The sequence below is a fragment of the Andrographis paniculata genome, unplaced genomic scaffold (genome assembly GCF_009805555.1).
Source record: "Andrographis paniculata isolate CXL003 unplaced genomic scaffold, ASM980555v1 Contig11END, whole genome shotgun sequence".
Taxonomy (NCBI): Eukaryota; Viridiplantae; Streptophyta; class Magnoliopsida; order Lamiales; family Acanthaceae; genus Andrographis; species Andrographis paniculata.
Genome location: NW_026137391.1, coordinates 2,489,851 through 2,634,029, shown reverse-complemented (window position 1 = coordinate 2,634,029; position 144,179 = coordinate 2,489,851). Strand labels below are relative to the sequence as shown.

Genomic DNA, 144,179 nt, shown 5'->3' with positions numbered 1-144,179 from the left:
ATACCTTGATTATGCAGAATATGTTGCGTGAGCAACAAACGAACATGTTGCGTGAGCAACAGAGTCAGTTGCAGAACATGATAGATCAAGCATTGTCAAGGGTTAGTCTTCAACCCACTCAAACACCACCAGGAGTGTCACCGTCCAGACCACAGGCAAATTTCGCAGGGCCATCATTCGTGGATAGTACATTCCCAAGTGCCACAAATCCCAACCGAATGGATCGGGGAAAAACTCCTTTGACTTTTCCCAACAATGTTCCACTGGGACCAAGGGTTACCAGTTCCCAGCCGAACAATACAAGGGAGGACAGGCCTGAAGGATATTTACATGATCCGATTCATATTCCTGTGCAGGATCCGTTCCAGGTTCCTGATCATCAACGCTTTCATGTAGATCCTGATGAGATTGCACATATATTAAGGGATCAGTATGGATTAACTCCTCAGATGGCTAACCGCCCTGCATATCAAAGACCTTTCCCAGAAAGGATCATTCATGAACACCCTCTCCCAAGGAATTTTCGACCACCCGACTTTCATGCATTCTCAGGGGAGGACGGATCTTCCACCATAGAACATGTTGGTCGGTTCACAGCACAATTAGGAGAAGTTGGCAATAACCCTTTTTATAAGTTACAGCTGTTTGGTTTATCTCTTACTAGAACGGCGTTTTCGTGGTTTGTAAGTTTGCCTCCAGCACAAATTCAGACATGGGAAGGACTGGAGATGGCATTTCACGCTAGATTTTTTAATCCTTTACCAGTTGTTTCTTTAACTGATTTACTTGAATTGCGACAGTATCCAGAAGAAACTGCTTCACAGTTTATAGAAAGGGTGCGATTGATGAAGGGACGATGTCCTACGGTAATCAGTGAGAAAGAGATGACCAATTTAGTGGTCCGGAATATGCATACTCGTTTAAGAAAGGCACTCACTGCCCTGGATGTTGAGGATTTGGCAAGTCTTGCATCCAAGGCAGGACGTCTAGAATCTTTGTTCAGAGAGGAAGATCAGCATAACAGGCGTAATAGAGGCCAACATATGGCGAGTATGGGAACAGAAACATGCGACTTTGATTTTAATCAGTCAGAAGAGATGGCAGCCGAAATCCTTTCTGGAAAACCGTATGTATGTCCTAAATTGAAGCCAGTACCAGGATCTGAAGGAAAGGAGCAACCGACCTTTGATAGTTCGAAAGCTGATGAAATCTTTGATATCCTACTGACTGATGGGCAGATCCGTATTCCAAAGGGTCAAAGACTTGCCACTAAAGAAGAAATCAAAGGGAGACCATATTGTAAGTGGCATAATTCTTTCACACACACTACAAGTCAGTGTACTCATTTTAGGAAGGAAATTCAAAAGGCCATCAAGACAGGTCGGCTCAAATACATCACTCTAGGTGTAGACCAGCAACCGTTTCCGAATGTAACAACGGCAATGGTTGACATCCGACCAAGTTCGGAAACAAGGAAAAGTTCGGCCAACGATGGACAAAAAGGGGAACGAAACCAGCCAAGCCCCGAAACAAAAAAAGGAAGTCGGCCAAACAGCAGCCGACCGGAAGAACGACTCAAAATTTGTGAGAAGCCAGTTGCTGAAAAGTGGGACCATCCAGATGGTTCTTTTAATGTGGAGGTGAAAGAAAAGGTTTTGATACGTGATCACCCGACCAGAAAAACAGGGTCGGTCGGGAGCAATTGGGCACGAAATAAAAAGCCTTTACCAGTCGATATAGACCCTCGTTTCCCGGGTATGAATCGTACACAGATTCGCAATGCCAAACGCAGGTATGCTGCAAAGTATGGGAAAAGAGGTCCTTCAGCAGAACAACTAACCGACGAACAAAATGCAGCCGACCACTTGACAGGAGATCAGTTCATTAGAGTCTTTGCAGAACAAACGACCGACGAGCAGGGAGCGGCCATTCAGTCTCCAATAAGTCGGTCCAGTCGGGTCTGGTCAGGAAAGCAACCGAAGGACGGATTAGGAGCTTCCGACTATACCAAAAGAAGTTCGTCGGGACAGGGGAAAGGTAAAGGAATGGCAGATGAAATAATTAAAGGTTTTAGATGCCAACATTGTGAACGGATCAACATCAATCCATCTCTGGAAGAATTTCGTATTGAATCCTTGACGGTTCAATCTCGAAATGAGACGAAGGAAGAAGTGGTGCCTACAGAGGAAAATTCAAGATCTGTTAAATCTCGTCTGGGACCACGAATCCCTTGTCGAATGACAGAGATTAACCAGATGAGTGATGAACCGACGTGGGCGAGTCTGGTAGATGATACTATGGACGAACCTTTATGGGCATTCTTGGCAGATGACGAATTAGAGGAAACAGAGTTGGCAAAGATTACAGATTCTGAGCCTCAGTCGGAAGCACCTTCAATTGTCTTTCCTCCTATTCCAGAGGGTGCGAACTCCCATTTGAAACCGCTGTATGTTAATGCTTACATTTGTGGGAAACCAATCACAAAGGTTTTCGTGGATAATGGAGCAGTTTTTAATGTTATGCCATTGAAGACTCTCAAGAAGTTAGGAAAAGGAATACATGATCTATCTCCTGTGGAATTCGAAATGACAAGTTTTACAGGGCAACCGACCAAGCCGGAAGGCATGATGGTTGCCACAATCGAGGTCGGACCAAAGAAGATCTCTACTGTTTTCTTTATTGTGGACGCAGATACTACATACTCTCTCTTGCTGGGAAGAGACTGGATTCATGCCTCTCAATGTGTGCCTTCAACCCTGCACCAACAATTAATGTTCTGGGAGGGAAATCAAGTCTTCAAAATGGAAGCGAATGACAACCCATTCGATGTAACCGAACAAGTTGAAGAGTCAGTGTTTTATTCCAGTCAGGTGGCTCCGATGTCTCAGTTGTACATGGCCAGGGAATACCCAATCAAGGGTTATAAAGTCACTGGCCAGAACTCGATGTTCTATTAAAAGAACACCTTTATTGTATGGCTCATGATAAAGCCACACCCATTCCCGTATAATTTGTTTGTAATGGAAGATACAAGCTTAGAAGTATGTAGTTCTCTTATTAATAAGTTCTATTTAAAGCAGTTATTATATAAAGCAGAAAATAGTAAAGAGATTCTGGATGTTCACCTCCAAGAAGATGAACAATTTCGCTGGCCCGACTTATTAGAAAAAACAGAACCAACAGCTTCATCACAAGACCCATTATTGGAGTTTAATTTAGGAACCGAATTGGTTCCAAAAGTGATCAGGTTAAGTGGTTATTTGTCTAAAGAGCAACAAACAATGATGCTCGAAGTTATTAGAAACAACATTGATTGTTTAGCATGGGATTATTCAGAGATGCCTGGTTTGACAAGAAGTCTAATAGAGCATCGATTGCCCATCAAAGAAGGTTGTAAACCTTACAAACAACCTCCAAGGCGAATGAGTCCAGATCTGATGCCTCAAATCAAGGAAGAAATCCAAAAACTTCTCAAAGTGGGTTTCATTCAACCTTGCCGTTATGCGGAGTGGCTGGCTAATATTGTGCCAGTGGTCAAGAAAAATGGTAAGATAAGGATATGCATCGACTTCAGGGATTTGAATCTAGCTACCCCTAAGGACGAATATGTGATGCCTATGGCCGACATGCTGATAGATGCAGCAGCAGGGCATAAAATCCTTAGTCTGATGGATGGTTATGCAGGTTACAACCAAATATTCTTGGCAGAAGAAGACATTCCTAAGACAGCATTCAGATGCCCAGGGGCTTTGGGTATTTATGAATGGACAGTCATGCCATTTGGGTTAAAGAATGCAGGGGCAACTTACCAAAGAGCCATGAATTCAATCTTTCATGATTTAATTGGCAGATCTATGGAAGTGTATATTGATGATGTTATAGTTAAATCTGCCAGTTTTGACGAACATTTGAGGGATCTTGAAGAGGCATTTGAAAGAATGAAGAAGTACAAGTTGAAGATGAATCCAACCAAATGTGCTTTTGGAATATCAGCCGGGAGCTTTCTAGGATTCTTAGTTCATGAGAGAGGAATTGAAATTGATGCCAACAAGGCTAAAGCCATTCTTGATAGTCGGCCACCCAAGACGGTTACAGAAATCCAGAGTCTGTTGGGTAAGGTGAATTATTTGAGGCGTTTCATTTCTAATGCTGCTGGCAAGGTCAGACCTATTACTAAATTGTTGAAAGCTGGAAAGATTGCCTTTGAATGGGGGCCCGACCAACAAACGGCTTTAGATGCTATCAAGCAGGCATTGGTTCACCCTCCAGTCTTGATGCCTCCCAAACAAGGTCGGCCACTCAAACTTTATTTGGCAAATACATATGAAGTGGTTAGTTGTTTATTGGCGCAGGATGGTGATGACGGGAAGGAAAGGGCAATTTACTATCTCAGTAAAACCCTTACAGGACCAGAATTGAATTACACTATGCCAGAAAAAATGTGTTATTCATTGGTCTTCGCTTGCACTAAACTCGAGCATTATTTGCTGCCCAGAAGAGTTGAGGTCATATCAAAGGTGGATCTCATCAAATTGATTTTACAGAGACCTACTATGAAGGGCAGACTCATGAAATGGGCCATCAAATTGGCTCCTTTCGATCTTCAACATTCCCCGCTGAGGGCAATTAAGGGACAAGCAGTAGCCGACTTCTTGGCAGAATTCTCACAAGTCGGGTATTCTCTTTGTGATAGTGTCCGACCATTTAGTTGCTCATCATATCTGGATAATCTACAGGTCGGATGTGTGCCATATATAAGTACCAGAACATGGTTGATGTTCTTTGATGGTTCTACCTCTGGAAACAAATCAGGGGCAGGGGTCTTTTTGCAAGGACCTGATGGTCAAAAGATCAACTTACAATTACGATTGGAAGCCATGACCCATAATTCGGCAGAATATGAGGCTTTAATTTTGGGTCTGGAGGCTTTAATAGCCAGGAAGGTCCAGTCTGTAATCATAAGAGGGGATTCTCAACTAGTAATCAACCAGGTAAACAACCAATATGTTTGTAATTACCCTCATCTCCGTAGATACAGGGACATTGTGGGTCGGTTACTGACGAAAATCTCAGAAGTAATAATTGAGTTCATTCCGAGGAAAGAAAACCAACGTGCTGATGAGTTGGCTCAAAGGGCCTGTAAAGGAATTCCAGGGGATATGTGGTCGGAGGTCAAGTCGGACATAGAAGAAAAGACAGACCCAATACGTGATCGAATGGTCGGGCAGGAGACTGTCGGATCGGAGCCCGACTGCGAAGTTACGGTCGGGCAGGAGATAGTCGCAGATGAGCCCGACTGCGAAGTTACAGTCGGGCAGGAGGTATTCGCACATGAGCCCGATTGCGAAGTTATGGTCGGGCATGAGACTGATGGACAGGAGCCCGACGGCTTAGTTACAGTCGGACACGAAGATACCAGTGAAACAGTGCCCGATTGGAGAACAGAGCTCATCACATATTTACAGAATCCTGGTGCAAATGTTTCAGTTGCGACGCGATTGAAAGCTTTACGTTTTCAATTAATAAATGGAATTTTGTATAAGAGGTCATTTGAAGGTCTGCTTTTGAAATGTTTGGGGTCTAAAGAAGCTCTAGAAGTGATGACAGAAGTACATGGTGGGATATGTGGAGCTCATCGGGCAGGTCTCAATATGAGATGGGCCATTCATCGCTTGGGGTTTTTCTGGCCAAAGATTTTTGAAGACTGCATACAATTTGCCAAAGGCTGCCAGGAATGTCAGAGACATGGAAACTTAAACCATTTGCCAGTAACCGAATTGCAATTCTTGGCAAAACCATGGCCTTTTAAATCATGGGCTATGGATATTATTGGTAAGATACATCCTGCTTCATCGAAACATCATTGTTTCATATTGGTCGCGACTGATTACTTTACCAAATGGGTAGAAGCAGTTGCTTTGAAAAATGTGGATCAGAAAGAAGTGATAGACTTCGTTTTGAACCAAATTATTTACAGATATGGTATTCCTCAGTCTATAACAACCGACCAAGGCTTGGTCTTTACAGGGGAAAAGTTCTCTAATTTCTTGGCAGAATTCGGTGTTCGGTTACATCATTCTTCACCTTATTATCCCCAAGCCAATGGACAGGCGGAAGCAGCAAATAAGATTATCATTGGGATTATAAAGAAGATGATTGAAGGGAACCCAAGAAAGTGGCATTTGTTATTGTCTCAGGCTTTATGGGCACATAGAAATACCAGAAATACGGCCACAGGGTTCTCACCTTACCAACTTACGTTTGGCCAAGATGCTGTTTTACCAGCCGAAGTTCGAGTATCATCCGGCCGAACAGAATTTACTGATAATGATCTTACAAAGGAATACCAACAACTTATGCTGCAGCAGTTAGAAGATTTGGATGTTAACCGTCTCCATGCAATAGATCGAAGTGTGAAACAGAGTGAAATCAGAGCAAGGAGTTACGGAAAGAAAGTTCTTCACAGGACATTCCAAAAAGGAGACCTAGTCTGGAAGACCATTCTTCCTACATATAAGAAAACTGATCAATTGGGAAAGTGGTCACCGAATTGGGAAGGACCATACATTGTTCAAAAAGATATTGGAAATGGCGCGTTCATTATTGTAAATCATGAAGGTAGAAGAGTACATGATTGTATTAATGCTAAATATCTGAAGAGGTATTATTCAGAACCCATTTGTGGGGGTTCGAACCTACTGGAAGGTTCATTTCTGTTAGTCATCGTGTAGTTGTGAGAAATTTTCTGTCTCTGAATCAGACTTTTCATCCCAGTGAGTGGATATTAGCTCTGGTTCGTCTTCAATAAGATCTTCCAAGTCTGGTCGGTACCTTTCCCATTGGTTTTGCATGTCATCTAGATCTTGGTGGGTACGTGCTTGCATGTCTGTTAGGGCTTGATGTTCACGGTCAACAATGGTACGCAATCTTGAAAAGACTTTTCGTTGATTGGAAAATATGTTATCCCAGCCAAGATCTGGAAGTATGGTTGCTGCGTGATTTTCGATCATTTCCATGTGATGATGAAGATCAGGAATGCGGCTAAGGATGTCATGAAGAGGTTCATACCCCTCAATGACTTTTTCCATCAGGCGGATGACGCGATGAATGGTTCTTCTTCCTCGTTGGGAGAATCGGAATTTGAAGTCTAGTTGCTTGAGTATATGTAACAAGTCTTCTGCATGGCCTCCAATAGGGTGATTACCTATAAAGAAGGGTTGAAGAACACCCTCCCAGTTGCTTGATGGAACATGAGGTCGGTCGTTCGCCATGTTTGTTCACACTTTCAGTGTTTTGATTTTAAAATATGCCTGGGAATATGTTTCTTAAAATGTGAGAAACAGTGTTCTTTTAAAGAAGGAGTTTGGTTCGTTTCCTATAAAGCTGGGAATTGAAAGGTGATCCTTGTTTTGAGAAAAGAAAGAAAAAATGGATTACTAAGTCATTTGTTGTTACAAAGGGGAAAAAATTACAACAGTGCCCCTAGGGCAGTTTTTATCTGTGTCCATTTGTTTTCATCCCTGGATAGCCTTCTGGTATTGGCAGCCATCTGATATCTTCTGATGAATTGGGATCGGGCTTGGGTTTTCAGCTCTTGATCCAATTCAGCCTCATTTTTGGTATACTTCTCAAGCAGATGCTGTTCATTGGTAATTTGCTTATCCAGGGTAGACTGTTCTTTCCTCAGCTCCCGCAATTCTGCCTCCTTTTTCTGAATGGCATCATCAACCAGAGCTTTCGTGCTAAGGAGACCACCCAGTCTTCCAGTAGTCTGCTGAAGGGATTCTCGAGTCTTGGCCAAAGAATTCTCCAGCGTTGTTTGATCGAAGTCGGGCTGGGGGGTTTCGGCTGACAGGAGTCCAATGACTAATACTTCAGTCTTGAGCTCTGTAAGTCTTTCCATCAGCCGATGCAGAATGGGGACGGCTGGTGATTCCGTTGGAGTGTAATAAAGAAGGCCACCAACCGTCTGAATGAGCTTGTCCAATAAGTCGGACCTTAATTCGGACAGGGGACGGTTAATGGCCTCAGTGAACACAGTCTGGGCCTCCGCTGGAACCGGAACAGTCGATAGGACAGCTAAGTCCGAAGGCTCCTGCAAGTCCTACAATGTCAATAAATATTCCAAGGGAGTTGCAAATTTGTTCGGAGAAAATATGTGGTACCTCTGGGCGGACTGCTGTCAGTGAGGGGGGCAGCAATGAGGTCGGTCGAGTTGGGCAGACAGCTGGTATAACAGCAGCCGACTCGTCGGCTGCTGCGAATGGTCGCTGAGGTGCCGACCTGGGTCCCTGTGGAAAGTAGTATTGGAAACAGTTAGTGTTTTTCGAAAGAAAAGTTATGGCATGGATTGGTCTAATCTTACCAAATTCACAGAAGTCTCCGAATCGGATGAAGACATTTCTCCCATTTCTGGAGGTTGGGCTGCCACGGGTGGTTCTTCTGCCTGCCATTCGATGGCTAGAGGGAGTGCCGCTGCTGGTAGGGCGGCTGCAGGTTGGACGGCTACCTCTAGAGCCACTGCAGCCAGGATCTCTGGGGCACCTTCGATTTCGGGATCAGCAGCATCAGGGATGTCGTTTTGAAGGTCAGCTTCGGCGAGGGCGGCTGGTTCTTCCTTTGACATAGATGAGTCTGATGCCATGTATGGCGGCCGACCCATCTGGGAAGTAGTCCCCTCGCTGTCAGAAGAGACCCCTGCTGCTGATGGGATGGGTGAAGGTGTCTGTGGAAAAATCATGAAGATGTTTGTTGTTAAATATATTAAGGTTGATCATCCGAATCTTAAGTCTTGCTGATAAGGAACTTACTGGTTCTATAGGCACTGTTGGTAAAGATTGTTTCCTGGTCGGGGGCCTGGCCCGACCACTCCTCGATACGGGAGGAAGAGTTTGCCTCCGCGTCGGGTCCTCCGCCCGACTGCTCATTGGCAAATTGGTCTGGACCAAAGGCCCGATTGAATGGTCGGTTGGTGCTGGCGTCGGTTGCTTGGTCGGTGTCACCAAGGTCGGTTCTGGGGAATGAAATGAGTGAAATCAAAGTTATGATATAGTGAAATGGTTCACGGTGTTAAGAAACATTACCAATTCGGGGTCGGGTCCTTGCTGACGTCCTAGTTATTCCAAGGTCTGCTAGTGTTTGCTGGTCGGTCTCCGAGGTCGGGGGTGTGTGCAGCTGGGAAGTTTTTCTTTTGCGCGTGGGACCCCCAGATCCGATTCCCGGGGCGGTTGTTTGTTTTTGGGTGCTAGTATGTATCGCCGCCCCTAGAACCAGTCCTTGGGGAGGGAGGAGTACGTTTAGCAACCGACCCTCATCAGGGGATATCAGGGACCATACGACCGACCACCATTCATTGAAAGTATCTACAATCTCAGGGTTGGAGCGGAAAGGAATATAAGAATTGGAAATTATATACGTGGTGAGCTGGGAGATATAAGAAGGGATTGAATTAGGAAGGACTCGTCGGTCGGGACTTTGAAATATTATTTGGGGACATGCGACGGGTCCAGGGATACCTTGGCAACAGCCGAACTGGCGCGCCATGAATTGAGGTTCATAGTTAAAAGTGTAAAAAGTTTTCTGCCCTTTTTTATCAAGTTTCTTACTACTAAAAAGAGACCTGGGTTTGAGGGCGACGTCCCAGGCGAAAGGATAAGTGGGATGAGGACAAGGCTCAGGAGTCGGAAGCGGGTTTGGTACTGGAAAGGGCCAAAAATGGTCGGGAGCATAACCCGCATACTTTTTATACATAGAAAATCGAGAGTTACTGCGGGTATCTGTTAAAATGGCAGTTATTATTGGATCAGACGATTGGAGTTTATTGCGTCCTGAGCAGAGTCGGTTGAGGACTAATCCTAAATGTTTTTCAGATGTTGGCATAGTGGGCGGAGATCCTAAGTTAAACGCGTTGGGGAAGTAAAGACGGAACCAAAGTTCTAAAAACCAAAAAGGACCCGACGCGGCAGTGTCTAATTTCCTATTATCGTTATCTGTTAAACGAAGGCTAACCCTGGTGAGTCCTTCGAACAGATTGGCTAAAAATAGAGTACCAAGGGAGAAGAACCGACCTGACGCAATATGAATGGCCAGGTCGAGGTGGGAAGGAAGAACACTTTTGGAAGGAGAAACAATGATGTACCTACAAAGCCAGAACAGAATAAAGGCAGTATGCTCCCGGTCGGTTACAGGAGTCCCTGGAGCCCCTTGCTGGTCGGTTGCGAACTTTGTCCAACCCCATTCCTTCACACTTTGTAAGGACCATCCCGGATGGTCTTCTGATGGCTCCTGCCCATCTAGGGCTCCCATTACAGGGTCTTCACCCACGATTGGGAGATGTGCGATCATGGCCACGTCCATAAGAGTTGGGCCAAAGGGGCCTGATGGGAAGAGGAAAGTCCCATTTTCCGCATTCCAGAAGGCAGACATGGCCAACAACACCTTCTCATGCAGGTTGATAGGCATGGTGGACAGCAATATTGCTTGGTCGATTTTTTGGGAACGCCATTGGGTCTGGAAGTGTTCTGCTACTCGTCGATACCAAGCGCGATACAGATCTTTTGGGTCTGTGAGATGGGTCTTGATGCTGTCCCGGATGCGAACTGCTTGGTAGTTGGGATTGTTGATAGCCAAGGGGTTGCGAGATTCCAAAACTTCCCTCATCCGATTTGAATCTTCAGGAGTAGTGCAATATGGACGGATCGTCGGAGTTAGTACTTTCGAAGCTGAAAATGGACCTTCTGGAAGGGTTCCGTCGAAAGGAAGGGCAGGCATGTATTGATTCGCCATAGTTAGAATGTTTTGGGATTGTGATTCACACAGGCTTGTATTGCGAAGAAGGAAGTTTATCAGGAGTGTTGCAGTAACTGGTGCAGTTGCTAAGGGAGTTTTTCAAGAGGGTAGTGATTTATGAACTTCCAAACATTGATTGCTAAATGGCGTTTGAAAGTCCCTTGGCGGCGGGCAAGTTGTTACGTACGAAATTTAGAATTAGGTTAAAAGCCCAAGGTAAAAAGAAGAATGGGCCTGACAATAGGGTTGATTGAACTGGCTGAAGGACACCGTGAGGAAATCAAGGAAAATAAATTTATTTATTTATTTCTAAGGAAAATACAGGACGGAAGGACCTCAGGTCGGTAGGTCCTCAGGACGGAAAGACCTCAGGTCGGAAGGTTTTCAGGTCGGGAGGTCCGCCAGACGGGAAGACCTCAAGTCGGAAGGTCTTCAGGTCGGGAGGCCCTCAAGATGAAAGACCTCAAGTCGGAAGGTCTTCAGGTCGGGAGGTCCGCAAGACGGAAAGACCTCAAGTCGGAAGGTCTTCAGGTCGGGAGGTCCGCAAGACGGAAAGACCTCAAGTCGGAAGGTTTTCAAGTCGGGAGATCCTCGAGACAGAAAGTCGTTGAGATGGGATATCCGCAGGTCGGGTAAACTGTAGGTCGGATAGAAGGAGGAGTCGGACAAACACGGAGGCCTTTGATCAAATATAGGGGGCGGTTGATATGGAGGTCGGTCCAAGTGGGGTCGGGCGAAGAAGTAGGTCGGACGAAGGACGAAGTCGGGCCAAAAGAGCGGAAGGTCTGTAGTTGGCTCAAGGAGTGAAATATAGGGATTTTTGGTCTGCTGGGGACACGTGTCAGCATAAGAAAGGTTGGAAGACGGTTGAGAAGGAGACGTTGTAACCGTTCGGGTGACGGTTTTCAGTACGGTTTCCCAGGGAATATTTAAGGATTTGGATCATCATTTGGCAAGGCATCTTCAATCAACTTCAACAAAGCAAAGTCAGATTTGGGGATCACCACTTTAAATTTCAGTATTTTATTTTCCAGTTTAGTTTCTGTACGTTACAGTGTTTAGAGATTCCTAATCTCAGGCACTAATTAATCAAGTTTAAGGATATTTTCTATGTCTTTGAATTTTACTTTATTTTTGTTGAAAAAATACATCAACAATATTAATCAGATAATTTAATAATATAAATTAATATAACTATATTTTACTTATTCAATTATATGGTGAAATTATATTTTTAACATTTGATCCACTTTCATCATTTTGAGATGGAATAATAATAAAATCTAGTAGTATTTTATATAAATATGGAATATAGGGTTTGTTTGTTTAGTATTTTAATTTGGTTTTTTTTTTTTTTTAATTTTTTTTTATGAAATATAGAAAAATATGTCATTAATATAAAAATAATATTTTATATTAGTTATTGATTTTTATGAAAGGATAAAATATATATTTTGAAAATCGTATAAAAATCACGTGCGAACAAATTCATAGTACCACTTATTACTTTCTCTGTCCGCCTTTAACGGTTACATTTACATTTTGCGTCATTGTATTTAACATTAAAAATATCTTTATATTTGTATAATTTTTTTTTTTACAAATACCCTTCTATTAGTATTATAAGATACTAATAAAAGTATTTTTGTAATTTTCTTTTGATTTGTACTATGTTTTGATATCATCATTAATATTCAAATATTAACATATAAAAAATTGTTGTGAATTTATTCCCCGGTCTTTAGATTTATCAAACAAACTTTGTATACAAATACGACAATGAATTAATAGCGGAAGCAAATTAAATCGAATAAACCCAAATTAAATTTAAACCGAAATCGAAATTAAATACATTATTCTCTAAAGGCAATTATGGAAATCAAAGTAAACACAAACATCCGAAGCCAAAGAATGAATTGACATGGAAATCTCCTTGTTCGTCTTCTTTATTCCAAAATTTCACAGCTTCTTCTTTTGTTGAACAAAAAATCAATGGACAACGGCAGTGACTCCGACTCGGCAACATCCTCCGATGACAGTTCTCCTTCAGCGACTCCAGCGGCAGCCGTGGCTCTGCAGTCTGCTCCGGCGCACAACGTGCCTCTGTCGAACAGCCCCCACTCTGGCGATAGCTTGCGTTGCTTCCGGCGCCTGTAACTTCTTCGTTCTTTCACCAGCGAGAAGGACAGCGGACTTTGGCTAAGATCCTTGCTGCAATATTAGCCCAAGTTAACCACGTCTCAAGGTGGAGGTCGCATCTTCACATCAAGCCTTGACGCCCACCGATTCCGGCCATCGGAAAGGTTCGACTCTTACTGGAATCATTCACCGGAAAATCCACGGAACCTCTCTTCTTTTCCTCACCCTCTCTAGGTCTCGCTCTCACCTTCCTCTAACTCTCGATCTCACACTCTCAATTTACCCTAAAACCCACTTTAATATATCTATGAAACTAACTCACCCTAACAAACTCACTCACGGATATAACAAAACCAACAACCTAACAAATTGTGTTTAGGATAAGGTAGGTTTGGGCAAATGAATAGGGTTAGGATTAAAGGGTTGGGCCGATCCTGTGGGTTGGGCTAATGAGTGGGTCAGCTAATTATTTATTATCGAGGGACTTGTCAGGTTAAGCCTCGAACGACCAAAATTCCCAACAAAAGTAAATATGACCCTTAGAGCCGGACGAATATAGTATTATTATTATGAAGTTAAAAGGTTGGACATAAATAGGGGAGTCACCATATATTGATATTTCATGCATACAATATGTTATATTGTGAATACGAATATGAGATAAGGTCATATTGATATCGAAACGAAAATCATTCAGTATATACCGATATATCGTATATTATAATGAAAACTAATATATCAAAATTAATAGTAACTATAAAATGATTGATATACCGAGAGTGATGGCAGAAAAGTTAGATCTATAATTGATTGGACTATCTCTAAATGAGTTAATCTAGGTTGAAAAATAAATCAATCAACCCAACTAAATTCCAATCCAACTGTTATAAATTGTCTAGAACTCAATCTACTTACACTTATATCTGCTATGTCTCGATTCTTCTTCAGAATTTGTTAGATTCAACTGTATATATATATGGTTTAATACGTGCAATTGAATTCTTTAATAAGAAATCTTCACCTTTTTGTTGTCTCCCATTGCTTTATTATTCTTCATGATATCAGAGTGCAATTGATATCAAGGGGGATACCATGGTCGTTGTTCAGATGGAGGTCGCTAACAACAATACCTCCAATTATACATCTGAAGCTTAAGCAGCAACAAAAGTGGCAGCACAAACCATTGCCAATCAGGGAACTGTATTATTGGCATAGGCTTATGCTATAAATAGACATGTATTCTCATTCTAATAGGCTGCCAATAGGCCAAGCCATACAGTTAGGCCATTAGGCCACGCCAATCGGCCAGGCTATGCGGCCAAGCGGCTCAAATCCTGCAATAAAATCTGTTCTCCGTTTTTGTCCGTGGAGGTAGCCAACTCGTTTATGGTGAACCACGTAAATCTGTGTCTTCTTTACGTTTTCTATTTGTTATTTGATCATTAACCCTAATCCGTCATAACAAACTGGTATAAGAGCCTAGTCGTTTCGATCAAGGTTTTGTTTATTTCTGCACTGTTAGGGTTTCTTGAGTCGATCAACAATATTTGATTTCAACGTAAAGGTTGACAAATTCACCAGGAGAAATAGTTTTGGCTTATGGAAGATCAAGATGCGATTTTTGCTGAAGCAGCAGGGTTTGTGGGCGCCGTTATCTGGAAAACCGAGAGGTGCAAACGCAGATGATGAAGAGTGGGATACCGCAGAGGAGAAAGTCCACTCGATAATCATGCTATGCTTGTTCGATGATGTAATCATCGAAGTTGCCAATCAAGGAACTGTTGTTGGCCTCTGGAAGAAGTTGGAGAGTTTGTACATGACAAAATCTCTAACCAATAAGTTGCTTTTGAAGCAACGTCTGTTGAGGCTATGAAGGTAGTTGCCCGATGAGGGGCAAATCTGAGGCAAAATGGAAAGTTTGTTCATCTGGCATCATAACGATGAATCTGGAAATGGGATTCAAGTTAAGGTGCAAATGGCTTGAAGCTAGTTTGCCACTCGTTTGTTTGGCATCATAACGATGCATCTGAAAGTGAGATTCAAGTAAAAGTGGAGATGTCTTGAAGCTAGTTTGCCACTTGTTCGTCTGGCATCGTAATGATGCATCTGGAAGTTGGATTCAAGTCAAGGCGGAAATGCCTTGAAGCTAGTTTGCCACTTGTTCTGTAGCATTGTAATGATGCATCTGGAAGTGAGAATCAAGTCAAGGTGAGATACCTTGAAGCTAGTTTGCCACTTGTTCGTCTGGCATCGTAATGATGCATCTAGAAGTGGGATTCAAGTCAAGGTGGAGATTCCTTGAAGCTAGTTTGCCATTTGTTCGTCTAGCATCGTAATGATGCATCTGGAAGTGGGATTCAAGTCAAGGTGAGATGCCTTGAAGCTAGTTTGCCACTTGTTCGTCTGGTATCGTAATGATGCATCTGGAAATGGGATTCAAGTCAAAGTAAGATGCCTTGAAGCTAGTTTGACACTTTTTCATCTGAGGCTGAATGGAGGAGTCTGTTCATCTGGCATTGTAATGATGCATTTGGAAGTGAGATTCAAGTCAAGGTAGAGATTTGTTAATATGCCTTGAATCTAGGGATATGATTTGGATATTAGGTATTATATTCTAGAGATATGATTTAGATGTTAGATATTATATCATAGATTTAGATATATGATTTAGATATTATTAGCATAGACTTCTGATATAAATAGGCATGTACTCTCATTCTGATAGGCCACCAATCAGCCAAGCCTTACGGTTAGGCCATTAGGCCACGCCAATCGGCTGGGCCATTAGGCCAGGCCATACGGCTAGGCTATGCGGCCAAGCGGCTCAAATTTTGCAATAAAATATGTTCTCCGTTTTTGTCCGTGGAAGTAACCAATTCATTTTTTATGAACCACGTAAATCTTTGTCTTCTTTACGTTTTTTGTTTGTTATTCGATCATCAACTATAATCCGTCGTAACAATACTAAACTTTGATTTCCTACCTTTATTTTATCGTGAATATTTAGCATTGTATCATATTGTACAAAAATAATGCTATACAAAAAAATATGATACTTTCAATACGATATGGATAATATACAATATTTTTAGTTTTTTTTCCATCCCTAATAGTAAATGAGCTAAAAAAAAGTTATTCACTCATTCCGTTAAAGTTACTTTCTATTTCAATAATTTTTATCAAATTAAAATTTATATCATAAATATCAACACATTTTTTATTTACTTAAGCATTTGTGATAATTTAACAAATAACATTTTTATAACTGTAATTATTACATACGCTATTGATTAAATTTATTTTTTAATAAAATTTCAAATATTCCTTATATAGATTTTATATATAATATTAAAATATTATTTTTGTAAATTTCCGTTCCTAACTTGCTATGCCCTAGATATTTCGTACTATTCAATAATTTTTTAGTATTCAAGAAAATGCCTTTAAATTTTAATATTTAACTGTAATTTTGAATCCTACTTTTATTATTTAATTCATGATATTTTTACAGAAAAAAAATTGTATAGTAAAAAAAAATAAAAATTGCAATCTTTAAATTTAAATACAAAACACAAGCGAAACATCAAAGTTTCTTCTTTCAAATATTTTTTTTGTTCATTTTCTTTAACATTCAACATCTACATTTATAAATAAAAATACATTACTTATGTGGCCTACAAAATATAAGGGTAAATTGAATTTTTTGTTCCGTAATTGCATCATTTTATAATTTTAGTTCGTAACTTGAGGCTGTTTCAAAATAGTCCAGTTAGTGAAAAATTTTTGCAATTTAGTCCTCAATGTTTGTATAGCACCTGTGTGGCATGCTGTCAGCGCCATGTACCTAAGACGTGTCCGCCATGTGAATTATATTTGCATTTATTTATTGTTTTAGAAATATAACAAATTACAAATATAAAAATAAAAATATAAAAATCCACGTGTTGCTGATGTGACATTTATGTGGCAATGACATGTCAACCAACGTGGTGAGTCCGGCACCGAATGACTATTTTAGCAAAAAAATTTTACTTACGAAACTTTTCAGACAGAATCCACTTAAAGTACCAAAATGATAATAGGGGTCAGATACGAGATTACAAAAATAGTTTAGCCAAAACATAAGATATATATATATATATATATATAGAGTTATTATTTAAACACAAAATCCAGATACAGACACAAGCACAAACACAATCACAAACACAAACTCAAACAAAACAAATCCATATTTTTATTGAAAATAGAAAATAATTAATCAATAAAACTAATATATTACACATATTTATTACTTTTTTAATCGAAATTAAGGACCGAATACTTGTAGTTTACAATTAATCGAACACATACGAAACAAGAAACATCGAATCTTTTATATACTTTCTAAATCGAAGGAGTTCGGACTCAGTTTACCCAATATTCCAACCGATTAGAAACACATACACACAACCTCGACCCAAACACTACCGACATCCACAGAAACGCACAATCAACGCAATTAACAACCTAATCGAAAGAAATCTCAAGATTCTAAGCCTAAATCATCGCGGACAATCAATTTACACCACGAACAGCTCATAAAGACAGAATCGAGAAATCAAACCGAAGAACAACTTTAGAATAAGCTGTAATACAACCACGGTCGATGAACTTCAAGTTCCGATGGCCAAACTTGCCGGAATGCCACGGATAGGTCGATCGCGTTCGTCGGGAAAGCTAGGGCTCCAGAGAGTGAATATCGCGATGTGAAAAGAGTGAGAATCGTCTGTCCAGTGAACCGGGAAGCAGCATATATATAAGACCCCTTTGACCGGTTTGAGGGCGGTCCAGGGCGGTTCAGGCCAACCGAACCCATCATCCAATTCATCACTCAATCGGGTCGAACCGCGGGCACAGGATCCGGGTTTCGATAGGTTGGGTCGGGTCGAAGTGTAATATGCACAAAACATCACAAATCTCCACCTTTTTGGGCATTGGAGAAAGTGCTTTAAGGGTGTCATCCCTGTCCGAACTCCAACAATTTCAGTCTTTTAACCTGCGGACTTATTAACACGGTTCATGTTCTCAAGTTTTAATAAAACAGCTCTCAAAAACAACTCAGCTGTAAAACTAACCAAAACAGCTACACAAACAACTACATGATTAAATATATCATGCTGAAAACAGAATTTTTTAAACAACAAAAGATACAAGCCTTCAAGTTTTAAAGATTCTCCTAATCAAAAGTATCTATATAAACTGTTTTCTTACACAAATTGAATTTTGTTATTGATAAAACTTTTGTTCCCATGTCCACAGGATTATATTCTGAAGGTATTTTTTCTAGTTTTACAAAACCCTTAGACACTATATCACGAATGAAATGAAACCTAACATCTATATGTTTCGTTCGATCATGAAAGACTGGGTTTTTACAAAGCTGAATTCCGGATTGACTATCTGAAAAAACTGTTACTTCATTTTTCAAGTAGCCTATTTCATTTAATAAACCTTTTAACCACATACCTTCCTTCAATGCTTCAGTTATGGCCACATATTCCGATTCTGTCGTAGAAAGAGCAACTATATGTTGTAGTTGGGATTTCCAACTAACACAAGAACCACACAAAGTAAAGATATACGACGTAGTTGACTTCCTAGAGTCTCTATCATTCGCATAATTAGAATCCACATAGCCATTCAGTTTTAACTCACTAGTGTGTTTACCAAATACTAAACCAATTTCAATAGTATCAACCAAGTATTTAAACACACACTTTAACGCATTCCAATGTTCCACACCCGGATTAGCCATGCATCTACTCAAACAACTAATAGAATACGCTAAATCAGGCCTAGTGCACACCATCAAGTACATAATAGAACCTACAGCACTAGTATAAGGAACATTCGGCATGTATTTCACATTATTTTCAGATTTTGGGCATTGCTCTTTAGATAAAATGAAATTAGAAGCAAGAGGGACAACAGAAGGTTTAGCATCAGTCATGCAGAATTTATTCAAAATTTTCTTAATGTATGAAGACTGATTTAAAAACAGCATGTTATCTTGCTTATTCCTAAGTATATTCATACCAAGAATTACATTTGCATCTCCTAGGTATTTCATATCAAACTTCTTGCTTAAACAATCTTTCACATGATTAATGGTTTCCAAACTAGGACTCATAATCAACATATCATCAACATATAATAGCAAGAATATGGGATGTTCACATGCTATTTTAAAATACAAACAATGATCAAAATTGTTTCTATTAAATTTCAAAGATTTCATGCATTCATCAAATTTTATGTTCCATTGCCTAGGGGACTGTTTTAGTCCATAAAGGGATTTCTTTAAAAGACACACATGATTAGGATTAATTTTATCAAAGAAGCCTTACGGCTGTTTCATGTAAATCCTTTGATACAAATCACCATGTAAAAATGCAGTTTTTACATCTAATTGTTTCAATTCCCAATTAAAATAGGCAACTAAAGCAAGCATGAGCCTTATAGTAGAATATTTAACAACAGGAGCAAAAATTTCATTGTAATCTATTCCCTCCTTTTCTGTAAACCCCTTAGCAACTAATCTTGCTTTAAATCTAACTCCATTTTCATCTTGTTTTACTTTGTAAAGCCATTTACAAAGTAAAACAGAACTGTTAGCTAACTTTGGCACCAAAATCCAGGTTTTATTATCCTTTAATGACTTCATTTCTTCATTCATTGCATTAATCCACTCATTTCTTTGTTTTGATTTCATAGCTTCACTATATGTCCTTGGATCATTACCATCTAATGATTCAAACACATTATAAGCTAAAGAGATAACATCAACATCAAAATCATCTAACCTAGGGGGCTGCCTTACATTTCGCCTAACTCTATCCCTAGCAAGTTGATAATTTTCCAGATTTTGATCAATATTTTCAGCAATTCCAGATTCAATTTCCTCACTAACATCATCAGAACTGATCTCCAGACCAGCCTCTGAATTTCCAGAATGAAAATCTGGATCAAAACTGGCTGTTCTGGTATCAGTTCTATTTGAGGCACTGTTATCAGGTAATTCAGCCTCTAAATTGGCTAAATTATAATGATTTTGCTCCACCTCATTTTGAGTATCATTAGAACCATTAACAGCAGTATTTACATCATTTAAAGTCTGATTTTGCTTCAAACAGGGCATTTCATTCTCATTAAATGCTACATCTCGACTAATAAAAGTTTTGAAATCTTGTTTAGTGTTTAACCATAGCCTATATCCCTTAACACCCTCGGGATACCCTAGGAACACACACTTCTCAGCCCTAAGTTCAAGTTTATCATTGAAAACACGTATGAAAGCAGAACAACCAAATACTTTCAGGTTTGAAAAATCAATTCTCTTTCCACTCCACCTAAATTCAGGACATTCACCTTTCAAAGGCACTGAAGGTGATCTATTAATCAAATAGGCTGCTGTAAGAACAGTCTCACCCTAAAAGCTCTTGGATAAACCCGATGAAGCAAGCAAGCTTCGAACTCTTTCCAATAGAGTTCGGTTCATCCGTTCAGCCACCTCATTTTGTTAAGGTGTATAAGGGGCTGTTTTATGTCGTTTTATTCCATTTTCAATGCAAAAACTATCAAACCAAGTGTTGCAATATTCTAAGCCATTGTCAGTTCTCAAACACTTAATCTTCTTACCCGTTTGATTTTCAATAGAAATTTTCCAATTTTTAAAAATTTCAAACACATCAGACTTCTGTTTCATTAAAAATACCCAAACTTTCCTTGAAAAATCATCAATTATAGTCAAAAAATATCTTCTACCACCATGTGTGGGTTCACTAGCCGGTCCCCACATATCTGAGTGAAGATATTCAAGGATATCTTTTGAAAAAATCCTACTTTCAGTGGGTTTTTGAGGAAAAGTAACTCTATGATGCTTTCCATATATGCAATTGTCACAAAATGGCACATTTGAGAAATTTCCAGCACCTAAACAACCTGTTTTATGCAAAATCTCCAATCCTCTATTACTCAAATGACCTAATCTCTTATGCCACAACTCAGTGCTGTCATGGACAGCATTCACACAAGCATCAGATTCACAAATAGGCACAGCAGACACAATATAGAGATTATTTCTCAAATCAGCCTTGAAAACTACTAAAGAACCCTTAGTTATTTTCATAAAATCCATTCCCCATTTTCCTTCTAGTCCTAAAAAAGACAAACCAACACAAGAAAGCAAGTTATTTGACAGATTAGGGACATGTCTCACATTGCACAGCTTTAAAACATTTCCAGATTTAAATTTCAGCACAACAGTCCCTATTCCTTTAACACTGCAAACCCTATTATCAGCCATAGTCACATTACAGTTTAAAAGGGTTTTATAATCACTGAAAAATTTCATAAAAGGGGTCATGTGATAGGTGCAAGCTGAATCTAATAACCATTCATTCTTATTAAAAGCAGTCACATTGGAACATTCAGCAGTAACAGCAAACACTTCACTTAAGCCATCATCATGAGAAATCAAATTTACTTGTTCATTTGAAGAAGTATTAATAGGGGTTGTTCCATTTCTAAAGTTATTGTTGTTGTTATTCAAGTTTCTATTCTTCTTAGGACAATTCCTAATGAAATGTGAAATGTCACCACAATTAAAACACCGTTTAACATACTTTGAAGGGGTTTGAGATCTATTCCTAGACTTACTTCTAGACTTCTTCTTATGTTGACTATTGTAGGAGTTATTCCATTGCTTATTGTTATTGGAAAAAGAGCCATTCTTATTCGGTCTAAAGGGAGATCTACCCCTAACATGCATCACCTCACCATGTGACTGTTTATTAGCTTTACTTAGTTTCAAATCCACTTCTTTACTTTTTAGACCATTTACCACAACATCTAGAGTAATCACATCTCTACCATACTTTATAGTTGATTTTACATCTGAATATGTACTAGGGATTGCATTTAACATGACAATAGAGCTGTAATCATCTATGTTTTTATCCCCTGTAAGTTTTATATCTTGAATTAACTTTGAAAAAACATCTAAATTTTCATCTATTGTCTTTGAAAGGTCTAATTTGAAACTAAAGAATTGCTCTAACAAATGTATTCTATTTGGAAGTGAAGTTTCAGTATACATGTTATTTAATTTGTCCCACAAATCCTCAACTGAACCATAAGTACCTATTTTTCTAATTACATGGTCAGCTAGGTTTAAAATAATGCACGAAGATGCAAGTTCATCAAGCTCAAACCTTTCTTCAAGAGAAAGGTCTGTTGTTTGATCAGGTTCAACGGCTTTTATAGATCTTTGAGTTACAAGAACACTTCTCATCTTTTGTTTCCAAATTGCAAAATCAGATTTTCCATCAAAAGGCTGTATATTAAAGAATGCTTGACTAGCCATGATTTTAAAAGAAGGAAAAAAAAACAATCTGTTTTAGGTAAAAAACATAAGAACAGACCAAATTTTCACAAAAACAACTACTGGTCCTAAAAAAACAGATTCACAGAATCACTTAACAGAAGAAAAACGAATATTAACTAATCCAAGGGTTAGTTTCTTGAGAAAAACTAACTTAGGAGCAGTTAATATTACCTAACTCACAATCAAATTTGCACAAACTGCTCTAACTAACACTTTAACTGTCACACCAACCTCAAACAGCCACACTTATCACAGAAACAGCCACTTAGCACAGAAACAACCACTTAGCAAACTAAAATCGCCACACTTAGTCACCCCAAAACTGAAATCTCACAAAAACACGCAATGAGGTTAGGAATGTTACCCACTCCAAGCTCCGTAACTATTCTTTGACTTTCTTTTCGTAATTCAAGGCCTCCAACTTGTAAAATCCTTCCAACTGCGCACTTAATACACAGATTAGTAAAGTTTGGATGAATCAATCAACATGGAACTACACAAATCAACCAAATAAGGATGATTTCAAGTCCTAATCTCCTACGGGGCTTATCTTAGACATAATCAAGGAGATCTAAACTTTACAGAAGTGAAAAACACCTTTAAAAATCTGTTTTCACTTTGAAAGAAAAGTAAACAACCAAGATTTCGAAAAACTTGAAATTATTTACACAAATCCTTCAGATTTTATAGAGAGAACTAGGTGTTCACTCCAGGAACTCGAAAATCACGATTCCAGTAAACTAACAAGCCCTAAATAGCTCTGATACCACTTGTAATCGAAATTAAGGACCGAATACTTGTAGTTTATAATTAATCGAACACATACGAAACAAGAAACATCGAATCTTTTATATACTTTCTAAATCGAAGGAGTTCGGACTCAGTTTACCCAATATTCCAACTGATTAGCAACACATACACACAACCTCGACCCAAACACTACCGACATCCACAGAAACGTACAATCAGCGCGATTAACAACCTAATCGAAAGAAATCTCAAGATTCTAAGCCTAAATCATCGCGGACAATCAAGTTACACCTCGAACAGCTCATAAAAACAGAATTGAGGAATCAAACCCAAGAATAGCTTTAGAATAAGCTGTAATACAACCACGGTGGATGAACTTCAAGTTCCGATGGCCAAACTTGCCGGAATGCCACGGACAGGTCGATCGCGTTCGTCGGGAAAGCTAGGGCTCCAGAGAGTGAATATCGCGATGTGAAAAGAGTGAGAATCGTCTGTCCAGTGAACCGGGAAGCAGTATATATATATATAAGACCCCTTTGACCGGTTTGAGGGCGGTCCAGGGCGGTTCAGGCCAACCGAACCCATCCTCCAATTCATCACTCAATCGGGTCGAACCGCGGGCACAGTATCCGGGTTTCGATAGGTTGGATCGGGTCGAAGTGTAATATGCACAAAACATCACAACTTTTATATTATCTACACAATTATCTATAACTCACATAAATTTTTTTTCTTCAAATTAAAACACAAAACAAACAAACCCTAAATATTACACACAAACACACACAATTAAAAGTATATATATGTGTATATATATATATATTTAAAATACATCATTTTTATCTAAAAATATCATATCAAACATATATTTATATACAATTATTCCAATCTACAATCAAATTATTATTAAAAATTTTTGATTATCCACAGTCATATTTCTAATTTAGTAAATATAATGATACGCAGAAACAATAGTATACTTTTTCCTTTTTTTTTTTTACTTCGACATATATAGCCACGTATCATTATCGTATTTTATCTTTCAAGACATTGTAATCAATACCTGCCATACGCAAAAAATTAATATTAAAACACAACTAATATTAATTATGTTTAAAAATATACACACATATTTTAGATTTAATTATTATTTATACATAAAGATAATGCCTATGAGAAGTATATGCTAATTAAAAATAATAAAGATTTATTTGTATTTTTTGAGATATTATTATTTTAATATTTTCAAATAAAAGTAATTATTAATTATAATAAAAAATTAATAAAATAATTAATACTTGACTTCTTCTTGTCAAAAAAAAAAAACATTTTTTTTCAAATATAACACATATTTATTATTTTTATATTACATACATAACTTTTTATAATTCACATAAAAAAAAGAATATTCATTCAAATTATTTTACAAAAACAAATCGGCCTTAAAATTTTCTATTGATTTGAATTTGAATTATGAAGAGAATTTGGGAAGATGATCTTTTGTATTTCTCACACAAAATGAAATTCATTTACAATACATGACTATATACATACGATTCTGACAGAAATAACAAATAGAATATAATTCTAACAAACTATTATAATTGGGCTTAAATTAATAGATAATGGACTACAAATAAAAGAAACATAATACAAAAGAGGCTCACGAAACAACCCAATTACCTAACCTCCATATTCTTTCTCACCTTCTTCTTTCCCTCGGTTCCAATTCATTTTGTAGCATTTAGCTTCTAATGCTCCATTATTCTTCAATTCTTGACACCCTCTTCTCGAACCAAGCGTGATCATGCACAGCTTGGAGCGCAAATTTTTGAACATTGGACTGCATAAGTTCTTAGTGAATATGTTAGCAATTTGAGATTTGCTTCTAACATGAACCAAAGATATGAAACGAGTCAAGACATGATGTCTGACAAAATGACATGCAATCTCAATGTGTTTTGTTCTTTCATGGAACACCGGATTACGAGCTATATGCAATGCTGATAAGTTGTCGCAGTGCAATGGAATAGGTTGTGACACAGTCACCTTCAATGAATTCAGAAGATAGGAAATCCAAAGCAGCTCGCTTGTTGTTGTGCTCATACTCCTATACTCGGCTTCTGTTGATGAGATGCTTAACGTAGACTGTTTCTTCGTTTTCCAAGAGATAAGATTAGATCCAAGGAACACACAATAACCAGTGATAGATTTTCTTGAGTCAGGGCATGTGCCCCAATCTGCATCACAATAGGCTTCCAACTGCAATGAAGATGTTGAATCAAATGCCAAGATGTGATTCATGGTTCCCTTAAGATATCTTAGTAAGTGTGTTGCTGCCCTCCAATGAGTGATAGTAGGTTCACTCATGAATTGACTCAATTGTTGTGTGGCAAAAGTTACATCCGGTCTAGAGAAGTTCAAATACAACAACCTTCCAATTAATCTACGGTACCTTGATGCATCAGCAAGAAGTTCACCATCTTTAGCAGAGAACTTCAAACCAGTAGGCAAAGAAGTGGCTGTAGATTTTGCTTCTAACATATTCATATCATCAAGGATATCAAAGATATATTGCCTTTGAGTCAAAATCATCACATCTGGTAGTAACTTTATTTCCAATCCAAGAAAGTAGTTGGCCTCTCCCAAATCCTTGATTGTAAAAGCTTGATGAAGATATAGTTTGACTTCATCAATGAGTTTTGGTGAGGATCCTGCCAGAAGGATGTCATCCACATAAACAGTTAAAACCAAAGTGTTTGTACCAATATACTTGAAGAACAGACAATGATCATGGAGGATTTTTCAAAACCAAACTGTAAGACCTTATTAGCAAGAGTTTTATACCACACACGTGGTGCCTGTTTGAGTCCATAGAGAGACTTCTTTAATCTACACACTTGATCTAAAGTAGCAGAGTAACCAGGTGGTGGCTTAAAATATAGTTCTTCCTCCAAAGCTCCATGTAAGAAAGCATTATTCACATCAATTTGTTGAATTCTTCATCATCTTGCAACTGCAACTGCTAAAACCAATCTTACAGTGACACTTTTGGCCAAAGGTGCAAAACATTCGTCAAAATCAACTCCATGAACTTGTAAGTATCCCTTTGCAACAAGCCTAGCCTTATACCTGTTGATGGTTCCATCCTTATTTTTTTTTGTTCTGAATATCCATTTGCATCCAATTGCTTTCATTCCGTGTGGTAGAGTGGTTAATTCCCATGTCTCATTAGCTTCAAGGGCCTTAATTTCCTCATTCATTGCCTCAACCCAATGTGATTTTTCTGCAGCTTCAGTATAAGTAAGAGGTTCTTCACCTGCATCTTCGGGAGTGTCATGAACACAGACATAATCTTTCATCTAGCATGGCTTTCTTTTGGCTCTATGAGGTCTATCAAACTCCTCTGAAGTAGTTTGTGTAGGACTGAGACTAAGAGATGCTGGTGGTATGTAGTTTTCATCAATATTTTGGAAATCCCCCACATTTGAGTCATCAGTGGGAATTGATGCAGTCAGCGGGCTGTTCCCTTGTGTTGTCTCTGTGTTTTCAATATTTATGCCTGGTGACAAATTATTAGGTGTGTGAGGGACACTTTGGTTCTCTCCCACGGTAGGCAGTGTATGACATTGTGGCATCTCAAGGTTGCAGCCGGATCTATCTTCAAAACTAGGGAAGAAATCCTCATAGAAGATGTCATCCCTAGTAATTAGAACTTTATTTCTTTCGATGTCCAAGACTCTATAACCCTTTGATCCTTGCTCATATCCCACAAATATGCATTTTACTGCTCTCTTCCCAAGCTTTGACCTGTAAGGATAAGTATTCAAGGCAAAACAAAGACATCCAAAAACTCTCAAGTGGTCTATATTTGGTTGTGTGCCATGCAGCACTTGATAGGGACATTTCCACTCGATCACTGGAGTAGGAAGAAGATTTATAAGATATGTTGCTGTCAAAAGTGCTTCCCCCCAAAAAGATGTAAGCAAATTGGAATGCATTAACAATGATCTCATCACAGTCAAGAGATGTTGGTGCTTTCTTTCCACCCTTCCATTTTGCTGTGGATTGTAAGGACAAGTCTTTTCATGCATAATGCCATTTTCATGCAGTAGGTTCTGAAAACACTGGCTTAGAAATTCTGCACCATTGTCTGTCCTCACCTTTCTTACCTTAGTTTTGAACTGATTTTCAACAAGCTTTAGGAAAATAGTAAAGATTTTCAGTGCTTGCGACTTTGATTTCATTAAGTAAGTCCAAATTGCTCTGTTAAAAAATATCGACTTCCATTAGAGGAAGGAATACTATACGGCCCCCAAATATCCAAGTGAAGCAAGTCAAAGCAACATGAAGCATATGAATTACTTTCAATAAAAGGCAACTTCCTTTGTTTAGCAAAGTGACATGTATCACAAGGTTTATTAACTGCAGCAGAATTAGAAGCATAAGGCATGTGTATTAGGACTTTATTGGACAGATGTCCTAGTCTGTGATGCTAAGGAAACTCCTTTTTTGCAGCGAGCACCTTCAAAGAAGACTTACGCAGTAGATGGTATAGGTTCCTTTTGAGTTTTCCCTTTCCAACATCAGTTTTACTTCTCTGGTCCTGAATCAAGCATTCATTAGCTCTGAAACTAACAGATAGATTAGAATCCAAACATAATCTAGGCATTGATATGAGACAATATTTGAAATCAAGGATGAGATAAGCATCATACAGAATGATGGAATCATTCAACATAATATTTCCTGTATGTGTTGCAGTTTGCACTGATCCGTTAGGCAAGTGTATCCTCACAGGTTTCTTCAAAATATTCAAGAACTTAAAGTGCATGGGGTTATTGCTAATATGACATGTTTCCCCAGAGTCCAATATCCAAGAATAAGTCATATTGATATCAGAAAGCACATTTAAACACCTTTTACCTGAGTGATCAACCTCCAGCATATTGAGGTGATCAAGAGGTGATTTTACTCTGTCAAAGGCCTTTTTGAATCTCTTTTTGAATTAATTCTGTGAGTGCACCAGAATTCCAAGCAGCATTTCCAGTTAATTTCTCCTCTTCAATCTGGAGTGCGCTCTCAACATACAAGTTTGAAGAGCCAACTCTGTGTTCTCTTTTCTTTTTCTCTTGAATTGTCTTAAACCAATCAGGATTTCCATGTAATTTGAAACATGTCTCCTTAGTGTGCCCAGTCTTCTTGCAGTGCTCACACATCAGCCCTCTTTTGTCAATTTTCTTCTCGTCAAAAGGCTTGAGGGTTGGCCTGTGGGAGCTGAGGAGGACAATTGGATTGGTATCATGAACAATGCCATGAATCTCTTGTTGTTTTTCAGTACTGCAGAGCATTCCATAGATTTTGTTAAGTGAAGGAAGGGGATAGAACTTGAGTCCTAACTGCATCAAATGTGTCATTCAGCCCCATAAGGAAGTCCATTATATCCTGCCGATGAATGTACTCCTCAACTTCCTTCCTTTCTTCAGGAATATGTGCCAAACAACACAGTTCATCCTTTAACTTCTTAATTTTAGTGAAGTAAGAGGCTATACTCATGTACCTTGGGTTAAATTTGAGATTTCCCTTTTTAGTTGATAGATGAGAGGACCATTGCACTGCCCATATCTCTCTTTGAGTATGTTCCACAGTTCATGGCTTGAGTTTGCATAACCAAAAGCATCTGTTAGCTGTGGTGAAATAGAGTTGAGCATCCACTGGAGAATCATGTTATCAGTTCTCCTCCAAATGGTTGCAGCCACAAGTTCCTTAAGCTTTTGAATATCTCCAGTAATGAAGCCTTTTTTGCCCTTAGCTGCAAGTGACCGCAATATGCCACGGCTCCAAATCAAATAGTTTGAGTCATTAAGTAATGTGGTCACCAGACTCATCCCTGGATGATCAGAATGAGGGAGTTCCAAATATGCCATTGATGAGGCAGCAGTATTACCAGGGGTGAAGTTTGTTAAAGCACCAGATACGGGGGAATCAGTTGCCATTGCAACACTGAGATCACAATCTCACAGATAGGATGAAAGGGAAATAAGATCGAAGTAATGCCAGGATAATTCAAAGCTCTTATACCATGAAGAGAATTTGGGAAGATGATCTTTTGTATTTCTCACACAAAATGAAAATCATTTACAGTACATGACTATATACATACGATTCTGACATAAATAACAAACAAAATCTAATTCTAAATTAATAGATAATGGGCTACAAATAAAAAAAACATAATACAAAAGAGGCCAATGAAACAACCCAATTACCTAACCTCCATCTTCTTTCTCACCTTCTTCTTTCCCTTGGTTCTAATTCATTTTATAGCATTTAGCTTCTAATGCTTCATTATTCTTCAATTCTTGACAACTTAAATTTAAATAACATTTTAATATAATGTTCTTATTAGAAAAATATAATAAAATTTTTATTAGAAAAATATGAAGCTAAATAGTAATGATTTTGATTTCACACTTTATATTTATATTTTGTGTTTTTGTGCTTATTCTTTTATTCTGTATATTTTAAAAATTATTCCATTTTACACCTATTTTTTTATAGAAAAATTTATATTAAACTACTATTTCACTTATATATATATATATTAAGAATAAAAATACAAAACCAAAAAGAAAAGAGCATTATTATAAATTATACATTGAATAGTATAATAAAATAAAAAACAATCACAATGAAATATCTAGGTAAAGTATTTATACTTGGCGTCTACTTTCGATAGTTGACTTGGACTTTTCTAACGCTTGTGGGCCCCTTGCTGGTGACAACTTTAGGCCCCTCCATCAAAAGGTGCCACCATGGAAATCATAAAATATTTGATTGATTGGATATATTTAATTACAATTTTCAATTGTTAATTAATCTATATTGTATTTATAAGTTTAATATTCCCCGTTCCCGTTTAAAATTTAAAGTACTCAAATGTATTTTTACACTCTCCCACCGTCCTGCGAAATTAGTCATTTTTTTTTTAACAGAGTTTAAAATAATTTAATTTATATAATTAATTAGTATGATTAGTTAATGTAATATATGTAATAAAATATAATTTTAATTATTTTTATTTTATAATATATTGAAATAAAATTTAAAATATATTTTATTTTATTTTATTTAAATTTAATATTTTTATTATTGAAATTATTTAATTTTATAAACATATTATTATATTGATTGTAAATTATACAATTAGATAAAAAATAATAATTGTAATAATTTAACTACAAAAATAACATTAGTAATACTAAAATTTTTAATATAAACAAAACATTAAATTTTTCGAATTTGATTGTTGGTAGAGATAGTTCGATATTTACGTACCAAAATTTATAACACATATTTTATATATCGTACCAAAATTTTTAGTATGCTATTTTATCGTAATGAAATATTGTACCAATAATTTGGTATACCGAATTTATAGATGACAAAAATATTGAATTACAAAAATAATACATACTGTACTAAAAAAAAATACTGAAAATGCCAAATTTCAGTATACCGAATTTTTTTTATAGTATCGATATTTTTTTTAATATACCAAAAAATTCGGTGTGGTATACAATATAGTTCGGTATTATCTTAATACAAGATCAAGTCATTTCTAATCGAATTAGATGTATGGTATCAAAATATAATATTTTACGCTGAAAATATAAAAATTAAAAATAATTTTAAAATTTTAAGAATATATTTGAAAATTAATTATTTTAGTATCAATATACTAAATTTTTTATATAGAATGATATATCAAATACTAAATTATCAAACTGTATTGATATTTTCGGTATATATTATACAAACAATGCTAAAAGTATATGCAATTGTCGTACTGAAAATGTTCGGTACAATATCATACCATATAAAAATTTACGATATACAATAATTTTGACACTTTAGTATTTTTTCATACGGTACCTGCATTATTTGAGCAAATTGATATTTTTCTCTTAATAATAGTGATAAATGAATTTTTAAATGAAATATAAAAATCAAATTCTAAATTAAATCTCATTATTAACTAATTTTCAATTGTAAAATATCAAATCAAATATCTTTTATATTATATTAAAAATTAATTAAAAATTTTAGATATCACATAAACACTTATTTATATCATATTGAATATTTATTAATATTTAGTATTCAAAATTCTAGACCTACTTTTAAATTTACAATAAAACAAACAATAAAAGTTAGGGGTATTAATAATTGAATGAAATATAGTTAAATTTGTAATTGTAATTAGTATTTACTAACTATTACTATATTAGAAAATGTGACTAATTTCGCGGGATGACAAAAAAAAAAATGTGGACTAATTTCACGGGACAGAGAGAGTAGTACATTAAAAATAATATTATTATATTAATCTAATTAAAATATTATTATTTTTCATTATCGTTCGTCCTAAAACAAAGTTAATATTTTATAATTTAGTAATTGTAATATCTACATAATATAATAAATACTTATCCAACTTACAATATATTACACAAATTATTACTTTTATATTACACAATACTAACAGGGGTATTTTGTCTTTTTTACTACAACTCAATATAATACTAATATTAAAAAATTTACATACAAAAAGTAAACCATAACTTTTCAATGAGACGGATAAAGTAGTATTTTTATTACTATTGGAATTGTATAAAATAATTTGACATTTTTATCATTTGTATTTCATGTATAAGTTAATATATGTGTGTAAATTAATATACTTGAGATAATATGTTTGTAAATTATATAAAAATTAAAATAAATATGTCATTACTTTTACTTGAATAGAAAAATGATACTTTTGAGTAGAATATATGGAAATAGTAAAAAAAATAATTTGAGTTGGAGATGGAATAATATTTTTTAAAGTAAAATAATTGTTATATATTAGTCTCTCATTTCCAACTCGATGTGTTTACTTTTACTATTTTTTTATTCCTAATTTTTTTTTATTATAGTAAAAATATTTTATGGGTGTTTTTGTTTGGGGGATTGATTTTTTTAGGATTTTGAAGTATGAATCTTTTATTTGTGTTTGTTTAAAGGTTTGAATTTTGTAATGATTATTCTGGAAAAAATTATTATTATATTGAAAGAAGTGACATATACATGTGATAATTTGAAATGAATGATATTTAAATATTGTTAAAATAATAATAAATAAAAATGAAAAGTGATAGTTTGAATTGATATTTAAAAATAAAAAATTTAAACATAAAATTTTGGAGAAGTTTTTTTTTTTTTTTTTTTTTTGTTTAGTTTTTTGTAGTTTTTTGTAAGGGTGTGTTTGGGGGTTTGAATTTTGAACTGAAATTTGAAAAATAAAAATTTGAATTTGAATAGTTGTATAATTTGATATAAATAATAGTTGATATAATATTGTCAATGTAAAAATTAATTTTTAATATAATATAAAAAATAAAATGCATGTTTGCATTGAGCAAATCTCTATACTGTATTAAGAATCTTATCTCCGACCGCTTAATCCGAGGGGGAGGGAATAGTGGGCCTTCAAACAAGGACTTTTCAAATTGTAATTAAAAGAAGATAATACGAGGAATTGTGAGTAACGATTAAATACAAACATCGGGTGTTTTTTTTTTTTTTTTATGAAATCTTGCTTAATTCATCATGATAAATCAACAATAAATTTTTGGTCGAGTCGAGATCAAACATGTACCCTGATCTAGGATGCAAGGCCTACGGTTCATAAAATATAATAAAGACTTAGCGTACACATTGCAATGTTCTATGCATGTAATAATCGTATATAGCCGCCCATACTGGTTCCGGCGATTGCTAATCATTACCATTGATGCGTCGTCACCGGTGTTCACTACTACCTAGAAATTAGTAGGTATACCTGATACGTAAATACATTATGCCATCATCCTTGCTCCGAGGGTGAATTACGACAGGTCGCATGTCTGTCATGGAGGATCGCATCTCCGTCCACATCCCATCGAATTTCCTTTCTATCCTATCAAAGTGCTCGTTGAACATTGTATATAGCTCGGACAAGCTTGGGCCCGGCTACGGCTGCCCATGTTCAGTATGGGGTGGAGGATCGCCCCGGCGGTGGCGCTACAAAATTCTCATACTAAAAAAAGACTCCATTCCACATGGAACCATCTGAGAATCTGGAACTATATCTGAAAATTCTGTCACCCCAAGACCCTTCGCCAGTCTTGTCACGTATGGGCCAACCGGAATGCTACGTACCTTATGTCGGCGGCAGCAATTATGCAAAGTTTGGCTACCCAATACAATTGATTGGAACACCTTCGTTCATGGTCCATAGGAACTTCAAATCTACCTTGCTTATTGTTGCGTCTTTTTGGCCTGAAAGCGTATGAACAAGTATGTTGTGGACGTACCTTAAAATAGGCTAGTTCAGGGTCGATACCTTAGATGCTCCTAGATTGAAGTTCCGACTGCTGCTTATCCTAGGCCAATATACTGACCAAGAAAGAGACATTGTATGGGCCATATTCTTGTACTCGTGTGTTTCCGTGAATTCACGGTCGTATAGTCCTAGTGTAACGGAGAAGTCTGTGACGGACAACGAGTAGCTACGGCCTCCCAGTCGAAACTGCAGCACATCGGGTTTGTCATAAAGATACAAGTTCGGTCAGTCATGTTTGAGTGTGCAGAGAAACTTTAATGTCAATTCTTTGTACGGGGGCTCATTAATCTCAAACAACCTCTTTCACGCCTCAGACGAAAGTAGTCTCTTAATCTACGATTCCACACCCATAGCTTGAACGGCTTCAGCATTAATTGTGCGTCCGGTTAGCATTGGTTACGTGCTCATTCTCGTGTAATTGGCCTTGATTTCTGGTTTAGTGCCGCGTAACCGATTGAAAGGAATCACACCAACATCAAATTCTTCTCCGGCCATAGCTAGATTTGGTTGCCCGCGCAGATGCTTTTCTGTCATCGGTTTCCTCATTCTCGACCCCTACCTCCTGCAAGAATGTATCAAAGTATCCATTTTCAACAAATAAAAAAAGGCACCATGTGGGATGATAATCTGACAAAGCGTTATCACTCTTATGAATGTGGCCTGCATGGGTGAGAACGTTGTGCTGGAATAACATTACGAAAAAAATGGGTACAGGAAAACAAAATAAGGCAATTGATACATTCACTCACGTAGACAAAAAATAGGACAACCGACGGCATATGGTGTGCAGTCGGCTCGGTAATTTTATGTTCATCTTGTGGCTGGAAATCCCACTAGTACGCGTAGCTGTGCTGTTAGACCGGTTAATTTCTGTTGATTCCAGTAAAATGTAGCTCCGTTGCCCATTTCTAAAAAATACGAAACAAAACAAAGTGGTTCACGTATGTTACCGTTAACCTAACCACATCACGGAAAATGGTAGTTTATCACACAAGAGAAGTAGCATTATACATAGAAAGGCCCATGTGGGATGCATGCTGGGTTTACGAGCACAATCCTCAACGGAGAAGCGAGACTTCTTCAATTCGATGGTAGCATTACACTATAATGTCATACGTAAACAAAATGAAATATACAAAACATTGTATTACATAGAAATGCATAACCCCAGGTGGGCTAGGTAGAGCCAAACTCATCATCATGTTCGTATATGTTAATCCAAAAACATTATGCAATTATATCACATAATTTATTTTGATCTTCCCGGTCTTCACGCCCCGGGTTCGATGTCTGCCGATTGTGTACAACCCGTTCAGGGACTGTCTCCTCCTTGCTCAGCTCGTAGCCATCCGCAGCGTGATCCAGCACATTCTCACCATGAAGAAACATATAGTTATACACCACGGCACAGGCCATTACAAAGTTGACTTGGTGATCAAACTTGTAGTTTGGCATTGGTCCGTGAAGAATGGAGAACCGGCGGTTAAGCCAACAAAACGCTCGTTCAATTATGTTTCGGTATTGCGTGTGTCGGTAATTGAAGTATCCCTCCTTATCTCAGGGACATGGGTTATTTCCCTGAAATTCCGAAAGGTGATAGCGATACGTGCAATAGGGCGTAGGCATTGAGGAGCGTTCATGTATCTAGAATCTTCGACGTAGTACTTCCCTATTTTTGAAAAAGAGAATGTTAGTTGACCGTAAGCACATCACTGCGAAGTCATGGTAGAAGTTTATCATATACTACATCAGGCGAGAAAGGGGAAGTCTCCTTACTCTCGAACAGCGACCCTTAACACACGGGTGTTATGTGTGCTACCTTCCAAACTAGCTAGGACGTATTTGAACTTCAGGTCAGTTGCCTCAAAATTTTTCAACATAATATAAGAATATGTACTTAAAAAATAAACAATAGACTTTAACTCATCTTAGTTTTTGGTTCACAAAAAACTCACCATCCCAAATAAAATCTCAAAACTTTAGCTACATCTTCTAGAATAACCCTGACAGATGGTATGCTCATTCAGGGATAGGTTCTCAATTCTTATATGCCTGCATGAATATAGTCTCTATTGGAAAGTGAGCTTGTCTTTGACCTAAAGACAAGTTATTAGGATATTTGTTATATTATATTCGGCATTGCATTTTGTTGATTTCTTAACATGAACCGCATAGTAGCAGTTTGCTAATTGTATAAGATTTGAACATACTTCATCAAATTTGATTTTTATAATATCTTAGAAGGAAATTCCTAAGCTATTACAAGATGCATAGAAAATAAATTGTGTAGAAAAATTAAAAGGGTGATCTCCAAAAAATGTTTTAAATTAATACTCCTTTCGTCTCGCGACATATGAATTTTTTTTTTTTTTTTTTTTGTCTAGTACCATAAAAGATGATCTATTTCTATTTTTAGTAAATTTATTCATTTTAAACATATTTAATAAATATAAATAAATCTAATTAAATTTTTAACCTACACGTGGAATCCACTCAAAACCTCTTTATTTCTATTTCTCTCTTCAATAAACAAATATTTTTTATTTATATTTTAAACTCCTTATTGTTTATAGATTAGTTTTCATTTACTTATATATAAATTATTTATTTATTTGTATTAATTAAAAATTATTTTCTACAAAATGATATCATATTTTATATATTTTATTGAGATATAATGCTAAAAATATTTAAAATACCAACGGCACTAGTCATATAAAAAGTAATAAAATAATATCATAACATATTATTTAATAATTTATTAATCTACCTTATCTAAAATAAATGTCTCTAATTAAACGAAACATCTTAACTGAAATGAAAAAAATATATTAATTAAAATTATACTTGATCCCTCCTATAAATGCATATAGTATTAATTAAAGAATAATAATATTATATATATATATTGTCATTTTTTAATATTTGTTACAAAATTTACATTTCATTTTTAACTACTTCCTCTTATAATTATACCAATTTTTATGTTTTAACTGTCGGTTAAAGTTTTTTATTGCATAAATAATTTTATCCCCTCACTATTATATTAAGGATAAACTGTTTTTTTAGTCCCATAACTGGACACCCTTATTATTTTAGTCCCCTAAGTGGAGTCTGTCGCAAACTAGTCTCATAAGTGAAAAATTTTCGCTGTTTTAGTCCTCTGGCGCTGGAGACACCCGCGTGGCTCGCCGGAGGTGACGTGTCCGCCAGGTCAGCGACACCTGGCGGACACGTGGATTTATTTATTTATTTATTTAAACTTATTTTTAATTTTTTTAATTTGATTTAATTTTAAAAAAATAAAAAAAATTGAAAAAAATAAATAAATCCACGTGTCCGCCAGGTGTCGCTGACCTGGCGGGACACCTGGCGGACACGTCACCTCCGGCGAGCCACGCGGGCGTCTCCGGCGCCGGAGGACTAAAACAGCGAAAAATCTTCACTTATGGGACTAGTTTGCGACAGGCTCTACTTACGGGACTAAAATGATAAGGGGGTCCAGTTAGGGGACTAAAAAAACAGTTTACCTTTATATTAAATTAATTTTAATAAATAATAACTAATTTATTACTTCATTCTTCCACATAATTTGTCCCTATTTTTCTATTTTCGTCCGTCATATATAATTTGTCTTTTTTTTTTTTTTTGTAAAATGATTATACACTTTAATCATATTTTAAATATCATGATTTATAATTTTCTTAATCTTAATTAAACTATTTAGTTATCTTAATCTTAATTTATAATTATTTTTATCAAACAATAATTATTTTTACTAATACACTTCTTAATTACTTATTAATCATATTTTACATATATTCTCGTATTTACAGTAACTTACCCAAAATATGTGGGACGAGGGGCACTATTCTTTTTCAACTTACTTCACCTTATTTTTATTAATTTTTTAAAAATTTTCTCACAATTTCCTCAACTTTAGGACAAATATCCATTTGTTTTCTTTTTTTTTTAAAAAAAACAAATATCCTTAAAATAATAAATATGTTCTTTTATAAGATTTTTTCCCTAATTTTACTATTTATCGAATTTTTTTTATAAAAAATATCAAATTAAATATTTATTTGTATTTTTTATAATATATTAAAATTAATTTTACATTCAAAATATCACATCAATACCTATTTATATCATATCATACAATTATTTCAATTTAAAACTTTTTACTATTTAAATTTCAAACTCAAAATCTAAATAGTCACCATTCAAATATATAAATAAGGGTATATAAGTAATATTTTGTATAAAATGATTACAAAATAAAATTCTATAGTGATATTTTGTTTTATTATACAAAAATATACTTTATCCGTCATAATTTAAAATACATTTTTTACCATTTTATGCGTTACTCAAAAGTATTTATTTTCTATTTTAGTAAAATTAATTATACATTAATAACAAAATATCTTTAACTTTTAATCTAAATTAGAATTATATAATTACACATACAATTACTTTATACAAATTGTTGTCTGATTTTTATAAAAATTATAAAATAAATGATTGATCAATTATTTATTTATTTATTTTATTCAAAAAAATTATTTAAAATATTTTACGTTTTTTTATGTGTATAAAACTTACGTAATTTAGGTCTTTATTCCGAACCAAACATCAGTTTTGGAGAAGAGGGTGTTTTATGCAAACTTTCTATTAACACAAGGGGGTTTCACGCAATAAATAAAATATAGGATATTTTATGCATTTTTAGTAAAATACAAGAATGTGTTATATAATTTACCAATTCTAGCAAACATTCAAATAAAAATAGTCACAACGAAGTAAGACCGTTTCTTTGGAGGCTTTTTTTAATGCTTTTTTCTATTATCCATTGTTCACTCACCATTTTTAGATGAAGTGATTTTTATGTGTGATATAAAAAATTGTATAAAAAATATAAAATATATTATTATTTTAAGTTGAGTATTTAACTTTTTTACTATTTATAATTAATATTTGATTTTTTTTTTTATTTTTTAACTTTTGTAAATAATATTTTGTATTTTTTGTTATTATTTTTGAGGAATTGCAATTCAAAATATGTCTCAGACGAACAAAGCCAATATGTTTGAATTATAAATATATTTTTTTTCATTCTAATTCAAAGTATTATTTTTATTCCTATTATAGTTTGATTAATCACTCATTAATAACAAAATACTCTTCAACTTTTAAATAAATCAAAATATACAATTATATATACATTAATTTATATATAAAGTACAAAAAGTAAAAATATTAAAATCATTTTACACAGGTTTACTAACTTAAAATATTACTCCATCCGTCCTAATTCAAAATACTTTTTTATCATTTTTGTCAGTCTTACCTTAAAGTATCATTTTCATTTTTTAATCAAAGTAATCATATGTTAATATTAAAATACGCTCAATTTTTATTTAAATTACAAATATACTATTACACATATACTTATTTTTTTTACATAAAGTCAAAGGACAAAATGTTAAAATATCTTGTACACTTCCACTGACTAATAAAATATTATTATTTTTTAATCTACTGAAAAACTCCAAAAGACCTCTTTAAAAAAAGGACGAAGAGAATATTATTTTTAAAAATACTACAAAACTTCAAATATGTCATTTGGATTTATACCAAGAAAAGTATTAAATCATATATACTTTTTATTATTAATTATAGTAACCTTTTACATTTAAAATATTATTTTAATATTTATTTATATCACATTATATAATAATTTCATTTAAAATATTACTTCATCCGTCTCAAAATTATAATTTGAGTTGTGTTTGATACGAGATTTAAAGAATATTGATATTATATTGATAGTGGATAAAAAGTATGAGTAAAAGATTTTTTTTGCCCTTCTGAGTGTATTAGTGTAAAAAGTAGTGGCAATTGTGTAATAATAATGAAAAAGTAAAGGTAGTTTTTATAGTGATATGATTATTTATGGAAATGAGACTATTGTTTTAGGACGGATAAAAATGATAAACAAGATTATTGTATCTGGACGGATGAAATATTATTTAAAACTCAAACGATGAATTCAACAAACCAAACAAACACATCCTAAATTCTGCATGGAATTAATGATTAGCTGCGACTTTGGAGTGAGCTGAATTGCTACGGCGTTTGGCGCATCTTATCATCGAAGTTTAATTGTACGAATAACAATTATTTCTCTGTGATTTTCTTAAAAAGTTTGATTCCTTTTATATTACCACCAGTAAGAGAACGCCACGTGTCTCTGAAAGGCTAAATAGTTTATTTTATTTTTGTTCTTTTTCTTCTGGACATGCTCACATGACTCTTGGTGTGTTTTCTCGTTGACCTGGATTGAGATAAATTATACTCTCTCCGTTCAAACTTATGCTGATTTATTTATTTATTTTTTGGTTGTTACTAAATAATATTTTTGTTTTATTTTTAAGTAAAAAATTATTATATTTTTGTACTTTTTTTACTATAAAAAAAATTAACTATTATTACTAATTTTTATTATAATCTGTGTCCGGTCAAATGAATACACATTTGCACGATGGAAGGAATATGAGTTTTCATTTTAATAATATTTGATATTATAATTTGAAAATTATATGTATTTGTTTTTTTAAATGTAGATTTTAAATAATAAAAAATGTATAGAAATTCGAGAATGAGACACTTGAATGTTTGGTTTCATGTGAGTTTTGGTCAAATTCTAATCAAATGCAATTATTTTAGGCTCAACATATTTTTTTTGCACTATTTGTCGTTATGTTTTCAACGTTATTTCTTAAAATTTTAACGTGAATTGTCTGGTGTGTAGTGCTTGAGGTTGTTTTAATTTATAATGTTTGGTCACTGCATTTCCATGGAATAATTATAAAATGTTTCTTACTCAAATTTGCATGCTTAATTGAACATTTAATGGATTAATATATACACATATATGTTGGAAAAGATAATAAAGATTTATAATAAGGAAGAAGAATACTATATATTATCGGGTGAGAAATTTGTGGATTTATTCTCAATATATAAATGGAGAATATAATATTTTGGCATTAAATATGAGTAAATTATAGAATCAAAGTAAAGAACTAAAGATATATATATATATATATTTCTTTTCACATGTTCGTTTTCACATGTTCGTTGAGTCCGTGCTAATTGGGCTGTGTTGTTGAAAATTGTCGATGATGGCTTATTGAATTTGAAAAATTGATGTAACTTGGGTCTTATAACCTTCTTAAAAAAGGGTTCGAGCTTGTCTCGCAACTAAAAATTGACACAACAGGTCCGGATGAAATCGAAGTGCAGGAAACAAATCTAAAGTTGATTTGGTGCAATATGAGTCGACAAATTGAATTGCATGGATGAAAAAAAAAAAAAGCAATAATAAAAGTTGGGAATAAACTTTGATTAATTTGGAAATTAAAAGTTCTAGAATATAAGAGCATGTTAAACAAAATAATGCAACAAGAAATATGTAAACGGATCTGGTCGGGATGAATTGGATTTGATACATTTGTTGGATAGTTCATCTCCTTAAATGAGGTGTTCTGTCAAGGTAACCTTTACTTGTTTTAGTTTTGGTTTAGATTCGATCGCTTCCCTTCCCACTTCCAGAGATAATCTAGGGATGTTAGTGATTTCAAATTCTAGACTAAGAGGTTAAAACCGAGTTTCGATGAGCTATGGAAATCTTGGGGTTTTTATGACATGTTTTTGTTGAGTATTGAATTAATGTATGTGGGTAGTGGTGATATGACTAAGGTCATGTTAGGCTTTTAGAGTTCCCATGTAAATGCCTTTGTGTTTTCATGTGGTGTCACGATCCCAACAATTTTGGACGTAGCACTAACTCTAAGCTTGCAAATGCCTTTGTGTTTCCATATGGTGTCACGACCCCAAAAATTTTGGACGTAACACTAATTTTAAGCTTGCCTATTAAAGTGGTACAACTTCTGTTTTCCTTCACGTATGTGTTCAGTTCTTTCTCTTTGCTAGTTTCATATGACAACAACGCTAATGTGTCCGGCGGTCTAACAACCTTTCGACTGATCTAAGTTTCCATCAGAAAAATATTGTCCTTCAATTTTTCTGGTTCAACAAGTATTTCACACGCTTCACGTTAAAGGGTTTTCTGCGGGAAGTCGAGCCGGTTATTATGCTATTTCTTTGGGAAAACTTTTGATTTGACATTTGTACTTTATAGGTTTTTTGTGGCAAGTACATCATCCAAGGATTTTCAAAGTATAGGTCCCCTATGGTTTCAGGAATTGTAGGCTTGGCTCTATTTCTCGAACTTATGCGACTCTATTGTTGCTTTGAAATCCATACCTTAGGATTATTATCCTCGGGCTAGCCCTACTTTGCCATCCATCCCCAAGAGGTAGTATCCATCCGTTCACTTACAATTTTTTTATGAGACTGAATATATTTTTGCCCGTTTTTGTCTGCTGATTGATCGCGCTTTCGGCCCACCTTGGTCTGCCCTCTCTGTTGGTAGTCGGGAGGCTCATTCCCATGTCACAAAATACTTGCGTTGTTGGGGTGAATGTTTGTTTGCCGGAGTCTTATTCAACGGTCTAATTATTGGTTTTCCGTACAATGTGTTGGTGGGGGAAGTTTACCAACTCTAGATTTTTGCTCGACAATTCGGCTTGTGTCAAAAAGTGCCGACTGTCAATTTCCTTGTGTCTCCACCTTTTGATATGATTCATGGGATTTTAAAAGCCAATATGGCGGCATGGCAGTCTTACACATGCGAAGCTAGTCCTGCGTTGCAGTCTTTTTTTTTTTTTTTTTTTTGGAGCCTAGGACCATTGTTGCCTTTCATCGTTGGTGGTGGAAGATTGAAAGTTTAATTGATTTTGATGCATTCCAGAGTATGTTTATTGACCTTGTCGGAATCTAGTACGTATACGTATCTTTTGTTTATTATGTGTTTCTTATGTTGTACTCATTACTCTTTTTGCTTATGCTGTCCCCGTTAGGAATACTTCGTCATACAGACTTTCTACTCTTCCTACTTCTTATAGTATGCGGCGGTCCCACCAATTGACTATTTTGATTTCTATTTCGAAATCTTGAGCGGCTAAAGGCAATAAACACCTTGCGAGTCCAACTTTGTTATATCCGATTAGTTCAAGGCATAATCTTTGAGGTTGGGCCAATCGGTGTCGGTAGTTGTATAAAAAGACCCGTATGCTCGATGGCCCATTAGCCAAGCTCTGTGATCAAAAATTGATTGCAGTGGAACTATAATCAAGCCGAGTGGCAGTTGGGCAAGATCCGACTGAGCAGATATTGTCTTAAAGTAGACAACTTTGCAGCTCTTCCGCCCGCGGTGCTTGCGAATTCCAAGCTACCGGTAGGACTACTGTAGGAGTTCATCGGACCATCGGAGGGTATATTGGTGGAAGTTAGAGCTGTGCCTATTGATGATGCCTCATTGATGGATGTCCACGAAATGCGAGACGAGTATGCTAATAGAGCCTCGGCTTCATAATTTTTGTTTTTGTTCTTCATGATGTGCTTTCCCTTTTTTTGTGAACAAGATGATGACTGCAAGGTTGGTTTTCGTTAGGCAGATGATTGCTAATTTTGGAACCCATTTTTTAATTTTTATTATGCATGACTTATGGATATGCTAATTTGCTTCACATATGCTCTTATTGTTAATTTTCTCTTGATTTTGTCAAAATTACCCAATAGGTAGTGCATATTCCTACTGTTTCTTGTATAAATCCTTCGACTATTCTTTTTTCTTTCTTCAAACTGATCTCATTGCTACCCTTAACATTCACCGGGCAGTGACCAACCAACATTAGTGATATGTGTTGCCACTCTATTACATCTCGTTACTTTTCGGGTTTTTTTTGTTTTAACTCTCATAAAGATGAGTAGAACTTCTTTAACTATTTACCATTGACGAACATTTTGAGATTCTCGCCTTCTAGCCCTATCAGCTTGTAAGTGTCGCTCTAGCATTTGGCCGAAACAATGAACGGTTGTTCCCAATCTTGGATCCTTGGGACCCTTGAAGAGAATGGCTTTCTACATTAGGTCCCTTTCTTAGAAGTTTTGCAGCCACACATGCTTGTGGAAATTCCGCTCGGCTTTTTTTTTAGACGAATGTGTTCAAAAGCTTGTAATCTTTCTTCCGGGAGAGAGATCAGCTCTTGAAGCAAAGCTCGCTTATGTTTCTCCATCGTCAATCCATTTTGCTTTAAGACCCGAAGTGATGGTACTATGATTTTGAATGGTAGAGTGACATCATGCCTATTTTGCGTATCGATACGCCCATATGCTTTGTCTAAGGTATTGGGCCATGCTCCCGGGTGGTCTTCCAACATTTATTTCATAATCGAAATTAATACTTTATTTGTTGCATCAGTTTTGCTATTACCCTGAGGGTAGAAAGGCAAGGAGTGCACAAATCAAATATCTTATTGTCCCTGAAGGTCTCAACTTTGGCACATGTGGATACGGTTCCTTAATCGATCTTGATGATCTCAGGGATGCCGAACCAGTGGATTATATTGTTCTTGATGAAGCAAATGACTTGGTGCTGCTATACCTGGGCAAGCGGGATGACCTCCACCTATTTCACGAAGTAGTCAGTAGCCATGGTGATGAAGGCATGTCCTTGGACAAGAAGGGATAAATCTTTTCGATAATATCTATCGCTCACCCTCAGAAAGGCCATTATTTCATGATTGGGTGAAGCTACTCAGTGGGGATGCATCATAAGAGGCCGTGTAATAACAATAATTTTGGACATATTTTCTTTGTGATTTCTGTAAGCACATTTTGTGATTATAGACTAAAATTTCTATAATCTATTCCAAATGCCTTGGTAATTGTGTGTTGTGTTCTTCTAGTGCGAATTGATGTGCGTTGATATTTTGAGATATTTCATGTGTGAAAATAGATTTGTTAATTCGTTTTGAAGATAATAAAAAATGATGTATGCGAAAAAGAGGATGCTGACCAGGTTGTCTATTGTCTGGCTGCGATATGAGAATTAGTTGAGTGGAGAAAGAAGGTGAGGTCAGTTGTCTGTGCCTGGTGAAATGAGACTGAATTGATTATGGTCCAAGTCTCAATCCGTGTCAAAAACCATCTTGGACGTTGATTAAGAATTAACATCTACAGAATTGGGCAGTGGGGAGTTAATTTTCTAGCTTTTAATGTCAATGCCACTTTCTAGAAGCTGACCGATGCCTATAAATAGGATCCAACTCGGAGCTTATTTATCAAGATTTTACAATTTAAAAATCGCATTTCACTAGAAGAGCTCCAGCTGTAAGGAACTCCGGACGCTAAAAGATGGTGGTTAGTAGCACTCTTGACAGGAGTCGCGTGCTCGCCACCTATTTTATATAAATTATGCATTGACATAAATTTACAACATTTCTAGCGTAACGAGCATGTTATTTTGCAGCTAAATCGCAATGTTTCATTCTTAGTGTAATCGCAACATTCAATTCAATTACATTCTAAGTAATGAAATATCATATTTTTACTCCATTGCACTCTTAACCCTAGATGCCATTAACTTGAGATAGATGTTCGTGCAGTGCTTCAATTAATAAGACTAAAAACACATATAAGTCGCTTAACTAAATCTAGTTAGATGAATCAGAAAGAAAATCAATGATGCAAAGTAAATCCAAGATGCTCGCAAAAGCAGTTCTTCACACCCAATTTAACCTAAGAAATGTAATAAAATGGTAGGTGACAATCTAACCAATTGATTTATTAGTCACGAGTGTCAATGAGAACGGTTCGCAGGGCAGTGAAGTATGATTTTAAAACTATATCATTAGCTCAATAATCAATTATTAGTTTAGCTCTCCAAAGTACCCGTAGATCAAATAGTTCCAAAATTGCGAGGAACATTAATAGGCAGATATCTCTTGTGCTCGGTCTCACATTACACTCTAACGTACGAAGTATATATATATAATACATACACTTTCATCCACCCGATGGGCATATTTTTCCTTCTTCCACGCTATTACGTAGCTATTATAATCATCATCGCATTACACTACATTCACATCCTTGTTATTTTGCGCTTAGTTCTGTAAGTACATTTAAATTCAACAAATAAAAGTACTTTTAATTGAACTTGATTCATATACTCGTATTTATTTCCGCTAAAATGTCTCCTTACACTCATATCTTGAGTTTGACCCAGCACTCACCGGTTAATATAAAAAAAATCTATTATTTGATGAAATATTTTGGACTACAACACGACACTTTAGCACACAAGAAGCATGTTATAAAACCAAATTTCAATCATCACCGTGATGTTGGCATGATGGAGAATCTCGCACGTAATCGATGCAATCCTGCAAGACTTGGGGCAAAAAAATCTGTCGTGAAGGATAGTCTATTTCATTACTGGTCCAGCTATATGAGCGGCACCGACTCCCTCTTGCACTTCCGCTATCACCTTAAGAGCTTATTCTTGTCCCAAGCAACGAGCCAAAATATTGTGGACGTTTTGGCTGTACATATCTCCATCAATTATGGTGTACTTAAGGATCTGTTCATGTGCATGTCTAGGGCCCAGCTGGCCTTTTGGGTTCAGCCAGAATTTTCAAAATTGTGTCTCGCCAATAAGCTCTTTGGTCCACCTGTAAGCATTCATATTCGAGAGGAGGCTCTGTTTTTTCGATCCCGGAAGCCCATGGAGCCAAATCATTAGTTTCTGATCTAGTTTGAATCCAAGTTGGTGCGCATGTATGGGTAAAAAAAATATAGATGAAGGCAAAGACACCAGCTTTGTTGTGTTGCCGGAAAAAGGAATAATAATATTATAAAAAATATAATTGAAGTTTGCAAAGTATGTTTACATTACAATTCTTATTTTTATTTTTCAATTCTTTTATTATTTCATCATAATTTTTTTTAAACATATACATTTTTTTTCTCATAAAATATTATATATATATAAAGTAAATTATATAACACTCTCTTGTGTTTTAGTCTCTTGTGTTTTAGTGAAAATGCACAAAACACCTTGAATTTTATTTATTGTGTGAAACCCGTTAATCTAAATTTTGCATAGAACACCAGTTTGGTCTAAAACTTATAATTTGATATGAAGTAAATATATTTCATAATTATTTTTTAATAATAATAAATAAGTAAATAATAAAAACAGATATTTTATTATATTTTAGCACTATTTTATATCCCTTTTAGTTATTTTATTATTCTGATTATTTATTGACACTAACCTATTAATAATCTTAGTGAAATTATTTCATTGCAAGAACCTGAGTTATTGATGCTAGGAAGTATAAATTATTAACAATTTCTTTTGTCAAAGTTTTACATTGTTTTATTTATTTATTTAGTCTCTGGAAAAATTTTGAACTTAGAGAAGTGCAAATGTTAAATTTGGGTATGTTTTGTAAAGTTTGAATTTGAATTTGGAGTTTAAGAATAGTAAAAAATATTATTGAAATATAATTTGAATTTATATAAATAAATATTTAATACTCTCTTTGTCACATTTTAAAAAGGTCATTTGCTTTTCTTTGGTAAATTAAAAAAATAATAATATTTTATCTTTAGTGGAAATGTGTAAAATGATTTGACATTTTTGTCTTTATAAAGTACAAATTAAGGAATGATATTTTTGTAATTTGTGTAAAAATAGGAGTATTTTGATATTTGTATATAAAATGCTTTTACTATATTAGGAAATGAATATTTTTGAATTAAATAAACAAAAATGATAAAAAGAGTACTTTGAGTTGGAAGCAAAAAAATATAATATTTTGAATGAAAATTTATTTTTATATTATATATTAAATATAAATATTTGATTTGATAATTTTTATAAAAAATAATTAATATAAGATCAAAATCAGATCATAATATAGGAATAATGAGAAAAATATACTTATCCAGGTGCTTCAAATTAAAACTGGAGATTGATTTATTACTTATATATATACATGACGGCGGTTGCTAATTAAATATATATTATATCCGTATCAAAAGAGTTGTCTTATTTTTCCATTTTCGTATGCTCTAGAACAATTGTCTTGTTTCCTAACCATGATTTATACTTTATAACAAAATTATTTATACTTTTCCAAACTATTCATAATTATTACTTTAATCTATTTTTTAAAATCCTTCAAAAAGCAAGGGCATTTTAGTCTTTTATATACTACTTTATACCCGCTTTCAATTAAATACTATTATTCTTTAATTCTCGTGCTAACACCCAACAAGACACATTTTATGGGACAAAGGGAGTATTATACGTATATAAAATCGATCTGACAACAAATACTAATATTTTTATATAATATGTGTTGTGTGTTATACTCCCTCCGTCCCACGTAATTTGACCTTATTTTTCTTTTCGGGACGTCCCACATAATATGTCCATTCTATTTTTAGACACTCATTAATTGTATTTATATCTATTAATTATAAAATTAAAATTCCTAATTATACTAATTTACCCCCACCTACACACCCACCCCACCACAAATTATACACATTCATTCTCTTACCCATCTAAGCCATTCTTCTCTCTCTCTAAAAACCCTCTTCTCATCTTCTTCGATCCGTTAAACCCACTATAGTATGGTGTCGTCGACCTCCTCCGCCATGGATAAGGCCGCCGAAATCTGTCGCCCTCTCGCCGCCGCTCACCGTCATCCTCTTTCCCCTCCACCGTACTCCGTCGCTCTCTCTCCACCGTCCCTCCCAAACCCTTAATGTGAGTCATGTCTTCTTTGCCCTAATTGTGGTTTTTTTTTCACTGTGGTTCATCCTCCCGACCATGGATCTGTCCAGAACGAGGTCGTCGGAAGGGAGATCGATTCATCCCCGTTGGTCGGAGTTGAAGCTGCCTCTGATCTGTATCGCAACTCCGGGTATGAGCTGGTGGCAAGTGACGGCGACGGAGGTTGGGTGCCGGATACGGAGGAACCATTTGACTTGGGTTTGGATGTTGATTTCTCCAGTGGACTTCACAGACAGAGGCCAGCAACTCCTTGACGTCCACTTTTCCAACCGGAGAAGGACGCTGAGGGTGAAGGCGGTCCTTCGATGTCACCGGAAAATAGAAATATTTGGGAGAAGTTGGGCTATGTTCCCGATTCAGAGGACGAGCATGATGAAAATTACATCCCCACTCCTTCCCGATTCCGGCTACCATTGCATTTTCGTCCTCCATAAGGACGTTGGTGAGATCGTTCCTAAAACCTAAACCGGTTGAACTTATATGTGGGTTATCTATATCTATGGGTTAAAAAATGAGTAGATATGCAATTCGTGACTTCATTAAGCGTTTTGCGCGTGAATTAGTTTTTTGATGCCCTGGTAGTATTTTTGGATTCAAAATTAAACTTATAAATGCAAAAATGTCATGAAATGCAAAAGAAATTCACTTACGAAACTAAAATGATAAAAAATAAGTCAATTACCGAACTAAAAAAATTTTACGTGTCCGCCAAGTGACATCTATCTGGTAGGCACGTGTGCTTCGGTATGCAAGACGAGTTCCACGTGCGCATCTCCAATGCCGTAGGAAGAATTGTGCAAAAACAAAATCAATTATGGAATGATTTTTATACAGATTTCAATTATGAAAATAAAATATAAAGATAATTAATTAAGAGATTAAAAAAAAACAGTTAAAAAATCCAAATTAAAATTGATTTAAAATGACTTGGGGGAAGTCTACCACGAAACACAAAATGTGAAGAGAAGAATGGGTGATAAAGACATAATGACGCGCTTTAGTGATGTAATTAATTAAGAGTATAATGCAATAATAGGAGCAAGTGATGAGTTGACACCTTAATTTATTATTAGTAGTAATTAATGAGAAAATGATATGCTATTATTTATTTATTTATTTATGGTGGAGGAGCATAGGTATTGCATGAAAATGATATTTATTATTTATATAATACATTTATTTGTATGCGCTTCTAAAAGTCACTTATTCCATTACAAGTTTTGTTCACATGAACACATCTATTGTATTCATGGATTGCCGAATTGCTTAAATATGCAAAACTCATGTGCGCTTGTTTGTGGAGTTTTAGTTAGATTTTATTATTATTTTTTAAATAAATATATTAAATCAAATTTATATTTTTTTATATTAAAAATAAATTTTACATTCAACGCATCAACGCGATTATTTTATATCAAATAATTAATTCAATTTAATTTTTTTTATTCAAAATTCAAAATAAAAAATCCACAAACAAACACACCAGTATGCAAAAAATAAAGAGTAGAAATCAAAGAAAAACTCAAAGAACCACAAAAAACTTAAACAACCAAAGGAATATTTTTTTCGTTAGATTCAAAATTCGACATCTCTTTATTCTACAAAAGAACTCAAGAAATGATTGCTTTGGTGAGAATTTATAGTAATTGTTGATATTATTTATTAATAATAAAATATGATATTGATAAATAGACGTGATACAAAGTTACATAAACTTAAATAATAACAAGATAATAGAAATCTAATCAAAATTATAAATTAAATATCTAAAATATAACAAATATGTTAGCATTTTTTTAAACTCAAGTGGACGTCGTAGAAGCCAACTTGAGTTTGTTCAATAGAGACTGAAAACAAGTCGAATAATGTGACTTGGTGAAAATATCTGAAGTTTGATCATCAGAGGAGATGGAACACAATATGATGTTTCCATTAAAAACATGACGACGAATACAATGACAATCAATCTCGATACGTTTGATGCGTTCGTGAAAACATTATTATAAAATATTTGGATAGCAGTCCTATTGTTGCAAAGTAATATTAAATGTACCTAATGTTAGAAATAGCCAATAAAATCATAAAAGCTCCTAAGTAGCATAAGAAAGGGCACGGTATTCCAATTCAGTGCTAGGATACAAGATGACTATTTGGTTCTTTCTTTGTCAAAAGACAAGAGAATCACGATAAAATAAACAAAAAATTATTTATTGAGCGACAATCCATAAGACCTGCCCAATCAACATTAGAGTAACCGAAGAAGTCCAATACATTTAATAGCGTTCTATTGACGTGACATAAAATATATAGAATTGTAGAGTAGTGAAATGTGCGAGGCACAACCATGAACTAACTAACAAAGTGAGCAATGTAAAAAATGTCAGAACAAATGACTGTCAAATAAATTAAACTATTGACAAAGTGATGATAAAGAGAATGATTTTAAAGAAAAGTATCATCTATGGGTGTTAGACGGCATTCAATGTCAAGAGTTGTTAATGTAGTCTTGCAATCAGTTAGAGAAACATAAGACAACAAATTTGAAGCATACTTGGCATGAGATATATATAATCCATGAGAACTAGTAGAATTACAAGACTAAAAAAATACCGAAGGTAACTAAGACTCATTCAAATCAAAATTCTACTCAAGGTAGTCTTATAAGTCAGATATATCAAACTAATCATCCTTAGAGAAAATAATATAATAATATAGAAAAGCAAAATAATAATGCCAAATAGACTACGTTGAATAAACAAAATAGGTTCATGTGGACTAAAGTAAAGTCAAATAAAGAATAGCTAAGCTGAATTTGACAAACTAAGCACACAAGGCATGTTTAAACCATATTAGATGCACTGCAACTTACAAACTTTAAAAAAAAATGTGCAAAACTTGGAGGCAATATCATATAATCGTCGTAAAAAAATCACTATATATAAATACATTCTTAACATCCAATTGTAATAGGGTTTATTTACAAACGGCTATGATTGCAACTAGAAAGCAACTAGAGGTAAGGTGCATAACAAGAGCAAAGGTCTTCTCTTTATCAATACCATATTCATGTTAGTCTTTCACAACTAATTGAGCATTGTAACACTCAACATATTCATTAAAGTGAGTTTTGATATTGAAGACCCATTTGAAATCGCTACATGTTTTTTCTTAAGGTATATCATCTAAGTCCCACATATGAGTCTCAACGGGTGAAGATTTGCTTCACGAAAGGACCTAGACTTATGAGAAAATAGAATGACAGAGAAACTAACAATAATAGTCATACAAATAAGTAGGATGATGACTTACTGGATACGATCAACGAGGTAATATAGATCTAGACATCGAAATAGGGTTAACAACATTAGACGAGGTCGAAGGTGGATAAGAAGCCTCAACTCGAATTGAATTGGAGACAGAGATGAGGTACAATATTAGGAGAAATAGGAAATCGAGGAGAATATGACGATAGAAATAAGGATGAACCCGGGATAGATGAGACATAAACTTTAAAGAGAGGAAAGAATATAACACGCGCCGAAAATGTATCATAAGAAATACACAATCGTTTAGAGATCGGATCTCGAAGTCTATAACCCTTTAGTTCTATTCCGTAATTGAGAAGACAACATGAATAAGCACAGGACTCCAACTTTGAACGTTCATGTGGAGAAAGAAAGGCAAAATTAATACAACCGAAGGGATGTGGTAGACTATAATCCATTGGCTGACCATGTAGATGTTGAGAAGTACTAACATCATGAAGGATATATACATGATCAAAAAAGATTTATAGTGTAAATGCCAATAAAAGTGTATAGACCAAAACGCTATATCCATGTATCCTGAGTAGAAAAAATCAAAAATAAAAAATAAAAATTCAGTAAGATGGAATCTTTATAGTCAAGCTTATTATCAATACGAAGAGTTTGTATGGAATATGATAACTATGTCCTTAGCATTTGGGCATAATGAATGCATACTTATGTAATTGCAAATGTTGGGTCAAACAATATATTTATATAAATTATGAGTTATCATTTATTAATATAACATAATAACGATACTCACTCATAGAAAGAATTGAAAAAGACCCACAAATATCATAATTAACTAAAGAAAATAATTTATTTGCAATCGACATATTTTCTTAAAAATGTATGCAAGTTATTTTCAAAACAATAATGTAAGTAATCAAATGACTCAAAACTAGTAGAACTCAAATAAATTTTATTAAGCAAAGATCGAATTTTAGGATAAGATACATTACCAAGTCATATGTTTCATTGAAGACTATGAAGAGTGAGAGTAATAGGAAGAGTGAGAATACTAGCAACTAAGAAATTACGGAGAAGAACTAGACCGAATTTTAAATAAGCAACCCCCTTAGGACCATCCTAATAATTAGACCCATATATTGATCTTAAACTTACGCATCTAAAGAAGAAAATGTAATTATGTCTCTAGTGAACAAGCTAATCAATGGATATAAAATTTAGAGTCAATTGTGTAATGTAATAAGTATCAAGAAGATATGTAAAAGGTAAAGATACGGATTCAGATCGAATGATATCTATATGACTCTCATTAGCAGTGTTAATTAGTAAGGAAAATGATACATGAGATGCAGTAGTCAATAGACCAAGTGTAGGTTCCATTAGATTATTGTAGCCGGAATTAAAATACCAGCAAGGGCAACTTGAAGTGGCCGCCATAACAATAAAAAGAATTGGAAGCAATAACCTTATACAAATGAGTCATAATATTTTATAATTTCATAGTTGCAAGTTGATCACAGTTATGAGGTTTTTGAGTATTTTAAATATTTTGGAAACCACACATCTAGGTCGAGGTGGTCAAACATGATAATTTTGAATAAAATAGCCTTGAAGATGACAATAACAACACTCTACCCCTATGATCAATGTTCAGAGGTAATCACGCATAACAATATTTATCAATTATCATAAGAATTTTCAGTTCCTCCACAATCCACAAATAATCAAACTAAAATCATAAATTAAATTTTGACTAGTTATTGCAACCAATAGAAAAATTCGAACATATGAACTCAAATGAAAAATAAAATAAAATTATACCATCAGGTGTACAAAATTATTTTGACTCTACCACCAAAATAGTTATGGAGATGGTGAAGTAGTTCGCCATCACACACCTACAGATGCTCTAGCTATGTGAATTTTCGTCACATATTTGTAGCCCCCATTCTCCTTTTTTCACCACCAAAATTGTTTGAACAATCAGTTTTGAGACGGACAGTCTAATGGTAGCGGCAATGATGAATGGTGAAATAGAAACAAAAATATCTTAGGATGAAATGTTGCCGATTTTTTAAAAGTTAAATTAGAGTTCTGATACTTTGAGAGAATTTATAAGAATTTTATATGATATTTATGAACAATGAAATCAGAGGATGATAAATAGGCGTATTACAAAACTAACTAAACTTAAATAATAACAACATATAATAATGAATTATAGAAATCTAATATACAAAATATAACAAATATCTCAACAGGTTTAACATAATCGTCTCCAATTGGTACCCAGACCAATGAGAACCGGAATCTCAACACTCGATCCAATCCTAGGCTTGGAAAGTACAATGTTTTATATACCCACTAAGAACTCATCAAATTCTCAGAATCATGGAGTAGAAAATGTGCCAGAGTAGTAGCCAAAAAAAACAAAGAAAACACAGTAAAAAATTAGTCTACAAAAAACACAAATCAAAATTCTCACTCATAAACCCAACTGTCCCACACTAAAGAAAAAATTGAAAAGAGGTGGAAGAACGCACATAACAGAGCGAACCTCATCAAGCACAAACCTCTAAATATTCATAGGGTCCAAAAAGTACATAATGATAAAAAAAAAAAAAAAAAACTTCTAATTGAAAAAATATCGAGAAGAACACACACCCAATGAAAAGTTTGATTGCAGCCAAAGAATATACAAGAATCAAGTCAAGAAAAATAGATTTAGGTTACGGGGTATGGGTTGCGCGTTGGATCATTACAAGATAGACTAGACCCATGTCCTTTTTGGTAGGCCAAAATATTAACATACATGTATCTTTTTGTTATATTTTTGCACGAAGATCATGTCATAAGAAATCATCATTGTCAAATGTTGTCCTTGCATTTATGCACCAAATAGTTAGGATATGTAATGCATAATTTTAACCACATATTTGAAGCAATGACGAATTTTCTACTATGTCCTCACATTAAGTCTCTACATTAACTATGATCACATTATTCCATATCTAGTGAGTATACTTATTTTGGTTTCTATATCACATGCTTGAACACATGGATTCACACAGCTTAAGGTTCAACTACACAAGCTGAACTCCACCTTCTTCTACATCGATTAAAGCAAAACTATTAACATACAATATTTCTACACTTTTATATAGATTTTCAAAATAATATCATTTAATTTTTTTTCAAGAAAGAAAACAATGTAAAATGTACAAAACATTCTAAAAATCATATAAACAACACTTTGTTGAGTTCACTCACAATATTAAATAACAATTTTAATTCACACAAAAATACTTGTTATTTTTGCATATTTAAAAAAAAAAATGTACCATAGTTAGATTTATAAGAATCATGAATGATATTTAAAAGTACAATTGAAAATATTCATCAATATTTTAACGTTCATTTCATTTTATATTTTAAATTAATTTCATAAAACTATTAATATTTTCATTTACACTTCTATCAAGATCAAGTTTAATTTAGAGAAATCTCTAAAGTAAAATAATTTCTAATAATGATTTTACATACTTCCTTCTTCCCATAACTATATATCTATTTATTTTTGTACGCGATTTTAGAAATATTAATATTCTATTGAAATATAGTAGGAATAAAGTAGAAATGACTAAAATAACCTTATTAGTATTGTGTGATGTAAAAGGTAATAGCATTTGTGTAATATATTGTAAGTTGTAAGGATATTTGTAATGTTAGGTAGATAGTACAATTACTAAAAAAAAAAAAAAAATACTTTGTTATGAGACATGCTAAAATAAAAAAAAAATAGATACTTTGTTATGGGACGGAAGGAGTATAACATATCTTATAATTATTTTCCATTTAAATATTTATCTACTTTTCTAAATAGTATATCAATCAAATAGAACACAATACATTGTATTGTACACGCACACTCATTTATTTTATCATATTTTGCAAGAATAACACCATCTTCATATGCATGTTCTATTGCCTTGCAAAGTTTTTGAAAAATTAATATATATATATATATATATTTTAGTTTTCAAATAGAAAAAATATGTTTTTCCATATAAAAATTGCTTATTAAAATATGTTTTTATTGGTGTTGATGTTACTGTTATTTTTTTTTTTTTAAAAAATCCAAAATATTTAAAAATAATAATAACTTTCAAAGCTAGAAAACACCAAAGATTTGCAATCCACACATGAATAAAAATTAAGAAACAAAATAATAATAATAATAATTAAAAAAATCACAAGAGTACTGTTTGATCCAAAATAGGTCTATAAGAACCTAATCAAACATATACAATATGCTCTCAATCAATTTTTTTTTTTTTTAGTTTCGAAGCAGTAAAGAAGAATGATTACTTCTTTAGGCTAATTTTCAGTAAAGTTTTACGATTTAAAATAACGATATAAAATAATACTAGTATATAAATAAAAAATAAAAAAAAAAAAAATTAATATCCTTATAATTTTTAATAAAATTTTATAGTTCTTTTTAGTTTGTATTTCAAACCAAAATTGCTATCATTCAGTTCATACAGTTTCAAATAAAAATATATAATTTTCTCGCAAAATATATATAATAAAATTTTGAAAATTTAAAGACCATTTAATATGGATTCGAAAAATCCGAACCTTATAGCAATAGTCACGGATTGACTTCGGACATTTTGTATCTTTTGAATTAAATAATACTATGTAGAAAATAGTTTCAAAATTTTCAAAACAATTAGAATAAAAAAAGTATTTAATATTATTTATATATATTATTTTTTAGTACTATCAAAATTGATTCCAAAACTTTTTTCCGAGGTCTATTTCCAAAATTATAGTAGTGTACATGTAGACTTATTAAGTGGACTGAGGGAGTATTATTAATTGAAATTTAAAATATATATTTAAATATTTTAAAATTATAATTCAATAAAATATATGCAATTTGAATATTATTTTATAAAAAATAAAGTCATATGTATATATATATATTTATTTTTATTTATTTATAATTTAATATAAACTAATTTTATAAAAGATAAAAAAAATTTAAATATAGATAAAAAAAAGTCTCAATTGAGAAGATTGATAAAAATAAAAATATTTTGAGTGAGTGTTACGTAAAGTTGTTTTGAGTGAGTTTTACATAATGTATAATTTATATTTGTTAAATATATTTTGAATTAATAAGTCCTACTAATTATAAAATTGTGTTGTTTGTTATGGGACATACTAAAATAAAAATATACTCCATCCGTCCCTTAACAATCTATCCATTTTTCCATTTTGGTTCGTCTCATAACAAAGTATATGTTTCCTTTTTTAGTAATTGTACTATCTACCTAACATTACAAATACCCTTCTAATTTACAATATATTACACAAATACCATTACCTTTATATCATACAATACTAATAGGATTAATTTAGTCTTTTTACCTTTATTTCTACTTTATTCCAATATAATACTAATATTTCTAAAATTCCGTAGAAAAAGCAAATAGATAAATAGATTGGGGACGGAGGGAGTATAATATATTACGAGACAAAGTAAAATAAAAAAGTGTCACTTGTTATGAGACGGAGAAAATAATAGTTAACAATTGATGCCCTCGTTTAATCTCTTAATAGAACCAAAATATATAGGTCCACGGTGTTAGTAGATATATATATATATATATGGCCATTGTCACAATACTGCGATACATTTTGTGATAACAAACAACGCATAATATAGTTATCGACAATTTATAATTTAAATTAAAGTAATACAAATTTAAATTTGACAATACATGATATAATCTTATGTAATATATATTTTTATGTCTTATAGAAAAACATATATTGTCTACTTGTATTATAGGTATTGATAGGATCAAATGAACATATAGAGCATCTCTTATAGTCATTACTTCTACTCCGTTATCTCTTTTATTTCTCTCATCCACATCATATCCATCTTAATATTTAAATTATTTTATTTATCCTCCGTTATAGTAAACAACCTTCAACTCATTGTTTTTACTATTTTATAAATACACAATAATTTATTTATTTATATATATTTTTATTATGTAATAATACATATAATCAATATATAAATAAATTATTTATATATACATATTTTTATATATTTTTATATAATAATATTTTAAATTTTAAATATTAACCTATATAAATTTTAATAATTGAATATATAAAGAATAAATCAATATATATTAACTAAAAATAAAATTAAAATAATCATAATAATTAACAATATAACTTAAGAATTATTTTTTTTTATTTTCAAATCGTATCGAAATAATATATGTTGTAAGATAGAAAACAACAAATAAATTTAAAATATGATAGATAAAGTGTGAGAATTGATTAATAAATTTTAAATATATATATATATATAGAAAATTTATGTTAAATTTATAATATAAAATTTTGAAATATCAAAAAGTTTTTGATACTATTTAATTTAATTGATTTTTTTTTTTTTATTGTTTGTTGAGGGTAACAAGTCTTGGGAAATATAATAAATTTGGATAAACTATATTTCTTCTTAAAGGTAATGAGTTTTGTTATATTAAAAACTAAAAATGCAATGATAAAGATAATGAAGAAGGCGATTGTAACGGATGCTCTTACAAATCAATACTATGATGATTTGACGTAACACATACTACATACATTTCAGATATTGTGTGAATGTTACTGTAGACTCGAGAATTTATGAGGGATATAATTAATAAATAATTATAAATGTATTAGTAAAATTAATTATAATATAATACTAATAATTACAGATGAAAGGTTAAGATAACTAATTAATTTAATAAAAATTAAAAAAAAAATTATAAAATTTTAAATATGCTTAAAATGTATAATATTTTTCAAAAAAAAAAATGACATAATATGCGGGATGGACGAAAATATAAAACGTAACATTATATGTGGTATGAATGAGTATTATTTATTATGGATACGAGCTATATAAAAATAACCTAAAATATATGTGTAGATATATATAATTATATTATATATATGTAATAATGTTGATGCAGTGTGCATGTATACTGATTTAGGATCTGTCTCTTTAGCAAAAATTTGGCCAAATTTACTAACCAAACACTATTTAGACTCAAATAGGTGGCCAAACTTCTTTTTATTTTTCTTTTTCTGACACCTAATTTCCAATTATTTTATTTTATTTTTTTATAAAATTTTACATTGGAAAGTAGTTATTTTTGCCTTTAAGTTTTATTTTTTATTTTTTGTAAAATACATATAAAATAATGAGGTCCAATTTTTAACTCTTTATATTTAAAATTTTTTAAAAATATAAATATAAAATTATTAAAATATTAACATGTGAAATACTCCATCCGTCCGAAAAATATAAAACATTTGGATTCGACGCAGAAATTATGAAAAATAAATATTTTATTAAATAATAATAAAAATAAAAAGATAATTGCAAATATTTTTTAAAGTTTATTAAAAAAATAAAAGATAATAAAGAGATAGTGTAATAAAGACAATGATATTGGTTGGTTTTCTCAAATTGATAATATGGTAAATTTAGTGGATAGGCTCGTAAGAAAACTGATAATAAATTTGACGGACGAATAAAATAATAAATATAATTTTTGTTATCGAATTATTTTATTATTATTATATATAGGCGTGAACTGAATGGTGAGGAAATTGATTATTTTTATTTAAATAAATAATTTTAATAGGCAAATAAATAATGAGCGAGGTGTTATATTTAAAATTTCAATAATATTTTTTAATTTTTTTTTTTTGATAACATAAAAATCTGTCATCGCTATTCGAAAATGTGCATGGATAAATTCCGGTGGAATTTAATACTCTGCAAACTATGTCTAACAAGATAAGCCAAACTAGGGAATCCTAACCTAATTTTTGTGTCTATCTAAGCCAACTTTTTTTTTTTTCTCAAATTGTGTTGTGTTTGTTTTGGGCTTATTTTGGATTTGAATTTTGAATATTAAATTTTGAATTGAAATGTTTATTTATTACTCTCTCCGTCCAAGCAAGAAGTATACATTTATTTTTGGTGAATAATAGTTTTTTAATTATAGTGGATAGATAAAAGTAGTGTAATGATAATTTTGCCCTTACTTTTTTGTATAAAAGTATTGATGTGATGTAAAGTAAAGTATTTTGTGAAAAAAAAAAATGAGGTATTTAATGAAATATTTAGTTTGTAATTGGACGTCCCAAAATAGAAATATCTATACTTTGTAGAGATAGTATAATATAAATATGTATTGATGTTACACATGCAATGCATGTCCTGTATTGTATTGTTTTATTTTATTTATTTTGGTTAAATCGTTTTCCATCACAATACATATATAAATTTTAACTAATATCTTTTGACTATATAATCAAGTAGGTTCTACTTGATGTCGAGCCATAAGTTTTCCTACCACACAATCCTCACCACCGCGTGACATAAATTCCGCTAGTCAATTTTCCAAAATTAAGACAAGATTATTGTTGTCATTTTATACTATATAATTTATGACTAAATACATACTCTCTCCGTCCCACATAAATTGTCCCTATTTCTTATTTTCGTCCGTCCCACGTAATTTGTCAATTTCTTTTTTAGAAATATTTAATCTTAATTAAACTATTTAGTTATCTTAATCTTAATCCACAATTATTTTTATTATACAATAATTATTTTTACTAATACACTTCTTAATTATTTACTAATCACATTTTACCTAAATTCTTGTATCTACAGTAATAGGCCCATAATACATAGGACGGAAGAAGTATTTTTTTTTGTTGCAGATATGATACTGATGTTGATTTGATCGAGTCAATATATCGCATAAAAGTAACTATGATATCATATATTTTTATATAACGCAACATATATATATATTAATGCAAAAATATATCGAGATTATCTTTATGTGACACCTAATTCTCGTCCATATTCTTTTATGAAAAAAACTATTGTGTGCAAAAAATTATATATTATTTAAAATATATACATATGTATATAGATCTAATTATTATTCTTTCTCTTAAAAATTTAAATTCAAAACATGCTTTAAATTTATAAGAATTTAATTATACCAATTCGATCTATTTTAAATTACAATTGGAACAATATATATGTAATAGTTTTTTTCCTACCTTTTTTTTTTTTCTTTTTTGTCCCGTTTGTAATATTATTTTTAATATATAATTATGGTCCAAGGTTTGCTTTTAGGTTTGGACCCCAAAAGATAACACTAAAGTCCATTGGTTGAAAGGACAATGTTTACTTTTCCAACAAGGTTTGAAATTTGAATATGAAGTCCACTTATGTATGTGTCTTGCTCAATCAACTTGATTCCAACTTTTTTGAATTTTTCTCTTATTTTCTTTTCTTTTCTATGTGGTTGTTCGAGGTGAAGATTTTGAGTTGAGATTTGAATAATAAAAATTTTGAATTTGAATAGTTGTATGATGTGATATAAATAGGTGTTGATGTAATATTTTGGATGTAAAATTGATTTTTAGTTTAATATAAAAAATAAAAAATAAATATTTGATTTGATGTTTTTTAGGGAAAAAAATGAGATGAATAGTTGATTTAAAATTCAATCTCCCAAACAAACACAACCTAATTATATTCAAATGAATATTTTCAAATAGAGATGGCAAAGTGAATATGAAGGTGTGATAACTGATAATGTGGGTTTTGACTATGTTCTCCTATTGCTTTCTATAATGTATTCGTTCTAAGGATTTTGGCAAAATTCTATTATTCATCCAAAATTCTCTGTTCCCTTCAAAATATTAAATTAAATATCTATTTTTTATTTTTTATATTATACTAAAAATTAATTTTATATTTAAAACATTACATCAACACCTATTTATTTCAAATCATACAACTATTATAATTCAAAACTTTTACTATTTAAATCTCAACTCAAAATCCAAATCCCTAAACAAACACACCCATATGTATATGACAATTTTTTACTAAATATGTGTAATTGTATCAAAATGGTTAGGTAAATTTTAATCTTTTATGCTATACTTTGATATGTGATTGTTGAGCACAAAAAAAACGATGGGATCTTAAAAAGAAAGTTCGGACGCTGTTAAGGAAAAGGCTTCCTCGGGAGAAGACAGAGATCGGGCGTAATAAGGTCGGACACGGAGCTCAGGTATGATAAGGTCGGGTGCGGAGCTCAGGTATGATAAGGTCGGACACGGAGCTCAGGTATGATAAGGTCGGGTGCTGAGCTCAGGTATGATAAGGTCGGGTGCGGAGCCCAGGCGTGATAAGGTCGGGCAAAGCAGAAGTATCGGCAGACGAGGAGGTCTGTCAAGACGAAGGTCGGGCAAAGAAAAAGTATCGGCAGACGTGGAGGTCTGTCAAGACGAAGGTCGGGCAAAGAAGAAGTATCGGCAGACGCGGAGGTCTGTCAAGACGAAGGTCGGGCAAAGAAGAAGTATCGGCAGACGCGGAGGTCTGTCAAGAGGATAGTCTTTTGAACCAGTTGTCCATCCAATGAGATAAGGCAAACAGAGCCAGTCGGTTGGTTCGCTGTCGGATGGTTCGCAGTCGGTTGGGCCGGTCGGATGATCCGTAATCGGTTGGCCCGCGGTCGGACCAACTGAGGTCGGACGGGGGACGGCTAATACGGAGGTCGGTCGAAAAAGAAAGTCGGGCGAAGAAGGACGGCTGATACGGCGGTCGGTCGAAAGAGGAAGCCGGGCGAAGAAGGACGGCTGATACAACGGTCGGTCGAAAGAGGAAGTCGGTCGAAGAAGGACGGCTGATACGGCGGTCGGTTGAAAGAGGAAGTCGGGCGAAGAAGGACGATTATTACGCAGGTCAGACCAAGTGAGGTCGGACGAAGAAGAATGAGACGGGCGATACGAGGTCGGACAAGAGACCAGATGGTGGTCGCTTGATGGGGCAGCCAAGGAGTCGGTTGGCCTGCAGTCCGTCTAAGGAGTCAGGGGTTATTTTGGGCGGCTGAGTAGCCGGTCGGACCAGCCGCTCATTTAAGGCGGTGAGGTTTTCAGAGGCGGTCGGCCGAGTCAGTTGAGTGCTGTAAATAGCGAGAGCGGTTGGTGAGTCGGTCAACACACGTGTCAACAGAGGAGAACCTGGTGGACGGTTGACAGCGGTTGCTGTAACCGACCAGACGGCGGTTCAAACCGTTTCTTTAAAGGGTTATTTAAGGATTCGGGTCTGTTCTGACAAATCATCTTCAATCGACATCAAATTCAAGAGAATTGCTTTTGAGGATCACCACTTTATTTTTCAGTCTGTAGTTTTATTTTTCTATTTTATTTATGTATCCTACAGTGTTTAGAGATTCCTAATCTCAGGCACTAATTATATCAAATTCGAAGATAATTTCCTATTTTCGAATTTTACTTTTTATTGTTGAAAAATTACATCAACAGTGATATTTTCAAGTATTTTCAGTCACTAGGTACATCAATTTTGGAAACAAGTTCATATTTGAAAGATCAACCAATTGCTACTCACGAGCCGTGGCATCCGGTGGCAAAGTAAAATTTCCGCGTTTGTATCTCACTAGTCTAAAGCAACTATTTCTTGATAAACATTTTAAAATGGTGTTTGGTAAAAAGCTTTTTGAACAACTTTTAGCTTATTGAACCATATTTATTTGTTTGACTGGTCAAACAATTAATTTAGGTATTTGCTAAATTAGTTTTTTGGACCCAAAAAGCTAACTTGTGAAAAGCTAACTTACCCAACGTTTTGAAATAGCTTTTTCAGTTTAAATTTTTATATTCCTTATATGCCCTTAAAAATTCATTATGCATTTTACACAAATAAATATATTTTGATTATTTATTAATTATATTAGAATATTTTATTATATTATAGTTTTACTTTTATAAATCTAAAATAATTAATTATTATATAAATTATTTTAATTGTAAAATATGTAAATTTATTAAAATCAACACAAAATAAAAAATATAAATATAAATAATTTATTTTTATATTAAAATTACATTATATAAATTTTATATTAAAAATAAATTTATTAAAAATTATAAATATAATGAACTAATCGATAGTTAACATAATAAATATATACACGAAAACTTTATTATTTTATATTTTACATCATTTTCAATAGAAAAAACTATTTATATTTTTCAATAAAAATATATTGTTTTTTAAATTTAACTATAATAAAAATAAATATTATTTTATAACACTTTTACAATTTTCAATAACTAATAACAAAAAATTTCAAACATTTTAAACTCAAAAAAATAGAATTGAATATATTAGAAAAAAAAATCTCAATTGTCATTTTACGTATAAACAACTAATATCAAAACATTGTTTTACCAAACATTATAAGATAACTGCTTCACGAAGTGTTTCACGTGAACTTTGATTAAAAACAAATATAAGTCACGTAATCTAATATAAATAGGAAGGTCTAACAGGATAACAACACAACTAGGTAGACCTATGGCCTCCTATAAATATGGTCATTTGATCATAATCAAGTAGTTCTTTGGGTGGTTGGCACTACTCGTGATAGGAGTCATGCGCCTAGACAGCACTTGTATTTGCAATCCTATACTTAACTAATCTAATATAGATACGAGGGTCTAAGAAGATAACCACACGCTTTCACATGACGCGTATTTCTTGTAATCAATTGATGAACAACTGTTGTAAGTTCATAAATTTGTTGATAAATAGAATCATTACCTTATGACTCCTCTACCATCTTTGCGATCAACTCCCATGCATCTTTTGGAGTTTTGTCCGCCAACGCTTTATGACTAGCAGCATCAATGTTATTATGATCTCTCATGCCAAGTCTTTCATAAAAGTATTGGAACAACAATTGACTAGTACTCTTGTGTTGTGGTCATTGATTACAAAGCCTATTGAACTTTTCAAAGTATTCATGCGACGCCTTTACTTTTCAAAGAAATTTCCGCAATGTTACCGCCCGAGATTCCGAAAAGCATTTTTTCAGAAATTTCTTTTTCATATCCCCAAAGTAGTGATGCTTCCCACCGGTAAATAGAATAGTCATTCCTTTAACGCATTATTCAATGAGAAATGAATGCTCTTAGTTTTAATTACTCCTCCGTAACCGTCAGAAGTTTTATGCTAGAGTGAACCACATCAAATTTCTGCAAGTATTTGTGCGGTTCCTCTCTTGCAAAGCCATGGAACAAAGACAAAAAGTATATTAGTTCGGATTGTAATTCGAAACTAGTGTTACCTTTAATGTTCGGAAAAGTAATACATAGTAGCTATGAATTTAGATTATGTGTGGCTAACTTCTTAACCGTTTGGATATATTCTCCCGCCATATCAATTTTTTACTTGATCGATTTGCTTGGTTGTAAATTCAAAATTCCTTCAACTTTCAGTTTTTTATTCCTTTCGTAATCTCCTCGCTTACCTCTCGATTTTTTATTTGCAAATCAAATTTCTTGTGCGAGAAGAGCAAAGCATAAACAATTAGTATTTAGAAGATATAAATAGATATAAATAATAAATATAATTATGATAGAAACACGAAATAAATCAAACTTCAATCCATGGAAACGGCACCAAAATTGGTAGCCTTCGGGGCTTCTAATGAAAGTTCTCTAACACTGCAAAGGTCGGGTAGCAAGCAGTGCCTAGATCGAATCCACGAGGTTCATGTAAATTATTTCTTGTATCGTCACAATTAAATATGGCGGAGGAGATATTATAAATCTAACTAAAATAAGTTGAGAAGAAATAAGAACAAGATTTCTAATGCAGATTAAACATTTAGCCCAAGAAATGAATAAGAAACCATAATAACGACTCGATCATCGATTTAAAATAACTTTATTGTTCAATTGATAAATGAGTTATAGGCATTAGATATGATCATAACGCCCAATTTTCCCTTACCTTGTTGGTGCCAATTCTACGACTGACTGACCACGTCCCTAATTGAAGAAATAAACTAAATAGAATCATAGAATAATTTCTCCGATTAAGAATAGCACAAGAAAAACTCAATTCAAATATTCAATCGATTTAGAAAAGATTAAACTATTCTATTATGCAATTTTTAGGCCAAACTTGTCAACTTATTTACCACTTTATCAAATAAGTACGAAATTACGAATGCACATGTTCGATTGGCACACAGTTGCTAAATCAATTTAAAATCTGGTCATATTAAAAAATTAAATAAAAAAATTATAGGCATGAATCACAAAAATCACACAGATCTGCATCTCACAAATTCAAATATGGAATCTAAATTTAAGCTTGGACTAAAACTAGAAAATAAGATACTCATAATTAAAGAGAACAAAAAATGATAAATTCTCCGACATAAAAGGCGGTAATCTCCCAATGGCTCATTCACTCTAATTCCCCAAAGTTAAAGTATGAATTTGATTGTGATTGTGATACTTCCAATGTCTTGATCTCTCCTTTTATAGATGAGCAAGCTTTCGGTCAACTTCTTTAATTACTCATTCTCAATCTTCATATTTACGGTTACATCTCAATCCCTATAATTCATCGATTTTAATAGATTTGTTTGCACAAGCAATCAATCTCCTTAATTTTTGAAAGTCGCATAAGATTTTTCAAAATTCTCTCAATCTTTGATTCAGAAAATAGACATGCATAGCTCAAATCAATCAATAATTAGATCATAAATAGATAGATTTTCATCCAAAATATGAATTATATTAGCAGTTAATCTACAAATATATATATATATATTATAATATATGATTCATCACCGAGTTAAGAAAAAACAAATACAAAAATTGTATTCACCAAATATATCAGAAGACCCTCACTAGGACAAGATCCACAAAGAGGTGATTGAACAAAGAATTACATTAACATAGAAATGATTGAAAAGAGAAAGAAAAGTAAAACTTAAACATGAGAAAAGTGAGTGAGGAAGAGAGATTAATTCTCAAGTTAGTGTTATCCTATATCCTATATTAATTACATATTAAAGACATCAAAATCAAAACCTTAAATTTCAATAATTCATATTTTAGATTAAAGAAATTGATGGTTCTACTCGATTAATTTATTTAATATTTTCAATAAAAATATATTATTTTTGTCATAAAATATGCTATTACACAAATTCAAACCAAGCATACTCTTGTCATTTAATATGATTTAAATCTATCTTTTACTATTATTTAATGAGTATATTTCCAACAAAAATATATTATATCCTCCCACCAACAATTATACTCTCTCCGTCCAATTGAAAGGTTACCATTTTTCATTTTCGTTCATCCCAAAATAAGGTTATCATTTCCTAATTTAGTAATTGTACTACATACTTAACATAATAAATACTCTTTCAACTTACAATATATTACATAAATGTCATTTCTTTTATATTCCACTATATTAATAGGGATTATTTTGTATTTTTTACCATAATCCAATATAATACTAATATTAAAAAACCTGACGGAGAAAGTATTAAAATATCATTTAAATTAAGATTCGAATCAAAACAAAACCAACACCTGGAGTTGCCCTAAAATTACACAAACGTAATTCCAAAACAATCTCATACACCATTTATTAACGAAAAATATATATAAACATCACAAAATCCACCAACATAAAGCATTACAACCTTAACACCATCGATCAAAACACAAGACAAAATAGAAATCAAAATCAAGCTCCTTGGACTTCCTCAGCCTCATCAACATTTTCTTGCGACGCCTCTTCGAGGGACTTCCCCTTCGGCTCCGGCACGGCCAACGTGCACAACATCCCGATCGCATTAATGCACCCCAAAACGATCAACGACGCCTTGATGCCGATGCCGGGAGGGTATCCGGCGTCCGTCTTTGTCTTGTCCGTCGACTGCGACGCGTAGAGGAATCCATAGGCCCCTACAATTGCCCCGGCCTTCCCGGCTGCGGCTGATATCCCATGGCACGTGGACCTCAGCCGTGCCGGGAAAATCTCGGCTGGCACCACGAAAGTTGTGGCGTTGGGCCCAAAGTTGGCGAAGAAGAAAGTGAAGGCGTACATTACGACGAAGCCGATGCGGTGCTCGCTTTTCTTCCAGTGGTCGTAGGGAATGGCGATGGCGAACATGAACACCGTCATGAAGAAGAATCCTACTAGCTGGATCCAGAACCGGCCGATTTTGTCGATGAACGCCACCGTGAACCAGTAGCCGGGCACCGTGCTGCATAGGGCGATCAAGGTTTGAGCCCTTGCGATTCGGAACACCTGTCGAAAGTTTCATTAGAGTTTTTACGTGTTTTCGGAGTTGTTCGTTGTTGTATTCTTTTCAAAATTTCTACTATTCAGTATTCATGATTTCCTATAAAATTATACTCTGTATGTGTCTGCCTCATTTACTTTTTGTGTCATTATAGTTAACATTGAAAATATTATTATATTTGTATAATTTTTTATACAAATATTATTATAATAGTATTATAAGACACTAATAGAAGTATTTTTGTCAATTTATTTTGATTTATATATAATAATTAATATTAAAATATCAAACGCATACAAAATAAATTGGACCGTAAGAGCCAGACGAAGAAGGTAGTATTATTTCTTTAATAAAGTATCGTATTCAAAACTATAACTAATAAAAAGAACTAACATAATTGTTAATTCCATAGATGGGCTAAGAGTTTGTTTGCTTTGTACTTTTAAATAAACTTTTACAATGTTGAGTTGTACTATTTTTAATAAAAATAGATGGCTTTTTTTTAATAAAATATTATATTAAAAAATATTTAAAAATAAATAAATAAAAGACTTAAACTTAAATACAAATCAAACAAATCCAAAATTCTATCGGTTTGTAGTTTGGTTTGGATTTTAAGATATTTATTATTTTTCTTGGAAACTTTCAATCTGATATCAATTTTTTAATTTGAAATATTAACTTATAAATTAAATTTTTATTTAAAATATTAAATCAAATAATATTTCAATTTAAATTTATTTATTCTCAAACTTGTACTATTCTAATTCAAATTTATTGAAATTTCAGTATAACATTGAAAAGTGAATATACTTATTAGTGTAAAAATATTAATTTAGGATTTGTTTGTCCTAATCTTTTTTTACCCGATACGATACTCAATATATATATATTATATATAATATTATCGTACCAAAAGTCGACAATTAATATAAAATATTATTTTTAATATTCTATACCTCCCATTAAAAGAAATATTTAAATTAAAATACTAAACAAACAAACTCTAATTTTTTTAAAGAACATTTATCAACTTTTTGCGATGAAAATTGGAAGTTATATATAAATATAATAAGGTAGAATAATTCATGTTTTAAGTTCAGATAATTTTGTTTGACTAAATTGTTTATAATAATCATCTATCTGAGAATTCGGCTCAATATCATCTGTGATTTTAAAATTGCACAAGGCTCCATGGTATTTTTTAAAAAAATATTGTACAGAATTTTTTTAAAATTAAATGAGATATTTTTGTATTTTTGAAAATATTGCATAAAATTATTTGAAAAAATAAAATAGAATAAAATTATGCAATGTTTTAAAAGTATAGAAAAATCTCACCCAAATATTTAAATCCTAAAAAAAATAATGCAAAATTTTCAAATCATAAGACGTCATAACTAATTTTGTCATTATGTTTGTCAAGCAAAACATTTATTAAACTTAAATTGTATCGAAATTTACTGGATTATTTCAACATTATTCAAACATCTACTTCAAATATTTATAGGCTATAGCATGGATTATTATTATTATAGAACACTGAACCATGGTAAAATAATTCATATTCTTTCATCATTCAAATCTATGTTCACTTCCCTGTTTAATTGTTATTGAAAAATATTCTCGTTTCTGTTTTAAGTAAAAAATTATTATATTTTTGTACTTTTTTTACTATAAAAGAAAAAAATAACAATTATTATTCACTTTTATTAAAATCAATGTTCGATCAAATGAGCATATATTTGCATGACAGAGGGAGCACTAATCAAACTCCTCCGTTGCACTCCCAACTACTCCAATAATAATAATAATAATTTTGATAAGCAACCAAAGCATGTAAGCATAAAAATTTATAATACGACCAATAATTTATGTAGTCAACTGCAAAAGCATAAAATAATGAATAAAGTAATATAGCATATGGTATTATATAGTAAAATATTAACGTACCTTAAAATCACGAATTATTTAATATTAAAAATGTTTTTAAATTAATAAAAGTATTTTTATTTTTATTTTTAATTTGTACTGCGTGTTACTGTAATAAATTAATATTCAAATATTTATGTGCAATACACAATAATATCTTCTTTTGGGAAAGGAGGAGTTTTTATTTATTATCTTACATAATTTTCAATATTCTCTCAAATCCTAATTCATTTACAGTATTATATTTTTGTACACCTATCAAAAATACATATTATATTTTTTCATATTTTATAAAATAGATTATTAGTATTAATCATATATATTCATTTATTTATCAATAATATATGTAATTTTTTATTGTCTATAATATATATATATATATGGTACTTTTCTTAAAATATAGTTCTCAAAAGATTTCGATTAAATATATGACATTTATTTTAAATGAATCCAAAAATCGTCTCATTCATACAATTTAAAACATTTTCAAAATCAAATGGTTTGTCCTTTTCCTATTTAGTTTTGTGTTTTAATTTTGGTTTAAAATTGATTTAATTTAATTTAATATTATAAGAGATCATAAGCATTATAACAAAATAAAAATAACATAGCCAAAATATATTCTCCAAGTTTGTAAAAGTATTTGAGTTTTTTTTTTTCTTTTCTTGTATAATCCTTACAAATGTTAAAATTATTTATTTATTTTGTAAAATATCATATATATATATATATAATTACTGATTAAATCCAAAATACAAGCACAAAGCTAAATAAAAAGAGAGCCTATGCATATATTTATATAAAATAATTATTTTAGAGTTAAAAATAATTTAAGTTGTTTTTTTTTTTTTGAGTTTTATTATAAATTTTTATTATTTAAATTCTTTTTTTTTTTCTAAAAAAATATCAAATCAAATCATTATTTTTTTTAATACTATTACACTACAAATTTTTATTTTATTCAAAATATCACATTAATATCTATTTATATCACTTTATACCACTATTCAAATTAAATTTTTTACTATTAAAAAATTCAACCCAAAAAATCCACACACACAAACAAACACATTATTTGGGTTTATACTAGTGTATCTCCTTGCTCAAGAACATTAAATTCAACTTAAATTTTGGTATCTATGGATTTTAATTTCATAATTACCTAAATTACCCTAAAATTATTTAAAAATCCGTTCCCTATTTAAAAACAACAACAATAACAATAATAATAATAATAATAATATATAATCAGACTCGATCATCGGTCCCATTAACATACCCTATCTTCTATCCCCACACACATAATACATATGTGTATATATTAGTGTATATATACACACATTATGTGTGTGAAGATAGAGGGATAGAGTTTATTTTTCAGAAAGAAATCTTATGAATATACAAATAACTTAATTGTAATAAACTCATAGAGTAATTGAAAACGGTTCGAACAAATACCTCTCCGACTGCGCTCATGGTCTCGGCCTTAGGGATCCACCCGATGTTCGACAAAACGTCCTTTTGGAACAAATTCTGGCTATAGAAAGCAATGTCCAAAAGAAACCACGTCGACGTTGTCCCAAACAAATGCAGCCCATGCCGCCGCACGAATTCCCTCGAAAACAACCCGAAATTATTCGACTTCCGGTCGGCAATTCGTGCGACCTTCTCCTCCTCCGCCTCCACCTCCACATTCAAAACTTTCGCCATATCCTGCGCCGCCTGCTTCGCATTTTTTGCAACGAGCGCTGTGTACCGCGCCGTCTCCGGCATTTTCATCCGCCAATAAAACGTCAGGGCTGCCGGGAGCGCCCCGAACATCAGCACGATCCGCCAGACGTAATCGGCCTGCGGCACGAGGGACGCGGCCGGGTTCGCCTTGTACGACGGCGCCGGGTACGCGTGCTCGAACGCAGAGGACACGATCAACGAGATAATCCCGCTGAACAAAATCCCGAACCCCTGCATCGCGAACACGGCGGCGATGAACGCGCCGCGGGTCTTCTTGTTCGCGTACTCGGACATGATCGTCGCCGAGAGCGGGTAGTCGCCGCCGATGCCGAACCCGAGCCAGAAGCGGAAGAAGCAGAGGGTGACGAGGACGCCCTTCGGCTCTCCGCCGAACGACAGGCCGGAGGCGACGGAGCAGACGATCATCATGATTAAGGTGATGCCATAAACTTTTTTGCGGCCCATTTTGTCGCCGAGCCAGCCGAAGAAGAGCTGGCCGAGGAGAGTTCCAACGAGGGCGACTCCGGTGACCGACGACGAGATTCCCGGCGGCAGAGTCCCCGGCTTGGGGGCGCCGGCCTTGGTGTAATAAATGCGGCCGAGGAGCTTGGCGACGATGGAGATGCTGAAGAGATCGTAGGCGTCGGTGAAGAAGCCCATTCCGGCGACGACGATCGCCGTGAAATGGTAGAACTGGACTTTGGCGACGTCGAGTGTACGGAGGACCTGGAGCTCGTCTCTCGCCATGGATGTGTGATTTCGGATTGGGATTCTGCTGCAACTGATCGATCGATTTTGTTATATTAATTAATTAATTAATTGATTGATGTTGGGGTGAAATTGTTGTGTGTATATATATAATGGCGGAGGGAAGGCCTGCCAGAATAAGCTCCGGCATATAATGAGGATATACCCTGGATTGGATTAGGAAAGTCAGCTGGTTGACTTTCCTTCATTATCAGCATATCTTCTTGTCACAATGACGACCAGCTCGCACAATTTGGCTGCAAATTCGTATATAATTAAACATGTTGTCGATGATCATATATAGGGTTGGCAGAGACGGATGACGTGGGGTCGGGTTCAAGTTTAGGTTAGCTGTAAACGGATTACAAAACCCTTAAACCTGAACATGACTCATTTACTTAAATGAGTTGATATTTGCAACCTTAAGGTGACTTTTTATCAATCGGATCAACCTGAATATGATTTGTATAATCCATTTAAGTCTAAAATTTATAAATTTTAATTTAAAACTACAATTTTTATTAAAAATTTTCAAATGCATAATATATATACATATTAAAGCAAAATATTATTTATTCATATTATGAAATCGCTATTCAAGAGTTGAATTAACAAACACTGCGTAATAATACATATTATTTTTTAATTTTTAATTTTTATAAAATTTGTCATAAATATTGAATTTTATTGATAAAATTTAAAATAATATTAATTAAATAGGCTAAGCATCAGGTCAAAATATAGACATTAACCTGACTCATTTAATTAAATAGGTTTAACCAAATTATTAATTGGATCAAAAATCTCAACCCAAATTCAACCATTTGAAGTCAAGTTAGGTTCGGATATATATATATATATATAGGAAATTGTAATGACAGAGGATATAAAAGATATGTTAGAGTTTATTGTGTAAAACATATTTACATATATGCATATGTATTGTATTGGCGGAACTGGATGTGAGTAGATGGGGCTAATTTTAAAATTTCTGAAATGATACAATTTATTTATTATAAAATAATTTTATTTTTTGAAATATCATATTTTAAAAATTTTACAAAATAATAAACTACAACAATCTTAACTACTATTTCAATATTTATTTCGGTATTATTTAAAATTGATAAGTACTCTCTCCGTTCCAAACATGGTGAAACATTTGGTTTTGGCACAGATTTTTTAGGTGGGTAGTATTAAGTAGGATAATTTAAAAATTAGGTGATGTGATGGAGAGAGAAATATATGTTTTATTTTTTTATTTGGATGATGTGAGGGGATAAAGTGTGGGGTAGAGATTAAGTATAATTAATTATTTTCTATTTTGAAAATATTGCAGAGTGTTTAAGACGTACCAAAAAGAAAATATTGGAGGGTGTTTAGGACGAAGGGAGTATTTTTTTATTAAAAAAAAAAATTATTTAAGAGAAATTGTGGAAAATTGTTCCATTCTCTTACTTGTTTTGTTGAGGTATCTTCTAATTTTTTTTTATTAAATATTAATTTTTAATTTAAAATATATCACATGAAAATATTCAAATTAATTGTTTTTTATTGGACCATATTATGCATTTTGTTATACACATAGCACCTACGAAGGAAGGTGCTACGTATTCGATATGTATACTTTTTTTCATTCCTTCGTGTTGAGGTTTTGTTTGCCTATAAATATATGTTGAATGAAACGAATGGAAAGACATTACATTTCAATTTCATTCATTCGCATTTAATTTCCTCCTGTATGCTGCATTAAATTCTCTCGCATTTGCTTCCTGCGCAATTCATATATACATATATACTATCATTATCTATATTATATTATATACTTATACATACATACACATACTACATATATATATATACTTTATATTATATAATATATATTATATACAATATATAAAATAGTGGTTAGCGGTAGAAGTAATTAATATTTCTATTGGCTAATCCTATAATAATATCACAACACATTTATCCTTTTTGCAAAATGAAAAATTGGGTGTGTTTGGTTGGAGTTTAATTTTTTTAAGATTTTATAATACTCCATCCGTCTCATTTTACCGTATCCAAATTTTTATTTTCGTTTGTCCACTTATCCTATTATTTTCTTTTTTAAAAAAATGAATTATACATTTTAATCTCATTTAAAATATTTTAATTTATAATTTTTAAATTTTAATTAGACTAATAAGTTATTTTAATCTTAATCTAAAATTATTTTTATTATATGATAATTATTTTTACTAATACATTCTTAATTATTTACTAATTATACAATTTCTAAATTCTCGTATCTACAGTAAATAGGACACCGTAGCCGGAACGGAAAAATATTTATTATATATATTTTAAAAATATATCAAATTAAATATCTTTTTATTAATTTTTATATTATATTAAAAATTATTTTATATTCAAACTCAAAATTTTACTATTTAAAATTTAAATTCAAAATTCGAACTTCCAACTAAACACATCCTATAAATTCTTTGTTGTGACGGATTTGGTTGATAATCGAATAACAAATAGAAAATGTAAAGAAGACACAAATTTACGTGGTTCACTAAAAACGAGTTTGGTACCTCCACAGACAGAAACATATAACAGATTTTATTGCAGGATTTCAGTCGCTTTGGCGCATCCCCTGGTCGTATGGTAGCATGTTAGAATTGGAATACATGCCTATTTATAACATAAGTCTATGCCAATAATATCCAAATCATATATCTAAATCTAGGATATCACTACAAAAAATTATCACTTTCGTAACGAGGTTTTTTCGTTCCTAAATTCACTTTTTCTGTTACTAATGATATTAGAGACGGAATTATGTTAGCTACGTGAACTTTAAGAACGAAATTCCGTTACAAATATACTATTTTTTTTGTAGTGTATGATATCTAATATCCAAATCATATCTCTAGGATATAATACCTAATATCCAAATCATATCCCTATATTCAAGGCATATCAACAAATCTCCACCTTGACTTGAATCCCACTTCCAAATGCATCATTACAATGCCAGATGAACAAGTGGCAAACTAGCTTTAAGGCATCTTCACCTTGACTTGAATCCCACTTCCAGATGCATCATTACGATGCCAGATAAACAAGTGGTAAACTAGCTTCAAGCATCTCCACTTTGACTTGAATCCCACTTCCAAATGCATCTTTACAATGCCAGAAGGCAAACTAGCTTCAAGACATCTCCACATTGACTTGAATTCTATTTTTAAATGCATCATTATAATGCTAGATGAACAAGTGGCAAACTAGTTTCAAAGCATCTCCACCTTGACTTGAATCTCACTTTCAGATGCATCATTACAATGCCAGAGAACAAGTGACAAATGAATCTCACTTCCAAATGCATCATTAGAATGCCAGATGAATAAGTGGCAAACTAGCTTCAAGGCATCTTCACATTGACTTGAAACCCACTTCTAGATGCATCATTACGATGCCAGATAAACAAGTGGTAAACTAGCTTCAAGCATCTCCACATTGACTTGAATTCCACTTCCAGATGCATCGTTACGATGTCACATGACAGACTCTTCCATTATGCCTCAGATTTGCCCATCGGTTTTCCAGATAGCGGCGACCATAAACCCTACTGCTTCAGCAAAGATCGCATCTTGATTTGCCATAAGCCAAAATTATTCCTCTCGGTGAATTTTTCAATCTTTACGTTGAAAGCAGACATTGTTGATCGACTTATGAAACCCTAACAGTGCGGAAATAAACAAAACCCTGATCGAAACGACCAAACTCTGATACCAGTTTGTTGTAACGGATAAAAGTTGATGATTGAATAATAAACAAAAACGTAAAGAAGACACAGATTTACGTGGTTCAACAAAAACGAGTAGCCTACCTCCACGGACAGAAATGGATAACATATTTTATTGCAGGATTTCAACCGTTTGGTCGCATGGCAACATGTTTGAATGAGAATACATGTCTATTTATAACATAAGTCTATATCAACAATATCCAAATCATATATCTAAATCTAGGATATGATATCTAATATCCAAATCATATCTCTAGATATACATAATACCTAATATTTAAATCATATCACTAGATTCAAGGCATATCAACATTCTTTGTGAATTTCTTATGAAGTTTGAAAAAAAAAAATCAAAATACTAAGATAACAATAATAATTTTTGTGAAGTTTGAAAAAAAAAATCAAAATGCTAAAATAATATAATAATAATAATTTTTTGTAAAGTTCTTATGAAGTTTGAACAAAAATATTCAAAATACTAAAATAATAACAATAACAATAATCATAATAATTTTTTTCTTTAAAAAATAAATATTTGATGAAAAAAAAAATTGAATGTAACAAAAGGTTATTATAGTATAATAATTTTTTTGAACAAAACATTTCAGCAGTGCTGTAATTTTTGAACTATAAATGTAACAAATTAGAGATTATTTAGAAACAAAAATTGGCAGTTTCGTACGGAATAGAGAGCGGAACATGTTTGGATTCTTACAAACAGAACAGCGTCGGGCGGCATTTCTGACAGCATATATATATATATATATATATATAATTTACTGTCTCTGACTGTCTGTCGGTATGCGGGCGGGCGTTCCACTACATCACTTGGAAATTAATTGCTAATTAATGTGCTTATATAATTACTATTTAATTAATATTAATATATAATCATTATTGATTACTTAATTAATTAATTGAGTATTTCAGTATGAGAAGCAACCCACATAGTGACCCAGGAAGGCAGGTTGGGTTGAGATTGAAGATTGAGATTGAGAAGAGAAGACAAATGCATGGATATAATTTAGGACATCAATTTATTAAGTATTTAATTACAAGAGATATTTATTATTATTAAGGGTTGATGATGGATACAAACAAGACCAATTTCTTATATTAATTTATTAACTAACTCCAAGTACAAACAGATTATGCAATTGTATGGAAATACCTGACTTTGGACTCTCTTAATTACGTGGGGCCCAATAACCGCGTGCCTACTAGGGTTGGGATATTATTCTTGCCAGTGCCGGGACCTCGACACCAACTAGCACATCCGTTTCTCGGAGCTCCGGGACTGGTGTTGGGTTTGAGGTTTCGATAGTAATCGCTTCCGGCTGAGGGAAAGGTTTCGATAATAAATGGACTCACTGTGCAACCGATTCTAGGTTAAGTTATTTAATTACTTTTATTATAATAAAAAATAAATAAATACTTTTAATGAAAATAATAAAAAAAATATTTTAAATTAGGGCGAAAAAAAATACATAATTCAGTTAATTTTTTTTTTTTAATATATATGTTCCATATATTTTTATCTTTTAAAAGAAGTTATATATTTTAATTATATTTTATATTTAATAACTTATAATTGCTTAATTTTAATTAAATTAATTAATTATTTTAATTTTAATTTATAATTTTTTTTATTAATATTAGGGCAAAAAACAATACATAATTTAGTTAGATTTTTTTCTTTCTTTTTTTTTTATTGTGTTCATGTTACTGTAAATGCAATAATTTTATAAAAAATATATCAGCGAAAATAATTAATCAATTAATTTAAATAAAATTTTAAAAAATTCTAAATTAAATAATTTAAATAAAATTAAAGTGTTTAACTATATTAAGAAAATAAAAATATAAAATATGAGTCACGAATATAAATAACGAGAGTAACTTTACAATGTCATTAATTCGTTTTTCAAATTTTTTTCTTTTTATTAAAAACAAAGAGTATACAATTATTTGATTATATATATATAAAGAAAAAAAAAAATAAAAGCTTCAACATGATTTACTTGCCTCTAAAACCATAATTTTAATTACTTTATTCGTCCGTCTCTAGGGGTTACATTTATCTTTTGCATAATTGCATTTAATATTAAAAATATCGTTATATTTATATAATTCTTTATACAAATGTCATTCTATTAGTATTATAAGACATTAATGGAAATATTTTTAGAATTTCTTTTTATTTGTACTATATTTTTATATAATAATTGATATTCAAATATCAACGAAAAAAAAACAAATGAGATCCTTAGAATTGGACGGATGTAATATTATATTATAAAAAATTACACAATAGTTATGATTGTATTAGAGAGGAAGAAATGGCTTGAGCTGCCAGTCGTCTGCAAAGTTTCGTTGAAGCTTTTATCCTTTTTACTTCTATAATCAAACGATTGTGTATTTATATATATATATATATATATTATATATAAAAGTCTGATAAAGAAATAATGACTATCGTAAAATTTATCAATTTATATGACTATTGTGTAATTTTTTATAATATAATGAATAAAAATCATAGTGTCAATGATAAGTTATGGCTTTTTTTTTTTTTTTATGAATTTGAAAAGAAAAAATGATTTGAATTTGATATAAAAATAATATTTGATAAAATATTTTGTAAAATAAAAAAAATATATATATATTTTTAAAAATATAGAATTCAAATAGTAAATTTTGGAGCAGCAAACTCCATGGAACAAAGGTCCAGAGTGAATTATGTAAGTCAAACATGAGAGGGGTTTTCTTGAGAGGTGATCAGCACCAGGGAGTTGGCTTGAATAAATCATTCTCACAAATTCAACTTTGCGGCGGTATCGTAATAATTATAAATAAAAAATAAATATATAAATAAATTAATAACCTTGCATCAGCAAGTTTACTTGTACCATTAGTGGTTGAATAGTCAGTTTATTTTTTTTAATTATTTAAATGAAATATTTTTAATAAAAAATAATATAATTACATAATAAAAAATTAAACTTGAGTTCACTTGATTTTGATTTAAGTTCAAATATTGATCTAAATTTAATTTAAATAATATTTTAAAAAATAAAATAATATTTCATTCGTTTCTTATTAATTTTTATTTTTATTTTGGTCTGTTCAATAAAGTATCAATTTTTTTTTTAATTTTTTTTTAGTAATTTTACTATTTACCTAATATTACAAATATCCTTTCAAATTTACAATATATTACAGAAATGTCATTACCTTTCTATTATACAATACTAATAAGGTTAGTTTAGTTTTTTTACTTTTATTTCTGCTACATCCCAATATAATGCCAATATTTTTAAAACTCGGTGCGAAAAATAAATAGATAGATAGATATGAGACGGAAGGGGGGGATATATATTAATCAGTTAAGTGATTTGAGGTATTTTCATACAACACAAACGATACAAAAACATTGTTAGTAAAATGGGTATTGCGAGAAGTAAATCTACTGTGAAACTGAGTCGATGATGAATCATCTTTCCGAAAATTAGATACATCATGGTAGTGCCTCTGGTGGTCGGCGTTCTAACTTAAAAGATAAAATGATTTCCGTCTCTGATGAGAGTGATACCTCATATCGTCGAAGCTCCGACGAACAAAACGAGAGAGAAACTGAACGGGGAAGGTTGCCAGAAAGCTAGAAGAGAGAAGAGAATGAGGAGATAATGTTGTCGGTTTATGTAAAATGAAGGGGACCATTTATATAAGCGTCTCAACTCGGCCAAAATAACAGGAGATCAATTATGATAATAATTACGACCTTAATTACTTATGTAATTGATTATAAATTCAAACTTTCTATTTGAAGCGGTCATAATTGGTTATACTAACAAACTTTCTGTTTGTGATGATCGTAATTTATTCTAATATCAAACCTTCTATTTGGAAAAAATTGTAATTTATTCTAATGGCAAACATTCCATTTGAGATTATAATAAATCCATCCAATGGATAATATTTTATCCAAATAACACTGCGACTTAGGCCATATACCTGGGTTTAACTTAGGGCTACACAATTTGGTTTGTCTCGAGACATGCAAAATAGCCAAAAATATTAACCAAACCGAAAATATTTATTTATTTCATCCAAATTAATCTAATTAATTTTGTTCACCGGTCTGTCAAATTTTCATTCACCAATTAATCGGTTGCATAAATAACCGATTATCCAACAAATTCCTTACATTAGTGTAAATGCCCATAAAAGGACATAAACCCAGCTCAAACCCTGTGAGACATTGACACATCTAGACATGTAACTTGTGGTTTTAAACATTCCATAATCAATCTTACAGAGTGTACTGGTGGCACAGTTGATGTGATGCATTGAAATGTTCCATCTTTATGTGCACTTAGTCAATAATATTGACGTACCCCTATCGCAGTCTCAACTTTGTTCTCATGTTTTGATCCATTTCGGCCATGAATCTCGTCTTTGGATTCATAAGTGTTTCATTCGAAGCGGCCCACACTTCAAACTTATATAGGTAAACATATCTAAAGGTATCTAACTCACACCTTTAGGATCATTAAGAGTCATTGACTCAACCTCACCACTTTTGCACATTATAACACCTATTGCTTTTCAGGAAATTGTAATTGAGTGTTTGTGTCGGACTTTCACAGCTTGGTTATCCCATTTAACCAAGACTTGGGATTTCCAAGTGATTTGGTTGGGTTACTACTGTAATTGTCTCTATCTTGTGGATTTCAAATCCATTTCCTTTAGCAGTTTATACATTTGATATCTCTGCAACCCTTTGGTTAGGGATCCGCTAAGTTTTTTTTTTTTTTTTTTTATTGACTTTACATATTCAAATTTCAAAACCCCACAGGTGATCAAATGCCTTACAAAGTTATGTCTACGTCGGATATGTCGGGATTTACAGTTGTAGATTCCATTATTAGCCATTGCCATTGCAGCTTGACTGTCGCAGTGAATCATCACGGAAGGTACTGGTTTTGTCCAGTATGAAATATCATCCATAAGGTTCCTCAGCCATTCGGCTTCCTCGCCAGCTTTGTTCAAAGCGATAAACTCTTATTCCATTGTGGACCGTGCAATGCACGTCTATTTTGTGAATTTCTATGAAAAAACTACTCCTCCAATTGTAAATTCATATCCAATTGTAGACAGTGAGTCTTTTGCATCGGATATCTAGTTGGCATCGCAGTACCCTTTGAGTACCGCTGGATATTTCGCGTAGTGTATTGCCAAACTTCAGAGTAAATTTAAGATAACATAAGACTCTTACTAGCGCTTTCGAGTGTTCATGACTGGAGTTACTAGCGTATCGACTCAACGTGTTTACAGGGCAAACCATGTCAGGTCTTGTGCAGTTTGTTAAGTAAATTAGGCTTCCAATAATTTTGACATAGTTTTCTTGAGCTACGGAATCTCCCCTATTCTTGTTAGTTTTATGTGACCTAATCTACAATGCCATAAATCAGAACATTAGATCAAGTACGAAGAAGAAACAACATTTTTAATAGAATAAAAATCATTTTTGGTCCCATTCAATATCATAATTATCAATTTTGGTCATATTAAAAAAAAATTATCAATTTTAATCCCACTCAAATGAAAATTTATCAATTTTAGTCCCAAAATAGTTGATTGGGCTTGAACACGGCCGTGTTGGCTTAAACACGGCCGTGTTCAAGCCCAGTCAACCATTTTGAGACTAAAATTGATAAATAAACACGGCCGTGTTGGATGACTCAGAAGGTGATCGGGCATCCCAGGCAGCCAACATGGCCGTGTTGATTACCTTCACTTCTGAACACGGCCGTGTTCCTGCCCATGTTCCTGCCCGTGTTTTGAACACAACCATATTTCTGCCCATGTTCTCAACACAGCCATGTTCTAGGTCATGTTCCTGCCCATGTTCTCAACACAACCATGTTATAGGCCATGTTCACGACTATGTTTTCAATATAATCATATTGTAGGTCATATTTATTATTATTTTCATTTTTTGGTTAAAGTTATTTGATATATATATTTATAATTCAACAAAAATATTTTTTACAATCATTTCATAATATAAAAATAATCAATTTTAATATTTTAAAAATATATAAAAATAATAATATATTAATATATATTTTTTAAAATCATCATTATATATATCTTAAAAAATTTATAGTAAAAATTTTAAAATATTATTTTAAATTAATTACTTCTATAAATTATAAATTAAATTTATTATTCAAAATAATATTTTAAAATAATACTCCCTCCGTCCCACGTTGGATGCCTGGGTCACTGTAGACACGATAATTTATGATAAGTATAATTAGTAGATAACTATGATTAAGATAACTCATTAGTTTAATTAAAAATTTTTTAAAAAAAATCAAAAATAGTGTGTAATTATTTTTCAAAAAAGGAAAGTGACATAGGATGTGGGACGGAGAAACGGCAATGTGGAGATGGTAAGTGGAACGGAGGGAGTATTATTAAAAATATATTAATATATTATTATTTTAATATATTTTTAAAATATTAAAAATTGATTATTTTTTATATTATGAAATAATTGTAAAAAATATTTTTGTTGAATTATAAATATATATATCAAATAATTTTAACCAAAAAATAAAAATAATAATAAATATGACCTACAATATGATTATATTGAAAACATGGTCGTGAACATGGCCTAGAACATGGCTGTATTAAGAACATGGGCAGGAACATGGCTGTGTTGAGAACATGGGCAGGAACATGGTTGTGTTCAGAACACGGGGCAGGAATACGGTCGTGTTCAGAAGTGCAGGGTAATCAACACGGCCGTGTTCAGAAGTGCAGGGTAATCAACACGGCCGTGTTGGCTGCCTGGGATGACCAATCACCTTCTGAGTCATCCAACACGGCCGTGTTCAGTCCCAGTCAACCATCTTGGGACTAACATTGATAAATTTTCATTTGAGTGAGACCAAAATTGATAATTTGTTTTGAATAGGACCAAAATTAATAATTATGATATTGAATGAGACCAAAAATGATTTTTGCTCTTTTTAATATTAGTAGGTGGTGTTCGGCGCACGACCATTACATTCAACTTGAACAACCTATTTGTAGTATAACCCCTAGCTAGGAACATATCGTGTTTTATTATATAAATTTATTTACTACAAAGACAAGTTTAAAACCATGCCTAACTAGCAGCGATCTAGAGACGAGAATTTTCCGAATGTCTAGCACATGCAGGACATCCTTCAGGGTTAGTTGTTTGTCAAAGGTCATCTTCAGCACCACGTTCCCTATGCCTTGGACCTCAGAAGTTGCGTAATTTCCCATGTGCAGCTTCCTCCCTTCAGTCTCCTTGTAGGTCAAGAAGTTTGTTTTGTTGGAGCAAACATGACAGGTTGCTCAAGTGTCAACATACCAAACTTTCTGACTTTTCACATTATTTGTATTGTACAAAACAACGAGAAGGTCGTCACTATTGAGGTCACGATGAGTCTAATGGCTCGTCTCGACAAGTTGGGAACTCAACTTCTTCTTTTTTGGTGCTTTACAGTCCTTAACTTGGTGTCCTGTTTTACCACAGTTAAAACAGTTACCTATAAACTTGGATTGTGTGGCTTTGTTCTTGTCCATTTGAATTGGGCATGTACGTTTCTTGGAGAGATCTTCGACCAAGTTGGCTTTAGCAATATCTCCGCCTTTAGCCTTGTGCTGCTTTTTGCTGTCCTCTTCATTCCTGATTCGAACAATCAGAGATCTTCAAGCCCCGCTTGCTTTAGCTCATGCTTCAGCCCGTGCTTGATGTTGCTCCAACTCGGGCGCAATTTCTCAATCATCACACTCATGATGAACTTTATTGGCAGTGGCATCTCCTTGTCGATAAAAAAGTGGACAATGTGTTGAAATTCTTCCACTTATTCAATGACAGACTTTCCATATACCATTTTATAGTCCATAAACCGGGCAGCAACAAACATTTTAGACCCAACATTATCAGACTTATATTTTTTCTCAAGGGCATCCCACAACCTTTTCACTCTCTTTATTTTACAATATATATTATAACAAGAGTTATAAAGGCTACATAATATGGTATTTCTTGTCATGTAGTCTCCATGTGCCCACGATGCATAATTTGCATGCATCTGCTGATCCGCATCAGGCTCTGGGGTAGTTGGGCCATCGTGCAACACGAATATAGAAAATCCAATTGCAGTCAGCCAGAAGAGCATCTTCTCATTCCACCTCTTAAAGTCTACTTTAATGAATGGTTGTAGGACTGGTACATGGGGCATCATCCGTGGGCCAAGTCCAGAACCAACAGTTTAGGCTGCAAACGTAGTAGATGGTGCGGCCAAAAACCTAGAAAAGCACCCACATCCACCTGGGGCAGATCCAGAAAATACAGGGCTACCCATAAAGGAAATTGGCCCAAATAAGGGAGTAGCAACTCCGACGGTAACTCTGGCAAATATTCCGGTGGCGGCTTCGGCAACTGTTTCGGCGGCAGTAACGGCAGCTCCGCCAACTTCTCCGACGGCAGCTCCAGTGGCGGCTCTGAAGACTGTTCCAGTAGCGGATCCGGCAGCGATTACAGAGACCCCTCCGGTGAAGGTGACTTCTGTAGGAGTTAACATTCTCGCAAAGTAGTATATAATTTTTTATTGTTAGTAAAATGGGTATTGCAAAAATTAAGTCTACCGTGAAACCAAGTCGATGATGAATCTTCTTTCCGAAAATTAGATACGCCTCGGTAGTGCCTCTGGTGGCCGGCGTTTGAACCCAAAGATAAAAAAAACTTTCGTCTCTGATGAGAGTGACACCTCAGATCATCGGAGCTCCGACGAAGAAAGCGAGAGATGAATTGAGTTGGAGAAGTTTCTAGAAAGCTAGAAGAGATGAGAGAATGAGGAGATAATATTGTTGGTTTATCTAGAATAAAGGAGGAAGGCTTTTTATATAGACGGCTCTACTTGGCCAAAATGGAAGGAGATCAATTACGATCATAATTACAACTTTAATTACCGATGTAATTTATTCTAAATTCAAACCTTCTATTTGAGGTAGTCGTAATTGATTCTACTAACAAACTTTTCATTTATGACGATCGTAATTTATTCTAATTTCAAACCTTTCATTTGAGATTATAATAAATCTACCCAAAGGATAATATTTTATTTAAATAATACTGCGACTTAGGCCATATACCCAGGTTTAACTTAGGGATGCACAATTTGGTTTGTCTTCAAATAGGAAAAATAACCAAAAATATTAACCTAAGTCCCATTCATCCAAATCAATCTAATTAATTTGGTCCACCGGCCCGTCGCATTTTTCACTCACCAATTAATCGGTTGCATAAATAACCGATTATCCAAAAATGCTATCGAGCTCAAAACTACGACAAACACACTAAATATGGCACCTATCATCATCAACAAAAACTATTTCTACCATTTTGAAAAGAAATCAAAAAATAACCTGAGCTTACAGTAAAAGAAAATTACACACAAATCACAACCACTAAAGACAAAGAAAATAGATTACAGGGTATTAAGTTCGGCCGAGAGTTTACCCAGTGCACATTTTCGAGTAGCGGCTGCGGTTTCCACATCATAAAAAAGAGATAGATTACAGTTTTAACATCGTCGAAATAGTGGCTGGATATTCCAGAACCTCATGGACACAGAAACCAAGAACCACAACCTCCAAAGAGAAATGAGAATGAGAGAATGATTTACACACAGTGAGTGCAAGCGAGAGAGTGAGAGATGAAAAAATAAATAAACGGCGCTAGTTCAACACACCATTATGTATCTACAATCTAAAGATCAAAATTAACGGGTGAGATCGAATCCTTAGATCGAATGTTCAAATTCATTCTTAGGTGGATCGAGCCTTAAGATGGTAGGCCACACGTTTTGGGCTCAAGCCATAGTGTTGGGCTTTGTAATAAGAATAGGCTTGAAATACATATTTTCACAGGCCAAATTCCTACAAATCTTCAACCTAATTTTAGTTCTAGGGTGAATTGTGATTATCATCGGCCATTGAATTACTATCCTACAAAAAATATATATATACCAAAAGTTAGTATAAAATTTTAAAATTATTGTAATAAAAAATTTAAACCTACAATGAGACACCAATAATAGTACATACTAATAAAATATATCATAATATATGGTTTTCATACACTATTCAAATTTAGTTGAGCGTAAAATTTTTGTGCCCATATTAGCATGATTAAATTCAGATGAAATCTTTTTTAATTTTAATAGATACTATATCACATATAAAATAAAATTGACAATATATGCTTAGTTCTATCGTGCAATACAGGGTTCTTACGTAATTAAATTATAGACTAACAATCTGAAAATACAATAACAAAAATAACTAATTTTAGTAATTAAACCTTTTAGTTTCAATACTTCTTTTAATGCTTTGATTATTGCTACATATTCAGATTCGGTAGTGGACAATGCTACTTATGTTGAAGTTGTGATTTTCAGCTTGCATGACCATATAATTTTAAAATATAAAAGATAATAGATTTCCTAAAGTCTCTATCATTAGCATGATTTGAATCCACAAAATCTTTCAACTTAATCTTATTAGTGTATATTTTACACTAAATTCACATTAATGATACCTACTTGATATCTTAAGAGTTATTTTAAAGCATATCAATATTCAATATCCCAATTAGACTTATACTCTCTTTGTCCCAATCCAAATGAGTAATTTGGAATGTTACGGTAAATTAAAAGGTATAATATTTTATTGGTTGGTAAAGTATGTAAAATGATTTTAATATTTTGTCATTTGTACCTTCTCTATAAATTAATTATATGTGAAATAATATATTTATAATTTATATAAAATTAAATAGTATTTTGGTATTAGTGTGTGATTATTTTTACTATAATAGAAAATAAATACTTTTGATTAAAATAGACAAAACTAGTAAAAATTATAATTTCATTTAAACAATTCACAACATATGCTAAATCTGATCTAGAACTAACCGTTAAGTACATAACATAGGCATTGAAGAATGGTACACGCGTAATATATTCAATATTAGTTTCAGATTTTGGACATTGATCCTTAATACACAATTAGAGGCTACAGGGACAAAAGTAGACTTAGTGTCACTTAGAGAATCTTTTTAAAAATTTCGAAATATAACTAGACTAATTTAAAATAAATTTGTAATTTTTTCTATCCCTAAAATATTCATGCCAATAATTACTTTAGCACCACCCAAGAATTTTATGTCAAATTTATTACTTAAACACTTAGTTACATGAATTTCAAATAAGAACTAATTATTAACATATCATCGACATAATGAGAAGAAAATGAGATGCTTTTCAACAATTTTAAAATTATAGACAGTAATTATATATTTCCTTTAGAAAAGTCTAGAATTTTCATACATGAATTTCCACTTTCTTGGTGATTGTTTTAAAATGTCTTGTCTAACAAACAAACATAATACTATTTTTTATTTTTATCTACAGCCCCTCTAGTTATTTCATATATATATATATATATTTTTTATTTAAATCACCATTTAAAAGGTTGTTTTAACATCCTTTTTTTTAAAAAAAAAAAAATATTTAAATTTAAAAGAAATAAGCAACTAAATATAACATTAAAATGTACTGGGTTGGATGGTTCCTCCGCGAACACCTTCCAGTCGGTCTAGTAGTTCCTCAACACCCTCAAAAAGTCGCTAGTATAGCCTCGCACATGACTCAAGAACACCCTAGAAAGTAAGAACACCACAAGATGCACACGGCAAAGTAAAGTGTGTATTAGCTCTCTAGAACTCAAGTGAGTACTAATGAGGGGACTCCCCTATATATAGACACTCTAATGGACTGGGCCTAACACAGACCAAAATATATCCATACTCAGATAGACTTTATTTATACAAGATACAGATAATGATAAACTATACAAAGAGATACAGATAAAATATGCTACTCGGTCAAGGGGCGATCTCGGTACCTTTAGAATGTTCCGGAACATTCTGAAGGTTCCGGAATGTCTCAAAGGATCTCTGTTAGCCTCTATGTGTTGGCGCGCTGCAAGTCACCCCTCGGCATTCTTCGGCCAATGTTTCGGTCTCGGACAAAAGGAATAATAGTAAATTTGGCGACACGGGCAAATATTTCATTATAGTCTATATTCTATTTTTTTTTGTATAATTCCTTTGAAAAATAATCTAACAGTAAACCTAACAACATTTTCTTCTTATTTTACTTTATAAAGCCATTTAAATTTACTATTAAACAGTTAGGTTGTTTAGGGACCAAATTCCAAGTTTTATTTTCAACTAATGAGTCAGTTTCTTTTTTCATAGATTTTTTGCATTGAAGCTTATTTTTAGAATTAATTACCCCTCTAAATGTCATTCATTCTCATCGAAGTTCTCAAACATACTAAAAAAACTAATGAAATAAGATCAAAATCATCCAACCTAGAGGGATATTTGTGGTTATTTTAACTCTATTTCTAGCGAGTTGATAATTTTCTAACTCATTTTGATCATTATTATGAAATTTAGCTTAAATTTCATTTTAAAAAATTGAACACTAACACAGTTCCCGAATGTGGTACATCGCACTGGGAAGATGAGTTAAATGTGTTATTACGAGAGTGTGTTGTGCTCGAGGACGTAGTTGAGATGAACAATCAATATAACACTTATACCATCCAAGTTGAAGAGAGATTGACAACAATAATAAATGGTAAAAACATATGTTAGAATAGGTGTAGAACGACCTTATAGCTGACTGTAAAAAGATGAGCAAGTTTTCAATTATTGCCTGTCTCTTGCATTTGAGGATTCTGTGTTAGTGGTCAAACAAAATTCAGTTGACCTATTGTTAAAGTTTTTGAAGGATACCATATCGGATGATGTCGTGTTTCCAATGAATTACTATAAGGTAAACAAAATAACAAATTAGTTGGATTTTACTTGTAGGAGTATAGATATATGCATAAACAACTATGTGTTGTTCACAAAAGAGGATGCATAACTCCTTGCATGTGTCATTTTCAGGAAAAGTAGGATTTTTTAGGGCAGCCCCATGACGGAAATAAAGAAGATGAAGTACTTACCCTTGGGGTACCGTTTACAAAGATGGTAATCTTTTTTAGAAAATTGCAGCATCCGTGCGATGGCGTGCTGAAGGTCGTGTCAATGATGACATATTGCGCCATCCAACTGATAGTGCTGCATAGAAAAGCTTTGATCATCAACATCTCTCATTTGCACAATGTACAATTGGGGTTGGCCACTAATCACTTCAATCCTTTCGGGAATATAAGTGTGAGTTATAGCATTTAGCCTATAGTTCTTGTAATATACTATCTATCACCCTAGATATGCATGAAGCAACCATCATTTAAATTTTCTAGAATTATCAATGGTCCCAAAAATACTGAGAGATCGCATTGATATGTTTCTTTAGTCTCTTGTGGCTGAGTTGAAAGAATTATGGAGTACGGGTGTGATAAGCCAAAATTATGGAGCAAATTTTTCACTTTCAAATGTATTTATTACTTGTATTTTTTACGTGAAAACTATAATAATCTCTTATTTATGACATATTTTATTAATATATTTTTCTTGATATGATCCAATCATCCTTGGATGCGATTTACTAAGTTTTAAGTCCAATTTAAAGTAAACTTAGGTTTAAATTACCTAGATTCAGTTAAGCAGCCGTGACAGATACACTCAGCAAAAATCCCTTTGCTCAATTAAAAATCCTATCTTAAATTATTTTCTTCCTAAGTATCTGTGGGCCGCGAATTTTCACCGCCTCAGAGATATTTTTCCCAGCAAAAATCAGAAGTACCTCCGCGAAAGCAGGTATCATGAAGGTTAAGTCATTAATTCCAGACTCACTATGAAGACCTTTTTTGATTCAAGTGCCATCTTACCTTCCATCAACAATACTTTCTCGTCCAAGAGGAAAATATATGACAGGCTCACCGATTATCACAATAAGGCACTACGAGCGAAGTTGGGAGTTATGGCAGTTTCAACCGTGCCAATTGACTAACTGCCTAATTGTCCAACAAGTTCAACGATTTCCAACTGTCTAATAACCACTCAATTTCCGTTTTGATAAGCCTATAATAAGTGCCCAGATTTTCCGTTGTAACATACGCTTACGTATTCATTTTCTATTGCTAGTTACATTATGTTAATTCTATATTCAAGAGCTAATACTGTAAGAAGCTCTTTTCAATAGTTTTAGGGGAGGTCAGGGGACTCATGGTGGTTCTCCACCCATGACCACCCATCAGTGGCTACCAAAATCTCTTTTCCGTCAAGTTTATTTCTTGTTTTTGTAATGCAGATCTACTACTTTCATTAAAATAAAAGATATCATCTTCTTTTTCACTCATTTTGTTCACACACTCATCCATGTTTATATTTTAATTGTTTAAGTTAGATGTTTGATGAAAATATGAAAGAACGAGAGAAGAATTAACGATTTAAGCCTATGATCAAATCACATTGTTAACATGCATTAGGTAGTTTGTTGCATCAAGTACATAGGAGTCTTGTCCTGCATAGTATGTACTTGAATTTAATCCTGATTAAAGAGAGATATCATAGGTATAAAGACACTCGTAAAATATTTATAAGTAATAATTAATCAGATATAGGTGTTTCAATTGCATTACCTTTAGACAGTAACATAAAGTTGTTCAAAGGACAGGCTGTATATTATTTTCCCCGATATGATTCCATTAAAAAAACTATTGTGTTTGTCAACAAACATTTGCACCGCATCATTTGTTATGACTATATTTCGTTATAAAAATAAATTCTATTTTTTGTCACACAAATGAAACTGTAACAAAAATAATCTCCACGCGCATTGACCACCATTATTTTATTACGATATTTGTTGTAGCAAAGAATTTTTATAACTCGAGTAAACATATCAGTTAAAATCCGTAACCAAATCGTCACAAATAATTTTTTGTCACAAATAATTTTTTGTCACAAAAAATAAGTATTTGTAACGATTTCAATATAATTGGAAGTAGTATTTTTTGCAGTGAAACAAACACACTCATTATTTGCGCAAAATTTCACAATCAAAACTAAAATAATAAATACAAAAAAATAAATATTTAAAATTCCAAAATATAATATTTTAAGATTTTATTTTGTTATTTTTTTTAATATAACTCCGTTCTACATATAATGTTATATTTTTTATTTATATTCGTCTCACATCTTATTTCGCTTTTATTCTTTTGAAAAAGGATTACACACTTTAATTATATTTTATATTTTATAATTTATAAATTTTTTTTAAATTATAATTAAACTAATTAGTTATTTTTAATTTATAATAATTTATATTATACTGTAATTGATTTTACTAATATATTTTTAATTATTTACTAATCATATTCCTTCTAAATTCTTATGTATATCGTAACTCTCTATTATATTAGAAAAAGAATGAGTAAATATATATATATATAATTTAATATTTTAAAAATAATAAATGGTAACTTTGAATTAAAAGCAACAAACAAACAAAACCAACATTTTTATAAAAATTATAAACTAATGTATTAAAAGTTTAAAAGAAAAAACTAAATAAAAATTAACTGTGAATATTATTTTTATTTTTAATTTTTTTTAAATGATTAAACAACATAAGATATATTTTTTTAAAAAATTTTATATTTGATTAAATTATATTCTTTTTTTTCGCATAGCATTATTTAATACTCTCTCGGTCGCAAAAGAAGTATCATAGTGGGAGTTGGCATAAAAATTAAAAAATAATAATATTTAATTGAAAGTATATATGAAATAGAATATAAATGACTAATATATCTTTACTTTACAAAGGGTTGAAAAAATAGATTAAAGTGATAATTACAACTTGATATGTACAAACAAAATAAAGTGTAAATACTAAATACTTTGATTTTTTTATTAACAAAAAAAATCAAAATAAAATTACATTCATGCAGAAGAGTCACGGCAGACAGTAATACAGAAGAGGTCACGATAGGCAACAACAAGAGCAGTAATAGAAATTTGTGTAGATATGCACAACCTAATAGACAACATAACAAATGTACCAAGATGATCATAACAAAAACCCGCAATATGTTTCGATTTTATAGGAACATCGAACTTCCACAAAAATACATCAAGAAATTTATTTTTGCATCATTTTTTGGAGGATACAATCATAAGAAACAATCCAACTAGATAAGTGACATAATCATCATTATTTTCCTCCAAACCAAAAAAAATAAAGTCATGAATAATTTCCCGCCAATGTAAAATCATTTCCCCGCCGAATAACCTTGTATAAGTAATTAAGTAACACACAAATGCTACAAGTTCTCTCATTTTAAAGATGGGCAAAAAAGAATTTAGTGTAAAAGAGCTCAATCAAATAACAATTTTTTTGTGGCAAAATTCATCCAACAGTAGCCCCATCGTGGAAAATCGACGAAGCCGCCACATAAGGATAGTAACAATATGCTTTTGACAAACTGAAGAATCGGAAAAGAAAGACCAAAATCAACCTTATTTTTTATGTTTGAAGGAAATCCATTGCAGCAAAAGAGATACGTATAGGAGCATTGCCAAATAGTTAAAAGTAAGCAAAAGTAGTGTTGGGAGATGTACAAAAATAGATTATTCAGAGTACATACAAATGCAATCAAACCAAGCTTAATCAAGAAGAACAACACCATGCACATTGATGAGAAATGATTTAACTTATCCAAAGAGAATGATATGTACTTTTCAGCATTCAATGAGGTTGAACCGTATAGAACTTGTCAAAGAAAAAGGTTTATTACCAGGGTAGTGTTCCTTTGTGCCGTATCAAGCTCCTATAAGGTTTCAATGGGGAGTGTTTTTTTATGGAAAAATTGAAAATTTTCCACTCACAAAAAAAAAAGAACCTACGAAGCGTAATTCTAATAACAGGGTTGTTGGGACAATGGAGATTGAACCATTGGACTCAATTACAAAAGAAGTCACCAAGCAGATATATGAGGTAAGCACTTTATTTATCCTTTTTTGGCTAAATGATGCACAACTCTTAGCAATAACCTAATATTTATTAATCATCATTGAGTTGTACTCGTAGGTGATTCCGACAATTAAGAAAAGATGGTCTCGTGATGCTTCTAAGACAATTTACATACAACAAGATAATGCGAAGCCTTACATTGAAGAAAATGATCCGGAATTTTGGGAAGTGGAAGCAGTGATGAATTTGATAGCCATTTGTTATCTCAACCGTCTAATAGCCTGAATACAAATATAAATGATCTAAGGTGGTTTAGATCTTTGCAGTCCTTACAAGTATCAAAAGTAAGCTACAATATGGAAGAACTACTAAAAGCCGTTGCCAATTCTTTTGAAGAGCTATTAGACACACTCTTAAAAATATTTTCATCACATTACAAATATGTCTAACGGAGATTCTCAAGTATCAAGGTTGCAACGACTATAAGATACCACATATGGGCAAAGCAACGTTTGCAAAAAAAAGTTTACTCCCGACCAATTTGGAAGTAGACCAAGAATTGGTCATGTTCACATTAGAACAACTCTTAGAAGTAATGAAGTTGCAGGCATTGAGCAGTTCATCACACTCGTAGAGAGTATGACTTAGTATCGGTGTTATTGCAAGAAAAATTGATGTTCTTGTGCGTACATCAAACCGTTAGGTAGGAGTATTTTGTAACTATAAGATTACAAGTATGTAAAATTTATTTTCAATAGGTTTTAAATACTTGTAATCATTTTTGGACATAGCATAATATATTAACAATTATTCATATAGCTCTCACATTTATAATCATCAAGCTACATGTTCACTTTCAGACTTTAAAGTCATCAGTAAATAGAATTTGATCTTATGAAACAATTGTTGGGTTGATTTAGGGTGTGGGGATCACTCTCATATAATATATTTATCATCGAGTGATAAAAAGATGAGCTAACCTATGATTAATCTTCATACAATGTGATCAAACTAGTCTTAGATATGGCTCATAGGACATAGGAATAACTGGACATACGGGAACATGCACGCATCTAAAATGGGTGACAAACATTGTGGAATTGTCTCCAAAACATTGTAGATTATAGGACATCTTTATTTACTCAATTAGTAGCGTATTTCTCATCATAATATCCCATATACTCAAACTCTTAACACCCAAACATATAAGTTTCATGTAGCATCACATATAAGTATGTTGGAGCTCATATAAATATAAGTTCAAGCCATTTCACCTCTGAATCGTAACCTGCAGAACAGACAGTGCTTGGAACAAGTCCAGAACTCCAATTTTTTAGCTTCATTCAAATGATTCCTCTAACCAAAAGGAAATTTAATCAATAACTAAACATGCTAATATGAATAATACACAAATAATGTAAATTTAAGAAAATAGTGATAAACCAATTTCTAAAACAACAACCAACTACGAATCTTACCTTTTTGGTACTTCTTCAAATTCATAGCGAACTGACAAAAGATTGGAAGAAACATCAACAACGCCTCGAAAGCGACGGAGGGCTTTTGGATTTACGAGAAAGATATTTTTGTTCCTTCACCCCCACACCCAACCGCTCTTCACCGTCAGACTCCGAATCGGCGGTGACTTCTAAGTCGATGATAGCGTCACCAAAGCCGAAATTGGAAAACTCGATCGGCGGCGGAGTACACGAGAATGCCAAATCCGACAGCTCATCCGGTTTGCCTTGAATAGGAGAAGCCATTTTTTAAGTTTTCTGATTGATTCACCGACGAAAATAGCGGCGATGGCAAGATTTTTACAAGGAAGAAGCTCTAGAAGAAGAGCTTGAAGGACAAAGGAAGAAGGAAGCCGCGATGAGAGAGAGATATAATATTAGAATTAGGGTTACGAGGGTGGGTGGTTAGTAATTAAATGGAGTTGGTAGGATATTAATTAGGGTGGATAGAATAATTCAATTAATTTGTGTGTTATTTTAAATTTTTAATTGCAGTGGAATTTTTGTAAATATTGTGTAAAAGTAGAAATAATTTTGTTGTATGATGAAGATCATGATTACTAAATAAGAAAATAAAACAATTATTTTGGGACGGACAAAAATAGAAAAATAAGACAATTCTTTTGGGACGGAGGAAGTAAATTGAAACTAATTTTTTTTTTCTTTGAACAAAGAATTTGATGCCTATTTTAAGAGTTATGGAGTATTTATTATATAAGTTAACCCGTTCTAAATTAGAACTTCAAAATAACGAGGGCCACCAAATGAACAATATAAGAAGATTATAGTAAGGTGATACTGATTATAGTAAGAAGATTATAACTTCTAGTGTAACGAGTCCACTCAATTGAGTCTCTTTAAGTTAGTGATGGGGTAACAACCGATGACACCTTAAGAGTTGGCACGGGAATGTGAGGGAATGAGTCTGGTGGCGTACAAACTCTCTAAGTTATGGAATGAGGAGCACAACATAACAAGGGTATACATGACAAAGCCTGCAAAGAAAATGAAGAACTGAGTGATGACAACCGTCGTCCACGGAAGTTCCAAGTCGAGGACAAGGTGTCAGTCCAAATATTGCCGAATCTGATATAGAAAATATGGATTCACGCACAGTTTACGATTTATCTACCAAGTACAATTCTTCTTTTGCCCATGTAATGATCTTTAGTTTGAAAAAGGATTTTAAATAGGCCATATAGAATCGAGCTATCGTGACTATGAGAACTATGAAATTTGGGAAAATTGAAAAAAAATAAAGTTATGTTCAATGTGCAACTTAAAATTGTAATAGGGGAATAAATGCTTTAAAGGTGACTGATCAATCAACATTTTAAATCAAAATATATCATTCAAAGCATAAGTGCTTATGTGATATGAAATAAAAATGTTAAGTCTTCATCGCTCGCAAAGAAATACAAACCATTAATTTTTCGATCAAATCCTTCAAAACGTGTAAAAAAATTAAGAATGTCTTTGAAAATATCAGATGCAATGTATTTCATCAACAGGGATACAAGGCAAAGAGGAGAGCACTTAAAGCAATTGATGGTGATGCAGAGGAGAAATATGAGAAGTTATGCCATTATGCCGAACCATTGCATCAATTGAATCCCTAGATCACATGTCTTGATGAAGTTGGGAGGTGAGTTTATCAATAAGCGATGATAATTTAGCAAATATAATATATATTTGGAATCACTTGTTCATGGATTTCGATCTGGTTGTCGACCTATGATTGGGTCAATGGATGCATTTGAAGGGTTCATGTTAAGTTATACGACTAAATACGATTGCAATTGATCCTAATAGTGAGTTATTTCATTTGGACTATGCTATTGGTTGTGAGACACGTGATGTATGTGAATAGTTTTTTATACTATTAAAAAGGAATTTAAATATAATACATGATGAGGCATATATCTTCATATCAAACAAACAAAAATGATTCGTGTTTGGTATAAAAAAAAAAAGGATCGGAAAAAAAGTTTTGGGTATGCCATCTTTATAATAATATGAAAAGTGTTGAGTTCAAGGGACTTGTATGCAAATGACTAATTTGGATGACAACAGATGCAATAATTGTTCCCAAGTTCAAGGATGCTATAAAGAGATCGAACAAGTAGATGGAAAATGTGTTATTGTTTTGCCTGCAAACCACCTTCGATGAATGGAGCACATTTTGCCATATTTTCAAAGTGTGATATGATTTTGAAAATTTTGTGTAAATATTTTAACATAATTATATTATATGTTTGAAGAAATACCAGTATTGTTTATGTTAGTGGATCGAAAGGTATTTATTGTCACGGGTTGCAAAGTGAAGGATATGACACTTTAAAATTTTTAAATGGAAATATATGCAATTTTGCGCAAAAATAGTGAAGATTATAAAAAAAAATATTTGAGACACTTCATCTTATATAACCAATTAAAGTCGATGATTGGACCTATGAGGTGGTTTGTTCAGATAGAAGCATGTTTATAGTTTATATTTTGAAGTAGTCATGTGAGTGTAGAAAATAAGATTTATGTGGAATTCTTTGTCGTCATGGGATGAGTGTCATATATAGACAACAATTAGATCCAATGGACTTTGTTCACGAAGTATATAGTGTTAAGCCTTTAATATGGTTTATTAATTCTATTGGGTCTGCAAATAAGCAACAATTATGGTTGAAGACGGAATTACCTCCACTATTCTCATTTATCGCTAAATGCTCTAATAGCCAGCCTAAAACAAGAAGAAGACATGAGCCCGGTTGGATCACGAAGAAGGGATAGACGCAGAGATATAAGAAGATGATAGTAGTTCGCCGAAAAAGAGAGAAGAAGAACTTGTAAGTATATCAACTACTTTAAATTCAACTATATAAATTTTAAAATATATAAAAAAAACTAAAAAAAAATAAAACTAAACCAAAATATTGTCTAAAATATGATAAAAAAAAATTATTGTATTGAAACTAATATTGATTTTTTTTTCCGTAATAGACATTTGTTATTAATTCAAAATTAAATTACTAAAAAATATATATTAAATAAAAAATATTATTATTAAAATATTTTAAAAACAAATAATTTAATGATATGGGAGAAGGTGAAATTAAAATTTTTATAAAGAGATTTCTTTGAAAATTGTATAAAATAAAATGAATTTCTTTGGTCACCTGGCAAAATAATTATAATGTAAAAAATAAAAGAATAAAAAAGCCATTTTAAATTTGTTTGATGTGGATGGCCTAAGCCATCACATATAATCCTATCCAAATGTGCACCTATTCCCAACTCAATCATTACATATATGAAAAAAAGAAAAAAAGAAAAAAAAATGATTATAAGCATATAGAGCTGTTGTAGAGATTTTATATGTTAAAAAGCATGCAAGACTTGGCAAGACAAAGACTCATCAAGGATGTATTAATTGAACTTGTAAGAACATATACAGTAGCTCATGAATAGAGGGCATCATAAAGGCAATCGAGACATTTGTCATGAAGATCGAAAAAACAAGAAAAAAAAATAAAAATAAAAATAAAAAAGACGCACAGACATGTTTGTCGAGACAAGAAAAACGATAGGATTTAAAGAATGCCTCGAAAAATTGAAACATTTCTCAAGCCATTTCTCCATCATTCTCTTATCTGCCTTTTGCTTTCTCTATACACAAACACAACATTTTCAATCCAAATCTGTATTTGCTGTAACACTCAAAGCAGTCTAGGCTTCGCTTCACCATTGTCAGCAAAGCTGCATATATGGAGCAATCCGGCGTGCCAAGACCCCCGATGGAACATCATATCAGCAAATCAGATGAAGGAATTCTACAAAAATTTAATGCTGACAGAAATTTCAATTTCTACAGATACAATAGATTAATCCCTAGCTTGGTTCAACTACCAAGTTGATGACAATGGATCTGATCCACAAACATTGGAACGATGAAAACACCTTACGAAAAAAGGCTAGAAAACATTGTAGATCCAAGTTGAGAACACAAAGGCCTGAATAGTATCTGCAGACAAAACTATGGATCCAAGCTCAAGATTTCAAATACTCCATCCCTGCACATTTAGAAAGGCAACAAAAAGTTCATCTAAATTTTTCGAAACACTATCACTGCAACAAGATTATATGCAGGGATACTCGATCATAGTTTAAACTTAAAATCCTCAAGATAATAAGTCTTAGGCTCTTAGCTTTACTCATGGACATCATACTATTTCACCAATAAGTAGAATCTCCTCACCGGATTGCACAGTGAAGATTTCCTTAATAACCAACACAAACAATTTACGAGCTAATAATAGACAACCTGAAGACACCAAATGCTGGGACAAAGTGCGAAGGATCTCCAGCAGGAATTATCCTATAGAGGTTCAAAGGGACTTTCACAGCCTGATCTGCTGTTTAGTACTCAGCAGATGCAGACACCCCCGATGCATATTTTTTTTATTAATCAACGGATTAGTAAAATGTTACTACGGAAAAGCACAGTAGGATAACAAAGGCTTTCATTATTGATCGATTCATGTCCCCACCACAATCACATAAGGGATGTTTCTTTACGGAAGTTCAACACATTGGAATTTATTTCTTACTCACCTATTGCTCGCAGGAGAGGTTTTGAACACCTCATTTTAAACTCAGCAACCATGCAACATACCGCAGGTGGTTCCAAGCCATGTAGTAAAGTCACCTCAAAGAAACCTCTGCATATATGAGATGAATTGAACCACACAAATTGTTCAGAGAGAATTACATGAAAATGGAAGGACAAAGTGCTAAAACGGTTCCACAAATCTAAAAATTTGGAACAAAAAAATTTTTAAATTAAGATTAAGAATTTACATGTATTATACCATTCTATGAATTACACAAGACTCCAGAGTGATTGGGAGATAAATTTTACTCACCTTTAGCTGCTCCTGGACTTTATATAATCCTCAGGCAGGTAGATTTTGCCTCCAACCTCACCATGCTGTTCCCCACTGATAGTTTTCTTTGCAGCTAAAAGTTCAGCACTCGCAGCTTCCATACCCTGCTAAACTGCTTCCTCAGCAGTCCCGTAACCGTGTTCTTCAGCATGTTCTCTCAGGAATATTGTGCATCGGAACATGGCCTGGCCTTCATTCATCACCTGAACACATCACACCACAGGCTCACAAGGTAAATTCTCAGAGGTCCATGGATGGAACACTAGGTCCTACTAGAAGACAATCCCATTCCAATTTCAATCCTTGTAGACAATTTAGAACAAATTTCAAATCAACCATAATTTGTATCGATTCACTACCCAAAACGTGTTTTGGCAATCTAAAGTAATGGGAATTAGTCCTTTAAAATTTTACAATAATTTCTGCAATCCATCAAATTGTTAAGGTTCACCTATGTCTTAGTTGGACTAAAAAAGTGTTGTGCTAATTGAATTGATCAAGATTAAATTGAATGTAAATTGTGAAGAAAAAAGCATATTGGCCATCATGAAACCATAGAACTAAATCTGAAATGAGGCTTTCAGGTAGGATTAAAAGTGCTTCTTTACCCTTGATTATCAATAAAAAGATAGTCCCTCCGTCCTAATTCAAAGTGATCCTTTTACCATTTTCGTCCGTCCCATTTCAAAATATCTCTTTTAAATTTTAGAAAAAATAATCATACACTAATACCAAAATACCCTTAACTTTTACTTAAATTACAAACATACCATTACACATACAATTACTTTAAACAAAAAGTCAAAGGACAAAAATGTCAAAATCTCTTACACACTTCCACTAACCAATAAAATACTATTATTTCTTATTCTACTGCAAAACCCCAAAGTGTCCCTTTCAAAAGGGTCGGAGGGAGCAATAATCATCACAATAATATTAATAGGTTTTTTTTTTTTGTTTACCTGCACATCTTTTTCCCTGCATGACGGGTCAATTCTCCTCGGATCAAGAATTCGGTAACGTGAGCTTTATCATTTGCATCATATAATGATCCAGGCCTCAATACATCTCCACTGGACAGTGATACATCGTATTGGTTGCAGATATCTAGGATATCATCCCAATGCTCATATGCAAAGTTCTCTTTGTGATAAGCCAAGCGCCATTTTACATGTATCGATCCACCACTCGAAACAATGGCAGTCATTTTTGCTTAGCTGTTAATGGGATGTACTGGAGCAGAAGGGTCAAGCTTTTCCCAAGCTGGACAGAAGGCCATCTCCTCTGTAATCATTCCCTCTTTAGTACCTAGGTCCACCCAATTTTTCTGGTTTTTCAATCCATTCCTTCCTCAATTTCAGAAAACCTGTTCATCAAAAAGGTGAAAAACGGTATCTGATCTGAACAGGCATACCAACTAAATATAACTTGTCTGGAATATAATATATATAACTGTACTTAAGAGAACGTAGAATGCCATGTGATATGCAGCAACAGCATTCTATACAAGACTTCAATCAAATGCATGAAGGTACTAAAATTGAAGAGGCAGAGGCAGATTATGATTACTCCGAAGACATGCTTAGTTTGAATGATTAAGCATCCGCATATGTAGTTTAATGAATACAAGTCTATTGTTGATTATCCATGGAAACAAACTAAAACATTGGAGTGAATGAGAAAATATATATTTCTATCTTCTGCTTCAAAATTATTGTTTTGATCCCATCAAGCAATGCAAACATGCCTCAAGATAAAGTTGATTCCATCAATTATTTTGAAATATTAACATAAGCTTACAAAGAAGTGGGTTGATGTTTTGTGGGCTGCTTGTATCACAGGCATCACAATGAGGCTCATGTCCAGATATGTGGATTCAACGAAAGGGAACTCTCAGCAGATGACCTGATTGCTAGTGTACAACTTCCCTAAAACACAAACACCACATCATTCCTTTGTGGAACAAACAAATCAACAAGCGACTAACAACAAACTTTCATTGATCAATCACATCGTCAGGAGCCATAAACTCTCAAAGGTAATGCAGCCTGAAAAGATCAAACAAATAGCTCACAAGTATTCTATTGTGCTTTTGGGAAAACATTCTTCAAAGGAAGGAAGTGGAAGGAAATCAGGGGCATTGGGATCAACAGTGTGCTTCTGTTGCTTAACCATCTCTTTATTGTCAGCCGGGGGATAGAACGTCAAAGTAACTTCCGGGCCATAAAAAGCAGAAGGGAACATACCCTTTCTTTGAATGGTAGAGACATGACCAGTAACATCAGTCCCCCGCAAGAAGAGCTGCTCAGTATATTTCGCAAAATAGAATGGTTTCTGTTGTTGCAAACAGCTGATGCCAAACTTGTTTGCATGGAAGCCATGGCTGGATTGAAATGAGACACAAGTGAAAATTGCAGTCCATAAACAAACCTAATATAGAAATCCAAGAAGAACACACAAAAACTACAAATGTGTGGCCAATCCCACTCCAACTCGAGCATCAATGAAGTGGCCAAAAACAAACTCAGATTTCTCATTCAGAGTTTGAATACATAGTCAAGTAAACAAGTTTGTATGTTCCATGTATCGAACAGGAATTAAAAATCAATTACAAAAAGAAAAGACACTACACATTGCATCGACACATTTATTTTGTGTGAAAATGCAGAAAGGTGGAGAAAGTGATATAACGAGATCTTGTACTGGGGTGTAGAACAGGAGATTTAATACCTACTTTGATACAAGAATCTTATCTTAGCTATGTATCAGCCAATTTAATACCTATTACAATTAATCCGGATTGAAAGATTAGACAAAACAGGAGGGTTGCTCTGTATCTGACTTCGCAGAAACTTGTTTTATGCAATATATCAATCAGCGATAATTAAATTGAACAAAATTCCAAAATGCATTCATGTGCTGCTAACTAAAGTGCACATATTTGTCTATCCTTTTTTTATTCGAAAAAGAAAAGGATCTTACTTGGATTGGTGCTCCTACACTACGTGAAAATCCCGTGACACCACCATAAAGAACCCCTTTGAATCACACAAAAGCACACTTAGTAGGAGCTTTCCATTAAAACTATTCTTTCCATAACATGTATATGATTCAGCAAGAGATACAATATCAAAATGCCCTATTTGAAGAACAATGAGCAGTATAGAAGGTAATAAGAAACCAGTAATGTAATGAAATCCTTTCGTAAGGAAGACATTAAAAATAATCACATAGATCATTTATATCTTGCATTACACTTGATTTGTTCCATCTTAACTTTACACACTTCTAATTCAACATCAATTAAATGATTTTAAACTATCTTTGCAAAATATAGAGATAAATTATTGGGAAACTAACCATTATTCCTAGTAGTTTTTATAACTTAAATCTCCATCATAGAAAGAAATACTCACAAAAATTAGCCTGTTTTTCTTTTCTTTTACAAGTTCTGTTTTTCACACACAATTTATCATGTCAACCATAAAATCCAATTGGAATAAAAGTGTGAGAACAAAAGGCATACCTCATGCCCTATAACAATATCAGGTGAACCAGGTTTGAGCAGTTCAACACTGGAGACTCCTCCAGAAGCTGAAAGAATGCAAATTGATAAAGCCTTCCTTTGAGTGACGGAAAGATTTTTTTGAACCATTCTGCAAGTTAACAAAGGACACAACTCTCACAACAAAGTTCCCTCAAAATACTACCGATATTTGAAACAGAGATCTCGCTGCAACAGTTTTTTTGCCAAATCAATTGCTAAATATTACCTCCTGGTCTGAATTGTCGTTGTGTAAGGTGTCAAGCTACTTCCTATTGTTTCCAGTGCGGTCCGACCTTCACAACATAATTAAGAATACCTCTAAGACATAAAGGAATAAACAAATGGAGAACATTGCTGGATTCTTCTTGGCTGTTTTTACTCAATATTCATGCATAACCTAAAATTAATGTTTCAAATATAACAAAAATACAATTCAATTTAAACTGCAACATACCCAAATTCGCCACCAACGTTTGCTACTTTCCAGAACCTTTGGGTTGCCCTCTCCCCAACTCCCACCCTCCAGTTCCCTAATGATTCCAACGTAATTCCATCGTAAAGCAGCCCACTTTTTTTCATTTGATTGAATAACTTCTGAGCATCACCAACACAACCAAGCTTCAGGTACCCACGAATGAGAACAATGGAGGCAACCACATCAGGATTAATGTTCTTCTGTTTCATTTCATTGACTAGCATATTGACCAAATTCATGGACCTAATCTTACAAAACCCATCAATCAGGCATGTGTAAGTAACAACCGTAGGTAAAATGTCTTTCTGCACCATTTCTTGGAACAAACCCCATGCTGTCTTCATATCTCCGCTTTGACAAAATCCATCTATCATTGAGGTATAAGCAATGTCATCGGGACATAAGCCCTCAGATACCATTTCTCCGAACATATCATACGCCTCTTTCACTCTTCCTATGGCAGATAACATATTAATGAGAATTGTGTATGTGACCAAATCAGGGCGTATGCCGACTTTCAGCATTTTTGTGTACAACATACAAGCCTTAGTAGGATTCCCCTGCTTTGAAAAACCATCAATAAGGGTGCTATAGATCACAACACTAGGAAGAGTATTACATTTGAGCATAAACGGGATAAGCTCTAGAGCCCTTTCGGACCGATGCTCTTTACATAGGTGGTTGATAACTGCACTGTAGGAAAATATATTTGGGAACATGCACGAGTCCCTCATTTTATCCATTAGTTGCAGGGCTTCACTTATGAACCCTAAGCTGCAATACCCATATATCACATAGTTGCAGGTGAGAGAATCAGGTAGAGAACCAGTTCCTGTCATTTCATCAAAATACTTCAAAGCTTTCTCAAAGGAACCAATTTTACAGAATCCTATAATCAAACTCTTATAAGTGCCTGCATTAGGCACCACTTTACTACTCCTCATCTCCTCGAAAATTTTTATTGCAAAATCCATCTCTCCCTGAGCACAAAACCCAGAAATTAAAACATTGTAAACATGCCGGTCATATGCATATCCAGAAGTCTCCATCTTCTGAAACCAATCCAATGACATCTTCATCATCCCGCTTCGACAGAAACCTTTTAAAACTGAGCTATAGGTTACTAATGATGGTTTAATGCCACTTTTAATCATCTCTTCAAATAAACCAAGACCTGCATCAAAATTTTCAATTCTACAATATCCCTCAATCAGAATGCTGAAGCTATATACATCCACTGCTATTCCACAGTTCTTCATTTCATAGAAAACCTGCATAGCCATATCAACTTCACCTTTGTTCACAAACCCATGAACAACAGCATTATAACAGTAACAATTGAGTGGCAGGTTATCCTGCCTCAAGGTGTGGATAAGATCCCAAGCAAGGTCAACGGCTCCAACTCTGCACAATCCAAGAATGTATGTGCTGTATGTCACAGTGGAAGGGATAATTCCAACTGTCTGCATTTCTTCTAGAATATTAGTTGCTTTCTCCATATCTACTACACTAACTCGGCCATCCAATCCACTGCAGTAGAAACCCATTATAATTGTGTAGGTGTATGTAGTAGGAAATGGTCCATACTGCTTCATTTCTTCGAATAATTCTAAAAGAAACCTTTTCTCATTAACTTCTTTCAAACACTTGAGCAAGAAATTGCACTGGCGAATGCCAGGTTGAATTCCAATTCTCCTTGCCTGCATAAACAAATTCACCGCATTCTCAAGCATCCTATTCGATGCTAAAACCTTGATTAGCACATTCACTATGAAAGTGGATCCTTCTAAATCTCTAGTCGAATCCAATAATACATAGACTGCATCATATAAACTGGTATCAGACTTCTCATAATACTTAACCATACCTCTAAGCAACGAAAACACTTCCTTTTCTAACTTAGCAGAAGCGTACACATGTACAAACATCTTCAAGGCCATGAGGGAATAATCAAAACCACACTTTCCTACAGCTCCAGCAAAATGCATTTTTCTGGCAATATCCCAATTTAAGGACTTGACCACAGCAGCAACACTGGTAAACAACCTAATGATATTTGTATTACAGATATTTCCTCTAAAAGATGTATTAGTATCACTTTCTGAACTGCTTTCAGAGTTACAAGTGAAACAGTCCGAGTCCGAGTCATCCAACAAAGGCACTGTAGAAAGACGACAGTTACTAGCTTTACGGATTACACACCATGCCCGAAAATCCAACTTACGTGATAGTCGCAAGTCCCAAAGAGAACAAGGCATTTCTGGAAGTATCCATAAAAGTTAAACCGCAGCCAGGGCCGGAGCTACACGGGACCCTGAGAGTTCGTCGGCCCCCGAAGATGGAAGATGGTTTCCCTTCAATCTCGTAGGCAGCAGCGGCGGGTTGAAGAAGAAAAAGGAAAAGGAAGATAGAACGAAAAAAGGAATGGGGAATAGAAAGAAGGAAGAAGAAAAAAGAGGGACAGAAGGTGCGGCGCTGTATTTTATTTAATTTTTTTTTTTTTTTATTATTTCTTTGGAATTACTCCATAGTCGGGAGAATTGGTATATATATATAATACGTGTTTTAACGAAGAATAGTAATCAAATTTTTATTTATTAATTTCACCAAAATTAGTAAATTAATAAATTTAACGGACTAAAAAATAAAAATAAATTTGACTGATGAAAAATATTATGACTATTATTATTATTATTATTATTATTTTCTCTTTTAAATTAGGGTAGAAGGATTGTTAATTAGAGTAGAAGGGTTGTTAATGTTTTTCTTAATTCTTTTGATGACTTTTTTAGTCTATACTCTTTGCTTGAACACTCTATATACTTAATATCGGTCGTTGTATCATGTTATAATTTATCAGGATTACTATGGTAAAATAAAATTTCATAATTTCATAATGATATATGGATGATGGATAATTTCATAATTGTTACATCTTGAACCAATCTATAATTATTCCCGCCTCAAGATTACTTGACTTTTTTTTTTAAATACAAATTTATTTTGATTTGTTAAAAAATTAACGTAGATTTGTTCTAATTTTTTTATCAAGATTTTCAATTTTGAACCAACGCGAAAATGAGATGTGCTTAAGCAATGAAATTAACAATCAATGTTAGGACGAATTTTTAAGTATACTACCAAACATAAACCCAATTTCCGGTAATAGAGAAGGTATAATGTTCTAATTCATATGTTGTAGTTCGTTAGTTTTAATAAGTAAGAAGATTTTTTTTATTTACGAAAATTAATTTATTTTATATTCTTTCATCTTTTCATCAATCGTCAATTCATCTTTTCCCTGTTCGTTGTTGCTTGCTTTTGCTATCATCTCCTCCAGAGTGTGCCTTGTCTTTTGCTCAATATTTCTCATAGATTTTGTTATAAAAATATATATATATAGCAAAGAAGGTGATTTATCCAAGTCCAGGGAGTCATACGTGCGGTTCTCATGTGTTCTTAGAAAATTCAACAACATTAATCAATAAGTCCCAAACCCAGTCAACTATTCGAAGAAATCGGCAATTCAAAGTAGTTGTTTCAATAGCCTCATTCTTTCTTGACAATGTCCACTCCATTAGAGTAGACCCAGTATTTAAATATCTTTGACAATATAAGGTCATTGAAACAACTATTTTGAATTTCTGATTTCCTCGAATAGTTGATTGGGCTGGAGCCTGGAGAGTTGTTGATTAATGTTGTTATTTTTTCTCGGAACATATGAGGATTGCACGTACGATTTCCTCGACTCGGATGTATTCACCTTCTTCACCATTTTTTCGGTATAACGATGGTGACAAGAAATATTGAGCAAAAACCACGCACACACAAGAAAAGATGATAGCAAAGAACATGCGAGTAACAACGGGCAAAGAGAAGATGAATCGACCGTTGATGGAGAAAGGAAATAATATAAAATAAGTTAATTTATGTAATAAAAAAATCCTCTTACTTAATAAACCTGTGAAATACAACACACAAATTAGAACACCATACTTTCTTTATTAGCTATAAGAGCGTATGGTTGTATGCTTAAGAATCCGTCCAGTGATTGTTGATTTAATCACTTAAATGCATTTTGTCTTCCTTTGTAGTATTGGTTGAAATTGAAAATCTTGATAAGAAGTCAAAGCAAATCCATGTTAATTATAAAAAAAAAAAAAAAAAAAAGAAAAAAAATCAGAACAAATTGCTTTAAAAAAGTCGAGTAACCCTTAAGGTGGCAATAATTATGAATTGGATTAAGGCGTAGCAATTATGGAATTATCCATCAATTACTTATTTATGAAATTATGGAATTGTCGTTTTACCATAATAAACCATCTTATTACGATCCAACTATGTTTATTAAGTCTGTAGGGTGCTGGCGCAGCGTCTATCCTAACACGTGCAAGAGATTGTTCTCTAGCTTTGATGATACTTTTCGATCGAATGTGAGATTTGGTAATAATACCAAGGTTCCTATCATGGGAAAAAATAGTAGTAAAAAAAAAAGGCAAATGATGGAACCACTCAACTCATATATGAGGTGCACTATGTTTCAAGTCTTCATGAGAATCTTCTAAGCATGGGACAATTTTTGGGACATGACTACAAGATCAACATTCAAGAAGACATGTGCACAATTTTGGACGAGAGGGGAGGATTGATTGCAAAGGTTGAGATGACACGTAATCGCCTATTTTCTTTTGATGTTAATTACACTACCTCATGCTTTAATGCTACTATTGAAGATTCTTTATGGTTTTTGCATAAATGGTTTGGGCATGTAAATTTCAATAGTCTAAAGTTGCTTACTCACAAGGAAATGGTACATGGACTACCTGAAATCTCAACACTAAAAGAAATATATGAACCATTTGTCATCGAAAAGAAATGCAAAGAAAGCTTCCAATCGTAGAAAGCATTAAGAGCCTCAAATATGTTAGAATTGGTTCATTATGATCCTTGTGGGTTGTTTGAATCATAAAGCTACGGATATAAGTACTATGTCACATTTATTGATGACTTTAGTTAGAGAACATGGATTCTTTTTTAAAAAGCAAATAATTCAAAGCCTATATTAAGAAGCAAAGTGGAAGCTATATTTATACTCTTAGCACCGATCATGGCACTTAATACCTTATGGGAGATGAGTTCTTCAAATCTTGTGGAATCAAAGAGCAATTGACTTCAAGGTACATTATGCAAAAAATAGTGTTGCAAAAAGGAAAAATTGTACGACAGTCAACATGATCCCAACAATACTCCACTCAAAGTAGTTGCCTATGTATTTTTGGTCTAAAGCAATAGCATGCACCGCATATTTATTGAACCGATGCCCAACTAAAGGAATAGAGCTAAAGACCCCTCATGAGGTTTGGACAAGCTGAAAGCCATCAGTGACACACCTCTGAGTGTTTGGCTATATTGCGTATGCCCATATACCAAAGAAAATCCGCAATAAGCTTGATGAAAATAGTGAAAAGTGCATATTTCTTGGTTAAAGTGGAGTTACCAAGGATTATCAATTGTATACTTTGGTCACCCAAAAAATTATTGTAAGTCGAGTGTTAAATTTGATGAGAATGACATATAGGAGTGGATGTCTACCGAGAAAGAGAACTTTCAATTTACTTAAGTAAAAGAGGCGCATTTAAGAATGAGCCGACAAAAGCAAATGGGTCGATTCAAGATGGTCTGATAGGTGAAAATAAACGTGTTAATCTGATATGAGATGAAATGTTGTACCATGTTGGCCCAACGGAAGAGGAGGAGATGATTCATATCGATCCAATGGGTGTCTCTAAACAAATAGTCTTCACCTGACCACATCGAGATCACACTCTCCCGATTGAACTGAAGGGTTATGTCCTACCTAACTTGAGGAAGAGGTATATGTGGATCAACCTCTTGGATTTGTCAAGAAATGAGAGGATGAATATGTGTATAAATTGAAAAAAGCCTTTTATGGCTTAAGCAAGCGCCGAGAGCATAGTACACTAGCATTGATTTTTACTTGATAAATCATGGTTTTAGTCGATGTCTTTTTTAACATACATTATATGCTAAAATTGGATTAAATAGAGAGATGCTCATCATATGTCTCTTTGATGATTTAATATTTACCGGAGATAGTAAAAAAATAATTGAGAATTTCAGGATAGCCACGACTCCTGAATTCGATATGATGGATATAAGTCTTATGTCCTACTCTCTAAGCCTTGAGGTTTATCGATTTGACAAGAGAATTTTGTTTCTCAACAAAGGTATGCTAGTAATATTCTTGAGCATTTCAAGATGATAAATTGCAAACCAGTGAAGAGGCCCCAACTTTAATAGAACGTACTTTAAGCATTTGGTGGGGAGTTTGCACTATTTGACATCCACTTGACCAAATCCTGTTTATAGTTTTTGGGTGATAAGTAGATTCATGGAATCTCCAAAGCAATCACAGTTCCAAGCAACAAAGAATATTATTCATTACATCAAGGGAACTATAAAGGAAGAAATCTATTATGGTTCTCGGCTAAAGGACTATCATTGTAACCAAATGTGGCATGACGCTCTAATTGTTGGCATGCATGAACCAATATCATTTTTGCAGGCATATACGGACAAAGACTGGAAACAACTATGGACGTGGAACTCAAAGCACTCTCAGATGCACTTGGGAATGTTCCTTAATCTAAAGATGTAAGCCATATCTCTTGCAAATAGATGTACAGAATAAAACACAACTTTGATGGCTCTATTAATAAGTATAAGGCCAGATTAGTAGCTAAAAGTTTTCTTCAAATATTAGGCAAAGATTACAATGAATCTTATGCCCCTATTGCCAAAATGGTCACTGTCAGATTCCTCATGGCATTGCTGCCACAAGACATTGGAAAATCCATCAACTTGATATTAACAATGCATTTCTTTATAAATTTCTTGATGATGATCTGTTTATGCATCCTCCACTGAGTTGTCCTATTTCTCCAAGCACCCGTTGTAAGATTAAAAGACCTCTCTATGGGCTCAAACAAGTGCCTCACCAATGGTACAAAGAGTTCTCTGATAAACTAATGGAGTTTGACTTCTCTTAATCTCCTGCAGACCTCTATATTTTTGCTCTTTTCAAAGGAAAAAATTTCATAGCGCTTATTGTCTATATGGATAACATGCTTGTCATTGGCAATTATTAGTCTACTATTGACTGACTTAAAGTCTTCTTTGATCAAGAATTCCCCATTAAATATTGAGGGGAGGCAGATTACTTTATTGGTTTTCATATTACTTAGTCAGTTTAGGGGATTTCAGTGTCTCAAAAGAGATTCTTGGAAGATATTGTTCAAGAATTTGGTATGCAAAATTTTAAAACTGTTCCTACACTATTTGCAACATGATTCACACTTCAATTAAAATGAGGAATTCTTTTGTCCCAACCTTCAAAATACAGATGTGTGGTTTGTAAACTTGTTTATCTCACTATGACACGGTCTGACATCTCTTTTGTTGTTCAACAACTATAAGAACTCATGGCTGCTCCTACCACCCAACATTGGACTACAATACAACGAGTCCCCCAATATTTCCGAGGCTCCATGTCATTCCAACTAGTCTTTCCTTCTCTCTCAGACTTTCAACTTATTGCATTTTCTAATGTGGATTGGGGATGCTGTCTAGACACCAAAAAATCCATCACTGGCTTCTACATATTCCTTCGTTCATTCTTAGTTTCTTGGGAAACTAAGAAACAATCCATAGTCTATAAATCATCCACTGAAGCTGAATATCGAGCCATTGTTGCTATTGTTTCAGAATTTCTATGGTTGTCATATGTCTTCCGCAACTTTCAGCTCCCACCTCCCTTGCAGATCCTATTGTATTGTGACAACCTCTTTACCATTCAGCTTATAAATAATCTTAGTCACCATCAACGATCCAAATACATTGACATTGATTGTCACTTTGTCCAGCAACATACATCCTCTAGTTTTATACAACTCATTCATGTCTTTCTGAACAATAGTTAGTTGACACTTTTACCAAATCATTGGGTCCTACTTTTTTTTTCCCGAGCACTTGTCAAGCTGAACTTGGCTCTCGCTTCTACTCAGCTTGAGGGGTGTGTGAAGAAGAATATAGAACATATTGGGTCCAATTTACCCGGGTTTTATGCATAAACATATAAAATTTGATTTACATTAGGCCTGTGCCCATTAATAGTGTAAGCATAGAATAGGGTTTAGCATATCAATTTGTATATAAGATAAGAATGTATTGAAAATCATTTTTCAATGAATGAAACCGTGGGAATTCTCTTTGTAACAACCTTCTCTCCCGAAACTTTCATTTTTTTCAATTTTTTTTTTGTTTTTGTTTTTGTTTTAAGAGAGGTCTTCACACACAATTTGTTTTTTTTTTATATGTAATTGACATTGATTTATTATTTTTAATAAAAGTTCTTAAAAGGAACCACTTTAGAGTAAATTTGATTATTACTATTATGTGTTTCGTATTTATTTTATCTTATTTTCCACTACAAAATGTTAAAATTTAATTACAAAAAATTTCATAGCAAAAAGGAATACATTCGTAGAAAAAATATTTTTGCGAGAAAACTCATTTCGTCGCCTATAATGCATTAGTAAGGGTCTTTGGCGACAAATATAACTTTCATAACAAATAATAAGTTTTTTGCAATGAGAATTAAGTAAAAAGATAACTACGAAAATATAATTTCGTAACTAAAGCTCTTTTTCTATAAAAATAAAATTTATAACAAAAGAGTTTTAGCAACAAAATATGCATGATTTTTTTAGCAAAATAGTTTTAGCTATGAAAAATAATTTTGTAGCTAAAACCCTTTTGCGATGAAAATAAAATTTTCTAGCAATAAAATTTAGCGACAAAATTAATTTTCTAACATATAATTTATTTTTGGCGATGAAATTAATTTTTGTTGCTAAATAACACGTTTTAACTACAACAAAATTCATAATTAAAAATATTATAGCTAATTAAATTTTATTTTATTTTGGTAGCGTTCAGTGTTATGAACAATGCACCAACATCAATCAATGATTAATCCTTAAAACTCTAATAATATTTAAAAATTAATTTTCAGAAATATATATATATATATATATAAACACAAGTAAATAAACCATATAATAGTACATTTCATTTTTCTTAAGAAATTGAATTCCTAAATTTAAAATTAACACATAAAGCACGTGTTTTAGAATTTGGTTAGTACAATCTTGTTATTGAAATCAAATTCTAAGAACTTTTGATATCGGATGTCCTAACATAATTGGATAATAACATTTGAACCCAATTTTTTTTTAATAATAAAACTTTTAATTAATTTTTCCGAATTTTTTTTTAAAAAAAATAGATGGTGTATCCGACCTACTAAATCCGAGCGTTCACTCCATCGTAACTAGATATAGTATTACCAATTTATTATTTAGTAGCACCAAATTTAATGCATAAAATCACTATAAAATTAGGTAGAGATACCTATATAATCCTGGCTTTATATTATAAGTCAATATCAATTAAATTTTATCATTTCCAAAAATTTAAAATATTCATAGAAAAATAAAAATAAAAAGACATTGAAAAAAAACACACACACACCAGCACAGGCAAAAGATGTGTAAAAGTAGACCAAATTAAATTACAAATACAACATAACAAACGAGTACAGGAAATTAAATTGCCAAATTGTACACTATTAGAAATGATACGATGAATTAAATATTCTTACCAAAAACAACAACCTCATAATTTCCGAATCTTCCTTATTATTTCCGAAGGGCAAAACCCTAGTTCTTCACACCCACACCACCCCTTTATATATAGCAATACTCATTTGCTTTCCTTGCCATATTCACAATTCAACTTTCATTTTCCTTTCCGACGATATGACTCGTAAGAAGGTGAAGTTAGCGTACATCGTTAATGACTCGGCTCGAAAGGCGACGTACAAGAAGCGCAAGAAGGGATTGATCAAGAAGGTGAGCGAGTTAAGCAAGTTGTGCGGCATCGACTCGTGCGCCATCATCTACAGCCCCTACGACGACGCACAGCCGGAGGTGTGGCCGGATGAGTGCGGTGCGCATCGCGTGGTCGAGCAATTCAAGAGGATGCCGGAGATGGAGCAGAGCAGGAAGATGATGAACCAGGAGGGATTTGTCCGCGGCCGGATATCGAAGGTGGCAGATCAGGTAAAAAAGGTGCACAAGAACAATCAGGAGAAGGAGATCAAGCACCTTATGTTCCAATGCCTCACCGGGAAGGCCCTCAAGGGGCTGCCATTGCCAGACCTCAACGATCTTGGTTGGGTTATTGATCAGAACTTGAAAGAGATTTATAAGAGGATTGACGGGCTGAAGAAGGCAGCGGAAGCCGTGGCTGTGGCGGATCAGACGGTGGCGACGGCACAAGGGCGGGAGAATTGGTTTGGGGATTTGATTGTGAATCCGGTGGGGAATAAGGATCAACGGAAGATTGGGGGTTGTTAGGTTGGCGGCAGAGAAGGCAGCAAGGGTGGTGCGGATGAGATGTTGATGGCGGGGTTTAATTAATGATGGGAATGGTCATGGATCGATGTTTTCGAGTGTGTTCTTGCCTTGAGGGATTTATACATTTGCAAGTTTTTAACAAATATTGATTCTTATGTTATAATTAGGGTTTGGGATTTTGTTATTTTGTTATTTCCTATTGATCGAGAGGGAGGAACATTTTGATTCTTGTTTGGTTTATGTGATTTGTGTTTTTTCCGTTTTATTTAATCTTTTTTGAATAAGATATGCAAAAATGCTCTTGATGATAGTAAAGTTTCAAATTCCAAGATTGTGTTGTTTTTTGCTATAAGGAAATTTTACTATTGATTCATTGTTTGGGAAAGCAGGTAGCGATGAAAGTGTCACGCCCTCAGTAATGGCGGACAACATGCGAAGAGATTGAGAAAGAGATGAAAGGAAGAACACATGTAATTCATGTTTTATTTTCTGATTAGTTTTCTTCATAGTACAATAAACGTATTAATACCCTAGTTACAATTGAAGAGGTGTATTTATATGACTCACGCTTTTATTATTATGGCGTGTTTCTTCTCCTTCATGACAATACATTCCCCTTAAAATACGGTTTGTCCTCAAATTGCAAAACCAGGAAAGCATGAGTTGAAATCTTCAAAAAATTTCCAAGTAGCTTCTTCTTCAAAAAGGTGTGCCCAATGAACTAGGAGTTGGGTTGTCGTTGAGGATCCCCATTTGACCAAACGAAGGACCAAAATTTTGATTGGTTGCAGCAAAATCCTCCTATCATTATCAAATGAATCTAAAAAATAGTGAGAATTCTTGATCTCTCTCAATTCAAAAATCTAGGATTTGAATTGATGTCCTTTCATTAAAATAGGCGAGGAAGCAGTGACAGGAGCCGGCGGGCCGACATGTTTCTTCAGGAGAGAGACATAGAAGATTGGATGAAAGCGAGCAAATGTGGCTAACTCTAAGCGATAGGCGACAGGACCAAAACGAGCCAAGATCTTGAATGGGACAGGGTACTTGGGGCTTAACTTCGAAACACCCCTAAAATGAAGTGAAAGCTAACGATAAGGATTCAACTTGAGGTAAACCAACTCCCTTTCTTCAAATTTGCGTTCACAGTGATGAGGATCTGCATAATGTTTCATACAAAATTGTTCTGCAAATAGGACTTGCTTAAGTAGGTGTTGAGCTTGTTATCAATTGGCTACCAACCTATAAACCCCTTCCCCATTGATAGAAGGTATAGGGCCAAAGAGTCATTTGTATAAGATGAAAACTATATAATACGTAAAATGGGGTGGTACCCAGTGAAGTGTGGTAGGAGGTATTATACCACAATTCTGTTATAGGGAGCCAGTTGTACCACTGCTTAGTATTAAAACTACATGCACCTGAGGTAAGACTCTAAGAACTTATTACTCTCTCAATATGGTCATCAACTTGTGGATGGTATGCGGTGCTTAGCCTTTACTCAATCCCCAACACCTTAAATATCTATTGCCAAAATTGACTAGTAAATACTTTGTCTCTGTCAGAAATGGCTTTGTAAGGTAAGCCATGCAACTTATAGATAGACTGTAAGAACACTTGAGCAAGTAGGTTAGAGCACTCTCTCACCTAAATAAATAGAACATAAATATAATTTATACATTAATTTATAATAAGAAATAAATAAATGAAAAACTAAAAATAGCACTCTCAATGGTGAAATCTTCATGATTGTAAGTAGGTTAGAGCAATTTTCTATTTTTATTTAATACAATGTAAAAACAAAAATTTTATCTCTCTTAACAGAGGGTCTGGCTGTTCCCACCCCTGAGCGCATACAATGACCTACCCTAGTTAAATGCCTCTATAGTCTTCTTCTCCAACGTGTCAAAGGATCATTAAGTCCATCGTTCAAAAAATCGCACAGTAGCTCTCGGCAGCGTGGAAGGCGAGTGTAGAGAGAACTGAAGTGAGAAGAGAGAAAAAAAAATAAAAAATTGAGAGAAAATATACTTGGAAGTGTCGTCGTCTGCACTAGGTTGGCTACAACGGAGAATCGATTTTGGAGAGTCAAAACTAAAGTCGCTGCGCATAAAAAATTTTGAGCGAATTAAGGAAGCCTTCGATGTCAGGCTAAGAATCCGTCTATACAAAGCGGTTATTGTGATTGCTCTAAGAGCGCGTACAACGGCTTTTTACAATTTCTCCATCGAGTGAGTTACGTGTCAGGCTACTAATGACGTGGCATATCTGGTATACAATACTGGATGGATGGAGGTGAGAGAAATCCCATAGTAGCCTTTTTCGATAGATCGTACAAGTTTATTTTTTGATAAAATAAAATAAAAAATTATTTCACTCATACCTTTCTTCTCACCAAAAATTCGCTCGTAGGTTCCTAGGGTTCCAACTCCTCCGTCGGAGACGGCGCCTCAGGTTCGCATGCCCTTGTAAGTGATTCCTCCATTTTGTTGTGATATTTCCATTTTCTGGACATAATCCTCACACCAAATACTTAGAAAATTAGTTCATCACTCTGGCCAACCATTTCTTGTTCTTCCTTTGGTGTCTGTTCGTAATAACAATTTTGTGGAAAGATTTCAAGGCATATATTCGCACACGTACCTTAGTTTGAAGTAATTTCGGTTTTTTCATAAAATAGATTCTTCACGAGTTAGAACACCACATTCATTTGAGATTGGGAAGTTTCGGAGCTCGATTGTTTATGTTTTTATTGTTAATTGATAGATTTCGGTATATATAGGTGCACATATAATTTAACTAATCTCTTCTTCTTCTTAGAGTAGTTTCGCTTCAGCACGGGTACTATGAAAGCTGTGAGAATAGCGTTGTCCACATTTCTGCTTGAACATATTCTTAACTTTTTCCTTCAACTGCGTTGGTTATTACCAATACCTGTTAATAGAACAATAATGTGAAATTCGATATTCTACAAATTATTTTGTTTGGATACAGCAGACGGATAAACATCTACTACAAAAATGAGACCCCGGTGTGTGTGTGGAGGGGAAGCTTCTTTAAATCGTTCGAGGAGTGAAAAAAACCCGGGCAGATGGTACTACCGTTGTCATCCGTGTGGCAATTGGCTAGGATTGGAGGATGTTGACAAAGAACATCCGGACTGTGAGTTTGGTCACAAGAGGGAAACGTCCTTTCATTCTGGGGAGTCTAGTGCCATATCGAGGCGTGGTGGGAGGCCTAGTGATTGTTGTTTCTACCCGTCCGGGCTAAAGAAATCGCAGACATCAACTCTCATGAGGCATGAATACCTTTTGATCGCGAATATTGTAATTTCTGTAGTGATCATTGTTTGTGTGTTCTTATTTTGACTGCAACGTCTATCTACTCTAATGGTGTGGCATTGGTTTGTTGGCAAACCATTAAGCCAACGTTGTTTGTATTGTACGGAAGGTGTTTGCGACTATTTAGTAACTATCGATGTACACTCGTAATGTTTGCTATGAACGTATTTGCTGGTTTAATGTCTAATGTTGTTACCACTATTGTAGTTATCTTCAAATTTGTAGTGTAAATGGTTGCTCGGAGTAGCTCCCAATTATTATTTTTGTCCAGGGGATGAGCGAAGGGATAAAACAAAGGGCAAACAAGAGGATCGTTGCGAACATGCAGAGGGTAAAAATGGATTTTACAGTTACGCGCTCAGCTCAGATCATCGTTAGATAGTGATTTTGTTTTTGCGTACTATAAGTTGGTTGACGTGGTTCTTATAGATGGTAGGAAAGCATGCACACGACGATGATCAGACAGGGAACACATTCTCCCTGCTGTAAATGTTTTAAAAGATACTTTCACCCCCACTCAGCATCCATTGGTAATTAATTAGATCCTCTTGTAGCTTCGCATTTGTGCTTGTGTTACAGAGTCTGCCCATTCGTACTCGGTATAGCATGCGGACTTCCTCCACGGACTGTGAACTGTACACAGCGCTTTGGTCCTCGTTGTTAGTTGGCACCCACTCCGGCAGGTTTTGCCCACGCTCGTCTTCTACCACCATATTATACAAGATGATACACGTTGTCATAACCAGAAGAAGATCTTTCAGTTGTTCTAGTCTTGCCGGAACGCGCAGTACTCTCCACTTTTGCTGGAGTACGCCGAATGCCCTCTCAATGTCCTTCCGACAAGCCTCTTGTAGTCTTGTAAATGCACGCTCTTTCGCTGTCACAGGATTCCTAACAGCTTGCATGAAGATAGCATGTTTGGGATAAATCCCATCTGTCAAGTAGTAGGGAAGGTTGTATACTGAACCATTAACCTCATAGTCAACCGGCGGTGCTATCCCATTCATGTATTTGTCGAACAATGGCGAGTGGTCCAAAACAGTGACGTCGTTGTTGTTTCCGGGCATCCCGAAAAATGCATGTCATATCCAAAGATCCTGCGAAGCAGCAACCTCCAAAATTAACGTAGGGTAGCTGTAACGTCCATTATATTGACCTCGCTAGGCAATTGGGCATACATCCCACATTCAATGCATACAATCAAGTGAGTCTATCATCCCGAGAAACCCACGAGCTTTATTTTCAGACAGAAGGCGGGATATATCATCAGGCGTTGGATCACGTAAATATTGTTCTTTGTAAACTCGAACGATTGTTTCACAAAACTCCATTGTTGCCCATCGAATTGAGCTACCTCCAATCTTTATGACTTCGTCTGCACTATCAAAACAACACCCATACCCGTGCACCCGTATAGCAGCCATCACTTTTTGGAGCGGGGAATGTCTTAGGCGGTTCGTACAATCAGGCTTCTGCGTGAAATAGCGATTGTTACTACACATATCTGATAATATCCGAGTGAAAAGCTCACGCCGCATCCGAAACCTCTACCGAGAAAATGATGCAGGAAAACGATGAGTCTGGGATAGATAGTCCGTCCATAACTCTTCATGCCTTCCCTCTCGATCGCGGTAAATATAGGTCCTTCGCGTTGGTGCAGTAGCATCGATCACATTTGTAAGCAAAGGTAATACGGCATGAAAACGTTTAAGTTGTTCTCGCTCGAGTAGCCGCAATCGCATCCGTCTCCGTCGTCTTGCGTCGGCTCTTTGGCGTTCCGCCGTCCAGAACGATGGTGCCTCATTTTCGTGTTCAGATTCTTCTTCTCTGCTATCCATCCATTTGCGCTATAAAATTGAAGGTCTAGGAGGCTGTGGCTCTTAGTTCGACACTCATAATGGTTGAGGTGCTGGATTTGTATATATAGAGAGATGAAGAGGTCAACTAATTTATTTCTTTTTTTCTGCCCCTCTGTGTATTTGGTGGTTCTTGTGTGTAATGGAAATTCCTAGAACAAGACAACTTATTTATTATTTGGGCAGGTATGAAACATTGAATTGTCCACTCAAGTCGACACATCACTGAATTGGTACAGCAACATGTCCTGTACCCACGTAAAATGAACAATAAACAATAAAGAAAGTAATGAATAACACTGCAAACCAACATGAAAAGTACATTCAGCTGCCTGGATATTCAACCGAAACACGCCAAACTTCTCACGGAACTATGATACAATAAAACACACTAGGGTCCTTTGTGCGTGCCGTAGTGAATGATTAAACAAATATCCTAAAAATACACTAGGAAAAAACACAGTTACACGTCACTACGCTCGTTGGCCCAAGAGACAATTCCATGTCGAAACTTACAGCACTGGTCGATCAACGGCACTCTAACTAGAAGCTACTTTTATCAGGGGTTTCACGCCTACTACGCTTTTTCCCTCCACTTGGGAAAAGGCTCGATTCACCTACGTTTTGTTGTTGGCCCTAATGCCTCTTGATGGTCGCGATGGCCGCCTTGACGCCTGAACGACAGCTGACTAGTTTCACTACATTTTTATTATAGTTAAATTAACATGAAACAATGGAACCAATGTTGATGAATACCATTGTGTGCATCCGTGTAGTACTCAAGTTGTTCTCGCCTGATGGCGTACTTTTTCCGTGATGATTCGGTTGCCAGCTTCGCCGGATCCAACTCCTCAAACTTACGGAAGGCAACAATCATTTCCTCACCGATTTTTGCCAAATCCCTGGTCAGTTGCACAATTTCTCGGGCCATCCTTGCCGAGTGCTAAACTCCATTAGTCCGTACGTTAATGAATCGATTGTTAATTGAGTTCCTGCGATGTAGTGATAATGAATTATGGTGTATTTCATGAAATGACAATGCCTAATTACCTGTTCGCTCGATTGTTCTTCTATCAGCTTTTCGCGCCTTGTTTCATTCTCTTTAATCTTAGACCACCTTTCCGCTTGCGAAAAATCGAATGCCATGAGACTAGCAGTGATAATGCGCGTTGCTGACGCTTGAGACTCTTCATGCTGTCTGATTTTGCGTTGATGTTGGTTATTAACTTTTCCGTTGGCCTTCGCCTTCTTAGCCTCCAGTGGCCGCTCCATGACACGCACAGCCGGACCAGTCAACACAGTATGTCTAGACCCCTTATCCGAGCCTTCAATGTCAACATGTACACCATCATCAGAGATGTCAACTGGTGTTACGGGTGACTGCTCGTGAGATTCCCTTTGCATGGAGCATCGCTCACAACCTCTTTCGTTCTCCCCTGTAGTTTTTGGCTTGCTCGGCCGCGTCTTTCTCCTGAAGACATATTTCATCTACTTCGGTTCATCCTTCAAAATACACCAAAAAGCTGGCATTTGAAAGTCATCCCATGCTTCTCGTAATATATCTCCTCGCAGTATTGTTCCTGACAAAGTAAATGTTTACCAAAGTTACAAGAGGCTGCCAACTAAAATTCAATGCACATTTCGTAGCTTTATGTCAACTTACAAAATCGGCGGAACTCCAACCACTCCGATATTGCCCTTCTGCATGCACCCATATTGCACACCATTTCGAGCATTGTGATTTGATCTCCGTCATTCGATTCTCACAAGCACCCGGGGATCTTTTATTTTCAGTTGTCGGTACCCCGTGATTCTCTTCCATCAACAAGGCAAAACTCTCACAAACATGCTCCTATAGTTTCTGTCTCTTCTGGCCTACACCTATCCGGGCATCTGTTGTAATATTACACCACGCCGTAGCCAGTTCCACGTCCTCCTCTGTGGTCCAGTTCTTGTTTACGTACTTCCCGTTACTCTACTTGCACTGTTGTGATGACTAGGTGTTTCTGTTGAGAAAAGTCGCCGGCTTGTAGTAGAGGGAGCAGTCTTCAGCTGCGAGGACTGGGTCTCCGGGTGAGGAAGTGATGACGTGCCTCCCGGACCCAAGAAATTCCACATGTTCGGATAGAACAGAGGTTTACTCCGCTATGGCATGTACTGCACCTGGGGAAAAGACTGACTGAAACTCATAGTATAATGGCTAGGGAATGTTGTTTGTTGTGTCGCCATGATTCTCGGCCCATGGTCATGCTGGAATGGATTGTGAGATTCAGACTGAACCCTGTTCCATGTCTCATTCAGCTCTCCGAGGCCTTCGACTCTATCGCCATCAACCGTATAATCATCTCCGTCATGGGACATTGTTGAACACATTGCAAGAAACCATCCGTGTTCACTGCAAAATGGAGGGTAATAGTTACTCTAGGGCCATGCATGTTTAACATGATGTAATGGGATGCATAAATTCCAACCAGGTGAATATAAAGAAGCCCACGGAAAACCCCAGCTCCGTCAATTACATATAGTCATATACAAATGCTAATGGTTCTACATGTGTGTAGCTACAACAAAATCAAATGCATTCTTGTGTAAACCACAACGTATATGAAACCCAACCATTCGAATACAGATACTTATTTAATAACATATACGTCAATAATGTATTGTAGTTGTAAGTCCACTATAATGCAGCCAAGATCTTTGCAACACCATCTAATAGTGTACAATACAACCACAAATTTGTGTTGACCTGAATTTACTCTGTTTTTTTTACAAAATTGAGTCCTTTAAACAAAAACTTCGGCCACTTTTTTGAATGTGAAAATAAAGTGACGACAAACTTTCAGAGTTAAAACATGTACTATACGTTACTAAAATACAACCAGAAATCCGAACTTTATTTCTAACAAAATCGAAACTGCAAGATTGCAATATTGGATGTAATGGAACTTGGATGTGGGAAAGATAAAACACTAATTCACCATTTTTTTTATACTATAAATTTGATAATTACGAATCTTGTTCTTGTCTACATTTTAGATGATATAATTGAGCCCCACAATACATTAGATAACCGAGGAATTGGCTAAATTCATTGTATGGCAAAACATTAGCTAATTTTAAAGCTAGAACACCAACCGAAAAAAAAAACTCACTGAATAAACCTCTGCAACCGTAAAAGCATCTTCTTGATTCGCCACTCCCACTCCATAAATGGATAATCGAAATGCTCACAAAAAAAACCCTAATGCATCTATTAACAAATCGGCGCCACTCCCACGCCAAAATACAAGTTACTTCCCAATTTTTCTACTTTTCAATGAAATCGGTTGTACCATATTAAGAAATTATTATTGGAACTATTGAATTGCAACTTCTAAGATAAATTGGTTATCTGTATTCAGCCTTCTTCTGCAATAACTCTTCGATGGTTGATGATGAACCGCTTCCGACTGCTAGTCTAGGTTATTTCCTGGACAGTGCGAACAAAGGTAATTTCTACATTTACGGGAATGAGAGGAGAGGAAGAAAAGAGGGAAGAAAGGGACAATATATAAATTGGATTTTACAGAGAGAAGAAAAGGGAAAAGCAAGAGAAAGAGAATGAAAGGTCACTCTTCTTCCCCCTCGACATGGCTTTGCCTGCACCATATCTCCGTCGATATGAGATCGAGAATTTAATGTCGAGAACACGGCCATTGCGGTTGGTAAAAATGGACTCTCTGACAGGCCCATATCGATAAAGCCCATCGACCAAGTCTAGAACTGAGTCGTTGTACGCGTTCTAATTCTTCTTTGCAAAAAGGACACAATCCTCGTGAAGTTGAACAATCTCAAATGATTAGTCTTTTGTTTTGGAATTTGAATTTTTGATTTAAATATTAAAATAGTTAATTTGTAAATTTGAATCATTATTTGATGTTATATAGTTACGTATTTATGTAATATTTTAAAGGTGAAATTGATTTTTAGTATACAATGAAAATAATCTAAATAGTATAAACTTAAATTAAAGTCATTATTTGGTAGTATATAAATATTTGTTTATGTAATATTTTTAAAAATAAAATTAATTTTTAGTGTAAAATAAAGTCACGACGCACACTCTACATAATTAATAAGGACGGTTGGATCGTGATAAGATGGTTTACTATTGATTGTTAATTTCTCACAGCAATAATAATAGTTGATTGTCCGAATTTTTATAAAAAGAAGTGAAAGACTATGTTTAAATTTTTGCAATTAACAATAATAATAGTTAATGTCCAAATTGTATAACAAGAAATAACAGGAAGTGAAAGACAATGTTTAAATTTTTTTGTGTATTATAAAAAAAAAAATAAAAACAAAAAATGAATTACAATTATGTATAAAAACTCATTTAAGAGTGAATTGGACGGTATATGAAATAGTTTACATAATTATCAATGAATATTAATAAAAAAATATATCATATATATTTATCCACATACTATATCTAATATATACTCCCGCGTCTCACATTGTATTGATTACCGTAAACACGAGAATTTAAAATAAATATAATTAATAGATAATTAAGAATGTATTAATGAAAATAATTAACATATAATATAAATTAAGATTAAGATAATTAATTGGTTTAATTAAAATTAAAAAAATTAAATTAGAAAATTTAAAATGAGATTAATATACATTATCATTTTTCAGAAAAGAAAAATGACATGAAATGTGGGACGGACAGAAACATTAACATGGAGTGGGACAAATGGAGTACTTTATTTTTCTACAAAAGTCAATAATACAACAAAAAAATAAGTTGAGTAAACTGTTTTTTTAGTCTCGTATCTGACCACATTTATCATTTTAGGATTTTAAGTAGATCATGTCTGAAAATAGTCCCATAAGTAAAAATTTTTCGCTAAAATGGTCCTCCGGTGGCGGAGTAGCCACGCTGGTCTGCCGTTGCTGACGTGGCTGTCATGTCATTGCCACGTCAGCGATACGTGAATTTTTTTTTTTAATTTCACAAAATATCTTGGTAAAATATTTTTTTAGTCCCGTATATGATCTTTTTTATTAATTTTAGGACATTTAAATTATAGCTGGCAATGGGTCGATTCGTGTCGGGTTGAATACTTTAAACGGGTTAAATTACTCAACCCTAACCCGACCCATTTATTAGCGTGTCGGATTCGTGTTAACCCGTTTATTATCGTGTCGAGTTCGGGTTGACTCGTGTTGACCCGTATACATAATTAAGTCTAATTTCTTGTCGTGTTGACTCGAGTTCGTGTCGAGTTCGGGTTGACTCGGGTTGACTCGTGTTGACTCGTGTTGACCCGTATACATAATTAAATAAGTTTTTGTTTTGTTGTCGTGTTATGTTAGTTTTTATTGGTTTGAGTGTAAATTAGGTTGAATTATTTAAAATTGAACTTAGTTTAAATTAATTTATGAAAAAAATTATTAAATTATGATTATTTTATATATATAATAAATGTATTAATCAATATTTAATATATTATAATCGGGTTGTCGTGTTAGGTTCGAGTTGAGAGCCTCAACCCCATCGTGTCGGGTTCGTGTCAACCTGTATACATAATCGGGTTGAAATCTTTGATCCAAACCCAATTATTTCGTGTCAGGTTGTTGTGTCGGGTCAGTTTTTGCCAGCTCTATTTTAAATGGACTTTGTCTCAAAATAGTCCTGTATGTAAAAAATTTTCGCTAAAATGGTCCTCCGATATGACATCTACGTGGCTATGACATATTAGCCACGTCAGCACCACGTCAGCAACGGCTGCCAGCGTGGCGACTCCGGCACCGGAGGACCATTTTAGCGAAAAAATTTTTACTTAAGAGACTATTTTCAGGGCCCACTTAAATCCTAAAATAATAAAGGAGGTTAGACAGGGACTAAAAAAATAATTTTACCCATTTTTATAATATATTATTCTATTTGAATACATATACACTAGTGTTGAAAGGAAAAATAAAAATAAAATAAACTTTTAATACAGTTGATAACTATAGTTTTTAATATTTTATTTATCACACTATTATTATTTCATATATTCTTTAACAAATAAATTAATTTATTAGATATATAATTATTCCATTATTGTAAATAACTAAAATATTTACTTCAAAAGCATTAGTTTCAATTAATATTTTTAGATTAATGATATTTTTTTTTGTGGTATGGGACTGTCAAAATATAAAAAATAATATTTTGTATTAAATGATTGATTTTTTATGAATGGATAATATATATTATATTAACGTGCTTATAAATTTATATTTTTTAATATTTCTTCCGTCCCACATACTATGTCCACGTAGCCGTTTCTATCCGTCCCATATTTCATATCACTTTCCTTTTTTGGAAAATGATTATACACTTTAATCTCATTTTGAACTTTTTAATTTATTGTTTTTTATTTTAATTAAAGTAATTAGTTATCATAATCTTAATTTATAATTATTTATATTATAGAATAATTATTTCCACTAATATATTTTTAATTATCTACTAATTACACTCCTTCTAAAATACTGTGTCTACAGTGTAAAAAATAACGGAAGGAGTAATATTTATGAAAAATTATTCTATTGAAAAAAACTGAATGAACAGTGTCACACCCTAGTTCATATACATTTGCATGGATATATTGGCTTGTTCTTTATACCTTTTATGTTGGAAAAAATTTCAATATATTATTAAAAAAAATATGGTATACAGTTATTAATAAATATATATAATATATTTTGTCTATTTTAAAAAATTGATAATTCAATATAAAATTTTATTTCTATGTCATTTTAAAATTTTTTTTCTTTTGTTGTCGTCCATATTTATTCTTAGTTTTTTTAGTAAAAAAAAATTACGTTTTCTATTTCTTTATCATAAAAAAAAATAAAAATTATTTTTACTCATTTTTTTAAAAATTCGTGTCCTGTTAAATGGGCATAAATTTACATGAGATGAGAAAATATTTTTTATATTACAAATACAATTTTTTCACGTCTAACATTTAAAAAAAAAAAATCCATTTTGTAAGAATATTTTATAGAACTAAAAAAAGAGATAAAGAGACAACTTCCATTAAAAAATATATATACAAAACGAATAAACCAATTGTTTTACTAATATTTACGAACTCACACAGATAGCTCTGTAGAGCGGGCAAGTATTGTTGAGTCGAAGCCACTTCTTTATGCAATCGACATGATATAAGTGTCCACATTCAAGCGGTGCGATCTCCTTAGTCTCGACTTCCTTCCGAAGATTGTCTCGACATACAATGCACAACTGCGTTTCTTCATTCGGCGCCGCCACGCGGCTAAAATTCCTCTCCTTCAAATATCCATCAATAGTTTCATCGGACAAACCATCATTATGCTGATGAAGATCTTCTCCGAGAATTAAATTCAGCTCATACATTAGATTCGCGATCATATTAAAAAACAAGACTCTTATGAGACAAATTATCGCAGAGAACAGGGCCTGTTCATTTGCCGGCGTCCAATCAGCGCTAAATCCACCTCGACTGTCTCTCTGATACGTGATTTCCTGGTCGATGGCAAAATGAATGGCCCAATCAAATCATCTCTTGTAAGAGCTGAATCTCTTTCGCCGCTGTTCATGAGGACTATTTCTCGTACGATTCTATCACACGAATCCTGTCCGAATCATATGATTCATATCTTCTGCCCATCAGATACTCGAAAAGATTAGAAGCCGTTGATATCTCTTGATCGTTGTTAATTTCCATGGTTATACTTTGTTATGCTTTTTTGTTTTTCTTGACGGAGGTTTTGTAAGAGTTTTCAATTATAAGTCAGTTTTGTTAATTTCCATGGTTGTAAGAGTTTTCTTTAAGTCAATTTTCTCGAATTTTACTATTTGGATTCTGCGTTTTTCGAAAAAAATACATTTTTTCATATCACAAAATATCCCATCAAACATTATTTTCATATCAAACCCAAACAATTTTTTTTCCAAACTCATCAAAAGAAACACACCCAATATCTTTTATATATATATATATATATTAGATTGTACCAATCTACCACATGAATTGTCTTTTATGCCGTTCTCGCAAAATGACTTTTTAGCCCTTCACCCACTCTTTCTTTGTCCTGTTGCCACCGCTGTGCCAACCATTTGTTTTTGTCCATTTTCCAAACGACTCTCTTGTGTCTCCTCCTTGCCCAATCGATTCTTCATCAACAAAAAATGGAGATGAAAGCTCAAGCAAATTAGTAAACACAGAGTTAAAAGTGAAGATAAAGTATATATGCTGCATCTGTGCAGCTTCCGCCAACGCAAGGTACAAATATGAACTCCATGCCTTGTTTTTAAAGTCATACAAAACACAAAGCAGGATTCTAATGAACTCGACATTAAGGCCATCTCCAACCCATCATCTCCATTTATCCGATTTTAACTCCAATATGCAGTTGCTACAGTAATTTTACTCCAACTATAATTCCATTTTTCACTGTTGTTCTTCGAATATTCAATTTTTCCTATTATTTTAAACAACTTTTTATTTTTATAATTTAAAATAAAATTTTAAAAAATTTAAAAATAAAAATTAAATTTAAAAATTAAATTTATAATTTTAAAAAATAAATAAATAAAAATAATAAATAAATAAATGGCGTTTGCTACAGTGCAACACAAAAAATAGTGTTGCACTGTAGCAAACTCTAAATTTGGTGCATAAAATGGCGTATGGTTGGAGCAGCATCGCGGCAAAAATGGGGTTGAAACACCATAAATAGAGGTCGGTTGGAGATGCTCTGATGAGCAGGATTCAAAACATGTATGTGGTGGATTTGTGGCAAGCTTATGCCTTTCCCTTTTTTAATTGTCTTTTCTCACCATCATTTTGTGAAACTGTTTTGTTACTTAAGAATTTTCTATTACTTGGTTAATAAATTTGCGACTATCTTTTAGACCATTCGCAATGGAGATACTCGCTATCTCCACTATTTTTCATTATCCACATTACTTTCTCTCTATGCCACATCAATGGAGATATCTCTTCTATTTTATTTTATATGGACAACAAAGATATTCATCCTAATTTTTTAATAAATTTTTATTTTCATATTATATATATATTATTTTTTAATCATAGTTTTAATTTTTAGTATTATTTATTTATTTTATTATTATATTATATTATATTATATTATTATTTGTCAATATTTTGATTTATTAAAAAATTATGGGAAAAATTTTATATTTATTTATTATTTAATTAAATTTAGTTTTAATTTATTTTTAAATTTTATTTTTAATATCAAATTTGTATTTTTATTGTTATAATTATTATTGGTTAATTAAAAAAATAAAATATAAAAATAATAATTAAATTTTTTTAAGGAAATATTACATTACATTGCAATTACAATAGAAATATTTAAAATTAAAATAAGAACAAATAACTTAATTATTCATTGAACCAAATTTTTGTCATATACTTTCAATCAAATCTGCTTTGAGTTGTTGATGTATAATTCGTTATAAACTAAATATATTTATTGTTTAATATAATTTTATATTATTTAATTGCTTTAAAATTTATAATTATATTATATTTAATAAATTAAATTAAATTTATTAATATTGATTTGTTCAATAGAATTATATAATATTTGTATTTATATATTTTAAAATTTAAATTTATAAAATATATTCAATATCGGTATCATTTTGTAGAATACAAAATATTATGAATTATAAAAATATTACAAAATTTAAATATAACAATAAATTTAATATAAATTACAAAAACAAAACATATATAATATATATCATATATATATATATACATATATATATACATAAGTGTCATGTGTTCCAATTTTGAGACACATAACAATTGGATAACATCAGAAATGCTGGGAGGCAAAATATCTTTTAATTTTTTTTTTAAAATAGTGATGTGGCGCATCTCCTCCGATGGGATGATCTTATATTCTCGAATTCTTGTTCCAATATCTAAAGTTGTTTCTCCAAGTTCCAACTGTGTCAGAAATGACTTATTTCTAAGTGCCTTCTAGCTATATCAAATCTTCTAAGGGTTTTTGTTTGGGGATTTTAATTTTGAGTTTAGATTTGAATAGTAAAAATTTTGAATTTGAATAGTTGTATGATGTGATATAAATAAGTGTTGATGTGATGTTTTGAATGTAAAATTGATTTTTAGTATAATATAAAAAATAAAAAATAGGTATTTGATTTGATATTTTTTTAAGAAAAAAAAAATTATAAATAGTGTATTTAAAATCCAATCCTTCAATCTAAAAAAATCAATTTTTGTTCAACAATAAATGTTGGCAAAATTTGTAATATCCTTGAGCTTGGGAATTGTCTATTGTCCAAGAATAGGCAAAGGCTCAAAGGAATAAGTTGGAATTCAGGCAATTAATTTTTCGAATTTTTAACTTCATTAAAGTATACCAACTGTGCCGGTTAATTTTTATTTTTTTTAAATAATTATACTATCCGACTAATATTATAAATACACTCACAATTTATAATATATTACACAAATTTTATTATCTTTATATCGCACAAAAGTTATTTTAGTTATTTATACTTTATTCCTACTATATTCCAATATAATATTAATATTTCTAAATCTACATGAAAAAATAAACGAATTATAGTTATGGAACGGAGAAAATATATTTTATCTATTTAAGAAAATAATAATTTAATATAAAATATTGTTTTCTCTGTCATTTAAATTTTTTGTCATTTTTAATTATTCATGTATTCATCTTTTAGTAAAAGAATACCCTTTTTTTTACTATAAAATAAAATTCCATTTTTACCCATTTTTTAAAAAATTGTGCCATGTTAAATGGACATAAATTTACATGAGAGAAAAAAAATATTTTTTATATTATCAACACAACTTTTTTACGTTTAACATAAAAAAAAAAAAATCCCATTTTTGTGAGAATATTTTATAGAACTCAAAAAGAGATAGAGACAAGTTACATTAATATATATATATATATATACAAAATGAACAAACCAATTATTTTACTAATATTTACGAATTCACAGAGATAGCTCTGCAGAGCGGGCAAGTATTGTTGAGTCGAAGCCAGTTCTTTATGCAATCAATATGATACACATGTCCATATTAAGCCTTCCCAAAAATCGTCTTGACACACAATGCACAACTGCGCTTCTTCATCCAGCGCCGCCGCGCCGCTAAAATTCCTTTCCTTTAAATATCCATCAATAATTTCATCGGACAAACCATCATTATGCTGACGAGGATCTTCTACGACAATAAAATTCAGCTCATACATTAAATTCTCTATCAGCTGCCCTTATGAGACAAATTATCGCAGAGAACAGGTCATGTTCATTTTCCAGCGTCCAATCAGCGCTAAATCCACCTCAACTGTGTCTCAGATACACGATCTCCTGGTCGATCGCAAAATGAGTGGCGATAACTAAACCTACTCTTGTAAGAACTGAATCTCCTTCGCTGTTGTTCATGAGTATTATTTTTCGTACTATTCTATCACAAATCCTGTCCGAATCATATAATTCATATCTTCTGCCCATCATATACACGAAATGATTCGAAGCTCTCGACATCTCTTGATCGTTGTTAATTTCCATGGTTGTACTTTGTTATGCTTTTCGTTTTTCTTGACGAAAGTTTTGTAAGAGTTTTCAATGAGGTAAACGTAGGATATATATATAATTTGTTTTTGACGGGATGTTTAAGAAACATATCTTATCTGATCATAAAGTTTAGATAAATTTGTTATGATATTAGTTAAAAAAAATTTTGTATCCAATAATTTTTTTCGGATACATATGGTTACTAGTGTCTTGCTAATCCGTTCTTTTTTAAGATTCAACAACATATTGAAATTTCGTAGACTATTCCTGAATTTTAATTGTGTGGTTGACATTAATAAGTGTAGTTCAGGAATTTAAAATTTTAATATAGTGATATTTTAGTTGCAGAGATTAATAAGATTAAAAGGTGTATTTCTGTATGTACTCTAAATTTATGTGGATTTATGGTACATACAGAAAGTTTGTTGAATTTTAGTTATTGATTTAAATGAATTTTCATAGATTTGATTGGATTGTAAATTTTTTTTTTATTATTATTAATTTATATAATTTATATAAATTTATGAAATACACTTGTAGATAATAAAAATATATTCAATATTAGTAAATAAAAATACCAAAATTATATTAGTTAAAAACTATATTATTATTTAGGGTTGTGATCTCATCGAAGCATAGTCTAATTTCACTTACTTTTTGCGAGGGAGCAAGAATTAAGGTAGAACCTTAACATTCAATCTCTTGCGCATAGGCTTGTTTTCGTCGTAGTCCACTTTCAAGAACACAATTTCTGGATGTTCTTCGGCTGTCTTGCAGAGCTGATTTAGGCAACCTCGGATAAGAGTATCGTAATGTACTAATGTTGTCCTAACAAGGAAATTCAGACACTATATATACAAGAGAAGCAGAATTGATCACCTTGGGAAATAATGCGCGGCATGAAGCGCACCATGTTGTGTAGAACTCTACGATGACTAGCCTGTCCTCGGCTCGACTCAGGGCGTCGATCTTGAGTCGAGTGGACATCGATCATGTTCGGGCTCGTGTCTCTTTGCCACCACTTGGGCTCCTCTGCTTCGGCCACAGCTGCATTCATCTGAACAATCCAACACAGGTGCTGTTGATAGATCAAGAATTTCGATATATTTTGTTTACGAAAATATCATAAAATATTAGAATTGGCCTACTCCCGCAGGAGCACTGCTCGCTGGGAGCACTGCTCGCGGGAGTAGGATCTACTAAACCGAGAAGATAGATGAGAGAATCTTACGTCTGCAGTGCTCTTGCGGGAGTAGGCCAATACAACACCGTCATATGGCTAATCTAACTCGACCTGAAAGAATTTGTGTCGTGTTTGGATCTAAAATTTTAGGCCAAATTTGGGTCAACATTAATAGAATATTCTCCATTTTGAGCCGAGTTCGCACGAATTTAGTTTTGGACGTCTCGTACCAGGTAGAGGGGCGTATAAGTGTGGATTATGTGTTCTAATTTTTCTAAGACTTGAATTAGTATCCAAACACAAAGAATAGAAGAAAATGATGCACAAAATAAAAATAATACAAATTAGATAAAAATAAATTAAATAAACAGACAAACTCAAAACTGTGTTTACTTTTTTCTTTTCCCCTCTTCTTTTTTTTTTTTTTTTTTTTTTTTTTTTTTTTTTTTTACAAAATGTGGTAGACTCCCAATAAAAATGATTGATTTATTTTTGACATAATTATATAGGATGTAGTGTTTGGTAATTGTTTTTCATAAATTTGCTTTTATTTTTATTTTTTCAAATTATATTTAAAACAGTAAAAAGGTAAAAAAAATGCAATATGAAATTTTTTTTAAAAAAAAAAAAGAAATGCAAAAAATTTATGATATAATAGCAAGAAATTTGGTATTAGATTATAGCCATCCAGATTTGATTTTCTTTCATTTTATTAGATTAATCATAAAAAAAAATAAAAAATAAAAAATAGGCATTTGATTTTTTATTTTTCTTTTAAAAAAAAAATGAATAATGTAAATTCACTCTAAATTTATGGGAAAACTTGATTGGGTAAATCCACAATTTGATTTTTTTTTCTTAAGAAAAAAAAAAGAACCCCTCATCTAACTCGTCCAGTGGCCGCGCCGTGTTTCTTCGTCGTCGCCGGTTTTCCTTCTCACCGTCTGCGCTTGCAGTTGCAGGCTTCGTCTTCCTCTAACCGGGCTGATTGTATTCAATCGTATTCGTCTTCATCTACCTCTTTGTATCTGACTCTCGTCACGCTTGCTTGCTGTCTCCACTCGATTACTGTCTTCCTGTTTTATCGCAGTCCAACATATGACCAAATTTCGGCCATTGCATCAATTGTTTATCCAATGTCGAAGATACTGTTTGACCGCTGCAATCCCGGCTTCCTCTCAAATTGCGTATTACGTTCGCCTGGGAGAAATCCACACTGCACGAAAACTGTTCGATCAAATTCCCGAAAAAACCATCGCTACATGGAACTCTATTATCTCTGGCTACTTTCAGAACACCCAGCCCGAGGAAGCTCAACGTCTGTTCGAAGAAATGCCGCAGAGAAATACTGTTTCTTGGAACGGGCTAATTTCTGGTTACATAAAGAACGGAATGGTGATGAAAGCTAGACAAGTGTTCGACGTAATGCCTGAAAGGAATGTCATATCCTGGACTGCCATGGTTAAAGGTTACGTGATGGAGGGGATGATTTCCGAGGCGGAGGCATTATTTTGGAATATGCCGGAGAGGAATGTTGTATCATGGACAGTTATGTTGGAGGGACTGATTCGTCAAGGTCGAATCAATGAGGCAAGGAGTCTTTACAATTTGATGCCAGTTAAGGATATTGTAGCTAGAACTAGTATGATAGGTGGGCTGTGCTCCCAGGGTCATTTGGATGAGGCTCGACGGATTTTCGATGACATGCCGCGGAAAAATGTGGTTTCCTGGACTACAATGATCTCAGGATATGTGCAAAATGGAAAGGTAGATGTTGCTAGGAAACTATTTGAGGTCATGCCTGGACGAAACGAGGTTACATGGACAGCGATGCTCATGGGCTACACTCAATGCGGGAGGATTGAGGATGCCTTGGAGCTTTTCAACACGATGCCAACCAAACCAGTTGTTGCCTGCAATGCTATGATTACGGCATTGGGGGAGTGTGGAGAGGTGGCTAAAGCGCGGAGAGTTTTTGATTTGATGAGGGAAAAAGATGAAGGGACATGGAATGCCATGATTAAGATTTATGAGCGGAGAGGGTTTGAATTGAAAGCACTCGATGTGTTTCGCTTGATGCAGGAGAAGGGAGTTAGGCCTCATTTCCCGTCGTTAATCAGCATTCTTTCAGTTTGTGCCAGTCTCGCCATTTTAGATCATGGCAGACAGATTCATGCTCAAGTGTTAAGATCGAAGTTAGACAATGATGTATATCTGTCATCTGTCTTGATTACCATGTACATGAAATGTGGTGATATGGTCAATGCCAAAATGCTTTTCGATAGATTCTCCGACAGGGATGTAGTAATGTGGAATGCTATGATCACAGGTTATGCCCAGCACGGTTTGGGAGACGAAGCTCTTGATTCATTCAGGGAAATGGCTTTATCAGGCATCCAAGCAGATGAAATAACATTTATCGGAATTCTCTCTGCTTGCAGCTACAGGGGAAAAGTTAAAGAAGGGAAAGAGATATTCGAGGCCATGAAGTCAAAATATAGCGTTGAGCCAACCACCGAGCATTATGCTTGCATGGTTGACCTGCTCGGGCGAGCTGGCCAATTGAATGAGGCTATGGATTTGATCAACGGGATGCTGGTAGAGCCCGATGCTGTTGTTTGGGGTTCTCTGATGGGCGCTTGCAGGAACCACATGAATGCTGATCTGGCTGAAGTTGCTGCTAAGAAACTTCTTGAGCTTGAGCCAAAGAATGCTGGTCCTCATGTCCTATTATCAAATATTTATGCTTCAAAAGGCAGGTGGGGGGATGTCGCAAAGTTGAGGGAAAACATGAGGTCTTGGAAGGTAAGAAAGTTGCCCGGGTATAGCTGGATTGAAGTGGATAAGGAAGTACATGTATTTTCTGGTGGAGAGACTAAGTTACATATCGAACATATGGAGATCATTAAGATGTGGGAGAAGTTAGGTGCGATGTTGAGAGAGACTGGGTATAACCCCGATGGTGCCTTTGCTCTTCATGATGTCGATGATGAAGAGAAGGCACAGAGCTTAAGACTTCATAGTGAGAAGTTGGCTGTAGTGTTTGGACTTGTGAAGATTCCCAAAGGGGTGCCTATTCGAGTGATGAAAAACCTGAGGGTTTGTGGGGACTGCCATACGAGCATTAAGTTAATTGCAAAAGTCACCGGACGTGAAATCATTGTTAGGGATGCGAATAGATTTCATCATTTTAGGGATGGTACATGTTCTTGCAAGGATTATTGGTGACTGCACTTCCTGAAACAACTCTACTGGAGTGAATTAAAGGTTTCTTGGTTGAAGTTGCTTTGGATCTCTCTCGGGCATCGGAAATGACACATTCTCTTATGTTTTTAGTCGGATATATGCCTGGAGAATGGCTGGATTTCTTGCAAGGACCTCAGCTGGGATTGCAGCTTGCCTGCTTTCCTTTTCCTCCCTCTTTTCTATAGAGATGGAGTAAAATTTCGATCGCCCCGGGTAATTTCATCACTTGGTCTTTGAAGCATTGCCAATATTCTTTGCTTGGAACCTGCCTAGATAATTGACTGTGTTTTGCATGAATGTAAAAAAGGGAAGATTAAATATGAATGCATATTTATTTTACTTGATTGAAGATTATGGTACTAAAAACCACACCAATCACTACATTAGTGCAAGAAATGTTCATCATGTTGTGAAATGATTGCTGCATACTGCATAGTTCAAATTCAGATAGTTACTGCAAGAAAGAAAAAGTTGTCTTTGGCTGTTTGATAGTTGCTGCTGCATACATGTACATGTGTTTACTGGCTAGTATAGGTACATCTTACTTGTTGTTTTCCCCACCTACAATAGACATGATTTGCTAATCCTAGTATATTACAGATAGATAGATAGATAGATAGATAGATACGTTGCTCAGCAGGCCATGACCACATTACCAGTGCACCAGCCAATGTCATGTAATGTAATGTACTCATCACTCGCTGGTCAAGATGAGCTGACATTCAGCCAACTAACCTATAACCTAACCTGCTGCTGTTATGCACTTTCTGCTCAACTCATGTACTTATGCTTTACTACTCCACAATCCAGACATAACATGCCATTTTAATTTTTGGTTAAATTGCACAAAATTTACTATATAGTTTCATAAAATTGAGCCAAATCCCCTGTACTTCTAAAACTGTGTCAAATTTTTTCATGCGTCTAACCTCTTGATGGTTCTTATTTAACGGTATTTAACCTAAATGCGCAAATACATTTTAGAATATCAATTTATAAGCCTCTAAAATTACAAATATATTGATTTTCCTTATATTTAGTCTCAAAAAATAATAAATATATTAAAAATAGTTATTTCTTTAGGTGTTAAGAGTTATTTTTACTGTTTTTTTTAGATTAAATATAAGAAAAATAAATATATTTGTAATTTTAGGAATTTAAAAATTAATATTTTAAAACTTATACCCATTTAGATCAAATAATATTAAATAAGGACAACCAAGGAGGATTAGAGGCAGAGAGAGTTTGACACAAATTCGTGAAACTACTGATAAATTTTGTGCAATTTAGTCTTAATTTTCAAATATGAATAATTCATTTATTATTATTATTATCATTCAGAGAAAGGAAAGTAAAATGCGCAGCTTCATATTTATACATCTTTCTTTGTACTCTGAAAAATAAAAAATAATAATAATAGTATTTTGATAGTATAATAAATTAAAAATATTATGTAAATTTAGTAAGAAGTTAAAAAAATAGTGAGCAAGCCCGGCATCAGCTACAGTCCGGCCTAGGGGCCAACCGAAAGCGTGGTTGGTTATATATTACTTTACTGCCCCTTTTCGGTTTTATGCTCATAATTTGATCAGAACAACATGAAAGAAAGAAGAATTTTATCCATCTACAGGCACAGCACAGCAATGGAGTGGAAGGAGGCAGAAAGACTCACTAGAACCATTGATTGGAGGTGTAAGCTGCAATCTCAAGTCCAAAAAAGCAGACTAGCTCTAGTCCTGTCAATGTCCAAAACTGAATTAACTCCAAAGGTACTAGACTAGAACCATATTGTATTATATAAAATTTTATTCATATTCATTATATTTGTATTAATATATTTATAAAATCAAATTAAATATATGAAATCACTATTTTATTTTTACATCATCAATCAACATTACTTAAAATTTCTATCTAAATACATTTCAAACTCCAGCACTATTTATTCAATTCAGATCAAAATAGCTTGTAAAGTAAACATGATATTGAACGCCCCCTAAAAAAAGTAAATATGATATTACGTCGGATAAAAAAACATTATCTCAGACTCGAGTACATTAAAGTAAATATGATATTAGGTCAGATAAAACAGTATTATCCGACCTAATCCTTCGAAGTAAACTCCCCCTAAAAGTACACAAGAGTCTTAAAAGTTATCGGAAGTATGGTTGTCATTTAAAGTCTAAGAATGTCCAATTCTTCATTGCAACCAACACTACTACTCTAGAAACATACATCAAAGTCAAATAAAAAATCAAATAAAATACAACTTAAAAAGGCATTCAATTTAAAAAGTTTAAAAAAACCAAACTCACATTTCAAAACATTTTCCATCACCCTTTAGAAACTAGAAATAGATCGTACTTACAAGTATGTATGTATTACCTTAGATGTCTTGCCGAGTGTTTCGACTTCTTCAACAATCCCCAGCCTCTGAAACCACTTCACAAGCAATTCCGAAGCTTCTTCTCCGAGCACGACGTCATTTCTATCCAACTCAGTCACCATATCCAACGCCTCCTTCGGTTTGTTCTCCATTTCATACGCAGCCAAAGCCAGCGCCACACACTTGTCATTTGGCTCAACACCAGCAGTTCTCATATTTTTAAACACCATGCTCGCTTCACGGGTTTGACCCGAGACAAGGTAGGCATTTATGAGAAGCCCACATATCCTAGCATCGGGGACAATGCCTGCCATTTGGATTGCATCGAAAACCCTTTGTGCAGCTTCACTGTTACCAATTATTGAATGAGCTCTTAAGAGAGCCTTGTAAACTTCTCGGCCCGCGTAAATTTCTTGAGCTTCCATTTCTGCCAGTAAGGTCTCTGCACAGGGTAGCATTCCGGCTCTAATGTAGGCCATGATCATGGAGCCGTACGATCTTCTGTCTAATGGCACGCCGAGTAACCTCATCTCTTCAAACGAGTCTTCTGCCTGCTTGAGATTACCGGACTTGCTGTACATGTGGACTAGAGCTGTTAGCGTCACTTGATCGCAGAGGAACCCTCTGCTCTTCAAGGTTGCTAGAGTGTTCTCAGCTTCAGGTAACATGTTCTGCTTCGCATATTGATGAATTATCTTGGTGTAGTCGCGGATGTTGGCTTCAAATGATTCCTCTGTGAAGGCATGTTCGGCCACCTGTGGATTCAAATACACTTTCAGGAAATACACAGGCTGACGATTTTTCGTGATGCTCATGTGAGATTAACATTGAGAAGTACATTTCACACTGTTTGTGTGCCAAGTTTTTCAAATCAAAGCGCATAACTCATCTTAGAACAGACAAAATGAGAATATCAAATCAAACTAGGCTAATTTACACCATCGAAAGAACTAAACAAGAACCAAATACATTACGTTTTAAGATCAATCTATCTAAGATATAGGCACTTACAGAATGGTCGGATTTTTAATTATGCTTGATTCATTAATTATGATTCTTTCACAATTAAGGAAGTTTTCTCTATTTGGTTGAGTGAAATAGTTTATAAATAGTCTAACTCTTACTCTTAGACCTTCAGAAGTGATTTTTCTCATAATAGAGCTTTTCCTCTCCCGAAATTAGATATTTATCTCCAATCATTTTCTCTTGGTGGACAATCTAATGGGCAAGCACAGCCGATGGTAGATCACTCTGCTAGCTCCCCGACTTGGCTATATTTATTCCCTTCTATTTGTATTTCTATTGATTTATTACTTGTCTTATCAATTATTTTACTCTACCGTCCCAATTCAATAGTCATGTTTTACCATGTCCCACCACAAAAACTACTCTTCTTTTCTCATTATTATTTCACAATGCCACTAATTTTTACACTTAAATTAAAACAAATTCACAAACACAAAAAAGTTAATTCCATATTTTCTAACCCCTACAAATATAATATCAATATTCATTAATTCATGTATCCAACACAAATCAACCAATACTTTTGGGACGAAGGGAGTACAAGATAAAAATTGTATTTAGAGTTGTTATAAAATTGATTGTTTTTGTAGTTCTTATATTTCATTATTACATTATTCCAATTTTTCCAACAAAAGCATCGTACTATAGCCAAGAAAAGCAAAATGTAACTGAAAATCAAATGTTCAAAAGGAAGGAAAGGGAAGGGAAGGCCAAACCTGGAAGTACAATGGATGATTCATGGCCTCTAATTCTTTAAGAACAGCAAGCCAATCTGCTCTTCGAGGAGTAGTGCTCTTCACCCAAGCACCCAACATATGTGCAACACTCCCACTTTCACTTGAAAAGCAAATTATCTGCTTCATCAAGGCTTTGCAACGATTCGACATCTTTTCCGGAATCTTATTCGACATAGTCAGTTTATGTTCCTCGATCATCAGATTAGGTCCTGTCTTAACCCACTTATATTTTGAATTTTCCACCTTCCCAGCCTTCCCATCATTACTCGCACCACCACTAAGAGCCTTCGATCGCTTTGGATGGGAAGCCGTGATTGCGCAAAAATTGCTACCAAAGGCATTTGAAAGATTCTTGTCTTGACGACAGGAAGGGCAATTTATGGGGAATAAACTCGGAGCAAAATGCCCCGAATTTGAAGAAAATACCAATGGAGGCAGCATCAAGCAAACAAATTGTATATGAAATTCCAAGCACCACTAATTCAATCACTTCCAAACTCTTCAACAAACAACATAAATACGAGCAATTTGTGCTCCCACTCGGGCAAACAGCAGCAAGTGAAGAAGAAAAACAGCAGGGGCAAAGAAGAAAAAGTAAGGAGAAAATTTCCTGCAATAGTGGTAACCAACCAACGAATTCAAATGCTAAAGTTAAAGAAATGAACTTGTGAAATCTTGCAAATAAATATGGAGCACACACAAACAACAGATGAACCAAAATTTCTGATTTTTAACCTAAAATTATTTACAGATAGATTCAATAATGCTTACCAAATTTCCGGATACCACCCAGTCCAAATTCCAATCTCAATTCGAATGACTGCTCTTGCGGGTGAATGCTGAAAGCTTTCACCAACTTGAAAACTCGAAAATACTATAAGATTCCATTCGTCCAGTCCATGGATGACGAAGCTCGATTCTCAAATCTAAGTTGATGTTGTAAGCCGCAGGCATATGCTACATTTATCAAACACCCAACACCTTTCTCCTTCTCCTATAAATACAATGCAGTTACCCTAACATTTTCATCCATTATCAAATACCAAAATCGCCTAAATGAAAGAGAAGGTGTACCGGAGAAGATGCGGTGGCATAAGCCCTTCCTGCCTCCGCCTCCGGCTCAGCTTCCTTGCACACACGAGCACTCTCCGGCGGGCGACGCGGTGAAGAGGAGGTTGCGATAGAATAAGAGTGAAATGAAGGCGACCGGCTCACATTTCCTTTCTCTAGGGAAATTCCCGGTAGCGTCGGTCGGGACTGATGTCCAGCGCCGGAGAAGACGAGGGAAGACAAGAAGAAGAAGAAGGAAAAGGGAATGGAAAGAGGAAATGAAAATTGAAGAGAGAGAGGGAAGAAGAGGATAATATGGAGTGGCGGCAGTGGCTTCCATTTTAACAGAAGGGAGGGGAGGGGACGGATTTTTACCGAGCTAAGGAGGCAAAATAATATTAAATTTGGAATATTAAAATTAAAATAGTGTTTGTTTAGTAGGCAATGTAGAGGAGGAGGACGCTAAGGAAAATAGTATTTTGTGTTTGGGCTGGCTCCAATTCAACCCCAAATTTCCCCCATTTTTGCAGATATAAACAAATGGAGTAATACTGTTACTCCACTCTATTTTTTTAGTGGAATTTTTGTGGTGTTTTTTATATTTTTAGTATTTTTTGGGTGTATTGTGTAATTTTAATTTTTTAGTAGATGATATATAATTTTATATTTTAAAAAGTTGTATATAATTTTATTTTTTTGAAAAATAATGTATAATTTTATTTTTTAAAAGTGATATAATTTTAGTTTTTAGAAAGTAATATAATTTTATTTTTTAAAAAAATAATGTATAATTTTATTTTCTAAATTGATATATAATTTTACTGTTGAAAAGTAATATAAATTATATGTGTATGGATTTAATGTAAATTAAATTAAAGTTATGATTTAATTTATAAATATGAAAAGTTATATAAAATAATATAAAAGAGGAATATATAGGGAATATATTAAAATAAAAATTGAAGTTTATGGTGGGAGTAAAATTACTGTAGATCAACTGCATTTTTTTACTGTAGCAACTGCAAAAATAGAGTGGAGGGTTGGAGATGACTTATGGGATGATACTAGAGAATGTGATATTAGCTAGCTTTGAAAGCTAAATTAAAAAGGAACTCATGAAAGTATTAACCTTGAACTAAAAGCATATAGACTTAATGAGAAAAATCCATATTGTCAAAAACATGCATGTGAAAATTTAGAGAAGTAAAAGAGATTGTAAATGATGAGATGAGAAGCAGTCCTTGATTTGTAATGATATATGAATAAAGTTATTTGAGTTAATAAACCTATACCTAATGACAATAGTATATGAGTGAAGACCTTAATGAACTACAAGTGGAATTAAAATGAATGAATGGGACTTGAAGAAGAGAAGCAATGGATCAATTCACCCACCATTTTTAAATGAATTGATTTTGGTTATACGGTACGAAGAATTGTGTAAAAAATATAAAATATACTTCTTCGATCCATATATAAAGTATACATTTACTTTTGGCGTGATGTTTAAGCAATAATAATATTTTAATTATAGTGAATAGTTAAAAGTAGTGTAATGACATTTTTGCACTTATTTTTTGGTGTAAAAATAATGATGTGATGTAAAAGTAAGAGAAATTGTGGAAAAAAAAATAAAGTATTTAATAAAATGTTTACTTTGTAATTGAACGTCTCAAAATAAAAATATGTATATTTTTTTAACTGGACAAAGGGAGTATTATTTTAAATTAAATATATCAAAGTAAGTATTTGAATTTTTTTTAATTTTTATAAAAAAATATTTTGTATTTTATATTACTCCCTCCGTCCCATTGAAAAGTTACCGTTTTTCATTTTCGTCCGTCCCAAAACAGTTACCATTTTCTAATTTAGTAATTGTACTACCTACTTAACATAATAAATACCCTTTCAACTTACAATATATTACACCAATGTCATTACTTTTATATTACACCATACTAATAGGGTTATTTTGGTCTTTTTTATTATCATCTAATATAATACTAATATTAAAAAATCTACGTGAAAAAAAAAAACGTCACACCAGGACGGAGAGAGTATTATTTTTTGGAAATCACATTTGAAAAATAAGTATTAGAATAACCAAACCAATACAATCACAACATTCAAAATTTACAACTACATCATTTTTCCTTTTTTTGTTTTTTTTTTTGTTTCCTTTTTGTTCTTTATTTCTTGTATTACATTTGTTTTATTCTTCTAATTAATTCCATTCAATTTATCTACATTTGCTTCACTTCCTCACGTCCTTTTATTTTATTTAATCTAACAAGTGCAAACTACCTAAGGGTTTTCTTGAGCCGGTTAAAAAAAAAAAAAAAAACTCAAAATTTGAAACGTCCAACTAACTCTAAATATAATTAGGGTGTGTCTGGGGGTTTGGTTTTAGAGCGAGATTTGAATGGTAAATATTTTGAATGTAAATAGGTGTATGATATAATATAAGTAGGTATTGACACGATATTTTGAATGAAAAATTAATTTTTAGTATAATAGAAAAAATAAAAAATAAATATTTGATTTGATGTTTTTGAGAAAAAAAAAGTGGAATGAATAATAAAGTTTAGAGAAAATTTTCCAAACAAACACATCCAAATTTACTGTTCAAAGACAAGTTTTCAGTGATAAGTGTGTTTGTTTGGGAGTTTGGATTTTGAGTTGATATTTGGATAATAAAAATTTTGAATTTGAATAGTCGTATGATGTGATATAAATAGGTGTTAATACGATGTTTTGAATGTAAAATTGAATTTTAGGATAATATAAAAAATAAAGAATAGGTGTTTGATTTGATATTTTGGGGAAAAAAATTGGATAAATAGTCTAAATCCAATCAAATCCAATCCAATCCAATCCAATCCCCCAAACAAATACACCCATGGTATATCAATAGCATACTTAGAGGACGTTTGGTAAACAGTTTTATCAATAGCTTTTAACTTATTGAAAAGATTTTAGTTGTTTGACAGATAAATTAGCTAATTTTGGTGTTTGGTAAATTATCATTTTCAATCAACTTATTGGGTCCAAAAAACTAATTTTGAAAAAATTGTATATCTCAATTTTTCATATTAACTTTTTTATTTTAATTTTTCTTATTCCATATTTGTCCTTAAATTTAATTAGTTATTTCACATATATTAATATTATTTTTTATTATACTATTTATTATTTATTTAGATATATTTTCTTCTAATAACTTATTTATATTATAAATTTAAAATAATTATTTTTTATATGTCAATTATCTTATTATAAATGTTTTTCTTTTTTAAATAAAAATAATATAAAAATATTAATATTATTGATTCATTTATATAGTATTTTTTATTATATAATATTTTTAGTAAAAATAAATATATTTATTTAATATTATAAAGTTAATGTAAATATATATTAATTAATTAATATAATAAAAATACATATACTAACTATTTTTGTTCTTTTATATTTATATTATTTTTAATGAAGAAAAATATTTTTCAATAAGCTTGTATTATTTTTTTTCAAAAGATTTTAAAAATAATAAAAATAAATATCTTAATAATTTTTTTTTCTAATTTTTGAAATCG

General features: G+C 33.3%; 11 protein-coding genes and 2 long non-coding RNA genes across 20 annotated transcripts; 2 read left to right on the top strand and 11 right to left on the bottom strand.

The window, feature by feature from the left end:
- Positions 1-7,957: 7,957 nt before the first annotated feature.
- On the bottom strand, positions 7,958-8,586 carry LOC127247719 (uncharacterized). Its single transcript, XM_051269696.1, has 2 exons — positions 8,366-8,586; positions 7,958-8,291 (listed from the first exon to the last, which is right to left on the bottom strand). The coding sequence occupies exons 1-2, from the start codon at positions 8,408-8,410 to the stop codon at positions 8,028-8,030; spliced, it is 309 nt and encodes a 102-aa protein (XP_051125653.1). The 5' UTR covers positions 8,411-8,586; the 3' UTR covers positions 7,958-8,027.
- Positions 8,587-17,545: 8,959 nt separating this feature from the next.
- On the bottom strand, positions 17,546-18,919 carry LOC127248236 (secreted RxLR effector protein 161-like). Its single transcript, XM_051270485.1, has 2 exons — positions 18,436-18,919; positions 17,546-17,646 (listed from the first exon to the last, which is right to left on the bottom strand). The coding sequence occupies exons 1-2, from the start codon at positions 18,917-18,919 to the stop codon at positions 17,546-17,548; spliced, it is 585 nt and encodes a 194-aa protein (XP_051126442.1).
- Positions 18,920-67,121: 48,202 nt separating this feature from the next.
- LOC127247535 (low affinity inorganic phosphate transporter 3-like) lies at positions 67,122-72,508 on the bottom strand. Its single transcript, XM_051269416.1, has 2 exons — positions 71,264-72,508; positions 67,122-67,878 (listed from the first exon to the last, which is right to left on the bottom strand). The coding sequence occupies exons 1-2, from the start codon at positions 72,281-72,283 to the stop codon at positions 67,312-67,314; spliced, it is 1,587 nt and encodes a 528-aa protein (XP_051125373.1). The 5' UTR covers positions 72,284-72,508; the 3' UTR covers positions 67,122-67,311.
- A 15,165-nt stretch (positions 72,509-87,673) lies between these two features.
- LOC127247570 (uncharacterized) lies at positions 87,674-95,050 on the bottom strand. Of its 2 annotated transcripts, XR_007837900.1 has the most exons (5): positions 94,615-95,050; positions 94,411-94,492; positions 93,335-93,417; positions 88,101-89,331; positions 87,674-87,855 (listed from the first exon to the last, which is right to left on the bottom strand). It is a non-coding gene; the product is annotated as an uncharacterized LOC127247570 (long non-coding RNA). The 2 variants fall into 2 exon arrangements; XR_007837899.1 differs by lacking the exons at positions 87,674-87,855; positions 88,101-89,331 and having other exon boundaries at positions 93,206-93,417.
- Positions 95,051-98,236: 3,186 nt separating this feature from the next.
- On the bottom strand, positions 98,237-106,102 carry LOC127249647 (pentatricopeptide repeat-containing protein At5g39710-like). 6 transcript variants are annotated; one of them, XM_051272585.1, is made up of 9 exons: positions 103,592-106,102; positions 103,364-103,430; positions 103,117-103,246; positions 102,573-102,628; positions 101,391-101,973; positions 100,553-100,956; positions 99,570-99,793; positions 99,259-99,365; positions 98,237-98,717 (listed from the first exon to the last, which is right to left on the bottom strand). In XM_051272585.1, exons 1-2 carry the CDS (start codon positions 105,868-105,870, stop codon positions 103,400-103,402), a joined length of 2,310 nt encoding a protein of 769 aa, XP_051128542.1. In that variant the 5' UTR covers positions 105,871-106,102; the 3' UTR covers positions 98,237-98,717; positions 99,259-99,365; positions 99,570-99,793; positions 100,553-100,956; positions 101,391-101,973; positions 102,573-102,628; positions 103,117-103,246; positions 103,364-103,399. The 6 variants fall into 6 exon arrangements, with proteins under 6 accessions (XP_051128542.1, XP_051128524.1, XP_051128533.1 ...); XM_051272567.1 differs by lacking the exon at positions 102,573-102,628 and having other exon boundaries at positions 101,391-101,518; positions 101,665-101,973; XM_051272576.1 differs by lacking the exon at positions 102,573-102,628 and having other exon boundaries at positions 101,391-101,518; positions 101,837-101,973.
- A 7,409-nt stretch (positions 106,103-113,511) lies between these two features.
- Positions 113,512-117,941, top strand: LOC127248231 (agamous-like MADS-box protein AGL80). Its single transcript, XM_051270470.1, has 4 exons — positions 113,512-114,103; positions 117,241-117,437; positions 117,724-117,783; positions 117,882-117,941. Exons 1-4 carry the CDS (start codon positions 113,512-113,514, stop codon positions 117,939-117,941), a joined length of 909 nt encoding a protein of 302 aa, XP_051126427.1.
- A 5-nt stretch (positions 117,942-117,946) lies between these two features.
- LOC127248225 (uncharacterized) lies at positions 117,947-118,519 on the bottom strand. The gene has a single exon (XM_051270458.1). The coding sequence runs from the start codon at positions 118,517-118,519 to the stop codon at positions 117,947-117,949; it is 573 nt and encodes a 190-aa protein (XP_051126415.1).
- A 120-nt stretch (positions 118,520-118,639) lies between these two features.
- On the bottom strand, positions 118,640-119,290 carry LOC127248219 (uncharacterized). The gene is made up of 2 exons (XM_051270443.1): positions 119,147-119,290; positions 118,640-118,999 (listed from the first exon to the last, which is right to left on the bottom strand). Exons 1-2 carry the CDS (start codon positions 119,288-119,290, stop codon positions 118,640-118,642), a joined length of 504 nt encoding a protein of 167 aa, XP_051126400.1.
- Positions 119,291-119,645: 355 nt separating this feature from the next.
- Positions 119,646-122,869, bottom strand: LOC127250386 (uncharacterized). The gene is made up of 4 exons (XR_007838686.1): positions 122,464-122,869; positions 120,972-121,703; positions 120,065-120,888; positions 119,646-119,982 (listed from the first exon to the last, which is right to left on the bottom strand). It is a non-coding gene; the product is annotated as an uncharacterized LOC127250386 (long non-coding RNA).
- Positions 122,870-126,443: 3,574 nt separating this feature from the next.
- On the bottom strand, positions 126,444-127,065 carry LOC127248211 (probable E3 ubiquitin-protein ligase HIP1). The gene is made up of 2 exons (XM_051270431.1): positions 126,967-127,065; positions 126,444-126,863 (listed from the first exon to the last, which is right to left on the bottom strand). Exons 1-2 carry the CDS (start codon positions 127,063-127,065, stop codon positions 126,444-126,446), a joined length of 519 nt encoding a protein of 172 aa, XP_051126388.1.
- A 4,567-nt stretch (positions 127,066-131,632) lies between these two features.
- Positions 131,633-132,015, bottom strand: LOC127248203 (thioredoxin-like 2-2, chloroplastic). Its single transcript, XM_051270418.1, has 2 exons — positions 131,869-132,015; positions 131,633-131,806 (listed from the first exon to the last, which is right to left on the bottom strand). Exons 1-2 carry the CDS (start codon positions 132,013-132,015, stop codon positions 131,633-131,635), a joined length of 321 nt encoding a protein of 106 aa, XP_051126375.1.
- Positions 132,016-133,013: 998 nt separating this feature from the next.
- Positions 133,014-137,156, top strand: LOC127249727 (pentatricopeptide repeat-containing protein At1g56690, mitochondrial-like). Its single transcript, XM_051272673.1, has 2 exons — positions 133,014-135,600; positions 137,018-137,156. Exon 1 carries the CDS (start codon positions 133,240-133,242, stop codon positions 135,367-135,369), a length of 2,130 nt encoding a protein of 709 aa, XP_051128630.1. The 5' UTR covers positions 133,014-133,239; the 3' UTR covers positions 135,370-135,600; positions 137,018-137,156.
- LOC127249735 (pentatricopeptide repeat-containing protein At1g01970) lies at positions 136,796-140,908 on the bottom strand. Of its 2 annotated transcripts, XM_051272693.1 has the most exons (5): positions 140,611-140,906; positions 140,308-140,530; positions 139,516-140,146; positions 137,773-138,528; positions 136,796-137,123 (listed from the first exon to the last, which is right to left on the bottom strand). In XM_051272693.1, exons 3-5 carry the CDS (start codon positions 139,975-139,977, stop codon positions 137,118-137,120), a joined length of 1,224 nt encoding a protein of 407 aa, XP_051128650.1. In that variant the 5' UTR covers positions 139,978-140,146; positions 140,308-140,530; positions 140,611-140,906; the 3' UTR covers positions 136,796-137,117. The 2 variants fall into 2 exon arrangements, with proteins under 2 accessions (XP_051128650.1, XP_051128642.1); XM_051272685.1 differs by lacking the exon at positions 136,796-137,123 and having other exon boundaries at positions 137,433-138,528; positions 140,611-140,908.
- Between the last annotated feature and the right edge of the window lie 3,271 nt (positions 140,909-144,179).

Coding starts and splice junctions, on each gene's coding strand:
- LOC127247719 (XM_051269696.1), bottom strand. CDS start 8,410: ATGGGAGAAATGTCTTCATCCGATTCGGAGACTTCTGTGAATTTG. Junction 8,292..8,365: donor CGGAGACTTCTGTGAATTTG/GTAAGATTAGAC, acceptor TACTTTCCACAG/GGACCCAGGTCGGCACCTCA.
- LOC127248236 (XM_051270485.1), bottom strand. CDS start 18,919: ATGACTGATGCTAAACCTTCTGTTGTCCCTCTTGCTTCTAATTTCATT. Junction 17,647..18,435: donor AACTGAAGCATTGAAGGAAG/GTATGTGGTTAA, acceptor CTGGAGCCCTAG/CTTTCCCGACGAACGCGATC.
- LOC127247535 (XM_051269416.1), bottom strand. CDS start 72,283: ATGGCGAGAGACGAGCTCCAGGTCCTCCGTACACTCGACGTCGCCAAA. Junction 67,879..71,263: donor CCATGAGCGCAGTCGGAGAG/GTATTTGTTCGA, acceptor AACTTTCGACAG/GTGTTCCGAATCGCAAGGGC.
- LOC127249647 (XM_051272585.1), bottom strand. CDS start 105,870: ATGCCTTGTTCTCTTTGGGACTTGCGACTATCACGTAAGTTGGATTTT. Junction 103,431..103,591: donor AACGTTGGTGGCGAATTTGG/GTATGTTGCAGT, acceptor TATGTTGTGAAG/GTCGGACCGCACTGGAAACA.
- LOC127248231 (XM_051270470.1), top strand. CDS start 113,512: ATGACTCGTAAGAAGGTGAAGTTAGCGTACATCGTTAATGACTCGGCT. Junction 114,104..117,240: donor GGATCAACGGAAGATTGGGG/GTTGTTAGGTTG, acceptor GCAATTGGCTAG/GATTGGAGGATGTTGACAAA. Junction 117,438..117,723: donor ACCTTTTGATCGCGAATATT/GTAATTTCTGTA, acceptor ATTTTTGTCCAG/GGGATGAGCGAAGGGATAAA.
- LOC127248225 (XM_051270458.1), bottom strand. CDS start 118,519: ATGCCCGGAAACAACAACGACGTCACTGTTTTGGACCACTCGCCATTG.
- LOC127248219 (XM_051270443.1), bottom strand. CDS start 119,290: ATGGATAGCAGAGAAGAAGAATCTGAACACGAAAATGAGGCACCATCG. Junction 119,000..119,146: donor AACTTAAACGTTTTCATGCC/GTATTACCTTTG, acceptor TTTTCTCGGTAG/AGGTTTCGGATGCGGCGTGA.
- LOC127248211 (XM_051270431.1), bottom strand. CDS start 127,065: ATGGAAATTAACAACGATCAAGAGATATCAACGGCTTCTAATCTTTTC. Junction 126,864..126,966: donor ATGATTCGGACAGGATTCGT/GTGATAGAATCG, acceptor GCCATCGACCAG/GAAATCACGTATCAGAGAGA.
- LOC127248203 (XM_051270418.1), bottom strand. CDS start 132,015: ATGAATGCAGCTGTGGCCGAAGCAGAGGAGCCCAAGTGGTGGCAAAGA. Junction 131,807..131,868: donor GTAGAGTTCTACACAACATG/GTGCGCTTCATG, acceptor TTGTATATATAG/TGTCTGAATTTCCTTGTTAG.
- LOC127249727 (XM_051272673.1), top strand. CDS start 133,240: ATGACCAAATTTCGGCCATTGCATCAATTGTTTATCCAATGTCGAAGA.
- LOC127249735 (XM_051272685.1), bottom strand. CDS start 139,977: ATGCTGCCTCCATTGGTATTTTCTTCAAATTCGGGGCATTTTGCTCCG. Junction 138,529..139,515: donor ATCATCCATTGTACTTCCAG/GTTTGGCCTTCC, acceptor TTGAATCCACAG/GTGGCCGAACATGCCTTCAC.